Source organism: Panulirus ornatus, chromosome 33 (genome assembly GCF_036320965.1).
Source record: "Panulirus ornatus isolate Po-2019 chromosome 33, ASM3632096v1, whole genome shotgun sequence".
In the NCBI taxonomy this organism is placed as follows: Eukaryota; Metazoa; Arthropoda; class Malacostraca; order Decapoda; family Palinuridae; genus Panulirus; species Panulirus ornatus.
The window spans coordinates 14541162-14676888 of record NC_092256.1 but is presented as its reverse complement, the minus strand read 5'-3'; the positions used below and the strand labels follow the sequence as shown (position 1 = coordinate 14676888).

At 40.8% G+C, this 135727-nt stretch overlaps 1 long non-coding RNA gene across 2 annotated transcripts; it reads right to left on the bottom strand.

Annotated features, from left to right (window-relative positions):
* Positions 1 to 14196: 14196 nt before the first annotated feature.
* On the bottom strand, positions 14197 to 93136 carry LOC139759683 (uncharacterized). 2 transcript variants are annotated; one of them, XR_011715128.1, is made up of 3 exons: positions 92874 to 93136; positions 90230 to 90287; positions 14197 to 16068 (listed from the first exon to the last, which is right to left on the bottom strand). It is a non-coding gene; the product is annotated as an uncharacterized lncRNA (long non-coding RNA). The 2 variants fall into 2 exon arrangements; XR_011715129.1 differs by lacking the exon at positions 14197 to 16068 and adding an exon at positions 50909 to 52935.
* Positions 93137 to 135727: the final 42591 nt, after the last annotated feature.

The following is a 135727-nucleotide window of genomic DNA, read 5'->3' as shown; positions in this document are numbered from 1 at the left end:
TAGTTAACGTCCTTTCTCCAGCTGCCATATGCAATGTACAGTGTTATTATACAGACGAAGAAAAACCATTTGTCAACGCCCTTTCTCCAGCTGCCATGTGCAATGTACATTATCATTATCATCATAATCATTAATACAAGTGATAATAGTATCAGTACATAAACATGTGGTACTGGTTTTAACATTCTCATCACTGATAACAATATATCATTAAACATTTTTTATCATGGAATTGTAAGTCTTACTAGTGAACTTAACTGCTGCGTCATAAAAGCATTTCTATATTTTGCACTTTAAAGATAACCACAGAAAAATACTTGTGCCTAGTGTATAAGCACATATTTAGGTAGCATTACAGTTTGTAGTCCTTCTATACGTTTCTTACATTCTCCAAAAGCTTCTATGTCATGGGAAGACAGTGCATTATCTGCTGTACCTGGTGTACAAAATGGTACAAAAGATATGAAACGATTCTCCCCTATATTATCACACGTTTTCTTTGCTGAAAGAGGAATGGAGGGGGGGGGGGGGGGTAAAACAGTCACAAACCACTCAGAATGATGGAGTTATTATAAAGTTATGTATCTTTTTATCAAAATGATACTCTCATCAACGTAAGTGGGATTATGTACGTAGTAAGCTCTAGGAAAAAAAAAAAACGTGGGGAGGGGGAAGAGTAATACAGACTTTATCCACGTCAAAAGATTACTTGAACATATATTTGTTCAAGAGATGAAAAAAACAGCATTCAGTACTGACTACGAAGCACATGCACATAAACACACACACACGTGTACACCCATATATATATATATATATATATATACATATGTCTCGGGACGCCTGGGAAGTCGGCCAACTAAACGAGACCTCGGGTCAAGAAACGTGGAGATATGTTTATGTCTCTGTAAGGGACAGATTTTTCACTGCATTCACTGTGGAAGATACATCATGGGCATGGGGAGGGAGGTGGCGTCTCTTAGTTATATACTGATTGTTATATTGGTAACATGGGTGACTGTAATGTTGGTAAGATGGGTCTTGTCCAGAACGGAGAGGAAAAAGCATAACTTGCACATGCCTGGGGAGGTGTAGTTTTAGGTATGTGTATAACGGATGGAGTGGATTTTAACACCGGGTTAGGTATGAGTTTGTGTATTGCCTTTTCGAGTTGTTACGCTGTGTATACATTTCGTCTACATCGTGTTTGTTGGGAGACAGGAGGAATCTTTGAGAACAGGTTGTTGAGGTATGAAGCAAAGGTAAGTTTTAACGCTTTACATTTCCCTTTAGAGGATAGTGGATTACTAATGATATGGTTTGGCTGAAGGGTTCTAGTGCTGATGCAGAGGACTGCAACTATCAAAAGCATAATTGGTCTCCAGACTGATCCCTGATACACACCAACTGGCACATCAAACTAGCCAATCGCTTGACTGTATACTGAGAAGTGGCACTGTATTGCAAGTATCATTCTTCCGTTGCGTAGCTGCTTTAGTAAGCAACACGTAGATATTCAAAGTGCTATATTTTGACCGGGTTTAAAAAAAATAAAATACTATTTTGAAATTGGATGGCCAGGATGGTGAGGCGTAGTTTAAGGTGGAATGATTGATCTGCTTGTAAAGGATACTGTGGGATTCATTTTCATGTCTAGAACTGGTGTGTGTCCAGAAGTCTTCTGGGTTGATAATTAGTTTGTTAATGACCGTACTGTTACTGCTGGTGTGGGAAATGAATGTCACATGGGTTTGTTTCCTGTGACATCCCACCGTGACTCGAGTGTTAAAAGATTGGAAGTAAGCGACCAATCAGGGTGACGAGAGGGTGGTGCAGATTGGAGTCTTGTCAATCAGGGGTTATGATGTTAAGTGGTGACAGTGGGTATCTGATGAGGCGCAGACGTTGTGTGTCTGTGTGTGTGTGTGTGTAAAGGTTCGCTTAGACTAGGCTTGGGATATTTTCAAAACTTTCCAGACCTTCAAATTCAGTGGGACAAAATCAGATGACCTTTATATATCCCAGCTTTCTGTCGATTTCTGTCGCCGTCCAAATAAACGAATACGCTCTCGGCGGCGAAACATTCTGAGGTAAACGGTGTTCCAAAATGTGTGGCCTTTTTCTTCACAAACACACACACACACACACACACACACACATTGGTTGAATTATACGACGATATGAAATCAGTAAACCTATACTTCTTAAGGTTAAGAATAGCATTAAGAATCACCTTAAATTACGAAGCTGATGATACAGAATGAATCATGAAGTTTTGGGATATCTTTAGTTTTTTCTAAGTTTCGGGTTAGCTGAATCGCAATTCCACTTACCAGCAGTAATATTGTTCAGTTGAGAAATTACGAAACAAATGATATAAAAATGTTCCCTTTCAATAATGAAGTTTGTTATAAATGGTTTTTTTTAGCTTCGTAATGCTCAATGTATGGGATCAGAGGTGTAAAGATCTCTTTACGAGTCCTCGTGTTGTCTGAAACAACAATCATACTATTTTAAACGAATTGTTTGAAGCAATCCACCAACTAAAATCATTTTGGTATATCTTTAATCTACAGATTATGTAAACTTTAATTTCAAGGCATTCATCCAGAAAAATCTCTCTCCTACAAAATCCAGACAGAAAAAGAAAAGGTATACATGTAGTCAGCAAGGGTAAATATTACTTGAGTTTATGCTACGCAAAGATCCATTTTCTCTTCATGCATGTGATACATCATAGAAAATGAAATTAATTTACCATTAACTATTTCATTTTCTATAGGCTGTGCCACGAACGTACACCTGTGTTCTAGAATACGTAAATGTGTATCTAACCAATATATTACATAGACAAAACAGGATTTTGTTTTTAAAGTCAGCTCACTTCACTTGAATAAGGACAAACATCTGAGAGAAAGGACCGAGAAATGAGCAATTGCGAGAGCTGTGTTAAAACGAAGACTAAGTTACACTGGCTGAAGTCCACACATTATTTGTCCAGCTTGGAAGATGAAAGAAAAGGATGACCTAATTACAGCCTAGCCAAGTGGAAAGCTTTTAATGAGATGCCGTTCCAAGGTAACGAGAGGCCCAGTCAAGGTATGGGGCCAGAAGGTTCTTACACAGACCTTGAAAGAAGTATTGTTCTAGTGTAAGGAATGTGGACGTCCAGGTTGGAATAGATCAACTAACCGTCAATGTCGGCAGACTGGAAAGGTTTTAAAGGATACTCGATGCAACAAAGTTTAAGGAATGGGTCCCCCATGAATGCTGAACCCTATAATCCAAACTACCCAGCTTCACACATACGAACCTCTCTCAACCCTCTTCGTACTACACACACACACCAGTGGTCATTGTCAATATCCAACGTCAACTCTTAAAATATATTTGACGTTGACTCATCTATAAAGCAAACCATTCTCCATTTACCAAAATTTCATTTGCCTTTCTATCAGTAGCGAGAATTAATTCTTTCGGGGACTAGGGTGACCCCACGAGTGGGATTAATGCTGAAACTTTACGTAGGGGTAGATGAGAGGTAGTATACGATACGTAGATCAAACGTAGGCCATGTTACGTAGGAGTAGATCAGAGGTTGGATGTTACGTAGATCAAAAGTGGGATATGTTACGGTAGGCGGGAGCAGATGTTTACAGATCACAAGCGATTCGCTACATTGTAAAACTCTTTCATATGAAACAGTTCAGTGATAATGTATCCTTAATACTGACCTCACTGATGACGCTGTAGCCACCAAACACACGGATTGAAGTCGATCTATTCTCTTTTAACATTAAATCGTGAAATACAAGCTCATATACGAAAACAGTATTGTCATATTCATCAAGGCCAATGCAGTGAGACACAAGAGTGCTTTGAGGAGCAATATTCGCATTCACTCCCAAGCTTTGAGGTAATCCCTCCCACTCGCTCTGAGTGTGTGCTAAGCAGAGCATGGTTGGTTACACGTGGAAGGCAATATTAATCTGACCTACACAACTCAGAAAGTCTTGCCATCAAATTGGGTTTTTCCCCATTTTCTCCTCAGCTCAGTTATCGTTTCCCTTCGTGATGAGAGAGACAATCTGTCCCCCCCTTTTTTTTTTTAAGGTTTCTTCGTCTTTCTAACAATCAACAATATACCCCCATTCCTTCATTTTTTAGGCCCACTGACCAGAAACTTGGTAGGTTATGAACCTCGCTTCGGTACACCCAGAAGCTTTTTCTATTTGTTTATTAAGTCCCTGTAAAGGATTATGTGATGCAGAAGGATAAAGAACCTTGCTTTGTAAAACATCGATCACCGTATGTATATATATATATATATATATATATATATATATATATATATATATATATATATATATACATATATATATATATATATATCCTAGCCTGAGCAGAGTACTAAATATATCGACCGGCCCCTTGGTAAAGATGAACAGCTGGATGGACTGTGCACCGAGTGCTGCGAACAGGATTCGAACCAATACGGGGTCGACCCATGAGTGCGTCATAGTCAGGAACGTTAAGCATTACTCCACAAAGGTTCAATCATCTTCTATATGTCGGAATCGTATGTCCAGTACTGGGATATTAAATCTGCCTCCACTGAAAGGGTGACATATTGATTTCTAGACTTCTATGTATACTTAGGGGCTCTTAAGGTCATAAATATAGTTTTTGTCCTTTCCATTACCTGAACATATTTCAGGCAATGTTCATGACACACGTCAATCTTTTTACCACATTCGCCACACAATATCGATGACAAACCTATGTCGATAAATAATTAAGCCTCTTTTAGAAGTCAAAATTACCCAAAAAAAAATGACAATTCCTTTTGAATTTAATCCATTTTATGTTTAAGAATTGTGGCTGCAACTCACTCGGTAATTTGTACATCTTGTAAGGGACCTTGACTAATCTTGACACTGAGAATGTCAATACCAACATTTGTCAAAGATAACTGTAGTACATAACAGTTAATGAACGAGTTAGTTCCAGCACCAATCCTTAAAGAATACAATGGAGGAGGAAAAGACATTGCGTTCGCTAGTGAACGTTTGCCATTTAAGTCTTGTGCTTTCATTAGCTCCCCAAGTTCATCTATTCCACTGCGAGAGAGAAAGTTTTAGCACATTTCTTGTCCAGAATCCCCTTGTGTCCTCCGAATTCAGGAGGCGTTTGGGCTTGAGAAAGTCGTGGCGTTTCTACTGCATCACAAAGATCCCAAAAAAATGAGTTTGGAGAAAGTCATTGATTTCGTCTTCTATTATAATCCTCTTTGCCTCTATGCTGGGTCTCTCTCTCTCTCCATATAGCTTACTCCACATAATAAGTTACCAGTCTCGTTGTCTTACGTTTAAATCTTCTCAATTTCGTGTTTCCGTATCTTCATTCAAGCAGGAATACCAGGCTGTAGATGCACGCGTCCTCCCGTAACTTGGCAAAAAAATAATTTTCTTCCCTGCTACAGAACTATGGGAAACACCGTAACGTTATATAGCAATATAGTATATAGCAATATGTATATGTCGTGATTATACCATTATGTACCTCCTTGTCTATATACTTTGAGGGATGGTACCGTACCGGAACCCCCGTCTACATGTGGTTATAACGTGAAGGGAAAGCCACCTTTGGCGTGACTTGGTTCCATCGTCAGTGATCGAAAAAAGTTACAGTCTCGAGGGCGGACTTCTCACTCCGGGGCAGTCCATCATCAACCTAATGCTGATCGGAATCTCAATGCCATGAAGGAGGCCATGAAGGAGGCCATGAAGGAGGACATGGGTCTATATTAATCAACCAGTTGTTTAATAGAATTCAAAATCAACAAACACTGACAGCGACAAGAGATATAATACTGAGGAATCCATCTTCGACGGACCCAATGGACGTCATCTCCCTGTGATAAATTCGCCGTAATATCAAAGCCAAGATCCTTTCCCCCCCAACTGCGGTCGCAGAATCTGTTTCCCTTCGATATGGCTGTCAGGATCCAGTCCAGCTCACGCATCAATTCCTCCCACGCGGACAGGCGGAGCGTTCTTACGCACGCATATGCGTCAAGGCCCCCGTACGATGATGCCCCCCCCATGATTTACCCACGCCATCCACCTACATGGTGCGCGCGCGCGCGAGAGAGAGAGAGAGAGAGAGAGAGAGAGAGTCCCTCACAAAGCCTTCTGGATTACCCAGACACACCCACCCACACACGTTTCTACCCACAGAGCTAACAAAACTCTTTCCTCCACAAATTCCGTGCAAACTCCTACCCTCTCTTCCCACACGGTGGGTATTGCCAATGGCTATCGCTCACTCCCACGTTCACTGGCAATAAGATTGGAGACTGGGTTAGAGAAGGGCAAAGTAGATTGTCTTTTTTTTTTTTTTTTCCTCCCTAAGGAACTACACCGACATGTAGTCAAGCAAAGAGGGTTTAGGGATCTTCGAAACGCTGGGCATGTATTTAGGATTTTCGTCGTGACGTAGTGGAACATATTTTCATGACACTGGGGAATGCATGTCGTTTTGTACCGAGCAAAGTGAAAGATATTTTCGACTAAAATGTATGCTGATAACTATAATATTATATATATATATATATATATATATATATATATATATATATATATATATATATATATATATATATATATCAGAGCAAAATCTATCACTAGATAAAATCCATGTAAAACTTAACTAAAATTTACAACGGAAATCACTCGAGGTCCTTTGCATTCCAGGTCCTGGTGAAGAACGACAACAAACTGGAAATACTTTTGCCCGAAAAATAATAACTTTCTGGAAATATCAAATTAGATCCACTTCGTCCACAACTTTCTGAACGAACAAATGCTTAATATTTCCATATTCTATCTGAGATAGTTTGCTCTAGGCCCCTAAACAAACCCAAGAGTCAAGGGTACATCAAGTATTGTATTCAACAAGTGGTAATTACTTAACAAAATCGTGGTATATTGGTATATACTAATAAAACTTATGAACATTGAATAATAGCTATGCTGTTGTCAACAAGAGCCTCAGATACCGCGTTCGTCTGCGTAACTTAACACAAGGTATTTTTGCTCCAGCCCATCACTTCCCGAGGTAAAAATCACATCGTCTAGGCTAAAAAGATCACTAACATTTCCCCCGTGCCTTACATTACGTTGGCTATTTCTTGAACATCGCTTCTGCAGGTTCCTTTTGTACTCTGTACAGCTCTTGTGCCACTGAACTCTTCAAATTCCCTAATGATAATAACTTTTTCGAATCACGTCAGCCACTCGATTCACAGTTAAACGCATCTACCTCGTATCTCTAGTAATTCGTTCGTATTGAACTGTTAGAATCTTAGTGGAACTGCTAGCATTAATGTTATTATCAGTGTTAAGAAAATTCTATCATGTATCAAACTACAAAGAAATAGCACATCCGCCATGAATTTCCCACTGTTCCAGGTGTCCATGAATTCCCCTTATTCCAGGTGTCCATGAATTCCCCTTATTCCAGGTGTCCATGAATCTCCCACTGTTCCAGGTGTCCATGAATTCCCCTTATTCCAGGTGTCCATGAATCTCCCACTGTTCCAGGTGTCCATGAATCTCACACTGTTCCAGGTGTCCATGAATCTCACACTGTCCCAGGTGTCCATGAATCCCCCACTGTTCCAGGTGTTCAGAACAGTTCGATCCTGGTCGTTATCCTCTGGTATTCATCGTTCTGTCTTTTTTTTTTTCTTTCGGACTTCTGACTTATTAAACTTAAGACACGGAACTACACAGTAAATCTGGGAACTACAGCGAAAAAGAAAAAAGAAATGAGAGTTTAACTTGACTTAAGGCAAGAGGATCTGGTAATACCGTCTTACTGAAGGCATTGTCGGACTGTTACTTCCCTGGGGAGCCTTTTTAAAGGACTGCGAGAGATGAGGCATAACTAGGAAACTGAAGCTTAACATGAAGGTGGCCCACTAGAGATGAGGCTCAACATGGAAACTGAGGCTTAATATGAAGCTTGCCCTCAAGATATGAGGCTTAATATAGGATTGCACTGCTGCCCTTTCTACCCCATCCTGAGTTAGGATTGCACTGCTGCCCTTTCTACCCCATCCTGAGTTAGGATTGCACTGCTGCCCTTTCTACCCCATCCTGAGTTAGGATTGCACTGCTGCCCTTTCTACACCATCCTGAGTTAGGATTGCACTGCTGCCCTTTCTACCCCATCCTGAGTTATTACTCAGTAATATTATCATTTTTCCTACCGAGACTTCTTCACATGGACACCATTACGTGAATGGAATAATCCACCAGATGCGCCTCCTACGTTGAGCCTTTATATGGTGGCTCCCCGACCCTTGTATTGCTAGACAGGGGCCCCATGAGACTCCTGCAAAGCCCTCATATCGACCTTTTTTTCTACACCCCCCCCAACCCCCCTACCTCCAACAGCCTTAGCATCAAGCCCTCACCCTTCCCATCTATCCGAGGGATCCGAGGGCTCCACCAGATATCACGCTGCCACGGTTTCTTCCAACGTGTCCATTGTTCCCACGACCATTTCTCAGATGAGGGAACCGCATTATTCCACCCCCTCAGGACCCCCAACCCGCTCCAGCTCAGCCAACCCTCGAAGGGAGACCTCATACGTGATCCATACCTCCTAAACGTACATACGCACTACCACTCTGTCCTGACTACTCCCTCGTACGCCTTCAAGATTATTCCTCTCTCTCTCTCTCTTTCCTTCCTTCCGAGGATGGTCCTTCTTCCTTCCCCCTTTCCCTCCTCCCTTTCTCCTCACTTCCTGTCATTCTCCCTCCTCTCCTCCTCTTCCTTTCCTCCCACTTGCCAAAATGACCCTTCCACCCAAGTCCTTCACCATGACGTTTTCCCTCGCCATGCCACCATCTCTAGGATTATTCCTAACGCCACCAGCCTCTCCTGACCTTTTTTTCCCCTTGCCAGACCTTCAAAGTTACCTTCATACACACCACCATTTTCAAGACGTCTTTCATTTCTGTACCAAATTTCAAAACTTCTTCCCCACTACGCATTCTCTAGGGTGTTCATCTAACCCTTATATCTACCCTCCAATACCAACTCTCTCCTTCTACCGCTCGTAAGACAACCTCTGGTGTATTCGCCCTCTAAGACGACTCCCTCCTACTGCCAGTCGCCATGGACAATCCTCTTACAAACCTCTAAGATGGTCCTCCCACTCCCGACTAACCTTTTAAGATGGTCTCTTCCTTCCACAACACCCCTTCCGACACGAGCAGTACTCTCTCTCTCTCTCTCTCTCTCTCTCTCTCTCTCTCTCTCTCTCTCTCTCTCTCTCACTATTTCTTCCTCCTCTTTGAAGCCTGGCCTCTCCTTTTGAAGCATCACCTCCACCACCAGCACGGGTGGAGGTATAATACATCTTCTCTCCGTATTTTCCTTGGGTGCTAGACAACTAGACGTCTACCTTTGTCCAGTGTCCTTTTTTTTAAAAGCGTATTCACGGACGCAGTAGTATACACACGTACACACAAGGGACCTCCAGAGCACAGGTCACTGAAGAGAAAAGACGAGAAGTACATTCGGGTAAGGTCCTCAAACGCTGCTGGCAACGGTGGACAAGGTGTAAAGACTACAGACCCGCCTTCCATATTGGTTAACAGTGGGAAATGATGTACAAGAGAAGATTAAGAGAGTTGCCTTCGGCTTGACTTTCTCAAGGGGATCGCATTGTGCTGGTATTGATCCCCTGTTGTAACAGGGTATCGTGTCCTTGGGGAACAAGGGGAGAGGGGGTTACATCGCGCATGCGAGCATCGAAATGCAATCGGGATGACGGACGGCGATAACTGTGCAACCCAGCTCATGAAGGATAAAGCACCGATGCTTTTCTTAGCTCTGAGATCTTTGAGTTAGGAAAGTAAATTAAATTCGACATTTTTTCATGAAAAATAAATATTACATAACTAGTCAAAAACCGACTTTCAGTCGGTAATGAAAATTGCTGGAATAAATCGTTTCCAGTAATTTTCATTCCGAAAAGTCAGTTTTGACTTTGGTTATGCATATGCCTTTAGGTTTCATGAAAAACAAACGTCGGATTTTTGTTTTCGCGAAATCAAATTTGATTGACTTTCCCAATCACTGATTTTGAATTAAATCAGATAAAAGTAAAATGTTCGTCGAGATGTTTCTCACACAAGTCCTGATTTTAGGAAAATCTTGTTGTAAAAGAGGAAATTATGTTGCCCTACGTTCATTTGAATTAAATTTAGTTACGCTACTCGTAGCTTCCACTAATGAGACTAAAAATGGAAACACTTCAAAGTCTGGTTTTCTGTTACAATAACGTCTCCTTCTGTCATCTTTTAAGAAAAATAATAAAAGTTCCCAAGTGATGGGAAGGGGTTGAAAAGCCCCGTACCCCCCAAGATCCATAGGTTTAACTTGCCACCTTACCAATCAAACAAATATCTATGGATCTCATCTTTTTTTTCATGCTAGACTGCAGTCAATATGCTTTAAAACGACAGGATCGTAAATGTATACCTATTCTGCAAAGCCTTGTATTCCATTACCATGGAATTTGGTTTTTGTGATTTATTCATACAGAAATGAACCAGAAAAGGAATGAAAGTAAGACACCTTTGTACCTCTCTCTCTCTCTCTCTCTCTCTCTCTCTCTCTCTCTCTCTCTCTCAAAACAAGTGAGACGTGAAACACGAAAACTTCCAAGTCAAAACGAACCATAAATTTTTAAGGCTTTTCCTGTCACACCCGCCTTCTTTTCTTTCTTTTTTGACTCAGTCCCTTTACGATACGACTTGTACAACACTTCAGGAATCACGAATATATAATACGACTTATACAACACTTTAGGAATCACGAATATATTAAGTTTACAAAAAATAACGAAAAGTTTTCTTAAATGGATCGATCTTCATCCGACGCTGTTGGTTTCCTTTGAAACTTTCGTAACACAACATCGTGCCTTCTTAAAAGGAAAGCCTTTGCTTGCCGACACCGATCGCTAATCTCTTCGCTTGGTGCCCATACATTAGGGTAACACCAACAGATATATAACTATGCCAAGCAGTTCCCATGGATCAAGTTCTTCACAGTGTCAAACGATCCGTTACATCCAGTTCTACACTAGGGGTAAAACAGCTCATTCTTCTCCACTTCACCAACGCCATGGTTCATGCATTCCCACATCATATCACCGTGGCTATTTCTAGTTCATATTCATCCCACAGCATTTTAAACATTTTTGTTACAGCTTAAGCAAAAACGTAAATTATCTCTTCAGTCTCTCTTTTATAAAAGATCAAGTACATTCTATTCACACACAATCAAAGATAACCTTCCTTTTGTTTTCTCCGAAAGCAAAATGTATGGTTTTATGTATAACTGCAGAACTTTTACACAGACACACAAAATTATATATATATATATATATATATATATATATATATATATATATATATATATATATATATATATATATATATATATATTCTGACGAAAGTTACATCATAATTCCATCCGAGCAACGAAGTAGCTACGTAATTTTTTTTTTTCAGACATCCAAATTTTTATTTTGCACTTCCAGCCTCACACGACCATCCTGGATTATATTCATTATTCTAATGACACTATTACTCCTGTATGAAATAAGGAACTAAGAATAAGACCATCCTAGAATACATTCTGTACTCCAATAATAGTATTGTTCCTATGTAAAATATTCCATAGATGTATTTCGTACGTTTACATACCCTTATGATAAAACTAACTTTCATAAATACGTGTCATGCATCCATTTAATCAATTCAAAACACGCTATGGTGGCAACTTCATCCCCCGTCGCTAATGCTGTGAATGCAGCATTTCCACGTGAACATCAGCATCTTCACGCGACTGCATACCTCACTCATGGTCAACTCTTGGAACCCAGCCAGTTCATCTGTGTCGCTCGCTGTGGGCCACGTATGTCACTGCTATTTCATCACGCGGATCACATCTGAAGGTTAGGAAATCCTTCTTCCACAAGAAATATTCTGTTTCCTGTCACAGTGAAGCAATATCCGCACCCGAAGGAGACCACCATTGCTGCTCACCCAACCTGGGAAATTCACTAACGAAAAATCTTTGGTTTTCTGTGATGAATAAAAAGAAAAAAACTTGCATTGAAAACATTCCCAATGTACGTCAGGCGTATATATATATATATATATATATATATATATATATATATATATATATCACCACAATCACAAAACGGGATGGCGAGACTCGAAAAGACGACCTCTGTTCCTCCCACAACATACGTCAAGGTCAGGAGTCGACATATAACAAGGGCGGGGAGAGGGAGGGGATTTCTGAGCTTGGGGAAGGAGTAAATCCTAAGCAAATCCTCTCGACATTAAGGCGAGATGGGTCTCCATCCATAAGGTTTCTCGCCCTCAAGTCATCACTCTAGCCAAAATCCCCTTCGTTGACGCACATGTCTTAAGACCCTCTGGATTTTCGACTCTCTCTCTCTCTCACTTAATCATATACCCACAAGAACCCTTGTACATGGCTCCGGAAGGCTGCGTTGCAATCGGTTGCAGGAATATATATGTTGTTCCCGGACTCTGGCTTGGAGGTGATCAAGAGTTTCAACGACGCTGTATCAACGTCAGCGGACGGGGAGGAGCGTCGTCGTCGAAGACGTTCCGTTCTTAAGAGAGGATTCCACCTTACCCTGCATCTACGAGGAACGCAGCCTCACGAGCTTCAACATCCCCCATGGGTCCTGGGAATCGATAATGATACATATAATTTTCTCCTTTTTGCTTCTGTGCTCCCTCACTTTCTCTAACTACATTCGGTACCGTAATGATTCTCATTAACGAATCAGGCTAATGACAAACCCCGCACCTACGATTACCTGCACCGAATGAATCCACTTGACACTAATTACCACCCAGACATCATAGCTCTCAGCAGAACTGGATTAAATCACCTTAATTGGGCCAGAATCAGAGTCATTATAATTCTGTGTGACGAAGCGATAAACCAGACTGGGACAAGCATTTGCTGTCAACATTATCTAGTTAAGAGATAACGAAAACTAGAGAGAGCTAAATACATCAACATAGAACACAATGATATCAGGATAGTAGAATAACCTTAATCCATTTTCTAAAAAGGTAGTACTTAAGGAAAAAGTTTTCCTTGAAAGTTGTCGAGACTTAATCACATCCCTTTCGATACAATTCACAGTTTCCAATTCGTCTGACTTGGAGAGTTAAGAAACTGTACATTGAAAACACAATGAGCCCTTTGTCTTCAAGACGAAAACAATGATTGTACAATCTAAGGTGAATTCGCCCCAGTTATCAGTTACTAAGTAGTTTCACCCCCTAGGGAAAACACACACAAGGTAAAACAAGACTGTGTTGTGTCTTGCTGCTTGCATTCTATGAATGGCGTTTGTATTCAAGTAGTTGAGGGCATATATTTGCCATACTGCCACTGTTCTTCAATCATGCTCGCGTCCAGATATAGATTTCCAAGGTCAGAACACAATCTATGAATCTGTCTAACTCTTCTCAAGCCTCATACGAATATTCATTTGGCTGTCGTGCAAATCAGCTTACATCGTGGAGACCGAGTATCGCCTGGAGCCTGTCAATATCCATCGGGTTCAGATAATCCACAAGTGTCTAGAATAATTCAGAGCCGATCTGGACCGACAGCAATCACGAGTATGCAAGACTCACGAGTGAGTCATATATCGAGACTCCTTAATGTCCGTCCGTTCTCTTGAACGGCGTGAACAATACAGTTCATGACAGAACAAGGATAGAAGGTAATAACCTTAAGCAAAGAGGGTACGATCCTTTGGTATAATGGCACATACCTTTTGACCTGATCCATGAGGGTTAGATCAAAGGCCAGGTTCATAATATCATGGTCGCATCTTCATACTCAAGGGTGGCATATTTTTTGTGTTCAAGGGTTGTGTATCTTCCGTGCCCAGGGACTGTACCCTCGTGCTCTAGTGTCGGACCTTCGTGCCAAAGTGTCGTGCCTTCATGCTCAATGCGTTAAACACTTTTGATTATAATGGACGTCTATCCAATGTAATTACAGGATGGTCTAGTAACAGGTAATCAAACGTTCCGTCTTTGTAATGTATACTGTTATATTGGCGGAAATATAATCTTATACCCATAATGCTGTACGATCATAAGTTATACTTCAAAACATTCCTTAAAGTGTATAGGTTATTTCATGAGACTCACTGCATTAGGAGTGAAAAGTACTCATAATATCATGGGGCATACTGGCTTTATACTGCTTAATATCTATAATTCTACACGGGATAACTGTATAATAATACTGGATACTTCTGATCTTATGGTAAATATCTCCGTAATGACGTTGAATACTTACATTACAGATATACCATATTGTATGAAACACAATCGAAATATATCACAGCCCACAAGGAAATACCAGTGTAATACTGTTGAATATCTATGATACTGGAGAGAGAGAGAGAGAGAGAGAGAGAGAGAGAGAGAGAGAGAGAGAGAGAGAGAGAATGTAAAACTCTGAAAAATTCCACATATTCCATAGCGTCAGGGTTCGATCAGCACAACAAACGAGAGACGTGAAAACAGAACGGCCATTATCCTTAAGTGTTATGAAATAACAACATGCAAGCTAAAGAATGAACCGCTGCTCGAAACCAAGAGACTCTACCATCTGATCCTTTCATTATCAGATTTAAGACGATTAAATCCTTTGTCATCTAATACTTTCATTTGTCAGATTTAAGACGATTAAATCCTTTATGGTATATCATCGTGCATCATATAGTGACGAGATCAGAACTATGAGGTGCTAATCTATAAAGGGTTATTAGTTTATCAAGTTGGTGTCTTCAGCAGACATGGGAATCGGCAGAGTATAAGGATATCTATAAACTCAAAAAAACAAATGCATAATGCTTGGATAGTAATGATAATCGAGTGATTCATCTATGTACGGTCCCTCTCCCTCAGATATCAAGAATTAAGCTGTTTATTCTTAATGTACCAGAAAGAAAATGGGGGAGGGTTAAACCTAAGGGTGTGCATAAGGTTAAGCGAGAGAGATCTGAAAGGTTTAGGTATACATTTCTTTTTTCCTTTTCCTTTGACGACCCCGTTGGTAGAATCAGTGTAATTACACTGGTAGCTTCGATCGTCCGTGTCGTGTGTGGGTTGTAATGGCACTGATGGGGGCAAGTTTGTTACGGTATATAATTTTAATGATGCGAGTCTTTTGTGCTGTTATCTATGCCCGAGTGTCATTCCGACTATCTCTTCTATAATATATATATATATATATATATATATATATATATATATATATATATATATATATAACCTTCAATGTCAAATCAAATTAATAATGGAGCAGCATCGCCATGCAATAACACTCTCTTTAAACAATACACTATCATATATGTTAACAAGAGCTTTTGTTTTGAATCAGAAACAAAAGCAAGGTTTCACGTGTTGGTAATGAATTAAAAAAAGGCTTCGTTATCTTTGATTATCTCATGCAAAACAGCCAAAAACTTGTCTATATGGAAATGCAGTGATGGACTCTGCCCACGTTGTGAGCACTGGGCGGCATATATCAGCTGCATATGTAAAAAAAAAAAAAAAAAAATAAAATGGCCTTCGTTGTCCGTATTCCTTAACTCGGGTTAAAAGCATCATTCTATACACAGCACAGCACACGGGATCAATCATGCCAATGAATGGCTATATAATGGCGTCTTAAGCCATTATATTGCCAAATAAGCGTTATGGGAACTTGATCCACCCGACAGAACCCAAGACTCAAAGCCTGGCTTAATTTGCTTTCTTGGTGTCCACCTACTGCTCACTGGTGCGTTCAGGTGAATCCAGGCCATCAGTATGAGGGACGGAGAGGGTGAGCATCCCATCCCTTTACGCGACTGTGGTTGTGGTGGTTCTGTTTGGAGATCCACACCTCGATCCGCCTCCTGTTGATGGTAAACCGAAAGGTCAACCTCAGAGCGATACTCAAAAGGTCAGGCTTTGACCCATATTTGCATATGGGATTTCGTGAAGGTCAGTGATCTGAATGCCTCGAAGTTGAAGGTCAATTCATGAGGTCAAGGTTACGACAAATCTAAGCTGACATGGTGAGGATTTCATACTGGTGAACACCCTGAGATCATACTTTGATCGAACTATGCTGACGATGCTCGAATGTCATGCTAAACGACTTATGCTGGCAGTACTGACGGATAAAACTTTCAACAACGTATGCTGACAAGCTTTGTAAAAAGAAAAAGTCCCAAGGAACAATATATGACGACCATACTTATAGATTATACTCGGACATAGCTATAGTGACAAGTGCTCAAATACCGTACAAAACGACGTATGATGATAGAGATAGGACTTTCACTACTGATATACCAAGGACCAGATTGAAGACAACATACAGATGTGTTCCTGATGAAAAATAGAATCAGTAAGAGTAACGTGCGTGTGAGGCAGGTCGGTGGCGTGACATGTCGTACAGCATTAATTTTGAATATCAAGATATCAATTTAGAAGGTCTGTTAAGAAAAGAAAATGAACGAGAATATCAGTAGAGGACTGAATGAGCATGAATGAGAACTGCTTGAAACTAATTTGATATGATTGTGACGAAGACACTTTTATCGTATTTGCAAAAATAGCTTCAGAAGAGTAACAATAATTGTTATTTACCTCGAAATATGTAATTGCTTCCAGCCTCTTCGCGTTTTTCATATTGTTTGTCTGGGTTGTTGCAGAGTCGTCTCCGAGATGTGAAACTCGACTTGAAGAGACGAGCGATAAGATTCTCCTCTTGGCCTCTGGTATGGCTCAATAGAGGGAGACACAATGGCTCTTAAAATCCTTGTCATCAGCCTGAGAGTTTAACACTCATTTCTTCGTGTGTCTGCATTACCTGTTTTCCTTATTATCATGTTTTAGACTCTTGTCTATCTATCCACTTCCCTTTTTTTTTTTATGGCCTTCATCTATATATTTTCTTTTTAGGCCTTCATCTATATATTTTCTTTTTTTGGCCTTCATCCATATATTTTTCTCATCTGCCGAGTTCTCTCATTCGTTAAAAATTCCATTCTCTTCTCCTCGATATTCCTCCGCCTCCTGGCCCTCCTCAAACATGTCCTCTCCTCATTTTGTTCCTCCGCCTCTCTCCCACCCACCTGGGTAGTCTCTGGCGGTGCTACATACAACACATCACCATAACCTTTGTCCTTAACCTCAAGCGCACAGAATTCCTGTCGTACTCCATGGTTATTTAATGCATCGATTCACATCCAAATGCTCGCCTCCTGTCTTAATGTTGCATCGAAATGCAGTCTTCCGTAGCCAGCAATACTAGAAACTGTTAAAACACCCTGCATTTGAATATCAGTATTGGCATATTCCTCGATACTATGAGGCAAAAGGTCGTTTCTTCTTTAATTATAAGTCTATACCGTACGCTAAAGCTCCAGCTTGAGAAGGAAGGTGAAAACAGCTTTTTCTCAAGTCATTCAAAAGGCGTCAAAGTTTTATCTCCTACCAAGGCCAGTGTTGAGGGGGGGGGGGGGGATGAGCATTTGATATCACACACAAGGAATCGATCCGAGATAATCAAATTCTAAGATAACAATCCCTCCAGTGGAAGAGGTCATGGTCAAAGACATTGTAATTAGCATTTTATGCCGAATAGCACATACGTATACAGTAGTTAGTTCACAGACACAGGTCTGAAGCAACTTTTCGCATCAGCCATCAAGAAATGAAAAATACTTTTTTCCCTGAAATATGTGGAAAAGATAACATTTCAACAAGAGACGATGAGTGCCTAATCTCCACTCAATGCCATAATGAAATAATAGGGGGAAAAATATCACGGTAAAATAAACAGAACAGCTTCACTAAAACTATGATATTTGCATAAAGATTAATCAGACGCCATTTCAGGGATGCAGAAATCAACAAACTTTAATTTGTTAACAGTCGAAAAACACAGACTTTACCGCTTGGAGCCGGATATGAACGTGTGAGATTTGAAACCTTTGGAACCCTAGACTACGTATGTACGACTGCACATTATTCATAACTCAGGAGCGTAAAGACTGTACACTTGCTAAATTTAGATATAATGCTAAGTAAGTGAACAGCCATGTAAGCAAGATTGAATCAGTAAAGGGAACTAAATATTGCGATGACAATGATGACTGGTAAAGATGAGAAAACTTAGGTTTTGGATGTGATCTGTGGATATATAACAGCATCTTTGCGTTGTAAGTGCTAAAGCTAAAAGAGCTTAACTTACAGCTTTGTGACAGCTGAAACTTTAAGAGGTACCCAACAGACATGTACTGTAAGCCAAAATTTTTTGGACAGGTAATCTACCACGTCTCAGTGGTTGTGATTGAAGCAGACACAAGTTACTCTTCAAGAGTATAACTTGACAAGCATCGAAGTACCTATTGCAAGGCATCAACATAGGAGAAGCCAGCTAATAGCGATGGTCTTGGCAGCTAGAGAGAGGTAGTTAGGCGACTAAAACTCTGGGGATGGTAGCTTGACAAGTCCTGAAGTATATTGGCAGTTACAGCTGGAGAAGCCAAGCTAACCAGTGCTGTGTCGACAGCTATAACCAGAAACGTTGGCAAGTCTCCATGTGTTGCGAGGCAACCGGTGAAAACCGATTTTTTTTTTCGCCACAAACACTTCCGAGCCGTCACTTCCAGACCACAAGCTGCTGCTGCTATGTCCAGAAAAGTCTCCCTATTTTCCCGTGACTGGAAGCATTGCCTGAAACCAAACAATGAACTTAGGACCGAACGCCGAGCGCGCGCGCGAAGGTTTACGAGTTTTACGAACATTGCGAAGATCACATATTCCAGTTTATGGCAAATCAAATTGAACTCCGCTATGACCGAGAAAGAGAGAGAGTTCCTTATTTCTCTGGTAACCAGCGTTAAGGGTGCTGGATTCTATGCTATTTCACGTCCTATTTGTCCACCTATAGAAGTAAAGAAACGGTACATGTATACGAGGTGTTTAAAGAGACGGGGACAACACGAGTGTAAAACACACTTTCCGTAACACACAAACAGTAATCACACACCCACAAAATCACACACACACACACTCCACGCACTTCACCCTATCATTAAAGGTAATTCATTCAAACACACTCGTTCATCACTACCTACATTCTCATACTACTGTCTTTTCTCCAACTATATCTCACGTACCTTCTCCCTAAATGTTAGATGTGTTAACGCCATCAGAGTCATTAAGCACCATTATAATGCAAAGGACTTATGGACGAAATGTATGCATTATCGTGTAAATAACGCTATACGAAAATCATTTTCTTACGACTAGGTTTTATGTAAATATTATTGATGATTTCCTCCGTTGAGGATATGTGAAGATTGGATAAGTATGACTATTATTTACATGCTATAACCCGCTATATACGTATAATCTACCGTTGCTCTCTGCATATACTTCCTTCATTAGTCTGATTTATATACCAACTTATATTAATCATATAATCATATATAACTTAATTCAGTTCTCCAAAATCACTGAAAAATAACTACTCCGTGTAACCAGACTCTGTTAAATTTGCATGGCCAATTAAACCTCTGAGCAGTTAAGGCTGGTGCTATATATTTTTCACGAACTTCCTCTATATAGGACTCGTACAATCTAGTCATATATTTCTTTCTGTAGCATAAAGTAGACCACGACGCGTTCCAAGAACGCATCATATTTCCTTATCATTAAACACAGTCGTCTGTGAAAAAAAAAAAAAATATACCACCTTATTTTATCAGTGGAATGAGGGGTGATAAGCCTAGAAATATTTTCAATATTCAAGATTGTGTTATCAACTCATTCGACATTTTTTACGTTTTAAGAGTTAGTGGAATGTGTGTTGGCGATTCCGTAGACTATCTGATGCGCTGGGGAAACGGAATATACAATTTTTTTTTTCTGTTGCTTTAGCGAAATGTGGGTAGCAATCTTGCATTATTCCTCCAGTTAGTAATTTGCGAGTCTTCATACTTTACAATATTATGAATAATCAAAATGCGAACTGAAACTATAGACTTGTGTGTCAATGAAAAACGTGGATCGGTAAATTTTGTTTCTCTCTTTTATAGCAGAATTTGGAAGGGTGATCTTAAGCCACTGTGTTTGTTCAACTATATCAAGTAATACTACTCATGTCCCTCCTTATCCCCCAGTCTGTCTTGTATCACTGAAAGGTAAGATCATTCAACAAGGTTTTTATCATTTTATGCATCAAAGCAAAATACATTTTCGCACCGAGCATAAAATAAAGGTGTTCCACTCTCTGAAAGTCAGGGAAATTAAATCCAATGTCTTATATTTCGTATCAATATTCGATATCAAAAGGAAATGAACGAGTTTTATATTTCATAGTAGACTAAAACAGGAAAGAAAAGCAGTGAATACTCTCTTTGCACTAGCTGTGGGTAGGATACAAACGCATGTTTTATCCTTTGTCTTAATCACCTAAAATAAGAGAGACTTAATGTTACTCGATAAAAAGCCCCTCGAAAACAAACACACACACACACACACACACACACACACACACAATGACACTGTCCAATATCCAGACTTACACAACCAATCACAGACGCTAGTCTTGGTTTGCATCATCCATCAAGCGGAAATGGTTCATATCTCTGTGATGCTCTTTCATATCAGCTCTTAGGATGATTACGATCAGAAATCGATAGTTAACTCCCTTATACACATCTGCTGTGCTCAATACAACAACAATGACGGAGTGTGTGTGTGTGTTCCATGTGACGTACGTACTTACATCACTATGTTTGTGCATATTTTTGTATGTGTGTAATTAACTAGTTAGTTAATACCTATTTCTACTGTACGGAGAGGGAGTTTTGCACTCGTGGTCCCCATCTTTTCAATGATAACGTGTCGTGTGTCTGTGATCACACGACTATTTGTGTGTTACGAGAAGCGAGATCTACACTCGTGTTGCCTCGTGTCTTAACCTTGTATATACGTATTACGTCCTTCCTCCCTTGTATGTATACACCGACACCTACCCAAGCCCAAAGTAGATATGTGTGTGTGTGTGTGTGTGTGTGTGTGGTGTATGTGTTACTACATGGCTGTTCCAGTGGCGATGTTTGTGTGTATTAGTGTGTAAACGAAGCACACTCATATAACAGGGTTGGATGTGTCCCGCGATTCGCAATCACCTTTTCATTCAGGCCTCTTTACAAGTTACTAAGAAGTATTCTGTACGTTTTTTATGAATTTTCTTGTCTTGTGCTTACATTAAGTTGTGAGGTTAGCCTGGGGAGATTTAGGAATGTCTTACTTAAAATTAAGTTACTTACAGACTGGAATATATATGTAGCTAGAACCAGCTCAGAAGTGACAGTAGTACTCAGTACAAACACGGACCATTAATGTGCATAAACCGAGTAAAAGCACAGAAAAAAAAAATAAATTCGACACGAACAGGATTTACAATGAACTGCTGATCCCTTTTTCTATGAACTCTCCCTCCAACTCTTGTCTTTTGTCAATCTGTCCAAAATTTGTGGCCCCTCTTCTACCTCTAACTTCACCAAAACATTCCTTCTCCCTTTTGTTAATGACCCTTGGCTCTCATTCCACCTTTATATTTCTTCCGTTTCTCATAACATGAACGGAAATGATCTGTCGAGATAACTCTTAAGTCTTAAATTTGTTTCGAAGTGTCATGATAGCACAACCGAAGCCTTCGTCTTCTGTTTGTGAGTCAGTTCAGTTAAAGAGAAGCTAGGTATATTAGTTTGTGAGTCAGTTCAGTAAACGTGGGGCCTAAGTACCTTAGTTTGTGACTCAGTTCAGTAAACCAAGTATCTAAGTTGGCGAGTCATTTTAGTAAACGTGAAGCGATGTATCCTAATTTGTGCATGCACGTTGCGAACACAAAGCAAATTTCCCGCACTGAAGATAGTAAGAGAGGGAACGATTTCTCGTGACTGGAGTTTCCTGTGCATATTCAGAATAGAACGAACGTGTGACGCATATTCAAAAGACCATGAATGCGTTACGCATAATCAAAGGAGTACGCACAACTGACGCATACTCAAAACTCGCACGCATGTATGTGTGACGCATATTCAAAAGAGCGTATATGTGTAGCGCTTATTCACAAGAGCACCTAAGCGTGTGGCATTTCATCAAAGTCGTAAATGTTTTTCTTTATAATAAGTTTGCTCGTGTGTAAATAACAAATATCGTTATTTACTGATAAATGATTTATTCATGTTGCGTGTGCATGCTTACAACAAGGACGTGTGCAAAAAAACTAATAACGAAATCTTTTGAAAGTCAACGAGCCATGATGATACACCATTACAATTAATAAACATATATCAATCAGAGCTGCACCTAGAATTCAAATTAGTTTAGAATATACCTATAATACTTTTTGTTCGATTCGAAGGGATTCTAAGAGTGAATCATATTTGCAAGATATTACTGCTAGGGAAAAAAAAGTGTCTTTTGGTCTATCAAATGATCTACGCATATGAGAAATCCTTATCAAAATGATTTTACATCAGCTTAACTATAAGGCCTGATTACACAAAATGAGTATTGGTTACGCAGTACGAGGATTGGTTACGCCAGGCGACCTAGCGTTAGCTAAACGAGTCCTGCTATGCTTAGGATAATTAGTTGAAAAACTGAAAGATCTTCTTCAGTAGTGAGAAGGTCAGATAGGCTAATTAAAACCTGATCTGCCTAGTCTAGATTGATTAATGGAGTGATTAGAAGGACTTCTCAGAACCAGAATTAGTCTTGTGGCTGGAATAAGAAAAATGAAAACATTCTGAGGGTCTAATACTAGGGAGAGATTCATCCAGAGAACTTGAAAGTTACCCCCTTGGTTACCACACTCCTCATCCTAACCAACCCACACCGAACCATCAGGCCAGACTATGAAGTTACCTCCCCCTCTGCACCCCTCACCCTAACCCTCAGCCACACTAACTTTACCTCCCTCCCTGCACCCCTCACCCCAACCCTCAGCCACACTAACTTTACCTCCCTCCCTGCACCCCTCACCTCAGGCACACTAACGTTACCTCCCTCCCTCCCTGCACCCCAACCCTCAGCCATACTAACTTTACCTCCCTCCCTGCACCCCTCACCCTAACCCTCAGCCACACTAACTTTACCTCCCTCCCTGCACCCCAACCCTCAGCCACACTAATGTTACCTCCCTCTCCCTGCATTCCTCGCCCACCCGAGCCATCACCCCTGCTTCTTAGGTGGTTCAAACAGATTCCGCCAGATGACTTCAGCCATTATAACTTCTCCAGAATTAAGGCCACCATCAAGTTCCATCATTCATCAGATATGGCGGACGATTTAGACCCAGTCACCAGCAACCGGTCTTAAAACGTCCCGTCACTCAATCACTGACGGATTATTCAAGTTTGACTCCACAGTTTTCGTCAAGTGATTTAGCTACAACGAAAAAAAATGCAACGAGAATTCGAGTTTTTGACATTTCCTGAACATCTGCAAACAATATAATTTTTCAAACTATGGAAAACAATTGAACAACCGAACTTGGAGGAGAAGATTCACGAGATAGTTCTGATTTGACGTTATACAGTCAGTGAGCATCTGGAAAATATATATATATATCTGAGATATGGTTAACTTTCAGGCGACCATAAACGGTTTATGCTCCGGAGGCTGTTATGTGCTGGAAGCCAGCTGGAGGGACAAAGGGAAAACGAAAACGTTCTGGAAGTCAAAGCCGAGAAAAAAGGAAACAGGATGATAATGTTCTGGGCGAGAATGAAGAACTTCAATGGGTACAATCGTCTATAAGGAGATAGGATAAAGAAGGATGCGAATGAAGATAATGATGGAAGTGATGTGTCCATGGAAGAGAAAATGGAATGAACAAAGCTGGTGTAAGTAAATGAAAGACAGAATATCTTAACCAAGGATACGAGTGAAGAACTGAAAGGAGAAGGGAACTGAAGTTCTGCCATTTGACAGAACAAGGAAATTTATGTTAGACTTAATGCCTATAATCAGCAAAATCGCTACTTGGCCAAATTGCGTATCACGCACTTCAGACACATCAGAGTAACTGAGTGACAACTTATCATATCTTATTTTCCTATTACCATATTTACTCTCTCTCTCTCTCTCTCTCTCTCTCTCTCTCTCTCTCTCTCTCTCTCTCTCTCTCTCTCTCTCTCTCTCCTTCCGTTCCTCTGCCTCTACCCCACCCATCAGGGTCGTCCCAGGCGCTGCCACGCAAACACACGACCGCAAGTTTTGTCCTTAACCTCCAATTCGCAGAACTCCTCCCGTGTTCCAGGTATTTAATGCATCCATTCGGACCCATGGGCTCGCCTCCTGTCCAATGTTACATGGAAACCCAATTCTCTCAGAGCCAACAATACTATCGATAAAATAATCAGTATACAGATATCGGTGTATAACTTAAAAATATTTTTGGATTATATTAAGATTTCTTCAAGAAGCCAATACTTTAGAAATCTAAATCTAAATCTCAGAAGTAGTCTTGTTTACTCTGGATTTGTAGTCACATTTTGTAGCCACACATTTATACACACACACTACACCTACGTGGTGTAACGGTCAGTGTTCCAGACAGTGAGTCAGTACGTGTTCGCCCGGGGTCGGGTCCCCTTGGGGTTCGATTCCTGGGCGCGACAGTCGGCCTACATCCTAACTAGGTGTTCACCCTACCCGCGGGGATGATCAGTGTGTGTGTTTACACACACAAGTGTAAAACTTCCAGTCACTCTCTCTCTCTCTCTCACACACACACACACACAATCCCAAGGAAAATCTTTCGCCAAAATAACTTTCACATCCTGGAATACATTAAAAAAAAATAGACCAAACAAGAGAACAAAAGACACCGCATCTACAATGAATATCAAGAGCAGAAAGTAGAACACAAGGGATTACTCATTCTCATAAACCTGGGATGATGAAATGCAGCACAAAGCAAACGAACTAATGCTTTCATGTCTGTAGGGCTTCGGCGACACAAGCACACGTTACCTCAGGATACAAGAGTAACCGGAAAGCTTTATGTCCAATGAATATCACACAGTCAGGAAGGATAAAAGACTGACTGGTGAGTACTGAGCGTTTTAAACTAAGAAGCAAGAAAATTATATATATCTTGACATTCAACTTAAAGCTGTAGAGGAACTGAATGGATAGCAGTGTGGTGAAGACGATATCTACTTGGAACCAAATAGTTTGGTGTTTGTTGATCGAACAAGTGTACGTACGTAAAGGCTGTATGCATAATGTATCTTCAATCTGTGGAGGCTCTGTCTTGGCAGCTAAAACTGTAGATGCAACAAGCTAAGATCATTGACTTGGCACCTGAATGCTTACATGACCATTATTTTCCTATTAATCAGAGTGACACGGACAGAGGCATGCTAAAATTGTATGTATTTCGACTGGAAACGTTAAGAGGACAAAATCTAAAACACCTAAGAACGTTAACGAAAAAAATGGGGGATGAACTTAAAACTCCTTCGTTGTTTGTATATCCGACCCTCGAAAGTGAAAAGATTACAAAACCTGGGAAAGAAGCAAGGACGAAAGAAATTTCATGACTCTGTGAGAACAGAAGGAGGCACCGTAACGGTAAACCCCCGTGTGACAGGTCGCCACAAATAAACTGTTGGAAGTAAGAGGCCAATCATGCCAACTGTGATGGCTTTTGAGGTCGAAAGAGGAAGGGACACCTCACACGAACAGCAGCAGAAGTAATACCTGCAGAATAGAGAGAGAGAAAGAGACAAATAAACATCAAGAGGAACGGAAAGGGGTGGTTGAAGATATGATACCCGAAGAAAGTACGTGGCGAAAGGCTTCTAATTCTACTCTATGTAAAAAGAGATAGGACTCAATAAATAATTTAACAACGGCGCGGATGAGGACCCTTCAGGTATATGGTACAGATGCAGCTATGCAATACTCACATTCTCTGCGAAACAGATCCCGTAGAGCTCATTACAACACAGCTCAGAATAAGAAAAGGAAAGTCGAGACCTGCTTTTTATTCAGCCGAAAACTTAAGGGAAAAGAAAAGCAGCTGTGTACTGGCAATATACAACTTTAGAAACCAGAAAGATAGCTTTAAGGAAAAAGCTAAAACCCTGCAAGAGACATGAAGTGAGGCGTTAAGTCAGCTAAACCCGGAGAGGTGGTCAGGTGTTTGTGTGTTGGAGGGAAAAAGAAAAACCCCATTTTTTAGCCTCCAACAGTCCGTGCCGTCACTTCCAGGCCATAAGCCGCTGGAATTCCCACAAAAATGTTCGTATTTTCCGCTGACTGGAAGGACTGTGGAAATATGGAGGTAAAGCAAGGAGCGGTAATTGCCGGAGGCGTCTGGAATTTAAGACAAAGTAGATTCATCTCCCAATTTCGGGAAAATAAATTGGGCTACGTGGTGACTTAAAAGACTTCGCTATTCAATCCAATGATTTATCTTAAAGCTGCTGGAGAACGTATTACCTCCCTAATTAATTAACGTGAACGCTTTATGCACAGCGCAAAAAAAATACTTTATCCATTACGTAATTGATATTTTCAATTTTGCGTAAATATGCTATTTGAAATATGCTTAAACTGCTTGCGTATTTCATCCTCTCAAACGACCTTATTCCTTGCATTACTTGCTAATAACAATTAAAATTCCGAATATATAATTGTAAATACATATAATTCTAAATGAATTACGGGTCTTGTTGTAGATATTCATCTATATAGACTACCTTTCTCAAATGACAATATAATTGGAATAAAAAGATTCTACATCTGTGTGAAGGAGGGTGCATGACACGCAATACCCGAGGAAGGAATATACAAAGGAGAGAAGTGCTTTTAATCCTCTGGGTCTTCGGTCTCATTGTTCTGATGTCCATGCGCGTATGTGCGTCGCTGAAGACGCTTTCATGTCTCCGAGGCTCTCTCTCACAAACACACACACACACACACACCATAACTAACACGCCTCTTACCACACACTCCACTCGCTCACTCCTCAATGACACTCCCACGCTCTCCTCTCTCCACCATTTCACCCTGCCTTATCCTACGCTTTCCTCTCCTCCATTTCCCCTGCCTTTTATCTCCCTCTGCTCACGTATACCAAATATCTCAATTATCCTACGTTACCATCGAATCACTAAAGAAATTATGATAAACATTCCCTCAATCTAATTTTAAAAAGAAGTCATGTACAGGTAATGACTCAATTAACTGAACAAGACTGGACGAAAATCATTTTCCCTCGCTTTTCACAGTTTAATGAACGAATAGGTCTAAAGCTTTCCTCGTCCTGTTTATACGAGTCTCAAAAGTATGATAAGGGTTGTTTATACCCTCCACTCCCTAACAATGTATGCATAATGTATATACGAAATCTCTTCAGTAGGAGCTGATAAGACACGAAGAAAAGGATATTCCCAGTGGGAGACATTCCTGCAGAAAAGGGAGGTATTTGTGTACTAAAAAAGAAAAAAACGACAGTGGTATTGTATTCAGCGCCTGTTTGAATAAAATCAGTCAACCTAAATCCCTTATATTGTACCGTGCCTTCGATCATCATTCTTCATTTGCTTATGAATTTATAATCACCTTTATTTTATTCTATAGCTTTTAACGATAGCTTCTTACACTAACCTGAAATCTTATGAGAGTCGAATTGGATTATCAGATCTCTGGGGAATTCTATGATTCATTTTGTCACTATTCATCTAAGTATTGTCATATTTACTCGAAAACAGTCGCTACTAAACCTATTCGAAGTCACCTCGACCTATTTCCAAGTCACCCACTCACCCTAGTTGACACTGAACCTATTTCAGTCGCCACTCAACCTATTTCCAATTACCACTCAACCAGTTATCAGTCACTAATCAAATTACTCTCACTATTCAAACTATTCCATCAAAGTATTTTTGATTCATTTACCCTCACCCTGAGTATGCCTATTGCCTGATGATAAAAAAGTTTCACATTATTCTCCACAAAATTGGTCTCCTTTTTGAGAGTGTCGAGACAAAGATCTTGGAGGTAAAAGACAAAGTCTTAAACGCCACGAGGAGTGATGAACGAATAAGATTTCTTACGAGACAATATTTCTGAAATATGTTAAGATGACAACAAGTACAATTCCACGAGGTCATTCGTTTCCAATTTGATACCGCGAGACAATGTACTAACCCCTCAGTTGAGCCCAAGGCTAAACTGCCCTCTCTGTTTTTGCTATCAAACCTTCTCAGTCATCACCGCACTCCTGAGAGCCCATCCAAATAAACCCATCCCGAAAATTCCTCAGCTCTTAAAACCTCCCCTTCCCTCCAGTCAACGACCAGCCAACGTTAGATTCTCGTAGCGATATTTCCAGTCTTATGATCCTGGGTAGCCATTAGACTCCAACAACACGTGACAGACTCTACACGACAGGATCCTGCAGGGGGTACCGATTAAGACAATGAAAAGAAAGTTGGGGGGGGAGGGAAGGTAGGCTGATTTATCGACAGGAACAAGGTGATCCATCAAGTTACGGAGGTAAGTAGGCCAGAGAGAGAGAGAGAGAGAGAGAGAGAGAGAGAGAGAGAGAGAGAGAGAGAGAGAGAACAAGTAAAAGCAGAACAAAGTAATAACAGTCTTTGCCAAGGACCACAAAGAAGAGAACGTACAGACCTTACCTCGAGTGAAGACCACTACCAGCACACGATCTCTCACTAGGCTGGTCGAAGATGTAAAAGGCAATATACCAGCATCCTCACAATATCCTATATACCTCCAGCTGGTAGAAAAGCAATAGAGCTGCTAGACCAGAGGCATTACCACAAGAAAGGCCTGCCTCGACATGGAAGGCTATGAGAGAGGAAAGGAAAAAAAAATAATGATGTTCTTCACTTCCTTTGTTCTCTCACAACTTTGCCGACGTTATTACGTTGTCGTTTGTGTGTGTGTGTGTGAGAGAGAGAGAGAGAGAGAGAGAGAGAGAGAGAGAGAGAGAGAGAGAGAGAGAGAGAGACATCAAAACCAAACATTCCTCAGATATGGTCAAAGGACTCTCTCTCTCTCTCTCTCTCTCTCTCTCTCTCTCTCTCTCTCTCTCTCTCAGGTGTCACGGCAACACCTGGAGAGAGCGAGCGAGTGTCTCCAAGTCTCCTTCATGACCATATTACTTGAAGTAATGTTACGCCTGTTGGGTTAACTGCAATGTCTTGCGTAAAAATACGATACTATTGCACGCTTTTCCCAATTCTTTGAAATTCCCTGATCTCCATCCCATTTTTAGAAAAGTCAATGTACTTAACGATTATTTACTTAAGACATTCCACATCTTTACGAAAACTTGGAAAAAAAGAATCTTTACATTCAAAATAACTTGAATAAATGTGATATGGTGATCAATCTACATCCATCAAAACTGATCACTACAGGAGGACACTGTGAAGCCTTTTTCTAGAAGTAGCACACAAGCACGATCATATTAATCCACTTTCCCTTTTCTCCAAAAGATGGTATTAATCCAGTTTCTTCTATCTCCAAAAGATCACATTAATCCAGTCTCCCTTACCTCCAAAAGATCAACTTAATCCAACTTCCCCTATCACCAAAACATCAATATAATCCAGCTTCCCTTGCCTCCAAAAGATCATATTAACCCAGTTTACCTTATCTCCAGAAAACAATATAAATCAGTGACGCACAAGTGAATATTCAAATATGACCACAGAGCCACAAGATGATTTCTGGAAATATAAATACATCTCTCCTCCCTGCTGGATTCTCCTCTCGAACTTGAGAAATTTCTAACCATAAGCATTTTGGGGAAAGTCTAGATCAAAATTTCCAAATTCCTCGTTACCGTGTAAAGTTCCGAAAATAATACGTATACACAAATTCTACCATTTACACTGATGTATATATGTGAACAATACGCGTTCTGATTATGAGTAACAAGTCTACAGGTTTACGGTGTAAATGAGTTTCCGAGGATTGTAAGCCTTGTTCACCTACATATTATTCGACCTGGGGCGATAGCATGATTAATTACTTTAAATGCAATTTCCCGGCCTTTCAATGCGAACGTTTGTGTAAATTGACAACGTTACTTGGATGTACGTTAGCCTCATAATACTTAACGTACATTAAGGCAGAATTCGTGCTAAGCATGTGCAGTTATTGATGTCTTTTCCCCCCCCCACTCGTTCAAAAGACTTTCAATCTAATGAATTGAAAGCGTCCTAATGCCCTGTTGGAGAAATAAAACGAAAAATTCCCAAAAGCATTACTTAATATCAATAAAAATTCTGCCCATTGAGCACAAAAGAAACAAACGAGAAATTCTCTAACGCATTAATGAATTTCGACGAAAATTCTGCACACTAAACACAAAGAACAACACTAGGAATAGAGGATGTCAAATGATTTAAAACTTGTCTTCACCACAATGCAGTCCGGTTGAATCCGCTTCCAACTTCCGCTTACTCATTAGAAGAAATACCAGATGCTACATGGCTCATATGTTGTTATATACCAACAACCACAAATGAAAGGAGTCAGGATTCTATCTTATATGTAGTTCCTCTGTGATCCTTTGTCAGTCAACCATTATAAGAGTCCAGCTCCAAACATGTTTATAATAACAGAGCACATAAGCCTCTATAATTATTTTCTGAATAACACATTAAGAATACTTTATATAGGGAAAGTTATTGTAAATTCATAACCGTTTTTCTGTACAAAGCTAAGGCGTACAAACAATAATCAATTTATATAAACTAAGAATAGTTTTACATTTAAATAACATTATAATCCAGGATGATCACGTTCAAAATTAGCCTTCGCTTCTCTGATATTTCCATCCTTTCCTCCTCAGTCACAGGTAAGTGACTCATTATTCTTTGAAACTACCGCATGCTTCTCTGCCAATGAAGCATCACTGTTCCTATGAATGCGTACGATATATTTCCCCTGGCGAACAGGATACGAATCACTGTTCACTGCAGCCACTTTCAGCGCGGGAGGCTATCCATTCCCTCTTTAATCAATGCCCCGAAGAAATGTTCGCTGGCGCGTGGTAACGTAACGGAGGATATATATGACCTGCTTTTAAGAGATTTGGTCAAAGATACCCGCGTCTTCAGCGCGTTTTACCGAATTAGTATATTCGGAATTTATGAACCCATTCTATGCTCCGAGTAACATAGGATTTCGGACATAAGGATAGCGACCAAAGTTATTGTAATCTCTCGAAACCACCTTTCGAATCCTAAGTCCTTTGTCGGCCTTACAATACTTGAGCCTCCTCGGGTATATATAGGTGGGGCGTTAAGGATAATAGATGTAGGATAGATCAGAACGCCATGTTCTCTGGCCCAGGATTAATGACGACGGCCTTTTCAGGCAAGCGACTTAAACCTGTATAGGTCCTCCTCAAGGAATAATCATCTTTTCTTTTCTTTTCCTGAATAGAAAGAAAAATGAGATCCAGAAAATACTGTCATCTTTCATCTATGTTTTGATTGTCTGTTCACGGCATAGTCTGATGACTTGCGTACACCTCTTGACAATACACGATGGGGCACGAGTGTTCACTGTCCTCATAAAGCATAGCAGATTTTTAGCTTTCTGATGAATAACGAAGAACTCTGTAAACCGCGAGAATGATAGTAGACTTGGGGGTTGATCTTCATCATCTTCCTGCATGAGTAAGACTCGACAATTGTTCAGCTTTTTGACATGGGTAACCAGATGTTGAGATGTATGCTCTCTCGTGCGCTCTCTCTCTCTCTCTCTCTCTCTCTCTCTCTCTCTCTCTCTCTCTCTCCCTTCGTACTCTTACGACTGTTAGCAGCACAAGCAAAGGAAAATGGGAGGCGAGAGATGCGGGAACCTGAATTTGTGAGAGAGAGAGAGAGAGAGAGAGAGAGAGAGAGAGAGAGATCCACTCACACGAGCCGATCAAACTTCATTCTCCTTCCACACAACAAACAGGACCCAGGGAAAATTTCGGCATCGAATTCAGGGAGCAAACGCGACGCGCATGACGACGAACACACACACACTGCATTCAAAACAAGGGTGAATGCAGTACTCCTCCGTCGACATTTTACCTGTGAAACGTAATGAATTCAATCGCCACTTTCTATTTGATCGGTGTTTTGGGCAGCGTTTCCATAGTTGCACGATTGTGTTCGATGGTGTTTCTGCAGCGTTTCCAAATTTGTGCGATTGTGTTAGCTTGTTCGATGGTATTTATTTTGTCTGAAAGTTGGGTATGAATGTTTGTGTTCGAGTCTGTGGTCTGCGAGTGTCTATGGTAATGCAAAAACGTTTTCAGGAGAGACTGTTTGTATTGTAGGCTTACTCATGGGTGTATCTTTCCATACATTTACGAATTTCCCTTATTTTTGTTTAGGTGTTTACACCAATCTCATCTTTTGTTTTTTCATTTTAACGTAAACTCGTTTACTCCTTGTTCGAACCTCGGTCTTATTTCGTTCTATATTATTCTTAACTCCTCCAGTTTGTTACACAAGCTATTGTTTTACAGTAAAACGCCTTGCTTTTGTCTTCACCTTAATTGGAGTCTCTTGTTAGTTCTTTCCATGTAATATGATCTTACCTCTGTTTTTCCCCCTGTGGACGCAAGCGAAAAGCCTTCTTCTGAAAACACTTTTTTTTTTTTTTTTTTTAAACTTTGCAGACTTACGGACCTCGCGCGAGAGACACAAGAGGAGGAGAGAGGCGACCTGATGAACGCCTGAACGAACTCTCTAAGAGAAACGGACATATATACCCTGTTCAAGACATGCTAATGAGGGAAGGGACAGACTAGTAATAGGACGAGAGAGGAACAGGTCTCCACGGCTCTCCTAACACGCACTTACATGTATCCACACACACACATGATGAGGCCCCAGGAGTGTAAAACTCTCTCTCCCATAAATGTACAAATAGGTAATTACACATGTAAGACGGAGCCCCATGCCTGAAGAACTCTCTCCTCGTGCTATACAAGTATGTAAATACAAATACGCGATTCCACTCGTAAGTAAAGACACACCCACACAAACCAACTTGTACAAACACGCAAGTATACAGACAGAGACACACACATGCATACATGTATACAACGGTTTCAATGGATATATATCTCCTGGTGGATTTCAGACTAGTTAACTAATACGATTTCCACACTTGGGCAAAAGGCAACAGAATCATAATGACATCCATCGATTACTAATAATAATTTTCTTAAGAGCTCCTGCAACACCGTGTCACCGAATTGTACAGAAACCCTTGAGCATGAAGGTACAATCCTTGAACACGAAGCTAAAACCCTTGAGCACGAAGGTACAATCCTTGAACACGAAGCTAAAACCCTTGAGCACGAAAGTACAATTCTTGAACACGAAGCTAAAACCCTTGAGCACGAAGCTAAAACCCTTGAGCACGAAGCTAAAACCCTTGAGCACGAAGCTAAAACCCTTGAGCACGAAGGTACAATCCTTGAACACGAAGCTAAAACCCTTGAGCACGAAGGTACGACCCCTGAACACGACATGATGCAAGGAACGCCGCCTCCCAACAATAACAAGGGTAAAAAAATGAACGATACCCCGTCTCTCAGCAGTAAAGCTAACATGCCTTCCAACACTCTGCAACCCAGCACGAAAGTCGGGCACAACAGTAAGCTAAAAGTGAGCCGAAGCCTCTTAGCTGCTTTCAAGCTAAATACATCATTTAACACAAAAAATCTAGAATGCGCATGGTGTGCTAATTACTAGTATTTAGGCTGTGAAATAAGTTGTGTTCTCGTTATTTATACAAGCAAATGACTCAAGTTCTGATTACACATAAATCATAATCTTACAACACACACACACACACACACACACTCACACACACTCTAAACTGGCGACTAGATAATGGCTCAAAACAGGGTTCAAAATGATTACATACGGAGTTACTCTGCACCACCCAATACTACAACGAGTTACATGGCTCTATTCTAGTGCTGTTAGAATCACACAAGACTCGTGTGTACAATACACCGTCAAGGTGATAGCGAAGGCCAATACGAGGTGACTTAAAACCTTATTACAGTTCATGAATGATGACCCAAGAAAGAATATCGACACGGGAATACAACACCCTTTCGTAACATACGCCCACCAGTTTGTGAAATAAGCTCACGAAAAGACAGAAACTTATTCTGGGAATACTAATTATCGCAGTATTGTATCTCGCTTCTTGATACGAGTTGTAAGGAAACACATTAAGGTGGGAATATCGATGACCAAAATACATGTCACAAATATCTCCAAAACCAACAACTTCGGTAAATATTTTTCTAATTCATTTCTTTTTTTTCTCTCTTTCGCCAATTCTTTCATCCATTCCCGTCTCAATGCATTCCACATCGTTCCAATTCACTCTCATTTTGCTCAATTTTGTTACAGCTCGCTCCATTTCACCACATTTTAGTAATGAATGCATAAATTTCGAAGAATATAATCATTTAGAATAGAAATTCTAAATGTTATAATTCTATTTATCAAAAGGCTTAAAATAAATGTATCTTTACCACACACCATAAGACTTCCACGATTTATCAAACGTGGTCTTATAGAGCGATTAATGACTTATGAGAACTTCAAGAAGAATCAAAGAATCATTTAAGTAGTTCTAAAAGAAATATATAATTTCGAGATTTTGATGGTTTTTGCTGGTTACCTTCACCCTCCTCAGTCTGGTGTTGGGAGAAAGACCTTTTTATTTCATGACGAGGAATTCGAGTGACGTACAGGAGATTACGTGGAAGTCTGCCTCTGAAATCTATACCAGGCACACACACACACACACACACACAAACCATTCTTTGATATCTTCCACCATCACGAAAAGCATCGAAAGAGGACCCAATGGTCCGTTTCAGTTTAAACTCATTTTATAATCCTCTTGCATCCATTTGTAAGCGATACCCGAGGAGAGAGGAAGGGTTGAAGCTCTCCTGATAATGGTACGTATCAGACAGGCATTTACACTAGATTTATTTACATTATAATCTCCTTTACAGTAGGTATCATACACAATCAAGGAACACAAACAACTTACATGGAGGATCAGACAGCTAGGCACAGTACCATCAGCTTGTTGAATTTACAAATGTTGAATCTATGTTGATTTTCAAAACCTCATGGAATTTATGTAGATACAGACGTCAAAACACGTGCGGCAGAGAACCATTTCTTCATCAAAGGAAACTACACTCATCGTAAACCTCTTAAGACTGACGCGATGCCTACCTTCATCTAAGAGATGTTAATGCCACCATTAACATCCTTATGCAAATGTCTATAATTACTTCATAACATTTATCTCACGTTCCCAACAACTTCTGATAGAATGGAATTCCACCTAACAGTTTAATGTTGTCCATTGCCTTAGACAGCATAAACGGTTAATGCTGTCCATTACTTTATTTAGAAAGCAGAAAAGTTAAGTAATGCTCATTTCTTTATACAGCAGGAAATAGTTCATTGTTGTCAAATGCTTCAGACAGCGGAAAAGGTCAATGCTGTCCATTCCTTAAGACAGCAGAAAATAGTTTAATGATGTCCATTGCTTAAGACAGCAGTTCATAGGTGCCCATTGCTTTAGGCAGCCGGAGACTACATTTAAAAGTCTTGGTAACCTTGGTGTAAGTAAAAAGGTCTTTACGCGAGGAAATGTCTCGAGGGGCACGCCTTGGAGCAGGTCAGTGAGGCTGTTGGGTACAGATAGTGGGGCAGCTGAGGTGGTTGACTGAGGAGGAGTGGAGAAAAGACATCCCCCCCAGCTAAGATAATGACGGAGGCCGACGAGGGAAGAGGAGATGGGAGGAGAGGTGGCGGAGGGTGATGAGAGGGGAAAAGGAAGGAGAGTGTGGGGGAAGGAAGAAGAGAGGGTTAGTGCGCTGTCAGCGGGACAGGAGAAGGTGGAGACGGTATCGATCGATGGGAGAGGAGAGGGTTGGAGGTTATACGTGGGAGAAGGTGGGGAGGCTATTGATCGATGGAAGAAGAGAAGGTGGGGAGGCTACTGATCGATAGGAGAGGACAGGGCTGGAGGTTATACGTGGGAGGAGAAGGTGGGGAGGCTATTGATCGATGAAGCGGAGAAGGTGGGGAGGCTATTCGTGTGAGGAGGTGGTGGGGAGGTTATCGATTCATGAGGGAGGTGAAGGTCGGAGGCTGTTGGTGGGGAGAGGAGAAGGTGGGGAGGCTATCGATCGATGGTGAAAGAGACAGTGGGAGGCTGTTAGTTTGAGGGGAGAGAATGGTGAGGCTATTAGTAGGGGAGATAAAATGTAGATAGTTAACCAAGAGAAGGTGGAGATATCTAAGCAACACAAGTTGTAGATATCTAAGTTAGAAAACGTGAAGATGTCTGAGCAACAGAAGGCACAGGAGAGGTGCAGATATCTAAGTAAGCGTTGTGTAGATATCTAAATAAGATGTGCAAATTGCGAAGTAAAAGTGGTGCAGATATTCAAGATGAATGTTTGGGCAAGCATAAACATTTGAAGAACACTTACACACCCACTCGTACATAAATATCTGCATACATGCCCAAAAGCACATGTACACGCAAGCATGCACATCATTCGTACTAATAGTCATGGGTCAGCATGAGTCCACCGGAGATCGATCAAGCATGGGTTCGAACCCTGGGCATGGCTGAAGCCCCACAGCCAATCCTAGCTGTTCACTTTCCCTTTTCTACAGGTATTACTTTAGTTTTTGCTCCCAAGAGCTGGCTGCTTGTGTGCTCACACCACTAGCTAGACCACGCAATACTCGAAGAGCCGCTGCCTCAAATGATTATTGTGTGGCCATCAGTAACTCAAGGGAAGGCCGTTTTGATACCTGCTTCCTTTCCTACACGTCGAAGCTTTGGAAATCTCTACCTTCTCATGTCTTTCCCAATAAATATAATCTGACATTTCAAAAAAAAAGTTTTTCTCAAAAATTCGTAAATACTTTCCCTTGTCTTGACTTGTTTTATAAATCTCTCCATTTCAGTAATGACCAGGCCTAGATGTGGACTTTTGTGCATGACTGAAACCTTCAACAAAGAAAAAAAATCTGACCAATGGAAAGCAGGCAGTAAATTTAGCAGCCTTTTGAAACATGTTCAAAACTTTAAAAGTCGAATTGTTTTCATGCAATGGAAACCTATTTCAGAATCGTGGATAACAATATCAAATCCTGTAGAGTCGTCGATAATCCTGTACAAGAATAATCCCAGATAATCCAATGTAATCCTCAAATAATCCGGGATAATCACGAACAATGCCACAATGATCAGCAATCCTGGATTATCAAAATGATGCCAGAGAGCCCTCGTATAATCCTGGACAATCATGAATAATACCACAGTATCCAGCGTGGTCTCGACCGACCCTGGATAGTCGTAAGGTGATACTGGAAAGCTCCGTAGAAACCAGACCACAACCAAATAATGCCGTAAGATCCTCTGGAATCCTGGACGACAACACTAATGGCGGCAAGTTCCAGTTTCCTTGCTATCGAAGACGTCAGCCCAGACAACTCTTGGGAGTCATCATGAAAAGTGAAAAGAGAGAAAGAGAGAGAGAGAGAGAGAGAGAGAGAGAGAGAGAGAGAGAGAGAGAGAGAGAGAGAGAGAGGAGAGAGGTATATGGTGACGTCGAGATAGATTCTGTTCAAAGATCATGGTTGTCAGCAGGAGAGGAGCGTGTATACGGTCTTCGGCATTGTCTTCAGCACGTTCTTCAAGGTCTCAAGATTTCTCTCGACTGGTGATTATGAAATGACATTCACGACCTTTTATAATGATCCTGCAAGTCGTTGAGGCCATAGCCGAGGTAAACAACCAGGCAACCAGAGAAGAATGGTTAAGGCGGTAGATGATGCGGAGACAAGGCAGGAGCGGCGGGGCCTCCAAGACAGCATCATAGGTGTCGTCTCAGCCATTCCTCTTGAGGATAAGCTCCTCATCCTGACCTTACTCCTCCCCGCTGCCTTCTACCCTTCTTCGTTCCCATTCCTTCAAATCCTCCTCCTCCTCCTCTTCCTCATTCATCCCATCTCATCTTTATTACTGCTTTCTGGCTTCCTTCTTCTGTGTCCTCTCCTTCTGCTTTACTATGAAGATCCTCTTGCTTTACTATCTAGTCTCGATCTATTCGAATTAGTGATTGAAAGTATTGCTATTGTCCTGCAGCAGATAACCTCACCTTTAGTCAAATATTATTCCCACGTACTCCTTACGAGCTCTTCACCTCCTCTCTTTACCCTATGTTCCCCTCCTCCTCCACCTTCTCCTCCAACCACTCCTCCTCCTTTTCCTCACACTATCCTCGCCCTCAGCACCCCCTTTGGCGCTGTTGTGTGTGGAACTAATCACTTCCTCCCTCGACTTAGATGGCGAGAATTCAGGCAATATCGTACCCTACGTTACGACTTTAAGTCCACTGGGATTTAACTAATATTCACTCACGTCTCGTGTACAGAGGAGCGAGAGTATAGATGATAAATGAAAGCACTATTACTGCTGGAGGCAATAGTCTGAGCATCTGATCGCCCCAAGGATGGTGCGATTAGCTTGGAATATGTCCCCGAGTACAGAGTACTCTCCAGTCCTTCATGGAATATTCTGAAAGAAATCTCCGGCGTGGTAGCAAGGTTCTCGTTGAAATATTTGGGGTAAAATATGCATGCATATCTGTTATATGAAAGTGGGCAGGAATTTGAGAGAGAGAGAGAGAGAGAGAGAGAGAGAGAGAGAGAGAGAGAGAGAGATATTCTTACGATCACTTACGACCAAATCTTGCCAAGAAGCAGAGCAGGAGCGTGACCTCCGCCGTAGAAACATTTAGGGTTATGAAAGACGGAGTCGTGTGATGTAACATTTTTGTGGACTGAATGCCAGCAGCCCACGTGTGGGTCAGGCGAAGAGAAAAGAATAAGAGCAACCTTGGGCCAAAAAAAAAAAAGGTGGAACTCGACAGCCACATGAAGGTGCTAGTTCACTGCGCAGCTGTCACTAACTTTTCCGATATCCAGGAGGCTACTACCGGGAATATACCTCTCTCTCTCTCTCTCTCTCTCTCTCTCTCTCCCCCCTAAGGTCGGTGGCTGCAAAGGGGACGGAGGGATGAGGCAAGGAAGGTAGACACCACCACAGCAAAACCAGACACGAAAATACAAACCCACGAAATAACACGAAGGTCCTGCCCGAGTCAATATCGGCAGACTGGACTAAAACGGCAACTAAATTTTGCCATGCAGCCCGAATTTATATATATATATATATATATATATATATATATATATATATATATATATATATATATATATAGATTGATAGTGTGAAGAGTCAAAATTATAATCAAAAGGAAATTGATCATTCCGGGGATTCTGTTAAGAAAATGATACGCGTGAAATTCGAACTTGAAAAACTGGGAAGATTGGACAAACTGCTCGAGGTAGAGAATCCTTCAGGAGAAGGTGAAATGGTGACGGCGAGGCCTTGCAATGACAGGGTGGAGGAAAAAAAAAATGCCAGCCGAACTGACAGAAGATGCACGAACATACCAAGATGTATTGACGATCTGTCATTAGGCTGAACACCAAACCATGTGAAGCGGGCGAGGTAAACCATGATATATAGTCTGTAAGGGCCTGGTTGTGTGTACATGGTAGACTCTGGGGCGTCACAGAATTCTATACATGTGGGTTGTTCGAGAGTGCGTTTAGGGAGGAAATGAGGCCACTGCTCGTTTGTTCCTGAAGCTACTACCTTTTTAAGACAAGCAAAAGTGCACAAGACAGACAAATAGAGAGCGACGGGTGTTCGATTAGTACGAAGAAAATGTGGTTCGAGTTCAGAGATTCATGGATTTTTCAAATGTTAATATACCCACACAAGAAAGCTATCACTGTGGCTTACGCAAACATCAGGGGAAACGTAGTTTTAATTTTGTGACGTAATGTTTCAAGTGTTGAAGGATTCTGTAGAATCATACACATGTAATCTACGATCGTTTAAGAGTGTATTTGAATTCTTAGGAATTCGTAGTCAAGATCCTCTGTAACAACTGTCGTATCACATTCACTGGAAATCTACTTCACCTGAGCAGACAGTAACTCACCAGAGTTGTGTTGTAATTTCTATAAACTGGTTGACGGTCCAAATTCGTTCCAAATCATTCTGGACGTTTGTCAATTATCCCACTCCTATGGGTACTGACAGCTCGAGACAATACAATATCCACGAGGTGAACTAATTTGCATGACAGGGATATGAATATTCATGGCAAGCTTAGGCAGAGTCACGGCTGTACAACCTTATACATATCTAATCCATGTTTGTATAGCTACAGAACAATGGAGGGTAAAGTATTATCTGTTTAAACTAGAAGGTCTATGAGAATAATGATTTTTACATACGATAATTATGTGAATATAATAGTAATATCCTTGCGCTACCTCGCAAATGCAGGATATGGAGATCGAGAATATAATAACGGTAATTCACTGTGTTCATTCACTTTCTACCTCCGTTCTTCAGTTATTTTCTTGACATCAGGAATCTTATATATAAGGCAAAACGTCTTTATTCCAAATTCCTGACAGTCTGATCACGATTTATTTCATCTGTGCTCTGTCAACCTGAAGGAACTTTAGTAAACAAACTTGGTGTGTGTGTGTATATATATATATATATATATATATATATATATATATATATATATATATATATATATCAATTGTTCGCTATGTCCCACATGATCGAGTTATAGTCCAGAATGGAGGACAGAACCTTAACAGGCTCTCTCTCTCTCCATGTGTGTGTGTAATATATATATATATATATATATATATATATATATATATATATATATATATATATAATCAAATAAAGAAAAATAATTTGTTAACAGACTTAAAATCTTAGTTTTTTATATAAAAAAAAAATTCATTTAGTGCTGAATGAAAATCATACCCAGACACCAGACCTTCCATCACGACCTCAGGTAATGCCTCCGTCTAGACCCTTCAAGAAATAAATTGTACTGATGCTGTCTGCCTCATTTAAGTCGAGGGTGCAGATAGATCTCTTGAGTGTTGGCAATTACTGAACCGTAAAAAAAAAAAAAGTATTTTTTTTTTGCCTCGATAACCGAGGAATTCTTCGCTCCAGTGGTTCTCTTCTCTCTCTCTCTCTCTCTCTCTCGTGCGCTAAATGAGAACGCTGACATGATTAGAGAAAAATCCGACTCACAAGAGAACACAAAAGTCTTTTATAAGGGCTCACCTGATGAGGTTTCTTACAAGAGTATGGCCCTTTGTGGTATAATCAATATGCTTGCAAGGAACGAGAGCTTCTCACCTCTTTGCATAATAGACTAAAGATAATATATAGCCTACAAACCCTTAAATTGTTTGTATTATATATATATATATATATATATATATATATATATATATATATATATATATATATATATATATATATATATATAATCAAAATGTTTGAACATACTGAGAAAATGAGCGAGAAAAGGTTGATAGAGAATGTACGTGTCAGAAGTGGATGGAACAAGGAGACCAAATCGGTATTGGAAAGATGGAGTGAAAAAAGATTTTGAACGATCGGGGCCTGAACATGCAGGAGGATAAAAGGCTTATACGGATAGAGCAAATTGGAACGATAGGGTATGCTAGGGTTGACGTGCTGTCAATCAACTGGACCAGGGTATACGAGACGTCCGGAGTAAACCATGGAAATGTCTGCAAGGCCTTGTTTTGGACAGGTAGCAGTTGTTTCGGTAGAATAAACATGACAAATACGTATATATGCAGATGCGGCCTATCTTAGTCTCTTCCTGGCGCTGCCGTACTAATGCGGAACACGGCGATCAAGTATGATAATATATATAGCGTTTAAAAAGTTACTTCTCTTTACAAAAAGACTAACGCGCACCATGAAGTATGGCGATGTGTTCTCCACTCTTCAAGAGACGAAGGAGAGCCAAGCCAGCCGTGGCAGAAATGCGGTCCTTGACCCGAAAACCATCAAAAAAAAAAAAAAAACTGCCTCATAAATTTAATGACACAGGGGCTGGCTCCGGGAAAGACTGAAAGCGATCCGAGAGACAAGTCCACGGAACGACCAACGCGAAGGCCAACACAATGGCTCGCTCAGAGTCCAGATTTAACGCCATGCAGCTTCCTCCTCCTCCTCCTCCCCCCTCAAACTGTGGGTCTGTACCAAAGGAACGAGTGCATACACGAAAACCAACGACAACTAAAAACAATATTTGTCACGTCTTAATAATGTACCAGGTAACTTCTACAGAAAATCTGTTGGAAATCATTCCATTAAGGTTACGGAAGTTTGAGAACTTAGGCTGAACTTTGTACTGAAGCTTTTGAAGTCTGTAATGAAGTGGTCGGTAATAAGTAAGCTTCCTCTCAGTTACAGAAACTTTTAATTCATATCTTTCTCCAGGAGCAACTAGAAATTTAGAACAACGAATATTCAAACTATATATATATACATTTACCAAATACATACGAAAAGCATTAATCAGCAGCTTACGAAGACCACTTTTAGACCGTGTTAGCAGTATGACTAACAGCCTCCAGAACCCTAGCCAGCTGCCCAAGAGAAAATACTTAAAGTTGCTCATCCAAGACATAAGTGTATTTCCCTAAGTAATAACCCTCTCCCTTGAACAGATGCCTTGCTGGCCTTATGAATACACACACACAAACACACACATCACAAACACTAATTGGCCAACGACTAGCCGGCATATCTGAGGTCTTAAGCAGACGTTCGTGGAACAGATTAAATTTCTGATGAATTGTCGAGTCGTTCTTCAGGCAATATTCAGCGGTGCCTTGAAGCATTAATTAATAATATGAAAGCAAATCCCGTCCTTTCAAGCCACAGTTTATGCCATGCTGGGCACCGTTTCAAAGGCCAATAGTAACAGGAGGGCTGGAACAGATGAGAGTGCTCCCCATGATGTAAGCCTTCGTTATTAGTGCTCCCGAAATTAGTGCTTCCGTTATGTGTACCTCCGGTATGAATGCCTCCGTTCTGTGTACCTCCGCTATGAATGCCTCCGTTTGTGTGTGTGTGTGTGTGTGTGTGTGTGTGTGTGTGTGTGTGTGTGCCTCCCTCCGTTAAGTGCTTGGGATATGGAAATATAAATGCATAATGTTCTTTTGTATCACGATTCCATTGGGGAATATTCGTGGGATGAAAAAGTGCTTGGCGTTATGGAATATCTGGGCTTTGGCATGGTCTAGATTCACAACAACCAAATGGAATCCATCCGTTTTCAACTTCCACCCGTGCGAATTCCGGGACAACTCCAAACCGTAGGCTGCGAGTTGTTATTCTACTGGCACAAGCCAATTAACAAGTCACGTCATGAAAACTTAACCCTCCTAACAAGGAACATGAGGAATAGACGAACTAAGGTTATCAGTGACGTTTAAGTCCACTGAACATGCAACAACCATTTAATTCATTAACTGTACGCGATCACAGAGACTTTTTACGCTACATTAATTGGAGGCAATAGTCGAATCTATGCATGCATTATGGTGGCACTTTCAGTGACTGTCACAAGAAAATGGTAAACCATAATTATCAGTGAAAGAAAAATTAAAACTCCCTGATATTATTACTTAACTTTTATGGAGGTGATCAGTTTTAGAGTCGAAGTCATGAAATTCGCATCTAAGACATTTCTCTCTTCCTTCGGTTCGCTGCATCGTTAATAAGCCGTATTTTCTCTCGAATTAATAAATTTTCTTGTCAACAGCTGAAGCTATTGCCTTTCGTGAGTAGGTATCATTACCAGACAACCACTGAAGGAAGACTTCCTCGTCCTGTGCGCCATATGCAAATTAATTTACAACTAAGTGAAATGAATAAACAGGAAGTCACGGAAATGCCTGCAAAAATATCCAATACTAAAGCTTTAGATCAAGACCGCCACATCTCTGATATCGAGACATTTCACTAAAATGTTTCAATTCTTCCACTGTCCATTACGAGACTCAAACTTAAGTGATTAATCTGCGTTCCACACAAACCAACGTCAGAGATTAGAAAACGCACGCGAAGAATAGCCTCATCGTTCTTTTCACCGAAGTATTACACTTTGAATGAGCTCTTTGCAGACCATCTCTCATCATACGGTCGTCTAGGAAAACAAATTTGAGTAAGTAGAAGGAAAATAATGATCAAGTATCTTTCAAAAACTATCACAAATTCTCATGATGGATTATTGTCCTTGTAGATTTCGAGGACCCCCTCAAAAAATGGCCGAAACTGAATTGAAACGATAAAAATCGAATTTCCAAGAAGTGTTATTTTTACTCATCAGAGACCAGGAATTCGGCTGGCTAGAGAAATTCTCCAGTGACCCATCAAGGCGCATATCCTTCCTTATTACCATAATGGCTGCTACTTGTGCGCCCGCCAGTTCGCTCCACTGCACGGAAGCCGCTCGGATCCTAATCTGGAGAACGGGCCCCCAAGGGCAAAGGCCCGTGTCGCGCCCTAGATGTGCGACAATTCATTTCTATGGAGTACGTATACGACATCGCCCTCGGTACCCGCTATCCTAAGCAGACCTCTTATCCCCCACACACACACACACAAAAACCCTTCCCACCCACACACCCCTGCAAGTTCAGGCCCCGATGGCTCAAAGCTTTGCTCCCTCCACTTCTGACACACAAATCCCCTTAACCCAGTCTCTCTTCACTTACCTTCTCCGTACGTTTGTAGCACCTCGACCCGACTCTCTTCACAGCCTTCGAAGTCATACCCTTCTTAGTAAATCTGTTACCCTATAGTGTCTCACTCGAGTAACGCATCTCACGCTACATGCTGTCCTCAACCATGTCAATTCCAACCCCTGTCAATGGTGACTCCATTCTGGCTGTGTTACATCCTGTGGATTATGCTAATGGCCATGTGTGTGTGTGTGTGTGGTGTGCGCGATTCGATCTGAGGTACGTGATTCATATGGATTCTACTTTCATCTACTCCACTCAAAGAACTCTAGATTATATGTAAAGAGAATAACATGTGCAAGTTCCTTCCACTGTCGAGAGTTTAGGGAAGAAATTATGAAAACGAAGGAAGCGTATTAACACACTCGAGATTTCATAAATACGCTAGCATACGCATCAATTAAAGGAGGGAGAGGGGAGGAATAAATGTATCTAAATACCCAGAAGTCTTAATACTCGATAAAACAAGTCAGATTAAGAGATGGGGCATCGCAAGTTCGCAATTCCCTCGCCATGAATACAAACAAGTCAATGAATACGTATCAGTGGTAGGCACCGTGCAATGCCCTTACCTCTCTCTCTCTCTCTCTCTCTCTCTCTCTCTCTCTCTCTCTCTCTCTCTCTCTCTCTCTCTCTCTCTCAAAACATTAACCCTGCTCCTGTTGGTGGTGCGGGCCAGAAATGCCGGCACACACACACACACACACACACACACACACACACACACACAGCCACAGACGATACGATTAATGAGCCAAAGTGTTATATACCGGTAATTAAGGGATAATCCCTCGGGAGTTGCACATAGTCAAACAGAATCAAGAAGGATTATCTGACAAGGGTGTGTGTTTCACGCCTCGTTGCCGCGCCAATGTGTGTTTTCTTATAATCGTCAACTGTTACAATCTTATACAGAATTATATGAATTATATACAATGCAATATAACTTCCATTAGCCGTATTCAGTTACAAGTATGGTTATTCTGAAGAGTTCTCTCTTACGGTCTTACACTATGTCAATACAACAAAATAATCATTTGGTATACTAAGCTGCGTTAGTGAAATCAGACATTTTCTTCACACAGAAAACCATATATGAAAATACTCAGACTGGTTTATTTCATATCAAAGACACGTGCCTTTGAAAACTCGTGCACTCAAAACACGAGCACTTAAAGACGCATGTAGTTAAAAGACGAGGGTACTCAGACATGTGTACTTAAAGACACGTATACTTAAAGACACGTGTACTTAAAGACACGTGTACTTAAATACGCACAGCAACGTACGTGGCACTTCATCCACACGTGATGAATCGTGCCATTCGTTCGAACGTGTCAAGATATTTCGTTTGCACTTTACATGTAAACACACACACGTACCACAACATTACCCAGCATGCATGGACCACGACGCGAACGAAAGAATCGCATATAAGCCACGTCAAAGTACATTACTTAACATATTCATGAACTGAAAACGGAATTCAAATTAGCATCCTTATCAGGTACAGATATAATTCATTACAATTCATTGATAAGTCACCGCTCTGAAAATGGGGAGGATCTTCATTAATCACAAGTGAAAAAAAAAAAAAAGGAAAAAGGACTCATTTAGAACTTTCCCCTCGGATGACTTAACACAAAAGCCTAATTAATCAGTTGATGAGAAGCAACGACCAATATTGGTTCTTGACTCTAACTTAAGCTTTGGGAAATCCATAATCAAGGGGAAGCGGGCTTTCGAAAAAAAAAAAAAAAAAAAAAAAGTGATCAACGTAGCTAATTACAGGGTAAAATTAATTCAAATACTGAAGACTTTTCTTGCCCAAGGTCTTTAATATTGGAACCAGGGCCCCAGGTGACATAATGTTAGCCTGATCAGAAACTTCGAAAATCACAGTTCCTGCCGATCTCAATCCGAATAAATCCTTTTTTATTTTATCGTAAAAAATTCTGGCTTTTATCATACCCTCATATCGAAAAAGTAAAACCAGGATTTTTTTTCTTTTTCTTTTTTATGATCTGAACGGGCAGAAATTTGCATCTGGAACTTATGAAAACCCGAGGAACTGGTTTGGTTTGAACGAAATTCGTGATACAAATAATATTTTCTTTCGTTCCCGTACTTGGTCAAAGTCCTTAAAGCCGTAGTGTTATGCATTAGCTCATGCTAAGGAGGATGAATTGGTCATTCAGTAGTTTCGAATGAAGGCCAATCAAGTGCCAGGGTCATTCATTAAGGTCGTCCGTCATCCTCAAACTACATTCAACAAATGAGAATCTCAAAAACACTTTCTGGTGTCGAGGATGATCCTGGAGCGACACTGGGTCGCTACACTTCTAAGACAACACATGCTCTCATTCTGCCCGTGGCACATGAGGATAATACAAGGAAGACCATAGTTTTTCCTTCTTCCAGCACTCATGGTAATGTGAAGACAGTTTGAAAAGCAGACTTTAAATAGCAATGGAAATGACCATTAGTGTAATCTGTTAAGCATCAGAATTCCGTAAAATTTATAGATTCCTTTAATTTCTTAAAATTTTATAAATTATCCATACATGATTCTTTTCAATACATATATATATATATATATATATATATATATATATTGGTTTCTTCGCAATTTTTCTGATAAAAAATACCTGCACAATTACTGCTACAAAGAGGTACGAATTCATGTTTATATAATGGGTTCCATTGCTTTATTCAAACATCATACGATCTATACCATCCTTAATAAAAAAAAAAAAATATACATGCAGGACACCCCCACACGTACATATACAACGAACTGCGTTATAAATGTCTCAAAAGTTTCATGCCTCATTCTAAATCAAATTTCAAATCCCAGTTCTAAGTCACAGAGTTAGTTCTCGAGTCTTACAAAGTTTTACCAGAGGGTTCATATATACATTTTGACCCACTGGGAAGTCTACTAAAAGCATTACAAAACGCCTCCATCATAGAGTGCATTTCATATACACTTTTTTTTTGAAAAGCAATTGACTGCGTGTTCAAGCCCATTAATGGGTTGATTGGCAGTTCTTCTATATAAAGGAAACTGGAGCCTGAGAGATAATGAGTTTCACGTCAAGATATTTTCCAGTCCGTATCTATTATTGGACGCCAGTTTAGTCCAGAGTGACCACACAAGTGTGTTTGATAACTCTACTGCGTTCGTTTTGAAGTTCCTCTCGAGTGTGTGTGTGTCTTTTCTTGAATAATGCATCATCTATCATAAGTGTCTTGTTTTTCGTTGTTTATTTTTCCTCTCTTGAATTTGAGAATAGAATTTTCTATCTTAACGATTTTATGTTTTAAACGTTTAGTTACTTGTTTCCAGGCAGAAACATTTGTAATTACAGTATAAACGTTATATTCTATACGTTACATATCTTCTCTAGATGAATCAGCAACCATACTTGCCAACAGCACTGTCGCGTTATAATATGACAAAAGTCACCTCACGTCTAGTATATCCTGACTACACGGAAACTCTGTGTAGCACACCACACACTGCATTTCTCGCAAGTACAGCATTCGCCCAGTTCAGACACTCGAACCGGCAACGAGGGGAAGGGGAGGACGTTTTTGCCCACCCCCCCCCCACACACACACTATTTATGGAAGTAACGTCAATATGGCTTCTCTTTTTCCCCGCTCATCCCCGATTGCCAGCTTCCTGAGGTGTTACATGCACGGGAAAGAAAGTTAAAACCTGTACCTATGGAATTAAACCTCGTTAAATTATCATATTTAAACCATATTTTAGCACGATAGGTACCTACTCTTTACTATGGAAAGGAATGATTTGCATCCTTGCATGTCGCATCTTGTGTTACAACTGGTGGTTGGGTGTTTAGCATTTCATATAACTTTTTATCAAATTTTCCTCTAGTCAAGACCGATTCTAAGTGACCCATTTTACGGTCGCCGTGAAATTCTACTGAATCTAAATACTTGCGGTAAGTATCACCTACTTAAAGACCTCTTTGGCCCCAGGATCAGCAACTCGAACCCAGTGGAACTCTTTGACTATCCTCGACACAATCATTACACCGCCACATTACGATAATGACGATCACGCAATCACACAACCTGTGACATCTGTCAGCATAAAATGAAATCCAGAGTTAACCTCACGTAGTCTTCGGGGGATTGGGCGTCTTCAACCCCCAAAGGCCTGGGTAGTTGGGTTGGCACGTTCGACCAACCTCTTAGAAACCGCAGCCCTCAGGCCCACATAAGATCATCAGGTCGGTAAATTCATATTTTGGTCATCAATGTTGATAAACATCAGTTTACAATGAATAACTGCGTACCTGCTTGTATGAAATACAAACTATCTGGGAAAGTTACAACAGTTACTACCTCAATAACTATTGTCATCAGTATCTAAAGAACTTGTTTCTACGTATGTATTACTACTACTACAAGAACATCGTTTAATGCTCTTTTGAATCGAAATCTTCTTGGAAAAAAAAGGAATGATTTTACAAGTAGGTTTCACTAAATCTGTAGATTATAATCCCACGTATCATTTCTTACAGAGTGAACAGGGAATGATAAATAATAATGTTAATTACTACAGAGTAATAAAATAATTGTTTACACGATCTTGCAACAGGTCGAAATAACTACGAGTTAATCCATCATTCATCACATTGACTAAGGTGTTCAGGATGCGATTCACTGACAAATCTGTATAGACTATGTACCTGAGGCTATTCCCCTACGTCAATCGACACGTCCAAATCTCTCCAATTTCCGCTGAAGATCATCCTGGAAACGAGACGATGGAAAGGAGATTTCGCGCGCGCGCAAATACACACACACACACACACCTAAAGGGGGGGAGGGGGGCTCTCCCCTGACCCAGGTTTTATGGGAGCCATAAAAGATCAACATCCGTGATTCGCAAGACACGTAATAGTGAACGAATCTTGGGAGAAAATGACACGACCTCATGTTGATCTGATTGTGCAGGATCAAGGAAATACACGCACACACTAACCGAGACAATGGAAAAAATAATTATATAATTACGTTAGTGAGACCATAAGTAAACATCATTAACCTTCAGGAATCAATAAATTTCCAGCTTTATAAGGAGTAAGAAAACATTTTGGTAATAAAGAACTATATGAAAAAAAAAAAAAAAATGTCATGCAAGCTGAGTATGGATATACAACGGGATCACCTTTAACAAAGCTTGGGTCATGTCTGAGCCGTCCAATATGAATACTTTGTCTCCAACGCAACATCGGTCGCTCGTAAGTCTTGCCATAAGGCTGGGAATTGGCAGTCAAGCCGGGCTCATCAGCAGTGATGGCTCGTTACGAACCTAAGTACATAGTTTTAGATCCTGTCAAAGAGTGAAGGGCCAGAAAGGGGGAGGGAGAGAAGGAGGGTCCGTGGAGGGAGTTAAAGGTTGGTTACCGAACCCGCCTCGATACGCCAACCTAGGCTCTCTAGCCAGTGTTGACAAAAGTGACAATGGCTCGGGAGATGAGAGTGCTTGACAGGCTGAGGTTGTGAGAGGAATGATGTCGGGGGCTGAGTATGTGAGAGGGAGCCTTATTTTTTTTGAGGGGTGGTGGGTGGGTAAGATTACAGGCCTTTCGGAGGGAGGAATGTGCTTCGTCCTCACGGAAGGGTCAGAGTTAAACATCTGATGAAATTATGGCCGAATATACTTGCGTTTACTGGCGGTTAAAAAGGGAATGAAACACAGGGTCTACACATGGAGAAGCAGATACGGCTGCCGGCTGCATTTCTACATATACAAGCATAACTCCTTCGCGGGTGTAGGTGCATTAACAAAAACTATGAAGATTTGTTTACCACGACACTTTAGTAGTGCGATGATCGTGTTCATGATCGATATCTTTAAGCCACAATAAAAAACGCTCGAGACAAGTATAGAAACGACTACAAGAAACTTTGATACATCTTTTTTATACTAGTTTCCTGGTTAATTTCATGTCGCGTACTCTGGTCCCTCTATTCCTACATTTCTTGAAAAAACTGTTCGGTGTCTGCGTCAACACTTTTAAAAACTTTAAAGATGAGATCAGGTCTTTACTGTCTTTTCTCTACTTCAAGGATTAAGCTTCATATCTAAGACCTGTAGCCTTTCCCTGTAACTTGACTTCCCTACTTAATTTTGGTATCATTGTTGTTCTTCTCTGGACATTTTTTATGAGCTCTTTGTCATGCATTATGTGCGGCGACCAAAACTTGAGAAGCATAAGCTATTTCAATAATTATAATGCCTAGTGAACAACTTGTTCAATATTTCCTTATTCTGAAACTGATACATTTCTTAATATTTACCTACAGACAGACAGTTGGTCTTCTTAACTGCTCTCTTACAGACAGAAAAACGAAACACACACACACGTACATATAAAAGTCCTACAGAGTATTTCCGACTAGATAATTATCCTCTCAAGCTCTTCTTTTAATGTGCCCTATCCTCAACACATCCACTCGGGCTGTAGTTCATCAACTATGTATCAGACCCACTACTTTGTAGTCTGACAAGATCAACTTACCCTTTGTCGTACCATCGTGCTCAAGGTCGTAAAGACATTCCCAAGATGGCACCTTCGTGCTCAAGGGTCGTACTACCGTGCTCAAGGATCGTTCCATTGTGTTCAAGGGTCGATAATCTTCATTCGGAAGACCGATTCAGGTACACAGTAAACTTGGCCTCATCAGAGATGAATGCTGTTAATCCTTTTAGCTCTTACGAAGACGTATATTTAACTAGGTTCAAAACCTCCATATCACATGGGACTATGTCCCCGTGATGAAATACGTCAGTCTGATTAGCATTAGAACCTCTACTTTCAAGGGTTTAAGTTATCGTCCTTCAAGATCTTATGCCACCGTTCTCATGACCTGATGACCTCCCTTTAACAAGTCACGACTCTTTAAAGTCATCGTAATCAGGACGCAGAGTCTCTCCTGTATACTGAAGAGGTTTTATTAACACATTCCAGAAGGTAGGTAACAGTATTCGAAGGGTTGTCACGAAAAAAAACTTTTCTTAATGTTACTCGTGAACAGAAGATATTACTGTACTTAACGGGATAAAATCACCTTAATGAGAGGGGTCCTCTTATTGGACCTGAGGATCAATTCTATACACCCAAGGGACAGAGTACCCTTATTCAAGATTATGCGTCCTTCCTGGGGATACAAAGCCCATTGCTCATGTTCCTGTGGATCGTATTCTCCCGAGATTTTCGTTCAACTCGTGAGAGATGCCTGTGGTCGTCCACAGTCAAGGATGCAAGACTCTGCTTCTGTTAGTAATTTATGAGCATTCGTGCTCATGGTGCTTGTGGACGCCCTGGTTGAAGAGTAAGGAGCTGTGTCCTCACTCAAGGTGTGATCGTACACAGACTAGACAGACTCCCTGTCGTCTCACCCTAGTGACTGTGGTTGTAACGTATCAGGCTCTCGTCCCGCTGGAGTGGGGGCTGCAGACGTCGTCTTCCCACAGGAGGCTGTCGTCGTACTAAATGAGGCTGTCGTTTCCGTAGAATGTCTGGGTGGGAATGCATGCAGCTGTCGTCCAACCAGAGAGGCTGCGGTCGTACTCTGAAGCTGTCGCTCCCCTAGAGAGGCTGTAGTATCTGTGTAGCTGTCGTCCCACTCGAGAGTAGAATCGTGCTATGCGAGGTTATTCTAATAGAAAGGATGTGGTCGTGCTATGTGAGGCATCTTCCCACAGAAGCTGTAGCGGTAGTATGTGCGGCTGACATCCAACAGGAGGGTCGAAGAAGTCGTTCTGTCGTCCCCTGGACACTCGACGACGCATCCAACTTCACAAAAATATTGCGAAAGCTTCATGAAGGAAAAAAAAAAAAAAAAAAAAAAAAACGATCATCAAAACTTCTATTATACAGAGTTTCCAGTTTGGGAGGTTCATCATTCCGGGATGACTGGAATAACGAGGATGGGACGAGAGGAAGGAAATTAGGAGATCTTTAGAAGGAAAACGAGATGTGCGGATGTTCATTTGGGGGAAATAAAAAAAAAATAGATAACTCACGAATCTTTATACTTGGCCTGGGATTTTCACTGTCTTGAGATCATTCAATACCATTCAGACAGTAAGGGTTTTCGAATATTTTTTGCTACGGTAAGACTGATGGTAAATCCATCACATTCTTGGGATATTCTGGGAAGACTGATGGTAAATCCATCACATTCTTGGGATATTCTGGGAAGACTGATGGTAAATCCATCACGATCTCCGAGATATCATGGCAAGGAAGACCCCTACATCAATCATGCCATGCAGGGAAGTTTCGTAAGAGCATAAACATGCAGATTATGCCGATGTCGAGATACGAAATAATGGGAGAACTTTTATTGTGTTGATGTAAACACAAAAATATCAACACTAATAACCGAATTCTTTAACACGACCATTTGCAACAATGCAAGCAGATGGCCTCTGCTTGCATGCCTTTCCCATACAAACACCAAAAGATACTACCATATCCACTTCCCCTTTCCCAGACACTGTCTCGTTTCCCCCCCCCCCCCCCTATTTCTTTCCCCTTTTCTCCTTCCCTTCCGCCTCACTCTCTTCATCTCGCCTCGACCTTTTTCCCCTCCCACTAGACGCGAACTCCCGAAACTCAACCGATTCGAAAACTTGGGTCTAAGAACATCCTTGGGTTTAAGGATAAGGAGCCTGCCAGCCAGAGATCCTCATGGGAAGATGGTGGTCGTAGTCTCAAGTGGTTCAGCTGATGTTGTGGTGGCTTCCCCAGACAACGTTAATCAGTCGTGAGGAAGATGAAATGGAAGGTTTGCGCGTCATTGTAAACTTCCCTCGCAAACTCCTGCCCGACTTGGAACTCTCTTGTTTGCCATGATATACTGCCAGAAACCTTCACATTTCCTCAGAGGTTCGAGTGTGATACACGAGTATGACTTACGATTTAGCATGGAGGAACGCATCAGAGTATGATAAAACATCAGACTTACACAATTTCCGATTTAATAATGTATCTGACTTAACAATATACATTGCAATAATATATGATACTTACAATATCAGATGCGATAATGTATATCAAGACTCCAACTGCGAATGTCATGATGAATAAGAGTTATAACTTCGTATGTAATAATGTATCGGCTGTACACGAGGCTGAATAAAATGAAATTAACTTAGTTACTGCAACGCATCGTAATTCTGGTTTCCATGGTGATCCTTTGGAAGGTCCCCCACTTGTTATTAGGGGCTCAGGAGCAGTTATTCAGTCCCTGTATTGGGGCTGGGAAGAGCGAGTGAGTGGGAGCTGCCGGATGGGTTTTGGAAAGAGAGACAGAGAGAGAGGCGGACAGCTAGAGAGAAACACATACTTAGAGAGAAACCAGAGAGTATGTGAAAAGTAGAAACACGCAAAAAAAAAAAAAGAAAATGGTAGTAAGATACATACCAGAAGTTATCATGTATTCCTACAGAGTGGAATATGTAATCAGAGAACCCGCCAAGGGACGGCACAACAAAATCTTCAGATTCGATGGAGTGAAAGATGTGGTCGTATGTATGGGAGACAGATGACGTGATGGGGGTTGCTGAAGATTACAAGTGATCGCTAGACCATCATACATTACCCGTGGACATCTCTGTACTACATCACATAAGGTTTAGTGTCCCAGGTTTGTATATGACTAGTAGCCGAGGCTCTTGTCGCCAGTGGCGTCGACAGAGACACGATGCGTGTAATCAGTGACCCAAGTGTTGTGCTATATGAACCCAGCATTATTACACTGATGCAAACGAGTTAGCAGAAGTCTTTGAGACATGGACGACGGACAATGGGGGCGACTACGAAGACAGAACCTGGGTTAATACCAAGACCCTTATGGAGAGAGAGAGAGAGAAATTCATCTCGGCGGAATGTGTTATTGTCTCTACAGTCAGTCTCGTCGAGGACCATTTGGTAAAAAAGAAAAAACGCACACACTTCCCTGCTCCTGCGTGGCGCGCAGCATTGAAGCTGCAAGGGAGGCCCAACAAAGTGGCGGGGGATGGAGTGGGTCCTGTGTTTGAATAATTATAACTTATTATGGCGAGCCGCCGTGTCCCGTAAATCAAAGGCTGCTTACGTGTTTGCCTGGCCATAAAACCAACTTTCTGTATTAACTCGACACATCAACCAAACAAACACACCCGCTCATTATCCCCAAAATAGATTGGCTGTAACTAAAGTAATTCACCATCCACCCAATCCCATCCCACCCTCTCCAACAGCCTCGCCCGCCTGTTTTTTCGCGTTTCATGGTAATGGTATTGATGTATGTTAATATAATTACTTTACGCGATTCCCCCAACCCACCCACTCTCTCTCTCTCTCTCTTTTACTTGTTCAGCAAGGGTTTGCATGGAATAAACATGTGCTAGTGTCCTACCAGAGCTACATATCTCTATCCACGAAATTCGATTCACAAATGATACAGCCTTGAACAATCTGCAGACGCTCTGAGGCCTCTAATCTTCAGTGATAATGTAATCTTCAGAGATAATGTAATCCGGACGAAACTGTCTTCTAACTGTTCTCTCTTCATTGATCTGGACCGAAGTCACCAAGATCTTGGATCCTCTTCCCTTATGCACCGATTCCAATCTAACTACCTTTTTGTCCCTCACGTCCCTTAAATATTTACTTCTAAAATTGTTCATATTTTTTTTCCGTTTTTATTTCTATTTTCATTTTCCATTTATCGTGCTATTAGTTTCTTCGTATCAGTGTGTTAATAAAGTTTCTTTTTCCTTATTCTTTGTCAATTTACTCTACTTTCTTCCTCTACGAATGTAAAGACTCTTATTCTCCCTCTCTTTCTCGTTTACATGTTTCATCTCATCCCTTCTTTACATAGCGAGGAAAATATACTGCATGAAGTTTCTTCCTACCCATTCTCAGCATCTTTCCCCATTTTCTACATCAGCACTCTTCATGCATCACTATTCATCGTGCATCCTCATTCTTCGCTTCCTGCCATATCATCAGTGTAGTAAACCATCATCCCATGATCCATAGCTGCTCACTAACACATTTATACGTCCTTATCGACCCCGTTGCTAAGGACGTTTTATGCAAAGTAAATTTACATTTATTCTTCCCTCAACGCGTGAAAAGGTTTCCATATAATTTTTCCTCTCCTTTGTACCCAGCAGCCTCTCCGTGGGTGATGATTCCCCTCTACATCCCATGTGTACATCAAAACACACACAAGCCTCACTCAAGTCGACCAGCTGGTCTCTACACCCTCTCAACGGACAGCGAGCTGTTTGCCACATCAGCTGGTAATTGCATGTCCTCCGGGGGCCTGGTAGCCACAACAGGGGCTATTGACACGGGTCTCAGGCGTGTTTCTGCCGCGATGGGTATTTTCGACCTAAGCTCACAGATATATTTTCCCCTCATCAGATGGTGTCAATAAAGACTATGTAGAGTTAAGTCCCATATCGCCCAAGTCGCCACAGTCTTTGTCATACACTTGTCAAGTCTTCAGACGCTTTCTATGCACACCACAGCGTGTAATGACACAAATGTAACTATATATGTGTCACAGACTTTAAATTTCACCAAGACATCAAATTAAAGATTCTCGGCAAGAATTGGAGTTAGCCCAATAGTTACCCAATACATTACTAAGAGGCGCTAATGAGAAACTACATCAAAGTGGTCAAATAAGATACAAAAGGAATTAGGCGAATGAATCAAAGATCCAAAGAGGGGAAGACAGACTTGGCTGACTATAAAACAAAGTTAATGACTTGCCTGACTATAAAACAAAGTTAATGTGAGCATCTGATTAAATCAGAAGTTTGGAAGATTGGATCCCTTTGCCGACCATTAAGTGTTAACAGATAAGAGAGAAAAGTTAAGACCGTAAAAATTTGGAAAAAAAAAAAAAAAAAGGCGGCTTTACCAAGACAAAGTTCCAAGCAGGAATATATACATCATTAAGAAACGATAAACTTCAACTAGCAGGGAATGGTGGATCTTTGTTTGAAAGATGCTCCAGCCTGCTTGAGTAAGCTTGACACGAACGGACAGCCGAGGAAATATAAACAGCAAAAATGTTTATACATACAGAAGGAATGATACGAGGCAAATATTAATCATCGTGTAAAGGCAAAATATTCAGAAGACTTCGTAGAAGTTACAACGCATCAAGATTCTCTCTTGACAATGGGTACAGCAAACCTTCATTCGCACACAAACGATGACTAAATTATAACTAACGAGGACTGGCTGAATTATAGTCTTAAAAAAGACGGGATTAAACACTGTCCAATTGTTTACCAAATGGCGTTCTAGCTTCGTCTCTTCGATGTATATCAACTGAATGTTATATTTCTCTCTTGTGTCTCCCATGATGATGTGATTATTAGATGAAAGTGCACTTGGGAACTTATCGTGTTTAATTTTCCCCGTGGACTTATAGGAATATATATATAAAGTATTGTCACGAGTGCTGCATGTATCACATTCCCACCATAGGTCAGTCATGCACATGTACAGATTTTCAGCCATGCAGGTCTAATTCTTCCTGCAAACGTAAAGGGAGACATTTCACTAAATGACCATCGTGCATTTATTCTTTAACGAAAATCAAGTAGATTACAAAGTTTTGGCATCAAAAAGATTCTTCTAACCTTCTGCAGATGTAAGATGATGTTCAACGCGTACGTGTCATTATTTTCAAGGGAATTTGCGTTATGAGCGGTCAGTCAGTCAATGAAAAACGCAGTTGAAAAGCACGTTTATACGTTTCCCATACGCAACACTAATGCTTTAGTTTTTACGCATCGTGTTGTGGGAACACGTACAGTCTATGACCCCCGTGACGTAATCCAATCTTTCTTTTTGGGGTTGGTGCATCAGTTTGAGCATGGTCACAAGTGACGCTGAGATCCCCGTACATCCCGCTGGCCTCATCGATCGGTTGCTGGAACACTGGACGTCCCAGTGCCAATGGAAGGAATGAGTTACGTGCGCCTGTGGAGCCATCTAGGTTTATGGGGTATATTGCCCACAGCAGCTCTGGTGAAGAAGCCACACGCGAGTTAGGGGGGGGAGGAAGGCAGGTAACATTCCCTGTCTCATATTGCTCGCAGACTGTGTTGTCCAAGATGGACAGATGATGTTCGGTACAAGGTCATGCAAGATGGACGGGACGGTTCAGGGTTGAACATAGGTGTCTTCTAGGTCAAAGACTGGCTGTCTCGGACCAGGACCTCAGGGTTTTGCTGCGTTGAAAATCACTTGCAGCACGGATTCCCACTCTATATATCTCCCGCTGACCGAGAGAATAGTAGAACACAAGCAACAGTTAAGGTTTGATATGATAACTTGAACCTTCGAGCATCTTCAAGAAAAAAAAAAAAAAAAGTGCTTTTGGCACAAGAGCGCTTTGGGTATAGGTTATAAAACGAGTCGGTGAATCTCTTACATTTTAAACACATTCTATGCACCCCTGGCGAGATGAAAATCTTTACTTTCCATATCGTGTTCACGTTCCCTCTCTCAGAACCAACGTCTTAGTCTGGGGATAAGTAGACAAGGATTCGACTCTTCATCTTGACTGAGCGAACAAACCTCCCGAGTTTAGACCGAAGTTCTTTCATACATTTCGAAACATTTCGTACCGTGAAACATCTACCAACTTGACCAAAATTTTTCTTAAAAGGCGTTATCAAACTTAATCTACTAAATTGCACTATTAAGGAACTTCATCTAGTTGTAAAACTCTCTCTCTCTCTATTACAGTTCCGTGGAATATTGCTCTCCCCTTAAGCCTATATTCTTGATACCCACCCTCCAGCTGAACACCCGTCGTCTCATGATCGCTATTTCGAAAAACGAAAACTATTTCTATATGCAGCAGCCCACTTGGAACGATGCGCAGCTTTTGGCCGGCTGTTGCATCTGTGAAGAAAGTTAGTACAAGATTTCACTGATAAAACAAGCACTCGTGGCCATTACTGATAACTTCAGTCGCAATGTAAATGTTATGCAAAACAGCACCTAAGAAGGCTGTATATTAAGGGATACACTCCCGAGCCAACTTTGGTCCTTTATACCAGCTTTCCACTGGGGAACACTGACCAGAAATTCCTAGATCTAGGAACAAAGGAAGAGGCAAGCATCGGAGCTACGCAGCCAGACGGATTCTCCACTTCACAAGGATCTCTACCTTTGGTGATGTATGAATGAGCCACTAAGAATCATGGAACCAACGTGACACGTTGAGAAAGAGACTGAGAACAACAACATACGGGACCACGCGATTCCTCATCACAGTAGAGGCCTGTGCCCCAGCCTGAGTGGTCTTGCAAATAGGATGGGTCGATATGCTTGGTCAGACCATGAGGAGAAATCCAAGTTAGCTCGTTGTGAAAGGAGAAATCTAAGTTCTATCACTGATAAAGGAACCAAGTCAAGATTTATGATACCTTAACTCCTCTTTAAGACTATCATAAGCATTCCTGGACACCAGGATGTTTGTAAAATCTTGCCCATGATCACCCTTCTACAAACGTAGTCAGTATTACTCTTATGGCAAGCCATGCATAAAGATACTCGATCGAAAATAGATATATAATCAATTCGTCTGACATCGTCTTCATACTGTAAGCTGTTGGTTCCACAAACCTGACATACTAGTGAGCTAAGGGCGACAAGGAAGCGACCGATTCTTTGATCAGAATTATAGTAGTCATCCAACACTGAAAGAATCAAGTACGAGATCTCCATGCTTTGATATAGTGCTCCTGTTATATCTTACTGTGGGAGAGCTTATTAACAGAGCAATAATGTATACACCCCTGAAGGAACTGTCACACACATGTAACCAAAAATAAATTCAAGTACATACGAGCATATTTCTTTTTACTGGCATTCGTGAAAATCTCTCTCTCTCTCTCTCTCTCTCTCTCTCTCTCTCTCTCTCTCTCTCTCTCTCTCTCTCTCTCTCTCTCTCTCTCTCTCTCTCTCAGAGCCTTCTTAAAATCTCTTATTCACCGCCCTTTTCACAGCTTTATCACCGAAGTTCCCCCCACACACGTGTAAATTTCGTGGATCAGATCGCTCAAACATTTCAAGCACCAACAAATCCCTCGCCGCTTCAGCTCTGAAGCAAGTCATCAGTCTTCTGTTGTCTGCTGATTTTATGCATGAAGCCTCGCCGATGTGGCGTAGGGTTTTAAGAATACACTTAACGTTGTCCGCGTCGGGTGCAATCTACCTATGCTGATGTTTGTACATGTGCAGATGTACAAAGGGCCATACGGAAATACCTCACAGTGCCTCTACCTACCTAATAGTTGCTACTAGACTTTGTTATTTGCTTTGTTGTGTTTAGTGACAAAGACCAGCAGAGAATCAAACAGATTCCTTCCCCAACTCACGTATGGCCACTCTGCTCAACATTCTCCTTATCCACAACACAACAGCTAAATGTGTAGAAACATGAATACTGACCATCATGACTCTCTTCAACCGTCTCCCGGACCTCTTCCAACCGTCTGGGGGAAAAAGCTACTGTAATGCATCAACTCCACCACCGTCATCTCTTACCACTTGATATCCATCGTCCCCGAGTTGCAGTACGGCACCACAACTGCATCGCTCCTGACCATTCTCGTAGAGACCTATGCACAAACAGCTCCGTTCCAGCCCAACCAACATGAATATCATTAGCAATTAGTAGAAGAACGTATATAATAACCTCAACCCTAATTAGATTTCATATTAAACTACACCCTAATTTGTAGCGGGAACTTTTTAAACTCCCCCTTTTCCACCTTTTCATATATCCTGTGTTAAAGTTATATCTACATCCTCTAAATTTTACCCCGTTGGCTACATTAGCCTTGACAATATTTTCATAATCATTACTACTACTAATACTATATATTATCATTACTATATATCGATACAATCATCATTCCAGACTGAGGGTTTGAGACAAACGGACACACAGACCAGGAACAAAGGTATGCACAAACTCACAACATTCCTGGCAGTCATCAAGGAAACATTTGCCGGGCGGCTGGTCGCGGCGCACAAGTTCAAAGGACATCTGTGCGTCCCCTCCGGAATCTCTTTGTAGCAAGTGTAGTTTTCAACGGACCATAAGACATAGGCAGGAATTAGAAATACCCAACACAGGAGGAATGAAGCTGACAATAAACGTCGGAGGGCGTTTTCATCGCAAAAAGTATAGCGAGCATTTTTTTTTATTATATGGATTAATTTCCTGTTTAATAGTACGAAATGATAGTCAAATTGTCTTCCATTTTCAGTGAAATTGGCTTGGCTTCCTCCCTGTAACTCTCCTTTGTCTTCCTATTATTTCCCTTCCTTCCTTCCTTCCTTCCTATTCTCTCTCTCTCTCTCTCTCTCTCTCTCTCTCTCTCTCTCTCTCTCTCTCTCTCTCTCTCTCTCTCTCCTACTCTAGTTATAATATATGGACCCACTATAAGGCAAGCCTTTATCTCGGCTATAATCACACCTGATGCACGAGGAGGAGGAGGAGGGAAGGTGGTGGTGGTGGGGGGCATCGTGGAGTAAATGGGTGGTTTGGCCGCTGAGGGGAGAGTGGAGTGGGGGACAGAGGGAGGAGGAGTGGGTAAAGGAACAGGCGAGGGAAGGAGGAGGAGGAGAAGGGCAACGACGAGAGAGAGAGAGAGAGAGAGAGAGAGAGAGAGAGAGAGAGACGAAAAGGAGGCACCATCCTCATGCTGTATGACGAAAGGGCTGGGATGATGACGAAAATAAAGGTTGTATTATGAGCGATAACGAAGAGAAATATATGATGAGGGGCTATGGAAAGGGATGGATGATAAGATACATATATAATGAAGGACTGGATATAGATATGACGACAATCTGGAGACCCATAGTGATAATGTAGAGCTAGGTGATGGCGATACAATAAAGGAGTAAATAAAGATAAATAAGACGCAGTAACAGGATGACCGGCGCAAACAACACAGTTGGCAGAATTCTGATGATTATACGTCCGAGTCAACAATGACACCGTAATGAATTCTGAGAATATTCTGACTCGTCTCTTTGATGTGATTTTCGTGCCCAGACAGACTCCTATACAACAGCAGCAGCAAAGAAAGGGTCCAGCAGGAGCCACAATGGGCTGGGAGATCTCACAGTGACGGAGCTGTGATGCAAGATTCCGACATAACATCTTTATGTGATGAGTCCCCTCGAAATACTTCTCGCCTGGGGCCGATGCAAATCTTGCCCACAAGACGTGAGATTCAGATACATATCCTCTCATGTGATGCAGGAGCTTCATCCACCTCTTCCATATGATACGAGGCCGAGACATACCGTCCCATGTACTGAGAAACTCCAACATGTATGTGATGTGGGACTGACACACCTCATGTGATGTAGGACCTGGAAACATCGTACGTGACGTTGAGCCCCTGAAATCTCCCCCCACTATATGCGGCCCGACATATCTCCCTATATGTGGAACACAAACGCCTCCTTATGTGATGTAGGGCCCCAAAGCATCTCATCAGGTGATGCGAGACGTTGACGCATTTCCCTATGTGATGCAAGGCTATGATACACTTCCCCATGTGATGTGGAACTCGGACTCATCTTCCCATGTGATGGGAAATGTCAAAACATCTCCTCGGGGGATCCAGGAATTCGACATGCTCCCCTACGCAATATAGGGCCCCGAGACGCCTATCTGTGTAACATTGGGCCTTGACATATCTACCTCTCCATATGATGCGAGGCCTCTGACCCAACACAAAGAATGCTCTGCTCCCCCCTCCCCCCCTTGCTGTGCCTAATGATACAGACACACCACGTATGCCAACGCCTCGTATACCAACGCCACGTATGCCAGATATAAGCAAAATATTCTACGAGGGACGGAAGCGTAACGGAGATCGTAATTTGTGATATCGTGAACTTCTCTTCTGAAAACCTTTGACTCGTTTACTGTAGACCTTTTTTCTTTTTAGTGCTAAGTATTCTTTCATTTGCATTATGATTTATCGGCGAAATATTTCAGGGTGGAATTCATATTCTTACAGCAACATAGTGAAAGGAAAGATGAACCAAAGTATCGCTGAAAACAAAATATTACCCAAGGAAGGTGTAGATATGAAGGCATGTACCCCCTTTTTTCAAACTTATTACAAAACGTTTTCTGTGTAAATTTTAAGGTATTTACCCTTTTCTTTGTAACCTTACCGATTTTTCTACGTAAATACTATATCTATCCGTGTCTATGTCAACCATGCTATTTTTTGTGTGTAAACGCTAGTTATCTATCCTTTTCTATGTAAACATTACAATCTTTTTTTCAACTTGTGAAAATTTGGCAAATTATCTACCCTCCTCTGTGTAAACTCAAAACCATCAACCCCTTTGTGTAGATGCCGTTATCTACCCTTCTCTGTGTACTCCTTAAATCATCAACCCTTCCTCTGTGTAGATCTTATCTACCCTTCTTTGTGTAAACCTTACATTATTAATCCTTTTTCTCTGCAAATTCCATCGTATATCTCCTCCCTTGCAACTCTCATTAGTCATCCGTCTAGTGGTGTGGGAGGCCCCCCACATCCAACCCCTCCACAGCCACCAGAGCCTCCCCAACACCAACACAGTTTCCCCAACACCACCACCCGACTCTTCATCATCCCTCCCTCCCACTGGTGTCATTACCCAGCATGCCTCAGGTCTTAACAAGGACACAACCCACCTCAAGACGAGAGGCTAGATTATCTCTCCTCAACTCCCTCCCAACTACCCTCCCTCTATCCCCCTATCTAAACCCCTTCCCTCCCATGTAGCTCCCTCCTCTGCTTCCCTCCTACCGAGCGCCCCTCATCGGCTGCGTCTTCGCTGGAGTCTGTCGTGGACGAGATGGTCCCCGGAGGTTACTGTATATTACGTAGCCTGTGGGCGAGGAAGGTGGACAGGGAACAGACAGGTCGAGGGAGGGCGTACGAGGCAGATGTGAAGGTAGGTGGTGAGGGGAGGAAGGAGTGCGGGGAAGGTGACGACGGGAGGAAGGAGAGCGGGAGGTGGTGAGGGGAAAGAGGTGAGGAGTTAGAATAAAAGAGAATACAAGTTGTGATCAGAAAAAAAATGAGAGAGAACGGAAAGGAAAAAAAAATCTAGACAAGTACCTACGAATTCTCGAGCACCTACAACGAGATTCTGCTTCGGGAGAGAGAGAGAGTATATACAATCACTTGCTTTTCTACGAGACTGTCAGAAAGAGAAATTGCGCGCGCGCGCGTATCCCTCGTTTAGGTCTCTCTACACCAAACATTTCTTGTGTTTAAACCCACTCACAATTCTAGTGTTGTCTCCCGGAAGTTCTTCAATGATTTCATCTTACCTGTGTTTGATGACCCGTCTCGTCCAAGCTTGACAACATCTCAGGCAATATCGTGAATCCTGACATTGCAAAATCCTAATCAGTTCATCGCCTTAAAGACAACATCGTTAAAGAATCATTGCAAGTGGGAATTCTAAGTGATCACAGACCTTAATTATCTTTTGCTTTATAATAACTTGAACACCGATTCCCAATCCTATCTTTTAAGACTTACTAGATACCGTAATTCGATTCAAAATCCTAATTGGGATTCATTAACATTACCGTAATTCGACTCGTCTTAATTGGGGCACGTTAATTGGGATTCACTGATATTACTTTACCGCGATATGATTCAAAATCTTTTTCGCTCAAGTCGTCTATTCTTCGTGGCCCAAACACACGCACACACTCACGAAGCCGATTTTCGTCGAGGTTCCCCACAATGTTGTCCCTTTGATTGGCCTCGGATAACAAGGCTTTAAACTGGGCATCTATTGAGCCTAAGAGGTTGTTCTGACACTGACCGGCAGTAAGGCGTAACTCACTCTCACTAAGAAATCTCTCATTTCTGTGGTAGCTATAAGCAGATCCTATCGATCGAACTGCTCTGGGTAAGAGCAAAGTCGTTCTCTGTGGGTTGTTCTTTCTACTTATCTACGCCAGTGATGAGGCTGGGGCCAACACCCGGAACTCTATCATTCCAATTAAGGTCGTTCAGACGACACCAGGGAGAGGGATGATCGTCCCTCTGTGAGGAGGGAGAGCCACAACACTCATCCCTTGTGCTGAAATTTTGATCCAGTTACATTATCCTCGGTGAACAGACGGGGTGGAGAGAGAGCGGGTCATATCCTCTCCACTCCTATGCCACTCCACCATGCAACGACACGAATTACATTTCACAGATAATGTTTTTAATATGCATGAAATTCCCCGCATGACTAGATGTAATTACCCACGGGAGATTAATGTAACTAACTGAATCACCATAGATATAAGGTATGTCGCCCCCAGCACGTAACACAAGTGCTATATATACGTGCGTATGTGTGTATAATATATATATATATATATATATATATATATATATATATATATATATATATATATATATATATATATATTTCGTTAAGCAATAACGTTAACCTTAGCGTACGAGGACAGGCAAAGCTGGAGGGGATACATGCACATGACCGACTGATGGCTAACATTAGACCAAGTCTACGGAACCAGCAACCACTGTCTCACTAACGCATTACTGAGCTAATCGACTTGTTAATCATCTCTCTCTCTCTCTCTCTCTCTCAATAAAATTGGTAAAGGATCAGTTTCGATTTCCATGGATAGAAATTCAAAAATTCTCTCTCTATGAAACACGATAACTCGTGCATTCATCATTTTTCACTTGTGGATGGAAAGGTTGTAATGATGGAGCTTTCATTTCAACGCATTTTTCCTTCTTCCTCCGGTGAAGAGAACATGAAATTCTCATCTTCAGAGGTTTTACTTCTCGTTTCAGAGAACCGGAATCATGATTGCTTGCATAGTTAAATCCAAGTGCCTTATGGCTGGCAAATACGCCTATTTCGGAGGAAGGTGTGCGCGCGTCGGGGTGCCCGAGTGTGGGTTCGTCTGCCTGCGTGTGTGTGTGTGTGTGTGTATTTCTGTACGTGTGTTCATGTGCGCGCGAGTGATTACCATTTGTGTATTACAGGATATAGAGTCATGCACTCAAAGGATCATGTCTCTAGACCTTGTATAGCCCCCAAGAACCATTTTCCAAATGAGTCCTGGAGCTACCATCCCATAACCCAGAGGCTCCTGCAAACTCAGGGCTGCACTGCGTTTAGTAGCAGGGAAAGGATAGACTTTTACACAAAAAATCCTTCGAGGAGAGGGTACTCTGCTCCAACTGAGGACCACACACACACACACACACACACACACACCTGGTATAACCTTGGATGTGTATGTGTGTGTGTGTGTAAACTTAGAGATCTTTTTCAAATTAAAAGAAAATCCAATTTGTTGCCAGAGATCTCCTAGGATCAGGACGTGTCGGCGTGTAATAACATCTGCCCCCCCTCGCAAAAATACCTATATCAGCTTTATCTACCGTCAGGCAGCAGCGTAAAACTGACGCACGTTTATTTACCAGCGTGTGTGTGTGTCAACACCACGCGTTTGGTCAAGCCTGCTCGCCGTCCGCCATAGCGGCTTAGAACCAGCAAAGTATGCTATTAGCTTTCAAGCGAGCAGACATCGCTGAAGATTACCGAAGAACTGTTCCTTGAATGTATGTGTCAATAAACAAATGGCATCTGTTCCCGGTCAGCTGCTTGCAAAACGGCAGAGAGGCAAATAGAGGAACATCCGCCACATTTTGAAGTTTTGAACCTTATCTTTATCTTAAAGTTTTGAACCTTATGTTTATTTCAAAGTTTTGAACCTTATGTTTACATCTATATCTGTCTATTCCACTTTATATTTATGGTTTGGTAATTACCATACGAGCACGATGCAGTATTTTGTTTGTTTGGGAATGGAAATCTCACTAAAAGCAAAAAAAAAACAGAGTTCGAACAAGGGGAAAATAATCAAGGGATTTATTTTTCTAGTCTTTTTTTCGACAAACATTTTTTTCATGTTTTCAAGTTCCAGAAATTGCCTTTACGACCAGTAAATTGCGTTCGCTGTGGTGTCATCAAGGTCGCTTCTTCCCATACACAGGAAAACGAAGGGGATATCCTGAGGCTAAAGGACACGGGGCCCAAGATGAGCCATACAGCCATACTGCTTCCCATGTGTCGTCGAACTTATGGACAATGATGGCTACCTCTGTCTTCGCTCTGTCCCCAATCAATTACTCCCGACAATTCAAAGATAAAATACGGCTTTATCCCAGAATTTATTTTTTTTTCTCTTCACAATTCATTAAACAAAGAAATATCGTCTATTTCGTAAACCTTTTTATTTTTTCCCCCTCGACCTTCGTCGACTTTCCTACACCGAAATCGATGAATTTTCCCATTCTTTTCCCCCGCGTCCTTACGAAAATCTCTTGCTATTCCCTCAGAGGTTAGCAACCGGGTCATCCCATGCGGTTTTCTAAATCGCCCTTCTGTTGCCTGCATAATTTCCCAGTGGTACTGGTAACTGTACGTTATATAATTCTTTTTTATAAGATGGAGTTATCAAATCCGCACACTTGTTTCGGAGACACAGAAATTCTTCTATTTCAACGTAATTGTTGCCAATTTTCGCGGGGTTTCCTCCTGCTCTGGCGTGCCATCACTATACATCTTCAGGAAACCATTAAGGGATCCGCCGCATCCAGAGCGATTTCATGACACCGACATCGAAGTCCTGGGGGCCGCTGCCCTCGCACTATAGGTGCTGCTGACGCGTCTTGCACAAAATGAAGATGGAGACTCTGTCAGCCACCAAATTTGTTCGCCTCCTCCCTGCTTCATTCCCCCTCCTCTTTCACTTCCTTTTGCCACGCCATCCCCAGCGGTCGGCCTCTCTCTCTCTCTCTCTCTCTCTCTCTCTCCTGTATCTAACACACAAGGCACCTCAGTTCTTGGCACCCGCATTAATGTACTTTAAATCAAGACAATCATCATTCCCATCACCCGTATTACTGTGCTTAAGACACGAGAGACCACTGTTCTCCGCACCTATGAAGGTCCCACACCGCCTCGAGGTCTCAACATGTCCCTTTAATTTTACTCTGCCTCACCACACCCACATCCCCTCCTCCCACACGCCTATACGGATGACGTCACGGTTTAGTCTCATGCCTACGCAACTGTCCATTTCTGAATCCCCTCGAGCAAGACGGTACGATCCTTGCAAACGACGGTACGATCCTTGGACACCACGGTACGATCCTTGGACACCACGGTACGATCCTTGAACACCACGGTACGATCCTTGAACACCACGGTACGATCCTTGAACACCACGGTACGATCCTTGAACACCACGGTACGATCCTTGAACACGACGGTACGATCCCTGGACACAGATTCTTGAGGATGGTGCAATCCTTGAACACCAGAATACGATCCTTGAACACGACGGTACGATCGCCATGAGCGGCATACTACGTCTCTTAAGGAAAACCGTACGATCCTTGATACAACGGTGCGAACGCCTCAAGTAGAGGATTATGTCCCCTTGAGCAGGACGGGTGGGTTAATGTCAGGTTGCAGACCAGACCATCTTACTCCCAAGCTTCATCAACAGGTTAAAGTCTGCTAAAGAAGTTTAACTGCTCTATGAATTAAAGCTCACATCCACATTTACGAGACTGGTAAATGCTTATCCCAAAAGCTCTCTAAACTTCTTTTATTTAGACTTTGTAAGTTAATTCTGGTAGACCGTTCGACGCGGCCGTTCCTCTTCATCAGTTTCACGTCAACTACACACTTCTGGGAACCTCACAGTCACTCTGACACTAGCTCTTCCAACCTCCAGAAACCCACTGGAGTTCCGGGTTATTCCTCCGATCTTTATACTCGAATTTCGCTTTTGCCGTGAGCTGCTCCTGCTCTTCCTCTTTCAGCGTATTTTTCCTTCCATTTCGTGTAAGCTTCCTCTATATTTTTGACGTATCCTATTCCTTTATTGTTGTGTATAGCTTTTTCCACGCCAATATTTCTTTATTCTTTTTATTCACAGACAATGAACATTGGTCACTTTATATCTGTTGTTCTCTACCAGTTTTCGTCATATATGTATATATATATATATATATATATATATATATATATATATATATATATATGCCTTCCCAACCCAAAAAGGTCCTGCAGCACTTAGGAAGTAGGCCACGTCCAATGCTCGGGATCACAGCGGAGTGACCGTAAGAAAAGGGATGTTCCACCATAGTGATCTCAAGGGCAGAGACAGATGAACGTATTGATCAAGGGACGTGATGTTCGCTATATTGATCAAGAAAAATGATAGTGACCGAACTGACCTCATGGGAAGTGATGGTGATTATAATGATCAAGGAAAGGTATGGTGAACGTATTGATCTCAAGGGAAGAGAGAGAGAGAGAGAGAGAGAGAGAGAGAGAGAGAGAGACGGTGACCTCATCGATCTCAAGAGCTAAGACAGAGTCAACATTGACTTCAAGAAGAGAGAGAGCTCACGAATCGATCTCAAACGAAGAGATATCAACCGTATCGATCTCTTTTTAGTGCCATCATCGGCAGCCACACATTCTCTCGTGCCTTAATACATCCCAAGACAACGGTCTAGGAAGACCTCCCAAAGCAGCCACGATTCTCTTATGATCACAACCGACATTTAAGCCTTTCGGTCTTTCATCGTCCACTAAGAACACAATCGAGAAAGCCTTTCGGTCTTTCATCGTCAACTATGACCACAAAAAAAGACATCTAAGAAAGCCTTTATATCTTCCATTTTCCCCAGTATTATCACAACCGATATTTGAGACATACTTCGATTCCATTATGGTTAAAAATAGCCCTTTCCAATTTAGCAAGGTCTGCCCTTCTCCTATTTACCGTTAGCCTCAATCGAACACACTTTTTTAAAGTTTTCATTATTGTCGTACAGCTTAAAACCAGGTTCCTGTAATCTTCGAACTTTTTAGGCTGTTTTGTTTCAAACATAACTATCTCGTTTCCTTTCCTATAACGCTTCAAGTCCAATTCTACCCAATTTCAAAAATGTCATCAGCCATATCTATCTCTTCTTAATGACTATTATCCAAAATTCTCTCGCTCCTTGTCGCTTTAAATTCTCTTCATGTCCTAATTACAAACGCTCCCTCGCCATAACGTCAAATTATAACATCTTCCAGATGTGTCTTCCATTAACGCAACAGACGCCAGACAGTCTCTCTCTCTCTCTCTCTCTCTCTCTCTCTCTCCACTTCACGTCCCAGCCACACCTGCGCACTGCCACATCACCGCGGCTTCCTAAGGCGTCCTTTTCAACTCTCCTTGCCCCTCCACCCCACTCCCCAGGGGAGCCCATCCAGACCCACGTCTCCGAGGCAAAAATAAAAAAAAGAAGCCATCCCCTGGTTGGCGAGGCTGATAAAAAGGACGGGAGCTGTGAGAAAAGTGCCCGAAAAGAGGAACGAGACTAGGCACCGATGGAATGAGAGGGAAACGAATAAACGATGGAAAGTGATAGAATGATGATGGAACACGAAGGAGAAATGAATGATGGAAGGTACAGACAGACGATCTAAGGAACAAGGCCAGCTAGAGACTGATGAGCAATGTGTTGCGAGAGATTAATGTAATACAGTAAATACAAGGAGCGAGTGCTCTGCACGCACACAACCTGAACTTCAACCGATAGGCTAGTGCCAAGCAATTTCACCATCTTGCGACACCGTCACCTCCTGCCACCTGGAATCTCTTGTCCCTAAGATGAAGCACACCATCACAGCCGCATCATAGAGCCCATCCGAGCACATTAAGAAGTGCCCCACTACCCCACCACGGCAAACATGAACATTAATCAATGGACTGTATATCATCCTTAACAGTCATGTTTGTATCAAGATAGCTTCACTCCCTCCCCCTTCCACAGCGCCCTGTTTACTGCTACACGTATTTTCTCTGGATATTTTTACCACCACCTGGCAGCAGTAAACTCAATAACCCGCAATTAAATCAAATATATATATATATATATATATATATATATATATATATATATATATATATATATATATATATATATAAAACCTTTGTTCTTCATATTGTGATCTTCGACTGTTCGTGTGATCGATACCTCTAGTGTATTTCAAGAATAAAGTGAAAATCAACGCAAGACATTTAATCCTCGCTTTATCTGATGAAGCAAAACGTTCTGTAGGAAAAAAAAAAAAGGCAGAAGCAAGTTGGTGTTAAATATGCACTGGTCTTTTAAAAAACGGTGTATTAAAGAAAATGTTTAGCCTGCTTACACAGACTCCGCCTGCCTGTGGTTATAAGTCAAAGTCACCTTAGACGAGGCTGTATCCTCGTCTGTTCAAGAGAAGAACAGTCTCGGCGAAGAACTTCCCACTAAGTGCTATTATCTATCGAGCGTATAACATGGAGGTAGGATAGGCGTAGGTATCTCTACCCATCATCTATAATCGTCATATAGCGACGCAAAAATGACAATCGTCGCACCTTTGGATAAAATGAACAACTACAAATTTAGTACAGGCTGGCTGACTGCAGAATTAGTTGTACCGTCCTACATTTTTCAACGCGTACGGCGTCTTGACTTAGTTTTCCTCCGTTTTATGTCCTTCTCTTTTTATGTTGGTGGTTGGATGCTATTCTGAGAGCCTATAACTTTGCTAGAGGCTCGTCTTCCCACCCAGGGAAGGGGTAAAAAAGTCTTGGAGAGTCAAATGGAAAGTTAGGGGCACAAAATTGTACTTCAGGGGAACCCTCTCTCTCCGACGCTGTTCCAAATAGGAATGGAAACTTGGATATATATCTATATACAGTCAAAATGGAAAAGACCGAACATTTATTGAAACAAGACTTGAAACATTTATATACAAATGGAGAAAATGCCCGAGAAATCTTCGAGTGAAAGGATATTCTACTTTACATATCTTAAGGTTTGCGCAAAAGACCACGGTGGTGTTAATTTCCGAGAAGTGAACGGATTTTAAGCTACAGAGGTGGCAGCAAAAGTAATAGTGTAAGAAAACGTGACCGGTAGAAAATTCCAATCAGTTTGACAGGGACTTCGTCTTTGGTCAAACGCTGGAGAAACGTAGTCAAACGATCTTGTCCGGTGTTGTGTAGGCGAATTGTGTAGGTCGCTTGTCCCGAATCATAAGGAGAGCTTTAGTGATATCAAGATCCCTTGTATTTCTGAAGTGTTCAGAGCATTTTGCCGAATATAGCCCCATGTCGTCTTGTTAGTCTGGTCTCCAGTTAGCTGTTCCACGTGCGGATTTGGGGTATCTTTGAATACCTGTGCGTGTGTGTAGTACTGGTAATATAGTACCAGTGGCTACCCGCCGCCTCTAGTGAGAGAGAGAGAGAGAGAGAGAGAGAGAGAGAGACAGAGAGAGAAAAGGAAATCTGGAATTCTAGCGTTGGGGTGGCCGATGCAAAGCAAAGAGAAAAAAAAAAGTATGTTGGAGCAATGAAGATGAATTTCTTTAAGAGTTAGAAGACCCAGATGTACACGATTCATGCCTTTCGGGCTATTAATGTTAAATGCAAGGTTGAAATTTGTCCTGAGAAGTGTGAAAAGGGCTTAGTAAATGCCCTAATGATAATGTGTTGAGTAGAAAAAAATATATATACAAAATATGTAAAGTCTGATACAAAATCAGAGCAAACACATACGACAAATAGATCTGATCGTTCAAATACAAATTAGTAACCATTACTGAAGTTGAGCAAATTTTATGAAATTACTATCACGCAACGCTGAAGATAAGTGGTAACTTTCAAGAAAATATATATCAGAAGTTACGATCTTAATGTAAAGAAAATCATGAAGCAAATAAGATTAACTTAAAAAATATTCCATATTTCGATAAAATCGTCTACTGGTAAATCGGGAAGATCAACTAGACAAATATAAAAACCCCGTACATATATCGGCATCGAAAAGCACAAAAATGAATGATCAAACGTAATGAAATATGTAAAAAGAAAAAAAAAAAAAAAAAAAAATATATATATATATATATATATATATATATATATATATATATATATATTCCAACAAAATATGATCAAAATCATGAGTGAAGTAATCTTGTTGCTTGAGGGAGCAGTCCATGAATAACAAAACGATCCTTATTATTTTTTTCCACCACCACCACCATCGTCCCACTCTTGAGTGACGCAACAGTATAAAGATTCCACTGGGATAAGAGGAATTCGATAGAAACCATCCCACTTCCCGTGTAAAGAAACGGTTCTTTAGAAATGACATTAAAATCGAAAGCGCATGCCTTAATGCACTATGGTCTTAAAACAGATAAATTACACAATTCTAAGGGAACGTGATGATACTTTGGGTATATACCTTAAGTAAAGATAAGAATTAGACGTAAAGATTACTTAAAGTTAACTTAAAGGAAGTAAACGTAAAGCTAACTTTAAACATCTCTCAAAGAGTCCTTTCCTCCCAATGGAAATCCCTCCTTTCACCTACGCAAAGAAACAAGCTACAAAAAATAATAATCCTAAGTGAAAATTAGATCTAAACGTAAAGCTAGCTTAGAAGTAAAAGTAAAGCTAACTGTAAAATAGCTCGAGTCCTTTCCTCCCAACGGAAATCCCTCCTTCCACCTACTGAGAGAAAGTAGCTCAAAAAAGTAATAATCCTACAAATAAAAAAATTACCATCCTCTAGGAAAAAAAAAGGAATCTTCCCACTTAAATAGAACAAGCCCTACTCGAGTTACCAGCTCTCCACTTGTGATGGCACAAGGGTTGAATGACGTGGGCGCAGTCTTAACCTTAGTTCGTCCATTATGTACGACCAATTTTCCTCTCCAGCGAGCTGAAGTTCTCTCGGGAGTTCCCTAAGGGTATTTAGGAGGATCTGGGGGTACAGCGACAAACCCCTGAGAGAGAGAGAGAGAGAGAGAGAGAGAGAGAGAGAGAGAGAGAGAGATAAGGTCTTTAGAGCGGGTTAGGTCTCCTTGGTTGTGATGAGAAGATTGTAGGGTATTAAGGACACTTAGAGATGGTGATAATGATTCTAGGGAATAGTTTAATTACTCTAGATATATAAACACTATTAGGACACTAAGGAGATTGTCAGAGTAGAGAGATATTTAATCGAGGTAGCGAAAATGGTACCAAGAGTCTATGAAAGATTCAGGACGAACTGGGGTCACCATTAAGGAGATTTTGGGTAGTGGAGACTGTGGAAATGTTAGGTATAAAAGAGACTAATCAGGATAACGAAAGAAGTTTGGAGGTTAGTGAAGACACTGCTCATTGTTCACAGACTAGGAGGACGGTGAAGAGATTAAAGTTAATGAAAATGCCCAAAAGGGTAATCAGAAATATGTCGATGGCCAGAGGTTTTAAACTTAGGGTCGGATTCGAACACAGGGCAAGTGGCTACCTCGGCTGCATGAAAGGCTGAGAGATATAACACTTCAAATCAAGCGTCACTACTCTATACAAACCTATCAACTCTAAGTTAGCAGGTATGCTAAAGGAACATTGGGAGTGATGAATAGACTTGTGCCGGGGAATATTTAGTTCTTTAAAAGATGATCCACGACCTTACCGAGAAGACAAGAGGAAAGACGAAGGAGACCTGGAAGACTGAAGTCAAAAACCACTGTTATACCGCAAGGGTCGTAACATCGGGCTCATGAAACGTCCCGTCGTGGTCAATGGTCATTCGTACCTTCGTTTTCAAAGACGTTATCCAACTTCCTGAAAAGATTACATCGTTGCGCTCAAGGCGGTTCATCACACAAAACGTCAAATTACCCATCGAGACGCATTACAAACCTTTAAGGTTACAGATTTTAGTGGTTTAAAAACCACAAAAAATATCTATAATTCTGATCCTGACTGGCAGTGCTGCCATGCTACCTCTTTACTCTCTCCATTACCAAGACTCCTCACAACCCTGGTGGACGAGGGACTCTTCTACCAACAGCATCTCAGCGACGAAGTTAAAGCATCTGAGGGCCTTGGTTCTCCTATCTAGCGCACACACAGATAACTACCCAAGGTACAAAATCGAGCGAGTTCGATCGCAACCCTCCCTGCATAGCTCTACCCAGTTTCCCCTCGTTTCCTCAAGCCTCTTCATCCGAGACTTCACTTTAGCAATCTGGCAGGAAACTCCTGAACCAATCTGCACCGCTTGCACTTACTACCTCTCCAAGTTCCTCTCATCGAAGGAGGAAGTTAGTTCGATGCCAGAGCCGCACCTCATTCACACAAGTCCAGCCTAACTTCAGAATTTCTTAGTCTTAAGACAATGCTAGAGTTCTTAGTGATGGTTATTCTTGTTCATTACAACAATATGTCATCTTAACTTTGGTAAATTTTCTATTACTGGTTCCATATATCTACAGACAGTTCTTTTATCAACTGTACGTGTATCAATTTTTTCACACCATTTGCCTCATTGTTATGAAGACCATGATATTTACAATCATCATCATAACTTCCTTTCATGATAATAATCACTAAATACAGTTCTTCTTTGACCGGAGTCACTATTACTGCATCTCGACCAACTGCTGCATGTTTGTCGTCCAGTACGGCATCCATTACACTGTCTTCATTTGAATTATCGTACTTCCGACAACTATCGTACCTCTGACACACTCATCAACATGCCTCTCCTCGGATCTTCTTCTAATCGTATGGTAATGTGTTACCAACCGCTAATCAGGGTCTTTGATTAAACTGAACTTCTATCTTATCTGCAACCTTGAAGTGAAAAATGTCTGCATTTCCAAGCTATCACTGAATGAAGACGTGGTAAAAACAGATAGCGCACAAATTTGAAAAGCTGTGCGGCAGCAAAGAATGTTCAAGAGACGTGGGCCCCCAAGAGTGTAAAACTCCCTTCCCCCTACATTGCAAATAGGTAATTACACACTCATATACGCACGCCCATGTTCACCCTTTTCCTCAACTCTATCATGACTCGTCCTTAATCTGGTGACATTAAAGTCTTTGATATCACAAATCACGTTTAGCATTCGTTGACTGAATGTCAATCATTCTCCGCCTCCTTTATAAATTCTCCTTCCCTTTCTACACGAAGACCATTTTGGGCGGAAACGTTTGAGAGAGCGAGAGAGAGAGGAATTAACGGATAAAACATGAGCAAACAATCTTTAAGATGCAAGTCAATAACTTTCATCGACATGGTCCAGAATTTATAACTATCGTCTTTGTGACAAACACCAAAATAATGAAATGTAAACAACTCCTGAAACACATCATAACATGATGCCCAAACCATAAAACAGTTTCCTTTAAAATTAAACCTTTTAGGGTTTTCCGAATCCATTTTCTATGGTTTAATATATATCTAATTCCCTCGTTAAGAGATCCCAAACGACCCATTACAAGTTAATTATATAAATGCTCTTTAGATATTTACCCCATTTTCCCCCCTAACAGTCTTGCGGGTTTCAATATATTTGAGAAAAAAACGTATCTACGAGTATGTGTGGAAAGAAAAATAGGGCCGCAACCTGGCCCAGAGATGGGAACTTGAAAGCCACTGTAGTAGTGCTGGCTCAATGCGCCGTTGTCGCCAACATTCCCAAAACCAAGGAGGAGGAGCCACCAGCACCTCTCTCGAGGGGCCGGAGGCTACCAATAAAAGAGAGAGCGAGAGAGAGAGGTTGAATAAATTATGCTCTCCTTGAGAAATAGGCAATTTTCCGGGCGATTAACGTAAAAGAGGCAAGTTATATCAGCGTCTCTTGTCGCTGTCTGAGGACAATGACGCATGACGGAGCCAGCTAGAGGAATCTGTTCCATCTACAATCTTTCCTGGGAAGAAAATGATACGAATGTGTGCGTGTGTGTGGTTAGGTTATTTAAGTTATTAAAGAGAGAAATCTACACAAAAACAGACACGCCGACGGTGCTGTAGATTTACCATACCTACATATATCCTCCACTGTTTAATGTACGCATAAAAAAGTGACCTATCCATTCAATACAAGAACAGTTTATAACCTGAATATACAGTAAAAGTCATAATTCAAGATCACTGGGAAATCTGTCGTGAGAAGCGACGACCGAACTCAAGTACTGACAAGGCAAACTTCAGAACATGTTTGACTAACTTAACGCTCTTAATCCAAGTAATTTTACCTCTAAACTGTCACCAAGTCGTTTACATCTCAAAAAGCCGTCAATTACTCTGAGGATAAGGAATTAAGACAATTCATTATACCAAACTATTAGATATATACAGTTTCGAAGTCAGTTTCAATAATCGACTTCACGAATGAAGTTCTAAAGTACGAAAAATAGAAGATCAAAGTTATACTCTTGGAGGGAAAAAAAATGAAAACGAATCTAGTCCCCTCGACTGCTTCTCTGAGGGAACAGCAACGACCAGCATATCAATGGAGAGAGTTGAAAGTGGATGTCAACCGGATGGAGTATTGGCAAGCCCTCACGGAAATAGACGTCAAAGGCTTTGAAAAACTGGAAATGGTCACGTTATACATTGTTCTTATCTACTCCTGTGTGTGTATATATATATATATATATATATATATATATATATATATATATATAGCTTATTTGACTTAGAAGGTATGCGATGAGGAAGGAGCCATATCTGCGTAATCTTCAAAACAGACGTATATACACTCAAAAACGTTCTGTATATCTACGATTCAGTTCTCTTTCATAAACATCAGAAAGAATTCATCACGAAATATATATACATACAAATTGTACACACAGGTTGACTATTATATGCACTGTTTTATGTGGTGCTGCTATGAAATTACAGAACATTACAGCAATAGAATATTCATCTTGATCATGTAACGATGTTTCAAGCATTTCCATTTTGTCTTTAAAACTGGTTTCTTTTCCACAACTCTTAAAATCCAGACATGCTAAATTTTGACGAGAGATTCTTGACACGAAAAACTCTAGTCCTTTCCTACGAGGAGCTATGTTCGAAACGAGTCAGAGAATGAACGAGTACGACAAAGAAAGAGAAGAGGGCGAAAAGAGTCATTTCATCCACACCCAAGTTTGTAGATAACTTGGGTGTTCAGATGGGCATTCTGCAATGTAAAGACACTAAACAAACATCATGGGATATTAAGCGACACCCATCATCTACGACGAGACTTTCACAAATAGGGAATAAAGGTAAAAATTGTATGAAGTCTTAGACGAGGTTAAAATAAAAAATGAATGACCAAACGCTTACACAAGCGAGAAATCCATCCTCCCTAATTCTCTTTTCCCAGGTGCTAAACTTTCCCATGGGTTCTATCCACGCTAAGAGGAACGCTCGAGGAACTTCGTACACTCTGATCCTCCTTAACCTTCTTTGATAAGATCCAGTGTGAATCTAATAGTCTTATCACGGCGGACTCGACCCTCCCTAACGTGTTCCACCTTAACGGTATCATCTATCGCACTACTTCACAAAGCCTTGGACAGACAGACTGTTATACTGAAATACGGGTCTACCTTCCCGCACTTCATCTATCTAGATTTAGGCTCAGCTTGCTAATGACTAGGTGGGCCGGATTCCGCCTCATCGAGGTAACACAGCGAGCGAAAATTCATCTTTGACGAGGCTGTATCAACGTCAGCTGACGACAATGAGTACTCCTGAGAATTTATCGCTTCAAAGGAGCCCATCTTGTCCTTGCTACAGAGTGTAGCGCAGCCTTGAAGCTGCAGAATCAGTCCCCTGGAAAAGTGTAACTGGGTGACAACAAATGGACTCTTTCAGAAAAGGGTTGAGAGGTATATACACATTATATCCATATTTTAAGAACGTCATGATGAAATTCCTTCAGAAAACAAGCCACATCTTTTCAAAATCACAGAAATTTCTGTTACTATTTAATGGACAGCTTCTTCCCGAAACGTAAAAAACATTTTCATCTACGTGTCAGGATGTCCGTCAACCATCATAGTGTGTACACTTGATATGTACGGATGTCCGTCAACTATCTCAAGTGTGTACACTTAATATGTACGCCTTCCAATATGATATGCAGGCAGATGATAACCAAATGTCCAGTTTGAAATGTAGTGGACGAACTGATCCTTCGCGTGCCAGAGTTCCACACTGACCCGATGTGAACGAGCGAACACCCCACCTTCCCAGTAATCCAGCGAGTCCCTTGCTATTGCTAGTGTCCTCCACTCGTTCAGGCAAGGCCAGGAATCGCCTCCCCAGTCATCCAGCGAGTGTCAATGTCCTTCACTGATTCAGCGAGGGTCAAGGTCCCCTAATGATTCAGCGAGTGTTAATGTCCCCAGTAATTCAACGAGTGTCAAGGTCCCCACAATGATTCAGAGAGTATCAGGGTCCCCCAGTGACTGTGTTAAGGTCCCTCAGTGACAGTGTTAAGGTCCCTCAGTGATTCAGTGCGCGTCAAGTCCCTCAGTGATTCAGAGTGTGTCAGGGTCCCCCACATTCAGTGATTCAGCGAGTGTCAGGGGTCCCTCAGTGATTCAGCGAGTGCCAGGGATCCCTCAGCGATTCAGCGAGTGCCAGGTTCACTACGTAACGACCGAAAAACCATCGTCACAACGAAGCAAAAATCCTTCCTCTATCAGATCAAATGACCTTCCTGCCTACCCTGAGGGGTCGACCTGCTTCCCAGCTTACCTCCACCTGCTCCCTGTTCCTCCTCCCTCCACCCTCGACCCCTCCCCACTCTCGCCTCCCTACCCTAACGTGGAAGGGATGTTTGCCTTTGTCTTACCTTTTAGGGCTTCGCTGTTTCAACAATGGAAATGTTAATGACTTGTGCTAATGAGGAAATCTTTCTTCCTTCAAGAAATATTTTCTTCTTTCTAACTCGTTTGAGACATTAACGAAAAAAAAAAACTCATTTATGGAAATAAAAGCTATGGTTCCCACGTCATCATAATCCTTTTCAGAGGAAATAATCGCATCAAAACACACTTGGGAAAGTAACAAGAAAAGGTTTGTCTGTGTGGTGGTGATAGAGGGACGAACCTACATTCTCGGTCACTTGTTATATCCAGCTTTTAAAGCTGGGCGTTAGATCCTTTCAAAAGTATCCCTGTTCACTAGTATCCCTGTTCACTTGAAATAGATACGATATATATATATATATATATATATATATATATATATATATATATGGTCGAAAGTGATTTGTAACTTATATAAAAGGTAAAGACATCAAAGAACGTCCTCAAACATTTGAAGGTCTTGTTATTTCTCAAAAATTCCATAATGAACAGAAAAAAGAAAATTCGAGACTGCGCTGATCAATGAGAAACATTTATATTTATAATCCTATGATTTCTGATATTTGACTCCCTATTTTATTGTTACGAGTCAGAATTTTAGGACACGTTTGCTTTACAGGTTTAAGCATTCTGGAAAGCAAACTGGGATCTATGATCAACCTAATCAAATCACTTAAGTTGCCTTTACACCTCTTAAAGCCACAGATATGAACAGGAAATATAGTCTAGAATAAATATAAAAGGAATGTTTTAAGAATACACAGAAGACATATAAAAAGGAATGTTTTAAACTTTAAGCAGCAGAGCGCGGAAGATACAGTATCTTTGTGTGTAATTCCTAGAATCATACAATAAAAAGAAGACTAGACAGAATTACGCGAATGCCCTGCGAGGAAGCCGGAGCGTTGATTGAACCCAGGTACCTGGAGGATTATGAAACATACACGAAGCGACTGCAGAAATATATAAAAAGAAAATTATATAAATGGTTGATGACAGTCCCAGGTGAACCCCGATTTGACCAGAGCTACACCACAGGAGTGGCCTCAGAAACAATAACATTGTCAAAGCCGTGCATATGGTGAGGACAGGAGAGGCGGTGGGGACGAATCAAGCGTCACTCATCAAACGAGGAGGTAAGCGGTGAGCCATACCCGAATGGCCTGTGCCTTCAATGACTTCGCCGTAGGTATTCGTTATGCGCTCTCTCTCTCTCTCTCTCTCTCTCTCTCTCTCTCTCTCTCTCTCTCTCTCTCTCTCTCTCTCTGCCACTCCAGCTTTAGGAGGAAGCGTAAGTACAGGGTGGCGCGGCGCGCCACGTTCGAGGCCCGGCAGGCAGGAAAGGGAGCGGGATTCCTCTTGTAGTCTTGTCGATGCGGAGACCTAGCTATCGACTCCCTCGAATCTGGGCACCGCTGGCCCGCTCTGTCCACGAAAATATCGCGTTTTACCCTCGCACTGAAGGGGCATTGCCATAGTGTTTCGTCTTGGAAAAAAAATATGAATGCCCGCTTTTGTAACACGTCAGGTTTATATACATTGGTTTGGGAGTTTATATATCATTTCAGACAAATTACGAAAGTTGACCCCGTTGTTCAGAAGTGTTGGTTCATGGACTTTTACTTTAAATACTATCAAAGTTTAAATACCGAAGCTGAATGGACGATAGCTTGCAAATTTAATGAACAGTCAATAAACCATCAGCCTAAAGGTATATTATTTACATGTCCGTCATATCCCCTGAGCACGACGGTACGACCCTGAATAACGACACTACGACCCTTAAGCACCACCATACGATCTCGACAACGACGGCACGGCCTTTGGGTATTATGCTCAAGACTCAAGACTTAGGTTCCACTCCTGCTAGAGTACGCCAGTGTTACGATCAGCGTTTCAAATACTATCTTATTCATACTGTACGATGCACATGACGTCAACGAAGCAAAGGTTGCTTAAACTTTGCTTCAGCGTCGAATATCACTGAAAGGATCATGTCACTTCGCTTGCGTCAGAAAATACATTCAGGATCATTTACATCTTACTAATTTACGAGCAAGCGTTTTTCGCACTTTTTTTTTTTAATCACGGGAAAGATAATCCCTAAACCAAAGTTCCTGTAATAATACCAAATACTTTTTACCAATACGTATCATGACATACACTGTCATACAAATTGTGCACTGTATCCCAGCCTTACGTGTAGGTATAGCTGAATGTATGGTTATATGAAATGTGCAAAACATGTAAAAAATTTGTCAACTAAACCCAGCCGTAATTTTCCAACTGCAAAGAGTTAGTGTTGAATTTCCTCCACACAAACACACACAACAAGACGAAGAGGAGCACTCGTCAAATCCTCTCGATGCGCAAAACGGATCATAAAAACTCTGAAGACACACTTAAAACACAATCCAATCCAATTCAACTTTAGCTACGACATGATTAACGCCTACATACCTGCTTTCCCAGAGCCACTCTCCTACCTACAAATCCTGACCAAAGCAACCATCACCCTTCACCCTTGCATGGCTTAACAACACTCACGCGCAAGGTGTAACACTCAATAATTAAGCGACTGCATTCTTTCAACATCCTCGAGCTACGCAACCAGCCAACAGGACTCCCAGCCCCACCACACCCAGCTGCCTACAGCACGAGACACACCCTTTCCCCACAGTAACACTACACTCAAGGACGACCTGGCGCAGGCAACATGGACACGCCTTTGAGAACACATATTCCAATACCACTTTCCCTTCCCTCACTCATCTAAAAAAAAAAAAAAAATTATATATATATATATATATATATATATATATATATATATATATATATATATATATTGGAAAGCAAACTGGTCAACATTTACAGCAAAGAAAAATAAAAGTATCATACCTTTATCTTTGATAATCTCCTTTCCCAGACAATGTTATCTAGCCTTTTATCAAGCAAGCATGAACCACTAACCACAAGAACATGATAGCAAAGATAGGAATCTAACCCCAAACTACTCCCAGTAGGTTGTACGCTTCATAAGGCAAAGCAAATTTAGATTAAGCCAGTCACCCTTAACAGAGATCAATGAACAAATGTAAATCCTAAAAATCATCATCACTAACCCAATCACAGACACGAAAACAGCAAGACGACACTTTGTAAACATTATGGACCAAAAAGACAACCAGAAAAAACTGGAATAAAACATATCTACACCTCTGGCAACAATCAACACCCCAAACGTGAACTACTACTAACACAAACTTGAAATCATCCCATCTCAGGAAGAAACTCATGAAACACCACTCGAACATTAGCCACAATCCATCCCCCACCAATAAACAAAAGAGTCAAAAAGAATATACAGCCCATCTTGAAACATCTGCTCACTACCCTATGCTCTGAATGACATACGCATCGCATACAAAGACTTGAACTCCCTTGAAATGGCCTCTCCCACCCCAACCCCCTCCTCCGCAATTCGACAAGACTGTTCGGCACAACTGCAGCCGAATGTATACATATAATACTGAAACAACCCTTGACACGCGATAGTGTGGAACCTAAAGTCCTCCAAACTACCAAATTCCTTCACGTATATCACTGCTGTTCTCGATAAGGAAACGACAAACACACACAAACATGCATACTCCCCACATACACACACATCCACCCACACACACACACACAAACATGCACACTCCCCACATACACATACATCCACCCACACACACACACACAAACATGCATACTCCCCACATACACACACATCCACCCACACACACACACACCCACCCACAACCACACACACACAGTATCCCTTGCACTGCAACCATATTCATATAAACCTTTTCCATGAAACTCCACGCCGATTTTTGGGGTCGTGTCATGTGATATCAAGCGCAAGAATCATGGAGTGCGGTGCATGGTGTAATTGGAACCCCTACGGTCACCGAACGCCTATGAAAAGCCCAGCTATTTGCACACTCCGTTGGCCACTCATATTTGCCAGGGGCCAGGTGGGGTTACGGTGGACTGGGGTAACTGTTTCATCACCAAAGTTGCGTCGAGATGAAAAAAGAAATTGAAAAATAATCAGATTTTCCGTCCGTGATCGCAACGGTCAGAACGAAAAAAAATATTTTGATTAAAAATCTGAAATCATCTGCATCATTACACAAATACTATTACTACTACTATACAAAGACAACCACCATCATTACCAATACTTTCTACACCAAAACTCACTCACTACCATCACTATCAACAAATCACCACCATTACCACAATCTTGTTCATCATCACCACCACCAACATCATAACAGGCTTTAACCACCCCACCCGCCATCTACTACCATCCCCAAATCTAACACTTCCAGCACACCATCTTGATCGCCACCGTCAACATCACCGCCACAACCACCAGCTCCAACATTACCAATACGATCACCATCACCCTCTATGCCACCACCACCAGATACGATCACCATCACCCTCTGTGCCATCACCACCACAATCACCAACGTGCATCACCAACACCATCACAATCACCAACGTGCACCACCACCACATACGATCAAGACCACCACCACAATATCACTCTCTTCACTATCCCCACTAACAAATTTACCGAAGTTCTACTAATAGGAAATCCTTCCCGTTTTCAACTTAAACCTATTTCAGGCCAACACACTCATTTCAGTTTCCAGGAATTTGACCCATTACTATCCAAAGATTCCCCGGGGTAACGCACTCCTTCAAAAATCTTCGTCTGGTCACAAATACATTGTTCCAAATGCAATGTTACAACAATTTCATACTTTCATATACATCTTTTATTGTGCCTCAATCGTTTCCTCTTACAGACTGTCTCTCAGTATTGTTTCTACTGTCTCCATCGTCTATATTTTTACAGACAATGGAAACATCAAAGAAATGTAATCCAAACAACTATGTGCTCAGGGAAAAATCCAATCGCCCAGCAATACGTTCCAAGGGAATATAAGGATCTTCACTCCCACACCTCACTGTTGATGCTGCGAAGTTTTGAACTTGTATAGACTAGTTTACTCATACTCGCAAGGCGGATACTTCCTTGGCCTCATCTGAACTCCCTCCATTCAAAACGCGCTTACCATGACAAGCTTACAAAGAAGTATATCAAACCCTCTGTGGATGAATTACATACGTGAAACTTTACGAATAAGTTTGGAAAATAGTAAAAAAAATTGTAGGGATCTCAGCATATCAGTAAGAATCATTGAAATTTTGAAGGTATAGGATAAGATCATTTTGAAGGTGTAGGATAAGAGCAAGATAAAAGGAGAACAAAATGTCCATGATCATTTCTAATGACTGTAAACATTTACCAGAAAAAAATTCTCACCAACTTCAAAAAAGATTCACTAACTTCGTCAGTATTCATATATTTTTAAGGTGCAAGTACGATTTTGCTATATTTTATGGTGGCCTAGTTTCATTAATCATGTCTTCATATCCCTCTTCATTCAAACTCTCGGTGGATCTTCCATATTTGTTAATCTGCTGTTTACAGAAGAATATACCAAAGAACAAGAAAGTTATTGGTACATTTTCGTTTGAACTAACTCATTGTTCGTATATTTCAAGGTCTTAAAGGACAAGAAACAATCTCCACACATCAGATTTTTTGGAAACCTAAGCATATATATACACACAAAAAGTATTGTTCCATATGCAAGAAAATCTATGAACCTTCCCTTTCAAAACTTGAAATGATTTTTATCAACTAACATTGACAAAACTTTTCCTTTAAAAAAAAAAGACATTACATGTCGTATTCGTAGAAAAATTCTATATCTTGTTCGTTTGAAGATTTATTGGTAATACTGACTCAATACTAGGGAAATATTTGGGAGGGATTTCCCGTCACGAAAGTCGATCTTCATTTCATTTTCCCCCGAAGCCGAACACCAGTTTCCTTTTGCAGCACAGTTCTCATGTACGAGGTTTCCGGCATTTTATTTTTCTTTTTAAATATAATTGTCTTTCATCGTATTCGCGCAATTCACCGTTTCAGGTTTTATGCACTTTCTGACATGTCATACATTTGTATATCCGCATGTCTAAATTGCGTTTATCTACATTTGTTTATTCTTTGACTACCTCTGTATCTACTTTCCCCTGGATGGCTGTAGGCGTCAACTCTCTTAGGCTGGTCCCTTAGGAGCCATCGCTCACAGAATAAACTGACGTGGACGGGTCCTGCATACACGTCTCATGTTGGATTACGTGGGGGTATACAGACTGCTGGAGGGCACCTCTGCCGAGGACTTTAATTAGACCACAAGACGATATGACTCAGATTATTGGGAGGAAAATTCTAGAGAAGGTGACAAAAAAAAAAATGTGGGCAAAAAGGGGATTCCCTCTCACTCCATCTCGCTTCCCACGGCTTTCGTTTACTTAATCTCCTTCGCCCACCCACGCATATATAATGTATACACCGTGCCAAGTATTCTCCTTGACAGAACACTCGTGAATTCGCTAGTAAATAATGCTAAGTTTACGTTTCAACACTGCGGAGGGTGAGAGGTTAAAAGAAAAAAAAAAAAAAAAAAAGGCTCGGAGTGACATGAGTGGAGGAAAGCAGCGAGGGATGGAGAGAGAGAGAGAGAAAGCGGAACGAATTGACAGTGAAGGTACGAAAAGTATGAGAGGGGAGGAATTGAAAATAATGGAGGAATACAATAGCTCGAAAGAAGAGGAGCGGAAGTGATGAAGGTAACATACAAGAGTCGTTTATAAAGGGGGTGAAACTATGAGCAGTATAACATGGTGAGAAAGACAGGGGAATGGCAGGGCGCGGGGAGAATGGAAGGTACGAGCAGAAATAGAAGTAAAGGGAGATCAGGTGTCTTAAGATCTCCTCAGCTGGTGAGAGGAGCGGAGATAAAGCTTCTGCCAGACCTAATTGGATTTCACCAAGATTGCAGAAAATGTTATGCCATGCCAAGATGAAATCAAATTTAAGGCCTTAATCCAAGAATCTTAATATGTCAATATCTTATCTATGTGCATTATATATATATATATATATATATATATATATATATATATATATATATATGTGTGTGTGTGTGTGTGTGTGTTACTGGACCGTTTGATCGAGGTTACACAGAGTAAAAAGAAAAAAGTCATCTTCGACGAGGCTGTATCACTGGGAGTACAGTCTCATCAAAGAATGTCTCAAAACATGTCTACATCTCCCTGCGTACTTGGGTTACACGAGCCTTTAAAAAGGACCTGGGTATTACCAAGAATCTTTTATGAGAGAGAGAGAGATAGGTCCAGGGACAGCAGCTTTTTCCCCCTCTGCTCAAAACATTTTTTCACCATGTCTTTTTTCACGAGTTTCTCGTCATCAAATCACCGTTAGATCCCACATGGGAGAGAAGTCAAAGACTGAAGGATGGTTTGTTTCTTTGAAGTCAGGCTTCAGAATTCAACATTCACGTCTGGCTTCAAAATTTAACATTCATTCTTTGTCACGGAAAACGAGTACACAATCTGTACATGGTGTTTTGATATCCAAATCTTACATTTCTTTCACACTAAGCCATTTCCCGCAAGAACAGGATAGCGATGGGAAGAAAAAAAAATTCGGAGACAATTTTTCACAAAAAACAATGTGCACGAACGTCATCGATTGATAATTTGCACCTCTAATCGCGGGTTGCATAAATCACTTACATGCATGTTTTCTGGAACTCCCATTTCACATACAACACTTCCTTATAATTTTACTTTACTAATTACTGCTGGTTATGTGTATGTATAGAGCATAAATCAAATCAAAAACAAACAATCGAGAAGCATTAAGTAAAACTACAGCGTCTAACCGCTACCACACGTAGTTACCCGGGTTCCACACACACTGGCCTCCCCGTCTGAGCACCACCCACTCAAAGATGTATAGATAAGTATAGATCCCCCACACATCTTGATGCGCATGCTACTACATCTTGATACACGCTGCTGGTTTGTACTTGAACCAGCTCTGTAACCGTTAGTCTCGTTGAGACAACGCTGCGGGAATGTGCAAGACGATGAAAAGTTCGGCAACTTTGGTATATGTTGTCCTGGTGTCCTAGATAAAGTTTCATCAGTGTTTTTTGGGGTTTGTTTGGTAGAGAAACAGCCCAGCGTGAATGTCAGGGATCTGCTGTAGCTCAAAGCTTAGTCTATATTTTTCTTCATTTATATTTGTAATGCGTCTATGGACTGGCTCGACCTATCAATTCTACATCTGGTAAGGTGTTGAACACGATATGATATCCAACAGATAAGAATGAGTGTGATGACAAGGGCAAACATAGGACGGATAAGGAATGACAAAAAAATTAGGCGTTATATGAAACGAGACAAGACAATGTTCAGTAGTAATATACGAGATGACCAAAGATAATAACAGGTTCTCTCTAGAAATGAAGTGAACCTAGACAACATCTCTCAATCATGAAAAAAAAAAATCCGCTCCCTTCCTAACCCGACGAAGAAGACCGATCTTTAAAGTGAAAGGATAAAAGATAATCTAAAAAAAAAAAAACCTTAAGGGGGGGGGGGGAAGAGAATCATAAAAGAAGGCATTATCGATCTTGTAACCTTCCACAGTAATGCCACCCTGCCTCTCATCTAACAATACCTCCTATCCCGCTTCACCTTCTCCCAACGACTTTTCCCGGTTGGGGTAAGACTTCCACCAAGCACGCGTGTCCTGTGATTACGCAAGTCCTCCAGAAGTGGCATGGGGAAGTAGCAAGAGACAGGAAACACACGCACGATACAACAAAACGTACTTCTGGGAGAAAAGTGGAGTTAGTTATTGGGATCGGTCGGCTGGGTTCAGTGAAAAGAGAACTTTATGTACAAAATGTTTATTGTGTAATCAATCTAATTTGAAAACAATAATTAAGAGTTCGAATGAAACGGGTACATTAAGTATTATCAGTATGTAATACAGTTAATCTAGCCAAGATAAAAGATACCGAGAAGGAACAATCTGTTATCTTTAGATATAGTTTGAAACGGCTTGTAATGATTGGAAGATGTAAAGCTGTTCATGCTTTATCGTGAATGTTAGTCATGTAGAAGCCAAGTCTAGATACAGCAAATTAAATTGGATGGAGGGACTGAAGGTCTCTCTATATAAGCCTAGACGACCTGTTTTACGAGCGAGGGATCAAATCTCGGTGCAAGGGGCTTAGTTTGACAAAAACTAGAAAGTACGAGCTAAACCGACGAGCATCACATAACTGACCTTCCAACATCTTAAACTTACTTCAGTCCACCAGATAAACCATCTGACATAGCACTCCGTGGACGAATACGAGCCACACACTCCAGTGTGCACTCTGGACATCATCCATCCGTGCAACACGACAAAAAGCAGTTGTAAATAGCCCCTGAGACCCTTGTTAACCACAGTGCAACTACTATTAAGAAAACACACTTATTACTCGACTGCCATGTTGTCTCCACACTGATTCACACACACGTTACTCACCTTTATGAACTACTGTCCCGATCAGCGGACGGGTCGAGTGCTGCGAGAGCCTAATAATGATGAAAGGAACAAGGTTATTTATAAAATGTGTGTGTGTGTGTGTGTGTGTGTGTATCATACTTCGTCGCTGTCTTCCGCGTTAGCAGGTAGCGCAAGGAAACAGACGAAAGAATGGCCCAACCCACCTACATGCACGTCCACACACATACCGCACGCGTAGACATGAAAAGACATATCAGTTGATATATATACATATATTACAGTCTTACCGTCTTAATACCTCTACGTCATTTTCGTCAAGTATACCATTACAACGTCGACAACGTTAAAAAAGTGGCACAAAGACTTTCCTTTCGCTGGGAAGATTAGAGAGATTATTAGCCCAATAACCGACCTCGCGAGGGATATTTTTTTCATAGCAAGCTAAAAAAAGTATTTTCCAGCCCGGTACGGTTAATATATCCCAGTCCAATTATAAATGGGATCTTTATATCACTAGTATATCGATACCTATTATTAACTTCATGGCTCTCGGAAAATAATCTAAAAAAATCAAATTAGTTCATACCAACCATTAATATTTTCTACATTACATATTCATTCAGGTGTACTGTACTGAACGTTTATTAAAACTTCTTCCATATATTAGTTTACTAACATTTCTAATACTATTAACACGTGCATGTAATTAGTTGCAATTTTCTTTAGAATATATCACATTACCTTTCATCTGCAGTGAAGTTTTCCGTATCAGGAAGACATCAAACCACGCTTTGTTTACCTGGAAAAAAAAAAAATTACTTCAATTAGGTAGATTCATTGTGAATTGCTCAAAGAATCTTTAACCAACGTCTACACCGTGTTGTATACTATTTTTTTTTTCTGTAGTATCTTTGGCAAATGTCTGAAAATCAAGTATCAAAAGATATATGGAAAGGAAAATGTCACTTAACTGTTTTCCTTAGTTTTGACTCAATTGTCTTTCCATAACCTTAGAAAATTGAGAAAAATCTCCACAGTTCATTTAGTTTTTTCAAGTTTTCCACAAGTTTACAGTTTAGGTGATTATAAAGAACCATTCGTATTAAACAATCAAGTATTGCAATAAGAGTTATCTTTGTATAACTAGGTCACTTTCTACCAGTTCTTTACAATATGAACTTGTCTATGAATAATTGGGTCACTTTCCACCACTTTTGGTTATTCATGCTTCACGCCCATCATGGCCATTAAGGTAGCCTATGTAATAATCAGCTGCTGAAAAACCCTAACGCCTTCATGTGGCTTCTTACGCTGACGGAAATGATTAATCTACCTAATATCTATACCCACAAATCTCATACAAATGCAAGTAACTCCTTTTTACAGTACTCATGTTTTCATAACCCCAAATGATTGGAGAGAAAAAGATCAAATCTACCCATGGTAACGTTTCAGTAAATAACTGCAGCCCCGCAAATAGCCAAATATATGGAAAAATGGACGACACGTTTACAAAGCTCGCTTTGTTCGTCACTCGAAGGGAAAGCCAGTTTTTAATTAGTTCTTTAATGTCATATGAAAAAAAAAACTTAGCAACCACAAAGAAATTGAGGAGCGTAATACTTTAACAATACAATTCTGAAGGCCTAGATGGCATAAAGGTTTGTCATTCAGCACAAAAAAAATTACACCTGTATGGGCTTTAAAATATAGTAAAGAACTGTGCTTTCCCCGTGAACTGAATATGTTGAAAACCACGAAAAAAAGATTGGTACAATCTACCCCATATAGAAGGCATAACACAGCGAAAGAAGTCGACTACACCTTTCATATAGATGAGGTTTATCCAATTACAAATCTTAGCAATTTAAAAAAAAAAAAAAAAATTACTCTAGAATTACCCCAGAACTCGTAATGCACACGTGTTAGAAACTTTTGCCCTTCGTTGGTAGATGGGCAAATACAGCGAGCTGCGACCCACACTACTCATATTGGTTCAACAATAGCTAGAGATTAGGAGATAACATCACATTTACAAGCTATACCTAAGTTCTCTCTTCACAAATGGCAAATCCTGTTTCTAAAGTGTAATGAAGGTAGGATCTCATTCCTTCGGATACGAGTAAATTTAAATGATCCTTAGTTTGCAAATGCGTAAACATACATGACAACCTAAATATGGTAATCTAAATATACCTGGCTAAATGCAAGTCGGTCTTGGTTTATAATTTGCTCTTGATGGTATTCAAAATATATAGTTCAAGGTAGATGTGAAAGAAGCTATGTAAGAGGTACTTTAATAACAATAATAATGGTCTAAGTAGATCAGGCTCTCGGGACAAAACCCGGTCAAAACAATGCGATCTATCAATTACAGTATCAAGATAAACTAATACGTTCACTTGTTCATATAATTTGGGAAAATAAAATATACTCAAGAAGTAGCTAATCTAAGAATCACACTGGGTAACCACCCATAAACGAGTTATAAAAAATACGTAGCTAGTCAAGAAATTAACATGATCGCCCACTGGTATCGCTACTGGGCGATTCAAAAAGAGCATATGGCTCTTAAATCAGTCTACACAAAGGCAACTTATATTATGGTAGCACTAAATATATATATATATATATATATATATATATATATATATATATATATATATATATATATATATTATACACAGAACACTTGGCTAAAATGCTAGGCTAAAAATACATTAGGGAACGCTTCATGCGTGCTAGCTAAAAGAGTACCGCTAATTACTAGCATTTCTTGCAAACACTTAACACCAGTGGTGCTAGAAAAATATTACAACTAATCAATAACAAATATACACCTAATCACTAACAAACATTTCACAAGTGCGTGGTTAAAGCGTAGAACTAATTGCTATTGAACACTTCCCCAGGGTGCTAGGATGAGTACAACCGAGGAACACATAGAAAGTACTTAACCAAGGGCCTAACAGAAACCTTTTACGCCAGCCAACACTTGAGTACGGCTATCACTTGCAAATACTTCATTCCTAATAAGCTTAAAAAGTATGACTTTTCACTCGCGAACACTTCATAAATCCTACGCTAACTAGCTAACACTTCATAAACCCTAGGCTAACGAGTACATCTAATCACTAAAATTAATCATTAACGAAATCTCTAGCTGCTATGGTATATGAATTCACCAGCTAAATAGTATCCGCACGACTAGGTTAGGTGCAAGCAAAACACTCGTGGGTGATAAAACAAAACCACTTCCCTGCTAGCGTATCGGCATGTTAAAAGAGCCAAAGCGAGCTCAGGTGCTACGCAATATGAACCTAGCCTAGCTAAAACTGTAAATTCCCTGTAGGACCACACTAATACTGCAGTTCCCCGTACTTACAATTTTCCATTATAGAAAACCCAGCTTGATTGAGGAGGCATCGAAGCGCTGCAAGTTTAAGACCGGGGCTGTTTACACAGTGCGTCGGTCAGCCTCTAGTCATTTCTTGGGGTTGAAGACGAGACAGTAAAGGCTGTAGACGCCACTATGCACTGGATGCGGTCCAATGTAGTCTGGATGCCTACAGGGACAACATAAGCAGAGGGAGTAGGACGCCAACAGCAGCGTGGCCAGTCGCGATGAGTGACGTGGACCATCCAGCGTTCCTAGGGTGTCTCCGTCGATGACGGTGCGTCTTGGGTATTTATATTCCGGGTATGTCACGTGACCAGAGAGTCGTGCTGCTTCCAATCAGAAAGCCGGTTTAAAAAACCCTTGGAGCAATAGCCCATTATGATACGTCATGTTTATACAGCCTGGAAAATGTAATAAGCCCACGGTGTACTAAAGTGATTATATCAAACTCGTTTTATGAAGTGTTATATAAATATGCTACGATCTCCTTTCATACCCAAGACTTTAATGCATTTCTAAAACCCCATAATGTATGTAGACTACTCGTGATCTTGGCACTATCAAAGAATAAAAAAAGATTCCATATTTACTGTACATATTCAAATACTGGAAAAAAAACTCCGGTGTTTGGCTAGTTCGAGTATAGTCTGCGGTCACTGCCATATTGAGGGAATTTGTTTGTAAATAAATGTCTTTAAATATCTCATGAATTAGTCATATTATGGTTGGAGATAATCATGGTCACTCTAAACATGACAAGATGTCTTATTTCAAACCGCATCAAAATAATATGAAGCAAGTTGGGTATGTTTTAGACATGGACGTTTCATGGGTTTATTAATAATATTGGTTATATGATTACCTGGCAACACGACCAACGGTTTGACAGTCATACCACTCATAACAGACTTTGCTCGAGAGTACTGAAGGGAAATTTGCTCACACACACACACACACACACGAGCCTTTCTGTAGTATACTGATGTACATCGCTGACCATAATCTTCGCTGTTCATCGTCCCATAGGGGTTAATTGTTGAATGGTCATACCTGGCTTAGGATGGCTGTGGATGTGTGTGTCGGGGGGTGTGTGTTTATACATGCAAGACCAAAGTCATTGTACGTGTATATACTACACAGTGAGAGAGAGAGAGAGAGAGAGAGAGAGAGAGAGAGAGAGAGAGAGATTGTCACTAGGAATGAGGAATTAACGATAGGCTCATTAGAAAAAAAGCTGTTTCCCTTCACCATTGTCACCAGATCGACTCATTAACTCCCATCAATTATATCCTTATGCGTAAAACTATAGGACAAAAGAAGTACTTTTATTTTTGAAAAAAGTGATAGAATTAGAAAAATCTCACGAATTAATATAAACATATTTTTAACAGCTAAAAATGCGATGAATGTGTCGGTTATTCAGTGTGTGGGGGGAACAATTATATCGTTGTATTAGTAAACGCATATTCACTAAATATAGAACTTTTTTTATTAAATCCTGTATATGACAAACTCTGTTGATGAACATTTAATTTTCTATCACATTACATAATATAGTTAAAACTATATATATATATACATATATATACATATATATATATATATATATATATATATATATATATATATATATATATATATATCTTTTCTTTCTTTCATACTATTCGCCATTTCCCGCATTAGCGAGGTAGCGTTAAGAACAGAGGACTGGGCCTTAGAGAGAATATCCTCACCTGGCCCCCTTCTCTGTTCCTTCTTTTGGAAAAAAAAAAGTAGAGTATCTATAGCTACTCGGTAGATATCCATAGAAATATCCACGCACACAGTCGTTGGTAGACAGGATCACAATATACTCATCAGCTTATTTTTGTTCGACTGTTTATATAAGAGCAGCTTATATAATCCCAAAACCAGATATCGAAATGATGATAACAATCGAAACAGGAGTTACAGTATCTGACATATTACCCATCCTTTACCGTGTAAGGTTCCAGTATCAATATACACTGTACCCTCCCTTACTGGGTGGGATTCGAGCTCTCATGTTGCTGTTTGGCGAAACACAAGGTAAACGCAACACATCTCGAGACACGGCTTGTCTATTGCGTATCACGGGCGTAGACGTATTAGTGTGTGTGTGTGTGTGTGTGTGTGTGTGTGTGTGTGTTCAGAGAAAAACTTTATGCGGTTCTCGGAGAGGCTGAAGGTAGCCGTTATAATCTCCAAACAAACAATTAGTTGAGGGATAATGCCATTCAGAGGGTGGAGAGAGAGAGAGAGAGAGAGAGAGAGAGAGAGAGAGAGAGAGAGAGAGAGAGAGAGAGAGAGAAGGAAGGGAAACACGTCTAGGAACAATAGGCAATCAGAAGTATAATGAGACATTCTTTCTTCTCTGCCAGGAAGAGGAGCTGCCCGGCCGCCCACACTCTCCTTGACCGCACCACCCACTCACCTCACCAGCCCGCTCCGCCATTCACAGACTCATCAAGTCTCACGGTTCCACCCAACCTGCGCTCGATTCTTTCTCCTGCAGCGCTGTTCTCCAGTCTCTCAGCACACACCCTAATCACCAATCCACACACAGGTACATCATTTGAAAACCAAAGTCTCGCAACACACAGTCCAATCACTAATCTACACACTGGTACATCATTTGAATACCCCAGTCTCTCTATACAAGCTCCAATCCCTAATCCACACACTGGTACATCATTTGAAAACCAAAGTCTCGCAATACAAAGTTCAATCCCTAATCCACACGCTGGTACATCACTTGAAAACCCCGGTCTCGCAACACACGCTCCAATCGCCAATCCACCTCCAGGTAGGTGCACAAATTTAAAAGTTACCAATCATTATCACGATTTCACCAGCATCTCCCTCCTCTTCCCCCCACCCGACCGCCACCCCACAGCCACCCCACCGCCAACTCCCACTCGTTGCCTTGTGCCAGTACAATATTCAACACTTTTTATCATACGATCACACCTTTCTTTCATCTTCCATTTCTCATCACCGTGTTTTGTTTTGTTTTTTCAATATCTTCTTTTCACGAGTTCCTCTTTATTTTCTTTGTCCCTATTCTCTCCCTTTAGCATGAAGGTCGCCTGTCATCAGTTTTCACTGCCTTCGTCGATCTAATTTTCCTTCTTTTTTTTCTCTTCAGAGGAAAAGGTTATCATGCCTTCTCGACAATTAATGCCTGACCAGCTTTCAACATGGGCAACGCAGGCTTTGGCAATTTGTCTCATCCCATCCGGGAAATTATCGACGTAACACGTTCAAAAGGAAAGGTCTTTGAATAACAGCAAAATGATTATGATGATCATCATGATCATTATTACAATTACTATTACCATTAATGAGGTATTACCGTTATCATTATTGATATCATTAATATTATCGTTATTGCTATTATCATTACTATTATTATGATGAATATAATATTATCGTTATTGCTATTATTATTACTATTATTATGATGAATAGTGTTAGTTATTGTTGTGTTTATTACAACTGTTGGCCACTTGTTCACCCACTCACAAGTGTTCAATGTTCATTCACCATTCATGAATTCCCATTATTCATCCAATCATTACTCATTACTCCCACTCCTTCCCCATCCCCCTGCAAGTTTACTATAACTCACAACCATACACTGGCTTACCGTAAATGCGTGACTCACAACCATCTCCTGGCCCGCTGCAAATGCGTAACTCACAACCATCTCCTGGCCCGCTGTAAATGCGTAACTCACAACCATCTCCTGGCCCGCTGTAAATGCGTAACTCACAACCATCTCCTGGCCCGCTGTAAATGGGTCACTCACAACCATCTCCTGGCCCGCTGTAAATACGTCACTCACAACCATCCACCAAGACCCACCATCCACCACGGGTACCAGGCACCAACAAGCATCATCGCCCTGCTCTCAACCACCAACACTCGCTCCACGTGTGATCCAGACAAGTTACTCCACCCACAAAAGTTTTAAGCTTACAGATATACGAAGCAAGTTTGACTTCCTAAAGTGTCCACAATTTCTAGGAAGGACGAAGAAGAGAGGAGCTTTGAGGAAAAACAAGATTTTTTACTTTTCTTTTCTAAGGAAAATATCATGATCATACAATGTAATCTTTCTAAGAGGTCGTAATAGGCGGGGCTGTATATTAAAAGGACTATGTCAACAACAACAAAAAAAATGTGATTTTTTACCCCACGAATATCATCAAGGTAAGAGTATTTCGTGAAACTGAGGATATTAACAAATGGAATTTTGAATTACATTGTCAATATGGCTCATAAAGTCATTCTCAACCTTGTTAGTACAATATCTGATTTATTCATTCTTAAAAGCGTAGACCTGGTCAGTAAAGACAAGAGTTCTTGAAAGCAACTATGAATATAAACTTTCTTAAAAGACCAAAGTTTTTAGAATGTATGACACATTCAAAAAGAAAAAAAAAATTTATACGACCAGACAGTATCTTACGTTACAAATCCCTTCAGATAAGAATCTCTTTGTAAAGAGAGTTCTTAAAAAAGAAAAAAAAAGTAGTCATTTCAAGGCAAGAGAAATGCACATGAATATCACCATTGAATTGCATCGTCTTCAGAGTGTCTCAAGACTCAAGTGTACTTAGGAAACTAAAACTACCTCCCGAACGTGTCGTTAATCACTGGGAAAGTGATATTTATTATCTTTTTCTTCAGCCAGTTATTTCCTTTTTTTAAAAAGCTCAAGTTTTATCCTTCTGGGAAGTTATATTTTATACAGATACAAAGAGAAAAGAGCGTATTTGACGGGAGTAGAGAGAAAGACACTGATAGAAATACTGAGAGAGAGATAATAAGAGTGGTTGATTGAAGAAGAACAGGAGAAAACCAGAAGTAGACAGATAGCCAAACAGACTAAAAGAACATAGGAAGATAGAGGAATGATGATAAAGGAAACAATGTTTAAGTCACATTTCTCGCTCACCTACAACAACTGAAAATCTGATATCAAAAGAGAATAAAACGCACACGTAAAAAGCTTTTCTCGTGTAACACAATCTTTGGACATCTTTTCTGGGCCTTCTGTAGCCACCAGGTGGCGGTCCATGTGGGGGCAAGGTAAGGTTTGGCTCTTTTGGGGTTGAAAAATGTTCTTGAAGATGTTGTACTCCTGTCCGTTCGTAAACGATAATGCAGCCTCGTCAAGATGAGTCCACGATCGTTAAGGCTAGGAACTCCTGTTCAAGTCTCGTAACGCATTTGATACTGTCATGAAGATGACTTAGGATCCTTGTGCATGACAGCATGATCCTTGTGGACAGTGATACGACCCTTGGGTATAAACAACTTGGCCTTTGACCTGACCTATTTAGGATTAGGTCCAAGACTAACCCGTCATGGAAGTCATTTTTTAAGGGTTTGTGCTCCAGATTTATAAACACCAACATTACAATCGCAGACCCTTTCCCCAGACGAACAAGAATTTTCGGATTCAACCATAATGCACTTGCTGAAGACAGAGGTTTCGTACCTACGTGAATCTCCGACATTTAGATTTATCTCTAGCCATATCAAACGCTCATCTAAAACCGTAGATGGAATCTATTTAACATATTAGAACTGGGGGGACTCCCCGAGTACACCAACCCACCAGAAATTATAAGCCGTCGAGAAAGTCGACGAAGGATCCCCAGATAAGGTGAGTCAATCCGTTGACATCAGGTAACAAATATTTGCCTCTACAGACCTCTCTGACGGCTGCTATGAATTGCAAAGCTGGTCCTCCGCCTCATCTGGCTGTCTGACCTTTACAATGACGTAGAGAAGATAGCTAGGTGTTAGTAAGAGAATAATTAATCATACTGATCCCTATTTTTTTTGTAAAATTGGTTTACGTCAGCCTTTGAACAATATTCATTATCGAAGCTTTCTTTAACACACGACAAATCCATATATTGTAATGGACTTCTAATCTTTTAGATGCAGAACAGTGACCATCAAAGCAAGTAGGCCTTTTACACAAAGTCCACTGACGTCTCTACCGTTGCCAGTTTACATGTCAGTATCCCAAACAGGCTCGACGAACAATTTTGCTGGCCATGAAAGCAGTGAGAGTCCGTGTTGTCTTCGAATCATCTTGAACACCTTTTTCCGTCGTCCAAGACTTTTCGACTAGTGGTCATAACTTGATGTTGATAACTCTGATGGAAGCTGGTTGTCGATCAACCTAAAGCCCACATAACCAACTAACAAAAAGGCACTTCATTTTCATAATAAAAGAGATCAATGTCTTCTCAATTTTCCTGTAAATTGAAGTATGTTACCTCATTCTGAAATACGACTTAAAGATGTTAATTACGTTAAATTTCTTGTGTCTCATCCTGAACTTGCATTATTCTTCCAGATTTTCTCACAGCAACATCTGCGTCCTGTATCATACACCTTTTGTCAGTTTTGAAGGCTTGTTTCCACAAAGGTTTCCCCCCCCCCCCCCACCACCTTCCCTGCAGCCATTGCTATAGCCCGCTCATACATTATTCATCTGTGGCCAGTGTCTGACAAGCTTTACTTCACCTGCAGTTTAGCCGTTCGATCGAGAACCAACCTTTAACGTGTGCAGTTTATATGATTTCACCGTAAATAAAAGTTAGTCGTGATCATTTAATAGTCTACGTTTGTACCATTTTGTTTAATGGAAAACGTAATGATATTAACTATAAATGTTTTAACAAGAGGGAATTTTACACACGACAACAGGGTTAGTTAAGAGATACTGTTCATGTGGAAGCGATGTATAATCTAGTGTGTGTGTATGATAATGACGTTGAACCAAATCTGTTGTCTTTTAATGTATATGTATACATTTAGCTACTGTACTTTCACATCATCATTTTCTTCTACCTTGTGTATGTGATTGAATGTGTATGATAACATGGCTCTGCATCCACAAAGTGTATTACAAATTGATGAAATAATTCGTTCATATGAAATTCCATCTTACATCTTTTTAAGAACATTTTGTGGGATGCCGGTGCGATTGTACAAAGATGAACAATTCAAAGTGTGGGGAAACAAAGTTGAAACAAAAAAAAAAGAGAAAATAGAAAAAGAAAAAACTGTTTTAAACAAACTGAAAGAAATATTCATGATGCAAAAAAACTAAGTCTACCAGCAAGGCATTTATCATAAACTTTGAAGACATTTCGAAGGTATTTTTCCTTTCTACTCTTTCGCTTGGCATCCAAACCGGCGACGCCGAGACATCACGTGACCTCTGACGTCATGTGTAAGGTTTCTATATATGGGTCTCTGGACAGAGATATCTCACGGACGCTCGTTCTTCTACTAATTATACTCGGGTGTGTGAAAGGTGATATATCTAATGTAGATGCGACAGGCGCTGTTAAAGGGCATTCCCACGCATCAACAACCCAGACAAACAAACACTAGCTATTGTCACAGATGGACTCACTCATTTTCCTAGAAGTCCATATCGTAAGGCAAAAGAAAATCTTCGGTTATGACCAGAAATATCTCACTCCCAGGGCATCATACTTCGTGAAAAAAGAAATCTGAGTTGAAATGATGAACGATTTATCATACCGGAACCTTGACAAAGATACTGTGAATCGTGTCTGTGGTGCTCGAATTTTGAAGGAGGCGCAGTTGGTGAAGGTAGTGAGGCATAGATTATGTACACAGAACACCTCGGACACAGAAACCAGGACAGAAGCCTGCTACAGATAGCAGAGACGATGTGCCTCTGTACTCGTACATAACTTAGAAGACGAATGTGGCTAGCTAAGCCAGGTACCTAATCTCATTGCCTAGCTCCTAGGAGAGGATGAACAGCTGGATTAACTGCAGACCAGTTGCCGGGATCAGAACTCGAACTCGACCCCGGCGGCTCTTTGAGCCCATCAGGGTCAGCAACGCAAACCACTACACCACGGAGGTCTTCGTCAGTTGCCCTTCAAGACATTCATGTTAAGAAAACTTAAATACACGACTAAACTCAACAAAACTTAACCAAACTTAAGTTAGGTTGAGTGGAACAGCTGTAGTTAGACCGAACAAGTTATTTGATCGGATATTAAGTTATGTCACCTCGTAAACTGGCTCCAATTACAATGATGGACACCACCATCCATGCGTGCGTCGCTCTTACCATTTAGATATACGACGGATCACCTCCTTTGCACCGCAATCTTCATCCGATACCACACAGGCCAAGCACAATACGTCACTGTCTTGCAGTTTACCGAATGCCTCCAGTCATTTAGTGAAGATTGACTGTTAACATAAGAATAGGCGATGTGGCAACCACACTTAAGATTCCAACACATAATGAAAAAGAGAAATATAAACCTCGATATAGCCGTTTTTGAACAGATGGATGAATTTTGATATAGATCACCTACGGTTTGCAGCCATTTGGGGGAGGGGTCCCAGATATACATATCGTGCGTGGCTCAACACTATATGGTCCCTGGGGGTATCGCCAACCTCAGGGATTCGGTTCGAATCATGATTGAATCTGCTTCGGTTTAGCTTTGATCGTCGTACTGTGAGTCGGAGCTTCCTTTGACAGTTATACAATCAGTTCTGCGATGAATTTGGCCAGAATTGGATTTGCCGATATGCTTTCACACCAGGTGCCTTGCGTAGATTCAATTTCTCTGATCACATAATTTCTTTTCCCCTTTGTTCTGTCATTTTTTGAGGCGAGGGGGTGGAAGAGAAAGAATGGCACGTAAGTGATCTGCGTGTCGTATAAGGCGACTTTGAGACACTGGAGCGGAAGGAGCTGGAAACCCTCCCCGCCTGTATTATCACTTTCTAGAAGAGACTGAAGATAGAAACCAAACGAAGATTTTTCCTTGGAGTCGGCCGTCTGTTCCTGGCGCTACCTCGGTGAAGGTAGGAAAGGTGGGAAGGTATAAAGAAATAGAGAAATCGGAGACGTCATCACTGACGTATTCACTCTGCGATCACCCTTCCATCTAGGGTGCCTCCTTCTATCTGGGATGGTTCCCTCCGTCTTGGTTTTCTCCTTCCATCTGGGGTGCCTCCATCCATCTGGGGTGCCACCCTCCATCTAGGGTTCCACCCTCCATCTGGGGTGCCTCCATCCATCTGGGGTGCCTCCATCCATCTAGGGTAGGTCCATCCATCTGCAGTGCCTCCTACCATCCATGGGTGGTTCTTTAGGCCTTACACTACAACTTACTGACGCAGTGCTACTCAAAACAGCTCTGGAGGGCCTATGTCGACAGACAGCATGTGAGAGGCTATTAGTCGGAAATGAATATTCATGTTCTTTGGGCAGAGCAATTATGATACTCTGCATGCTAATTATGCCTCAGTCCCCTCACAAATCCAGTTGAGTTCTTCAGGGTAAGTCAGTCGCATTTTCTTCTTCATAATAAATGAAGAATCCAAGGCCCATCAAGATCCAAATTTTCCTTTTAGTGAAAAACTGAATTATATAAGAATTTGAGCAAGATCTATACCTACGATGGTGGAATTATTACAATGTATTGTGCGATACAAAATGAATTTGTGGTACGAAATAAATTTGTAGTCTTTCAACAGCTCTGACATGGGAAAAAACTACAATGAGCTGAACATTACCTTAGCAATGGCTCGTTCATTATGACAACAGAACTTTGTTGGGTATCTAACGATGTCATTAGACTGTCGACCGTAACGATTGTTGTGATCGGCTTTAAAACCGATCTTTTTTTTTTCCCCCTGATGTCACCACTTCCTTAAACGTACAAGTCTGACGTTAGCAGCTTACTGAACGTATTTTCCGATATCAGTGGTTCCTTTTCTTTCTATTTTGATTGCATCGTACGTAAATATTGCGTAGATTGTCTTCATGGATTCCCAATTAGTGATGGGACGTGCAGGAAAGTCTAACTACTACTACTACAACTTACGTAAATTCTAACAGTATCTAACCCAAAACTTAATCTAGCATAATCCTCTTCTATCAAAAAAAAAAATATATATATGACTTTATACATCTTTTAAAAATTCATATTCGACACCAAAGTAAGATCTGAATTCATCAATTCTCTGAAACCTTATTCTGGCATTAATGTTCACAAAACGTATCATAGACTCAAAAACATGTACACTAATTATACTCCCACAGGCTATATTCAGCTGTCGTGAATTCCCCATAGTATAACTTTGTGTTACCCACTCTCAATATATGTTTACGAGAGCCATCCATTCCCAACACGTATAAAATGATCACAAGACAAAACATACTTTCTAAAGTTATCATGTCCCAAAACGTATGTTTCACTTATCAACTCCTGAAGTGTAAACCATAAAGTCATTAACTTCTGAAATGTACATCATGATGTCATCTTCCCCTGCAACCTATACCTGGTTGTACCTGTCTCTCAGTGGACGTTTTCTGGACTTAGTGACTACCAAAAACGTATATACCTGAGGTCTATGGCAGCCACCAACGTTTATTCGGACGTATATGACAATGAAAACCGTGAAACCGTATTTTCTGACTTCACTGACGACAAAAACCGTATCTTCTGACGTCACTGACAACAAAAACCGTACATTCTGAAGTCACGGACAAAAAAATACGTGTATTCTGACGTCACTGACAAGAAAAACAGTATATTCTGACGTCACTGACAACAAAAGCCGTATGTTCTGACGTCACTGACGACAAAAACCGTATATTCTGACGTCAATGACAGCACATAAACACTTACAAAAAAAAAAAAATCACGAACACACGTACAGACATAAGTATAAAAACACAAATACACACCCATTCATGTAAAATACACACACACACACACACACACACACACACACACAACACACAGAGTAAACATAATGTCACATAACCAAACCTATGTTATTTCTCCTCCCCGCTTTACCCCATCCCTTAAAACTACCAGCCAAGCCACATTCCACACCAGTGGACAAAATGATATACAAACACTTATTCCAATATCCTCGGGTTAGCCAAACTCCGGCAGGGCATGTTAAAAATCCCCCAAATTGCAATTCCCTAGACGAGAAATCAGCTTAAGGGTAATCTAAAATCCCACTCGGTCCACCTCCATCACAACCAAGTATGATTTAGCTGGTCGAGATTACGTGTGCAGATTGCCTGTCAGTTCCCATAAGGTGTATAGTCCTATGGTGTTCCTAGCGACGGCGGCACCTAAGGATATCTTCAGGTGGGAGGGTGGGGGTGTTTGGGTACGTGGGTGGTGAGGGGTTATGCGTAATGGTGTGGGGAGGATAGTGTTAAACTGTTGTTGGAGAGAGAGGTATTTCATGTCACGGAAGGTCTACATGCATACATGCAAATAGCTGTGTATGAATACATATACACAGACACTATTGTATGCAATTTATCTTCCAAAATATGTCCTTACGTAACACACACACACAAACACACACGCACACACAGACACCTATGTGCTGCCACACTGGCATTGGCTTACCGTCATATGGTAATTTATGACACGACAATTTACCATGCAAGTTCCGCTAAACATAACAAACAACATCCACTTTTCACTGAGCATTATGCGTAGTCAAGTGTGAACCCAAAAGCACAATTATGCTAAAATGAATACAACTGGCAACTGTGTTATTCTTTTTTTTTCTTTTTCTACACAAAGCCCAACTCATGCATTATTCACATCAGAAAGTCAGTTGTAACAATTACGTTTGGATTTAGTCTTGCTCAAACTCCATCATATGAAATTAATTCCCATTTTTTTTTTTCTTTCACGAGCGCCATTTGAAGTGTTATGCTTTCTTGTGTAGGTAGATGAATCCATCCAGGTTTTGAATTTCATGTTAACAGATGTGGCGAATGTGTGTAAGATCTGATGTCAAAATTGAATACCCAAGAAATATTTGTCTTGTAGGTGTGTGTGTGTGTGTGTGTGTGTGTGTGTGTGTGTGTGTGTGTGTGTGTATTTTCATGTGTTACCGGACTCAACCTGCTTTGGGGTTATTACACGAGTGAAAAGTCACCTTTGGCGAGGCTGTATCATCATATGTGGACGAAGCAGATCACGGTCTCATGAAATACCTTCTTATTTCAGAGACGTCCACTCCATAAAGTTTATCATTTCCCTGCTACTATTTGCAGCGCGGCCTTGAAACTACAGGAGCCATATTAAAGGGGGTCCTGGAGTGTTGTTTAATGACTATGATGTATTTCCCGTTCTACCGAAGTAGCGTCAGGAACAGACAAATGAACCCACAAGGAAGATATATTCTCTCGACAGTAATTGAATATAGTGATAATATAGTAATATGGCTATAAAGACTTTGATAATGCTCCATACTGGGATAGAAACATGAATAATGCTTTTAATATACTTCGTCTGTCCCCTAGTTGGGATATGATATATAGCAGACTCATGAACTCGTAAACCAATTTAAAAAAGAAACCCACTTTAAAAAACAAAAAGGCATGAAAAAATGAACCACTTTAATAAAAGTAAAACACTATAAAAATCATAAAAAACATGAACCACTTAGAAAAGTAAAACACTTCAAAAAAGTCATGGCAAATATGAACCACTTAAAAAAATGTTAACTACTTAACAAGAAAAAAATATGCGCAAAAGGACATTAAGCACTGCAATAAGCTTAGCGTAAGATGATTCTCGCGTGTGAAGATTAAGTTAGATGATAAAAGTTAACAGAATAAAATCTTTACGTGGGACTAAAAAGCATTGCACAGAATATTGTCTGCATAACATCAAGGCTCCGACACCCACGCTTTTAAGAGCCACTACTCTACCAATTACATGAATGCATTACGTATTTTCAACAGAAGAAAATGGTATTAGATTTAATCGTAGATCATATCTGTTACCGAGTTAACTTGAAGTGAGTCAATAGAGAGAGAAAAATGATGATGAAAGAGTAGGATGTTATTGGGAAAAATTTCAAAGAAAATGGTCAAATTTTGACTAACATCTCATCTCATAGCTTTAGCCTATGGACCTCTTAAAGTCAAGCAAGAGGTGGAATGAATTTCCTAAATATATACACGAAAAAGACACATGCAAGAAATATTCTTCTCACTGCATAAAACTTAAAAGTATACTAAGTTTCTAGTCTTACACGAAACACTACTTCAAAGTAAGATTGCACTTTATATTGAACAATTGAACCTTATACTTTTTATCAGTGAGGTAGATATATCTAGAATATGTGAAGTGTGAAATGCATATGAGAAAATACTTTACCTTTCTTCACTAATGGAACAAACTTCAAGGCTCTATGAGTTAACGTACATGTCAGGCTAATGTTAATTCAGAACCTTGAGTATTCTCCCTTATTCATGGACATGGAATGTTTACTGGAAAATATTGTAATATACGCTGTTAGGGTCAAGTTCACCAAGTCTATTAGTTCATCATAGGCATCTAATAGACTACACACACGTGTGTGTGTGTGCGTATGTGTGTGTGTGTGTGTGTGTGTGTGTGTGTGTGTGTGTGTGTGTGTTATGGGACGCTGCAGGTGAAAAATCACCTTTGGCGTGCCTGTATCTCTGGGCGTCCAGTCTCGTCAAACAACTTCTCACTCCAAAGGAGTCTACATCTCCCTGCAGCTAAACTTAGCGTAACATTTGGCAGTAGGAACCTTTAGAAAAAGTTCAGGGTAACACCAAGAAGTTGGTTCAGGGATAATCTATAAATGACATAACAGAGGCCATCCTCACCCACAAATAAGGAGTACATAGATATACAGTCAGCATTACCTGGTCCAGGGGACGACTTTGCCGTTCTCGAAGCTAGAGCTGCGAATATCGTATCGAATGCTGATCCTCCGGTGGTTTCGAACTTGCTCCGTGAACTTCCTGGTCTCATCCATTGTGATGCTTTCTTCGTAAGTACTCACAACACTCGCAAACAATTGGCTAGATTTATATATGCTTCTATACACTGACACTTTTATAGTATATATACTTATCTACACACTTACTGATCTAGATTATGGATGGAGATATAATATCTATACACACTTGACTGTAGGTGCAGTTGGTGATATAGTTTATACAGAGAGACTGATATATATTATATCTTTGTATAGATATATATTTACAGATGGCGATTTATATACGGATACAGTTCAATAACGAATGTAGTCATGAGAGTTTCGCTTCTGTTCAGCACAATAATTGATTTCCCCACACTCAACAGTGAGTACAACCATTCACTTTATTCGCTGTAGGATTATAATTAATCACTTTTCCTCACAATCGTCTCTACAACGAATCATAGTCTTCCTCAGAGAGTAGCAACACTGAAACACACCATCGCCCGTGAATCACCTTCACTTAGAATGAGTCCTTGCTATACATCACCTTCGCTGCTCCCACCCCCAACTCAAGAAAAATAAAGTGGATCTCCCTCGAAGACACAGAAAAAGCTGCACAATGAATCATCTCTAAAAAAAAAAAGAGAGAAAGAGAGAGAGAGAGACAGAGAGAAAAATAAACACTTGAGCCAGAGGAGAGGAGAAAGCGCACGGGGATTTCACCAGCTCTTCAAACATCTGCTTGTCTCATCGCCCGACCAGCAGGTCTTCTGCGCTGGTCGACTGCCACTGGTTTTCGTCTTCTTCCTCGGCAGCCAACCTCCTTCTTCCCTCTCCTCCTGCTCCTCACGTAACCTAATCATCCCCCATATACATAAGGGACGCCTAGACAACGTCTGTGGAGGGTCTTGCGGTCGTTCTGAAGAGTCGTGTGTGGTGGAGTCGTGTTGAGGTGAGGTCTACAGACTCTCCTTTGATGTCGGGGAGGCGCTGGTCCTTACCACAGTGACAGACAATCACACTCCACTAATTGACGTTCTCGCCAGGGATTGCTTGCCCTTAGCTTAGCACCTGGATTAGAAATACGTGTTTCACTTTCCTGGGTCAGAACATCAGAATACGATATAAACAAAACGTTGGATTATGTTCGTCTTGGATGTGTTCCTCAACCACCCACATACAGCTGTCTTCAGTCCTCCCAAAAACCAGGGGTTGGTACCGAGATATTTAGAATATGAAGAATTCTGGAATAAGTTTATTCCAGCCGAAATAGTCCCTTACGTCTTTGATCTATTGCCCACCACTGGCAAAGGAATGTCTGAAGAATATTTTCATGATTTAAGAACTTTTTCCTTACATTTACTATTTGAAGATTATATCACAACAGTGTTTAAACAATTTCACGCAGCACCACAATGGTATATACTCTCTCTACTCAAAGGGGCATGGGTTCGAAACCGGTCCACCGGGGTAATAGAGCCATCGTTTACCACAGTTTGCGTAACTACAGGTCATGCCAGCATTGCAAATAGCTTGGGTTAACTACCCTAAAGTCACACCTACCTACCAGTTATTGAAATACGATCGATACAAATCTTAGATCTATTAGATATCCATCCAGAAGAATGAAACTGCTCATTTACGAGTCGAGTTGATTGATTCATCTCTCTCTCTCTCTCTCTCTCTCTCTCTCTCTCTCTCTCTCTCTCTCTCTCTCTCTCTCTCTCTCGTCAGTCGTTTTCACCTGGATTACGAGCAGCGGTGTATTCGACAAGTTTATTCTTTTAATACAGTTGCCGGTAAAACTTCCACTGGCTATATATATTTTTTTTCTTTCCCTGAGAGTTTACTGGAAAATGAATTACGCGCCTTTACACGCTACGCCAGTTTCCTAAATGGTTCCACACAGTTCTAAATTGAATCACTGTTCATGTTAACATGAAAAAGTACTGAAGCTGCCGGCATGGTAGGAGGCCCTGAGAGAGAGAGAGAGAGAGAGAGAGAGAGAGAGAGAGAGAGAGAGAGAGAGAGAGAGAGAGAGAGGGGAGGGTTGAATATCTTTCCCCTGCCCCCCTTCCCCTTCCTCCCTTCGTTTTCCTTCCCGACAGTGTCGTACGGGATCGGAAAAAAAATAAAAAAGAATTTCTTGTGCGTGAGGCGTCTACGAAGAGGGTAAGATGACCTCCCAAGGGAACTTCTGCTTACGGCAAATGACGGATCTAAAGTATTTCAACATCTCAAATAATCTGAGACGTGACACGAGTTTCCAGAGAGGCCGAAAAAATTCCGGAGTTTAGGGATATCGCGGCGCGACGCTCAAGTTGTTCCGTAAGCCATTGAAAACGAGAATTATACAGATCATATATACACATTACAGTATATATATATATATATATATATATATATATATATATATATATATATATATATATATATATATATATATATGCACAAAATCACAACAGACACGTGATTTTATGAATGCTGGAAAAACCACATGCAAAAAGTACCACGAGATCCCGAGCGCTTTCGCTCAGGATCTCGAGGTAGGCCGGGGCACTACCGCTTGGACCTCGAGGTGAGAAAATCTATGGCATCATAAAGCCTGAAAAAGTACACATCGTTCATCCTCGACTACCCTTACTGTCAGTTGTTCCAAAACGAAAGAATTTAAACGAAATTTAAATGTCTACAAAGATATTAGGTTTTTTCTTTATCATTTTCTTTCCTACGTCGTAGACGATATAACTCATGGGTTGGAACTTTCATTCATCACGTAGAAATGAACTACAGTACTCTAGTATCTTTAAGTTATCTGAATCTTAAAGCTTAGGAAGGCATTTTTTTTCTTTTTTTGACTGACTGACACACACACACCCACACCACACACCCTGACACTTCAAGGTAAATTTTGATGCTTTCACTCCCATGGTCACGTGCAAAAAAAAAAGGACACCCCATTATCATATGCACCTCACATCACATCAGTATTCAACGTAACCATTACCAGCACTTCATTCCGAAAACTTCTCTCACGCACACAAACTTCCAACATGGTGTTATGTTTATGAACCAGGTTCCGTAAACTCTCCTCACTGACTCTCACGGTGTTCTCGTCGTCTCATGACTTAAAAAAAAGAGACACCCTCAAATTCTCATGACTCTCGGTATATAATGACGTAAATATATCGAATGACTCATTATGACTTTCGTTATATCCAGTGACATATATGTCGCTGGCAATTTGCCGGTTAGTATAAAGTTTTTCTCGTAAAGTTTAACCGTACCTTCAACTTGCTTATCATAACGTGTGATGTAATACTTTTATGGAAATCGAACGGTAACATTTGCAATTATCATTGATCAAAGGGTCTCGAAAATAAATTTTCTATATATGTAAGGCTATCAGACGCATGTAGTTGTTATTGTACTCACGTGATAGTAGTTGTTAATCACTAGAAAGACGATGGAAGTGTGTACATGACAAGCATCCACCTCCAGAGGGGTGTTCTTGAAATTGAATTGTCTCAAAAAAAATAGGATCCAAGATCATAAGTCTCATAATGTATTCGTCAATCGTACTCAACTGTTTCATGCATCCAGCAGGTACCAGAGCGTCACTAAGACATTAACCTGAATGTAAAATGTGCAAGAATTCAGTTTTCTTTCTTTCTTTTTTTCACTCGCGACGACAGAACTCAAAGTTGGAATGGTCTCTAGCCATAGTTTTGACATAAATGAACTGCATTTTGCACGTAAAACTGCAGTAAACCATCGCTTTCAAAAGTTTTCTTGAAATTCAAATTATGGAAAGTCATTCTCTAAAAGGGACAGTCACATACCAACGTTGTGTTGATGATCTGCACACATGCACATCCTTAGTGTATTTATATATATATATATATATATATATATATATATATATATATATATATATATATATATATATATATATATATATATATATATATATATCATGTATTATACTTTGCCGCTGTCTCCCGCGTTAGCGAGGTAGCGCAAGGAAACAGACGAAAGAATGGCCCAACCCACCCACATACACATGCGTATACATATACGTCCATACACGCACATATACAGACCTATACATTTCAACGTATATATATATATATATATATATATATATATATATATATATATACAGACATAAACATATATACACATGTACATAATTCATACTTGCTCTCTTCATTCATTCTCGTCGCCACCCCGCCACACATGAAATGACACCCCGCCCTCCCTCCATTGTAAGAAGCTAACATCATACGTTCCCTTGCATCTGAAATATGTTTTCGCTATGGGATTCTGGTTCAGACTGCCTGGTACCCATGAATTCACAGGGAAAGGGAACCGCTTCAAAAATAGCGTGTCACCTTGGCACGACTGAATTTAATTAGTCCCTTTTGGATTATCAAAAAGAAAAAGGGGAAGAAGTAACTTATCACATCTGAATACCAAGCAGCACCAGCGTAATAGGCACAAATTTGATTTTGGTGAGTTGCTGAATATTTTTTTTTCATTTCACTGAAATGGGATTAATCTCTCTCTCTCTCTCTCTCTCTCTCTCTCTCTCTCTCTCTCTCTCTCTCTCTCTCTCTCTCTCTCTCTCTTTTCCTGTGACCCTCTGCTGTGTAGTGGTTAGCGTTACCGACCATGAATCATGCCGGGGCTCCCGTCCCTCCAACACCACCCCTTTTCAACAAAAGTGCCACGCCCTACTTTACTCTCGCCCTCACACTAAACCCAGACTCTACCCACTCGGATGTTTCCATATCAATTGTCCCTCTTCCACTTGAGTTCAGTTTCACTCACAACTGATATATACATCTTCGCTCTGAATGAAGCTAAATCATATATCACTACCTGATATCAATTCAAAGTGTTGCTTTACATGAAATACGGCATATTATTAGCCTCCACGTCCCGTAAACCACAGATCTCGTTACGTTCTTCGTATTTCCTTATTTCTACCGTAATTATAAGACTCATACCCTCTTAGCATGGTCCTAGAAATCAGTGATAGCTACAGCCCACCTCCACTTCTTAGATGTTTTGACTATTTTCTATGTTCATTTAGTGTTATGTGACGTCCCAGGGAGTAGGATTGGAATCCTGGATGCTCGCTGTCCGTAGAGTTTGAACCCCACATGCTCCAGGACGTGAGGTTCGAGCCCCAGATTCCCCATAACCCTAGATTCTCCAGCACGTAAGGATCGAGACCTAGATCCTCCTTCGAGTGGGATTCGAACCTTTACAGGCTTGGGGATGAATCTAGGTTAAAAAGTCAGTGAATAAATCTCTTTCGCCGCCCCCCTCTGAATGCGTGGGAAGAATTCCCTTGATTCAATTTTTAATTTCCTTTGTCGAGTGACGGGAGAAATTCCGACGCGTCATTTTCTTTCAATCTCTGGAACTGACAGGAGTAAAGTTGGTGAGCCAGTCATATGAACTGGATCGGAAATAACAAGGAATAGACATGCGTGTCAAAGTTGCCAATACTATCGGAAAAAAAAGGGGTCAAAACTTTTTATCTAATGAAAACAACAGAGTTTAAAGATACGATACAGTGACGACAGTTTCAGTCAGAGTAGAAGAAAAAAATGTAAAATAAATAACACTTATAAAAGAAGAAATTTGAATTCCGTGTTGTAAAGAATATAAAATGTGAAGTATTACTACGTGTTATACATGTGTATGTGTGTGTGTGCTTTTGTGTGTGTGTGTGTGTGTGTGTGTAACACAGAGACAGAGCGTTAATGGAATGGCCTTCATTAGCATTCAATTACCCGTGCCGTCTCGGTTAACATGAAAAAAAAGAAAAGGTTCCAGCAAACTGGGAAGGGATGGCTGCAGAGAGGTGAGAGCAGCAGAGGTGATAAGACGAACAACTCTTGAAGACATTCTGGCTAAGAGGAAGGTGGCCAAAAATGAACGCATCCCAGATATACGAGCAGTACTCCATACCTGAGACAAAGAGACCCCTTTACGTATGGAACAGCTGCTTTAAAGGGAACAGTTGGAGCATACACACACACACACACACACACACACACACACACACACACACACATATATATATATATATATATATATATATATATATATATATATATATATATATATATATATATATATATATATATATATATATATATATATATATATATATATATATGTATGTATCTTTTGCTCTTGTGAAGCAGACATTGTGATGTTCGATATGTGGGACTTTCAGAAACGAGAGGAGGATTTTGCTAACGTCGAAAATGTCTCTGTCACTGCAGAGTTAGACTGGTGCGTTCTGAAATTCAACAGGAAGTGACCATCGAGGTTTGGTAACATATATTGGCAGAAGTTACGTGTCTGCATTGGAAGAGGGAACCAGTGTATTACTTCGCCACTTCGAGATTATGCACGGGCCGGAATGCAGAGTGGAACTATTTTTAAGCCGGGGAAAAAAAAAATCTTGAAATTAGGAAGGGAGGGAAAGTGAGATGAAGTATTTAGAGTGGAATCATCAGCGCAGGAGTGAATTGGGTTCGAAGCTGAGGAAAGGAGATCCTTTATAGAGGAATGAAAGAGGGTGGAAAATTAGGAGAGAGCGCTGAAGTAAACCACTGCTGACAAGATGAGGAGATTTCTCTCCGTTAATGAATACCGAAGTGGAAAAACTAGATAGAAAGCATTGCTCTAGAGAAGCAGATGAAGAGTCGAAGGATAGAAGTATAGGAAGCAAATACTTATGCCAAGACCCTGTCAAGTGCTTTGGAGATGTCGAGGACATGATGGAAACAGCTCACCAAAATTCCCAGGAGAGGAAGGTCAAAGGTGAATCACATACGAATGGAGATCAGTATTGGATCTCCTTGCACTGAGAGAGCCTTATTAGCGACCTGAGAGAAGGCAATGAAATTCTCTGTGCTTGAGAAAGTAAGAACTGAATAGAATTTCAAAGGTTTTAGCGATGGTAGACGTAAGAATGATTAAGGCACTAGTCGCAATGGTTAAAACACCCTCTCTTCTTCGTAACGTGGTGCACTAAGGCATATCCCGCCCCCTGCCAACACACACACACAGACACACACACACACACACACACACACACACACACACACACACAAAGCCCGCAAGGGCTGGAGTAGCACAGAGACTCGTTCCTTCAAAGCATGGAGGTATTCCATTCGGACCATAAGCCGTACCCACTTATAACTGGAAGATGACTCAGAGGATAAAGGCTCAGTGATAGGGAAAGAATCAGAATTGGAATCATTAGGAAAGGAGTGAAAGGAAATTAAGCTGCTGAAAAAAAAAGAAATCCTTTATTTGTTGGAGAATTAGCAAAGGGAAAATTAAGTTAGAAAAAAGAAGTTATTGGATATTCTGCCTTAAGGACCACAGAGGTCGATCACTTGACGAGGTCGGAATAGACCTTTTTCTTTTGGTGAAGGTGTGCTCGACTCCACGAAGAACAGCTTTGTAATGATTCCAAGCAGATATGATGGCAGAATGAGATTAGGAAGGGAAGAATTTCATATTCCTCACACACTCTGCCTCTGATGTGACGCTGATGAGAGGTCTGTCAAACTACGATCGAGTGGATAAAGGTTTGATACAAGAAGTGACGTATAGCTCTCTCTCAAGAGAGATTACTTCCGCTATATGGACAGCACAGCTGGAGGCATCCTGGCTGACAAAGCGGAATTGATCTCAAAGAAAGACATCTGGCGTTTCGAGAGGAGGATAGAGGGTGGATGTGGCTAGCTGGTAGCAAGAGCAATAAAACTGTGATTAGAAGACCCGAAGGAAACAGAAATAACTCAACTGTAATTGAGGAATTCAGAGGTAAGAAAGAAGCCAATCATTTCACAGAAAAGGTCGCGACAATCTTGAATTCTTAATGGGTGTGTAATGATTTGTTCCAGATGGTGAAAGAGGAAAAAGTGTGACCTCGAATAAACTACGATTATCAAAGTAGAGCTAAGCCAATCTCCTTGTAGTAGATTAGATCCCCCTTCATAAAGGACTTCAGGACATGGATGTGTAGAGAGAGAAACACCTAGCGACAGGATGTCACATAATCGAAAGAGCTGAAATTGGTCTCTCTCTCTGCATGACCAAACTGCTGAGCCCCTCCATCAAACCCAATTCACTCTTTATTTTAAGGTCTCCAACAGTCCCATAGAATTATCAACAAACAAGGACGTTATTGTGCCGGTTATAAGTTTAACTTGAGGCACATAAGATTGAATAAGACAAGAAAGAAAAGTTTCCAGGAAATCGATAACTTTTCCTTGATTTATCCCCCGAAAAGAAATGTTTTCAATTTGTCGTTCAGGAAAAGTTTAAGAACTCGGTTACGTAAATTTCTTCCCGGTAACTCGTTAGATTAAACTTTTAGAGAAAATGGTAGGGTGAAACAGAGTGATACATGTCACTACACACACAACAGACATTACAGGAATACACAACTTCATCATCACCTACCATAATCACCATACAGATTAGCACAACCACATTTCCTCATCATCACAGTCACCATATACACTCGCATCACCATTCACCATATACATTCGCACCACCACAGTCACCATACATACTAGCACCAATACATCATCGCAGTAACCATAGCAAAAAATGAGTCATACAATAATCATCACATCCACCCATACCACACACACACACACACACACATCACTTGACTCTACAGTAATAACATTGTCAGACAGGTATAAGAACTTCGTCACCTCACACACACACGCACACACGCACACACACACACACACACACACACACACACATCACTTGACTCTACAGTAATAACATTGTCAGACAGGTATAAGAACTTCGTCACCTCACACACACACACACACACACACACACACACACACACACACACACACACACACACACACACACACGCACAAAAAAAAATAGATTAAAGTTTTATCTTGGACGAAGGAGAGCGAAGAAATGCCTCAACTCGTGTGTGTTTCTTCGTTCTAAGAAATCAAGGAACTTGTCAAACGTGTTCTTTTTGTTAATGTCAAAATTGCGACCCTGGATTTTGATGGAATATATATATATATATATATATATATATATATATATATATATATATATATATATATATATATATATATATATATATATATGATTTTTTTTTTTGCTCCATTGGTATAATTGTATACGAAAGTAATCATATACAATTGGTTTTTGCTAATGGTAAAAGCTTCCGATCATATTACAGTATTCACTAATGTGAACGCTGCATTACGTCTATTGAAAAAAAAAAAAAAGATTCAAAATCCTTCTTGTTTCGCGGTTCGTCTGTTCGCTCTGCAGTTTCATTTGATTTGAAAAATTACACCCATGGGTGGAGCGCGTTGTGCTCCTGGGATTGATATCATGGCTCCTACCAGAGAGCAACCGATCTCTGTTTACATCTGACAAGTAATCCACTAAAGTTCCTCCCTGAAGTATGTTCCCATGTACCCCCACACACACACACACACACACACACACACACACACACACACATTCGCTAGGCAAGCATCACCCACAACGGCTCTCGGGGGAAATACAACCATCTCTCACTTAAGACATATTTCTGAGCAGCGGCGGAGCCGCAAACCAACTCCAGCCACTGCGAATTTGTCTCCTAGGCAACATAGACAAGTGGTGGGGGGGCTGAGGGAGGAGGAGGAGGAGGAGGAGGAGGAGGAGGAGAGGAGGAGGTGGAGGAGGAGGAGGAGGAGGAGGAGGTGGAGGAGGAGGAGGGTCTCATTACAAAGTTCATGTGGCAAGGTGACTGTCTGCCCGCCGATACGAGACGATTGTCCCCTCTCACAATATTGTCTTATCATGACTGAGGACCTGGAGGACACATTACCAGGGTACGAAGAGCTTCCTCACGAAAATCTAATCTTGTAATTCAACAGGTTTATCAAGACGAGTTGTATTATATGTAATTAATCAGTGCTCGTGCCTCTAATACTATTGAAACTGGATTTAGTATTAGATTCAGCATATACCGAAGCATTTTATGTATCACAGTTAAATCAACATTAGATAAGTGAATTATTAATACAATTTATATATTCAGCAAATACCAGTTTTACGGTGAAAATCAGTTTTGACACAAAGGCAAATATTCCCAATTTTTTTTTTTTTTTTAATTTGTGCCAGTATATCGTGAAAAATAACTACATAACTTGAGAGATAAGTACGAGAAAATTTGCCTTCAATTTGACTTTTATATTACAGAAAATGGCATAGAGAAGAAGAAGAAGAAGAAATGTCACCAGACAAAATGTTTGCCTCGTATTTTTCCTGCAAGGGAACACTGCTAAAAGCCTTGACAGCAGTGTAGTTGCAAGTTCGGAGAACTTCTCCTCTCTGCAATCAGGTGGTGATAAATACGGTTCTCTCTCTCTCTCTCTCTCTCTCTCTCTCTCTCTCTCTCTCTCTCTCTCTCTCTCTCTCTCTCTCTCTCTCTCGATCTTACATCAGCTACCTCCCCTCTCCCTCATCTCCTTTTCTATTACCCACTACTCCCACCACCACCACCAACACCATCACTCACCTCTGCCAGACGCTTGTCCATTTCAGCCAAGCAGATATTCAAACGCTTCTTCGAAAATCATTCGAGACTGAAATTATTTGGTGACGTATTTTTCTTCCTCCCTCACAAACGCAAAACTCATATAACATCCAAATTTTCATTCAGCCTAAGGAAGAAGATACTCGTTACGCAACTAGATTTTCTGTGGATATATAAGTATCTATAGGTACAACCTACAGTTCGGATGGTCGATTGTTACCAAAAAGTTTTAGAGTTTTTTTGGACTTAAGGCACTGTGTGTGTGTAAGGCACTGTGTGTAGCCAGCCTGAAAAACTCTAAAGACGAGAATTTCCATTTCGGTGTTGAAGAAAAAAGAGAGAGATAAAGAGAGAGTAGAATGAAACACAGTAGCATCTGTTGTACTTTTTTTTTTCTTCCCCTGTGGGTAAATCCATTTGAAATGTAGCTGGAGATATGTATTTCAATACTTCGTTTTGTGTAACACAATGGCATTAGCATCCACTACCACGGGGGAGCAGAGAAAAACATGCTCTTGTATTTCTAGAATTCCTGGTAGCGACAGGAAAGGATGAAGGCAAGCAAGATTGGATGTACATGTGCACATATATATATGTCTGTGTATGTGTATGTATATGTGTTTATGTTGATATATATATATATATATATATATATATATATATATATATATATATATATATATATATATATATATATATATATTTGTGTATTTACAGAATATTAGTGTGCACATCAGAGTGTTATCCTTACAAAGGACTGAGTGAACTGTATATCAATTCAAAAACGTTGTATCTAACATCAAGTAAACAAAACCTTTCTCCCAACTAATCTCATGTTCAAATGAGTCTATTCCTGTCTCGCATCTGTATGATGATAATCCAAGGACTGGAATATACTGCACTTGTGAACTACTTTGCAAGTTATTTCAGCATATCAAAGACGCCATGATGATAATGATCAGTATGACGCATTGCTCTCGTTGTAGATATTTCTCACAAAATAGGTGATTAATACACCACCGATGAACGTGATTGTAGAGTTAGTTCTACAATTGCCCACCTATTCATTCGTTTATGAATCTGTTAACAGAGAGAGGATGGTCTTTGCAGTCATGTCTTGTCTTTACCATTCAATACCCACTTTAAGAGTGAGTTGATTCAGTTAGCCAGCGAAGAAGCGGCCATATAGGGAATGAGGGAAGGACTGGAAGTAAAAGAATTAGTTGGGTGGAGGGGCGGAAAGAGGGAGAGTGGGAGAAAGAAGGATGGAAGAAGGTTTGGAGGGAGAGAGAAGGGGAGGTGGTCAAATGGAGGAGGGGAGAAGAAGGCTGGGAGGGAGAGGATTATGGGAGACCTAGGAAGGGAGGATATTAGTGCAGGGAGGGTGGAAAGTAATGGAGGGAGGGGTGGAGGAGAATGAAGGAGGGAAAGAGGAGCGAATCAAAGGGAGGGAGGGGGAGAGAAGGTGTGAGAGTACAGCCAGCCACAAGGGATCCTCCTCATTACTTAAAACTTCACAGAAAAGCGGGTTCGTTATGTGCATGACTTTGAAGGTCTGTGGACTGAAGAGAGAGAGAGAGAGAGAGAGAGAGAGAGAGAGAGAGAGAGAGAGAGAGAGAGAGAGAGAGAGAGAGAGAAAATGAATATAACAACCGAAGAATCCTTCTCCTTGAGCAGTGTCAGACCAGACAGAGAACTCTTGTATTCCCTATGAACGTCCCCTTCCCTCGTCCATTCCCTAAACGGAGAACGGGAATTAATTCTTGAGCGGGTTCCACAGCAACCCTCCAGTTAAGGATATTTCTAGCTTCAGACAACATAAATCTGCCAACCAACAACACCAGCTGCAACGCCAATGGTTTTCTCCCATTGCATTGTCGACTTACGTCAGGAGTTGTATATCTGAAGTTTGTGAGCCGATTAACTGTTTTCGTGGACTCAAATCACTCAGACATAGACTTCGTTACGAGATAGTTGTGGACGTTGTGAGTTGCTCGTTATTCCTTCGACATGAATTATGACAGAAGATGTGGTGGAGGCGGTATGACAGTGTGTGACATTTAGTGTGGCTATCACACACCTATTCTGCTAGCCCTGTGGTTTGAGACTATATAGAAAACATGATTAATATATGCCTTACTGTAGAGAATTCCTAGACTTACAGGCAAGGAACTGATTCAATTCACTCACGAATAGAAAATATATTCTCTGCTAACCCAGTACATCTGTGACCATACTGTATCAGTCACTGGCACTAACCAACACCTCACCAAAATGGATTTTGTCAGGATCTTATCCGTGTTTCCTTCAAGTAAACCACATGAGCTTCCCTTCCCACGCCTCCACCTCTTCTCTCGACGTAGTTGGAACCGACCTGACAGTCTCCGCTGTTACGTGTCGTCTCCTGGGAAACGACAGCTCCCCCTAGACCGCTGACCTGTCTCCACTCTACTATCCCATCACTGGGGGATGAGGACAGCCTGCACAGGGATACGGGAGACTGAATAGACACCACATTCAAAGTTTGACCCGGACAAACAGAAAGATCTACTATTTACTACCATCATCAAATAACCATCCGTAATTGGCTGATTCCATCGTAAACCTTACGCTCAAATATTTACTAGATCTCGCAGCACTGAGTTATTTATTTTGTTCCAGACCTTTTCGTTTGACGAAAATCCGTCTCTTCTCCACTCCGTGCACCAATTCACGTCTAAAAACCTCAGTTTCACGAGGTAAGATACTTTGAACACGAATAAACCTAACGTTTACAACAATATAATAATAATGGAAGACGTGTGCAATACATTCTCCAACAATCCTTGAAATATTTATATTCAATCTTATCTACATTTTACCATGTATTTAATGATCTTTCATTCCTTTTTACAAAAACGATAAGAACTTTTAACTTCAAAACCGTGTACTATCTGGATGGTTCTCGTTTACCGCTAGAGACTCGCGTATAACCGTAACACCTGTTGGATATCAAAGGAAACCATTGAATCTGACCGTAGCGTGAGGTATATCCGTCTACATGTAGCGAGAACCTCCTGAGAGACAGGTCTTATAGCCGCGTGGAGGAGGTAAGGCGCTTGGCGACCCCTCACACATGTGACACCTGGTTAAAGACTATCAAAGACCCCATCAGACGAGAGTGTCTTTCGATAAGAGAGACGTGATGGAACTGTAATAACCAGGAATCGTGTAAAGGGAACATTTCTTGGGAGGCTTGGCTCAACGTTCCTGTAGCTCTACCCATCATACAATTAAAGAAACGTTTCTGAGGTTCAGCGCATTACATGATCAAGGACATGTTTCTGAGGTCTGATTCATAACACGATCGAGGAAACGTTTCTGAGGTTCAGCGCATTACATGATCAAGGACATTTTTCTGAGGTCTGATTCATAACACGATCGAGGAAACGTTTCTGGGGGCTGAACCCATCACAAGATGAAGAATATGCTTCTTTGGACCATCCCATCACAAGATGTTTGAAGAGACAACCAAGATCCATCGAGTGTTTGGTAATACAGCGCTTGTGACTTCCTTGCAATTAAGGATTTTGCAGTAAAAGAAAAGGAAAAAATGGGCAGTTTAGGAATTAGCCATACAATGTGGAGAACGTTACATACTGAATCTCTTTTTTACTGTAAATAATCAATCTGGTCACCTTTTAAATACCGTGGGATTTGTTGGAGCTTATAATGTAATTAGCAATATTGAGGACACAAGAGACAGTGGAATCATACAGCTGGGACAAACCACAAGAATGTTTTGTCAAAGGTGTTTCTGTAGTTATCTAAAAGGATGATTTTGTTGCATGTGCTAAGGTTTATCCCATTTAATCTCATTTAATCTCATCTATATTTTCCTGCTGTGAACGCTACGCGCTAATCCTACCTTTTGGAAAAAAACCAACTCATCGTAAGTATTCGCAACAATTTATGCTGTTGACTTAAACATTTAAAAGCTGGAACCTTCTCCTTGAAATCGATTCACTTCTGTATTCCAACGCTATCAAACACGTACCTTTCTTTAGCAAAAAAGGTCACGCCTTTCTCTCTGACTCTATGAACCAGCTACGAAAATGACTTCAATTTTACAGTGAGAAGATAAAAAAGAAAGCGTATGAGGAATCGACGATGTGAACGAAAACAAGATGGAATACTGCGTTTCTTCATGAATGTAAGATGTGTCTGGGCACGAAATTCCCTGGAGAAGAAAACGCAGTATCGAATGTGTTTACCCCAGTGACTCCTTTGTTGGCGGAGTACGATGACATCCATGACGCTCTTAAGAAGGGGATGAAAATATTTTCTCAGTGGGTAGTCTTGCATTCTATGTCTGTCTATCTGACTCTGTCTTTGTCTGTCTGTCTGTCTATCTGTCTCTGTCTGTCTGTCTGTCTGTCTGTCCGTCTGTCTCTCTGTCTGTCTATGTCTATCTGTCTCTGTCTTTGTCTGTCTGTCTGTCTATGTCTGTCTGTCTGTCTGTCTGTCCGTCTGTCTCTGTCTGTCTGTCTCTCTCTCTCTCTCTCTCTCTCTCTCTCTCTCTCTCTCTCTCTCTCTCTCTCTCTCTCTCTCTCTCCACACTGTGTCCACCAAAATCCCACGATCTCATGTTTCCCAGTATCTCCATATGATGATTCCACCATTCAAGTCATTTCGAGGATTAAGTAAAGTTAAGAGGATAGAGGCGTGAATCTCCGATGACTTTACTTACGTTGGAATTCATTCCAAGTCTAAAACTTGCGTGAGGATAATTACGTCCTGCGTCAGAGCTCGTTAGTGAGTGAGAGAGAGAGAGAGAGAGAGAGAGAGAGAGAGAGAGAGAGAGAGAGAGAGAGAGAGAGAGAGAGAGAGAGCAAATGATAAAGAAAACATTTTCCTCCCTCTGTTCGTCCCCTTTTTCACCCCTCCCCATCTCCCCCTATTCCTCCTCAGGTGTGTGTTCTCCCCTCCTCGCCACTAACGCCCACTCCCCCATTCTTCTTTTACCTTTTTTTCCTACATTCCTCAGGCCTGTGCGGTGCGCGGTGGAGGGCGATAAATATAGTCGCTCTATTGTCCCAGACTGGCTTGTATTTTCAGGTATTCCTGTCTGTTTTCTAACGTTTTTTTTGTGTTCCTATTTGATACATTCCTTGCCATTTGTTGTTCTGGTGTTATCAGCTCTCACTTTTAGGGATCTATAACTATATCCTCTTATAAGTATAACTACTAGATTTCTAGATGTATTTTCAACCATTCCAAATAGATTTCATTCTTGTAGCGAATTCTAGTCGGCTTGTGTCGCTTGTGTGAAGGATATTTTCGTTAGATATCTCTTTTTCATTTGTACCACGAGTATTTCACTATATGTCTCCTTTACTGGAATATTTCATTTTTGAATATCTAATGGCATATTTGTGGAGTACCGAATGCTATTCTTCCCACTGAACATTGCGATTCTATTTCATTTCTTATAGATTTTTGTTATTAATGTGACGTATATAGATTATCATTCATAGTTCCAGCCATTTCCGGATCACAGTTCGAAGTTATGATTCATTTCATATGATTTATAACTTGTTACTTGTGACTTCAGTCTTCTAAGTCAGCTGTAACTGAAGATTTGTTTTCTTTCGAAGTAATACTTGGCAGTCGAATATCTTTAAATGCTGATCTAGCTGGCTTCGTCCTTCAGTCTGGTTTGGGCTACCAATCACACGCACACACTCTTTTTTCCCCCCCAGTTTTTCAAACACAGTGTTTATCTCTACTCATCGTCCTTCCTCTCTGTTTGGGCTTTACGGCTAAGTTCCTCATGCAGTCGGAAAGCAAATCCCGATTGACTGGCAGGTCCAAGACAACAACGTTGAATCGTATGACAAACGTTGTTCGTGATGTCGCTGTTTGTCCCTGGTCAACAGCGTACATTGTGGGGTGACCAGAGGAGCCGGCAGGAGACACTATCCCCTAGAGGCAGTCTTGATACAAGTGTTAAAAAAGCTTTTTTTGATACTTGTTGCTATATTTGTCTATCTATCTATGTATCTATCTATTTATCTATCTTTCTACTTGACTGACAAATAATCTATTGACACGTTCATCTGTCTTGACATTTATATGATTTGCGTGGCTATCAGTCAATCAGTTGATCAAACAGTCAATCAATTTGTCAGTCTATCTCTTTATCTATCATCTATCTATCTATCTATCTATATATCCGCCTATCTATCCATCTACGAGACGGACTGACATTTTGATTGACTGTTTGATCAACTGGTTGATTGATAACCACGCAAATCATATAAATGTCAAGACAGATGAACGTGTTAATAGATTATTTGTCAGTCAAATAGATAGACAGGCTTTGTTGATCACTGGAGACAACAGCTTTGTGATGGCTGTGCCGTCTCACCTAACATATATAAAAAGAAACTCAGTTGGGAGAAAAAAAAGGAGCAGATAGAAATGAATTTAGACAAACAGAGGGACAAGTAAGGAAAAAAAAATGGGGTTGTTACAAGGCAGACTAGCGAACAAACAAAGTGAGAAAACAGGAGCACATTTGACACACAGGACATTGCAAGTAACAGAAGAGGACCAATACTAAGTTTGGGATCTTGAGTTTCATTGTATGGGTGATAGGTTTATCGTGTGGTGTGTATAGCGTTTGATTCAGGCTATATTCAATGAGAGGTGTATGGCATAGCGTATGCTCTGTATAGCGTATTTTGAAGATGTATATATTTACTTTGCGGAGGTGTGACAGGAGCTGGTGGAAGCAGGGATGACAGTCTCCACCGCAGCGGTGTGTGGCGAGGTTTTGTGTGGGTGGTGGTGGTGGTGGTGTCGGGTGGGAGGTGATGTTGAAGTGGGGGAAGGAAGGGAGGGATCATAAATATATAGCGTGGGGGGCGGGGTCACTGTGGGTAGACGACCAGCCCAGCAAGGATCATGGGTGTGTGTGTGGGAGAGGGAACGGTATTTCCCGTGTCTGAATATCTGTCTTGTTTCTTACCTTTCATACATACACTCTCTCTCTCTCTCTCTCTCTCTCTCTCTCTCTCTCTCTCTCTCTCTCTCTCTCTCTCTCTCTCTCTCTCACAGTATCTCCCCTGTTGATCGTTATCTTCTCTGTGACAAATTTAACCTTTATCTTACAAATGAGGTAAAGAGTGAGTATTTTGCGTTCATTCCAAACCCAAACAGACCCTCGATCCCGCAGCCAAATTCGCGATCGAAATATATTCAAAATATAAGATGAAAAAAAAAAAGGAAAAAAGATTATGATTATGATCATTTGTCTCAGGAGGTAAAACACACGGAAAAAGAAAAAGAAACAACGACTCATTAAAGCAGATAAATGCTTCACAATAAAAACAAACGAACCAACATTCTTGGGAAAACAAATTCACATGTTTTGAAACATCACCAGAAAAGAAAGGTATCCGTCAAAATACATCAGTGTCATAACATCGATATTAACACATACGCCTGTGCAATGTGACGTAAGGGTAAAAACCCAAGTTTTAGAAATGGCTTCGAAAAAAAAAGAACAAAAAAGGCAGGATAACAAAGGAACAATATTTCACAGTCTGTTGACACTGATTTGGGTACAAGTGGGGATGTCTCCTGTTCCTGCTTGCTTGCAGGCACGTCCACAGATACAAAATGGTGTGGCGGTTACCCATACTGGCCAGCGAGCATATGTGGGTCTCCTGGAATCAAACCCACATAGGTTTGAATCCCGTTTTCAGCAGCAGGTCTATAATCCACCCACCTGTTCATCCTCCCCCAAGAGATGGCCGATAAAATGTGTACCTGACGTGTGTGTGTGTGTTTGTGTGTGTGTGTGTGTGTGTGTGTGTGCGTGTGTGTAAATACATAGTAATAAAAGCATGGTTCATATATATATATATATATATATATATATATATATATATATATATATATATATATATATATACAAGGATACTAGACAGGGCAACGCGAGTGTAAGACTGTCTCCGCGTAACACATAAACAGAAGTCCCAAACAGTAATTACACACAGGAAGATTCACCAGACCTATCATGATGTACTATTCCCAACTAGTCGACAAAATGAAACAACGATGAATGATACTTTCTATAACAATCATAACACTTTGAATATATATACATGTAACAATCATCTACATTCCCTGCTTTCAGGAAGCAACTAAAAAGCCCTGGGCTAGACTATCGTCTTTGGCTAAACTAATTATAAACTTTTTTTCGGCAGCAAGAGACGGGAAAGTATCAAGAAAAGTCTCGAGAGTTTGAAACTACAAGAGGAGCCTACCAGGCAAATACTTTCCCTCGTTTATACACTTCACCGAACAGGGAGGTAGAGAGTGCGGTAATGATGGTGATAATGACAATGATAATAACAGTAAATGATGCCAATTATAGGGAAATGATGATGATAATGATGATAGTAGTAGTAGTAGTAGTAGTAGTAGTAATAGAAGTAGCAGTAGTAGTAGTAGTCGCAGTAGTAGTAGTAGTAGTAGTAGCACTAGTAGTAGTAATAGTAGTAGTAGTAGCAATACTAATGATGATTATAATAATGATTATAACTAATTGTTCGCAGTTACCCCCATTAGCAAGGTAGCGCTAGGAACAGACGGAAAAACGACCACGTTTGGTCACACCCACTCTCAAAATTAAAGGCTCGATCACTAAAGTAAAAAAAAAGAATGTCATCCAGGCCAGGCCTCAAGAAAGGAGAAAAAAAAAAGTCTGACATAAGTGTTCTTTAGGAAGTCAAAAATCTTTCCCTTCAAGGAAGAGTAACTATTAACCCGGCTGACTTCAACAGTGCCAAAACGCAGTTTTTAGCCCGTATCTTTTTCTCTAATGTCGCTCGTTTCCCCTCAGTTTGACATCAAAACATCAACATTCATTCCTGCATCAACATGGCTACGTTGCCCACAACCATATCCCCCAACCTATTAGGGTTAATCCCACATCATCACCATCACAACCCAAACGCTGTGGTGTTGTATATCTGCCGTAGTTATTATTCTTGTGAACAGTTGTTTCACACCTTTAGTGATCTTACGCGTCCCAATATAGAGTACTGCTCACACATCTGAGACTGGTCTTCCTCCACCTCTTTGTTACATTGTGGAATAAAAAGCCTCCCCTTTCATAAATCTTCTATACTAAACCTTTTCTCCAACCCAACCCTTCTGTCACCTTGATGTTGCTGTCCTCTCCCTTATTCTACAGAAAAATTTTCACTCCTGCTAACGTGACCTGACCGCATGTTTTCTATTGCAAAAGTATCCATCCACAACACACGTGTGGCGGCAGTTTCCCATAGTTTCTTTGTGGAACTTAGCCACACGAAGAACAACCGTAATAACCCGTTCTTTCCTCTTCCTAGATCATCTTTTCCCTTAAGAATCAGGAGCTGGTATCAATATCTTTATCATTGCTCCTCTTACCCCAAAAAACTCCTGACATCCGAGATGTGACCATAATTGAAGTACTTATACCCATGTTAATGTCGGTCTTTGTATCATGATGAAGAGAAGAGAGAGGACGAGTATATGGAGTATGGGAGATGATATCGAAACTGGTGCAGTCGCTTCGTTCTGATGAGACAGAGACTTGAGAGACCAGCAACTCTGACACAGAGGGTGTGAAGTGGTCCCTGGGCAACACTCTCAACACTCCTGAGTCAGGACGGTAGCACTCTCCGTGATCAGCTTAAGTCTACATCCTATTAACATGGAGGGTGCAAGATTGTTTCAGGAACCACTTTCAACACTCCTGATTCGAGCACACACACACACACACTACAAGTGAGAGAGAGAGAGAGAGAGAGAGAGAGAGAGAGAGAGAGAGAGAGAGAGAGAGAGAGAGAGAGAGAGAGAGAGAGAAGCCGACGCACAACCTGACGTACGAGTCTATTCGGGCAAACACATCAGGAAGCCTGACTCTAACCCATCAGCACCAGACACTAGACTGACGTTCCAATATCCACTTGTAACAGGCAGTATCTATAGCGTTACTCCCTCCCCTACACCCAGCACGCTGCCGTGGCTATTAGATCCCATCTATTGCTACAGACTAGTCTACCTAGAGCTAGTTATTGCCTCTATATAACACTGGCTATTGCCCTATTTGTATCACGGGTCATTTGCCTCTTGATTATCGCCAGCTGTTACGCCAAATTTACCCCCCCTGTAGTTGGTACACATGGACACTCGTTATCCGTGACACACTGCGCAGGATTACTCTCCAGGGATTCGAAGCCATGCTTGTCGTTACAGGCGTTATAAATACTTATATTCCGTGTTTATATTCGTTCCCATACTATCCGATCAGTGTGAAATAGTACGTTATTTTTCTCAAGATTGTAGGAGATTAACTTTCTTTATCGGAATCATACTTTAAGCCATTTCAAAGACCTTAAGGCAATATTCATACTTATCCAAGGTTCATACTTATGAGACACTTTTACAAACCTTTAATTTGCATGTATGTGTTCCTGTTACATGATTCAGCCAATTTGAGGTTAAAACCGAGAGTATAACTCGCCTGTGACGAGGTTGTGTCACATTCAATTGACGAAAGAGAGCAGAGTTTTATCTGAGAGACGCTTTCGCTACAAACGAGTCCATCAATTCACTGCTACTGATTGCAGCGCAGCCTTGAACTGGCAAGAACCCCGTAAAAGCGGCTCTGGATTAATACAGAGACCCTTTCAAGAAAGTCGACTGACGATGAATAGATGAATAAGTATACCAGTTTGTGTGTGTGTGTGTGTGTGTGTTTTACCAGCCTCCACCTCCAATTGGTAAAACCGTTGGCGAGTGGACGGAATATAATACAGCGTTGTCAGGGATCTTCTTGACTCAAAGAATCCAACTTTCCTCTGCCCCTTTTAAGAGCGCAGTCTTGAAGCTGCAGTACTCTCATGAAAAGGATTCTATTATCATATGATTATGTATACTACATGTCTACACGTTGGTCAAATATATATATATATATACTTATATGTGTGTGTGTGTGTGTGTGTGTGTGTGTGTGTGTGTGTATTATTTTATACTAAATGATGCCTTATGTCTAACCAGAAGTGAAAGAACACACATCACCAAAGGTGGTAGTCCATCAGAGAGATCTAACACCGGTGAAGTATGAAAGCAAAACCTATTACAATTTTGACTTTCCATTTTCTATCGCATGTATATATCACAGAGAAATGTGTCTGGTGTCAGAGGGGGGAATGATGCATATGATATATGTCTTTTTTTTTTTAGGGTACGTTTGGTTGTGTGTGTGTGTGTGTGTGTGTGTGTGTGTGTGTGTGTGTGTGTGTGTTTGATCACTATTTATGTGTTATGAGAAGTTCTTTGACGAAAATGGACTCCCAGTGATAGAGGCTCTTCAAAAGTGATTTTTCACTCGCAATGTAACCTACTGCATGGGGGAGTCCTGTAACACCATCTATATATATAAAATCCTCGACTAAAACGTAACATCTCTTAGTGCGTGATGAAAGAACCTGTTGTTACACGTAGAGTTGAACACCTTATAAACATAAGGACAGAAGTAACCAACAATACATCAAGGCCAACGTTGGGTTCGCCTTGACCTGCAAGATCTAGCAGTTGTTTGAGGGAAGAGGAGGAGGAGGAGAACAGTCGAACCTAATTGTCGGGAGCGGTTTATTGGTGCGTCAGTCAAGCGATGGTGCCAGGAGGGCGATATGCAAGTCTTGAGAGGCCACTGCTGAGTGGACGGCTGGAACCTGTATGTCTATCGGTCTGTCGGTCTGTCACCGTCTATCTGTCTGTCTGTCGGTCTGCCACCGTCTATCTGTCTGTTTCTGTGACTGTCTAATCGTCTCTCTCTCTCTCTCTCTCTCTCTCTCTCTCTCTCTCTCTCTCTCTCTCTCTCTCTCTCTCTCTCTCTCTCATACGGATATTTTCGTTGGATCTCTCGACCAGTCACAGGGGGGGTACAGTCATCTATCAACCTTATCACTGATCCTCCAAATCTTCGTCACAGGTTATTAACTTTACACTGTCATCCTGAAGTGTAGTTACCCCTTCAAGGCTGAAAATCATTATATCAAACTTTCCAGAGTAAATGTGGAAACACAATATCCTGTATTGCTTGATGTATTAGCTTTCCAAAACTAAGTTTGACGAACTATTGGATATGAATATCTGATGCCCAGTATTACCAGAGTTCATGCCACTAGATTTAGGTTCTGAATATAAATACAGTGGAAGTGTGGGTAGGGAGAGAGAAAGAGGGAGGTGGTGGTGGTTGTGGTTGGGGTGTGGCACAGAGAAATTATACAGCTTTAGAGCCACACGTGGGATTTGAGATGTCATTCCCTAACATCGAATTAACATCTGAGGTCAAACGTTCTTGACACCGTCACTGTAATCTTTGGATGTATAATGGAGGTACTTTTGGGGATGTGTAAAAGTCATCAATCATGATCTCTTCTTCACACACACACACACACACACACACACACACACACACACACACACACACACACACACACTGCTCCAAATCTAAGCTTTCGTTCCGAATTCCAATTCTCTCTAATATGAACCAACTTTCTCGTGATTTCTTGATCACTTGCCTATTCGAAATTGCTATAAAAAAAATCAATTCATTAACTTTACAACGACCAGAGAATTTATGCAATAGGGAAATATACCTAAACGACTCACCAGAAATCATTATATCTTTCCCAGCAATATGGAAATTGAGAGTAAATGCCAGTGGCTGCTATTCACAATATGGCATAATGAAGCGGTGGTGGCTGCAGTATTATTCAAAACTTGGGTGAACCTTCGGGGAACCCAGTGACTGACTGGATTGAACCCATCTAAAATGACTGAATTGTAAGGCTGTTCTGACTGGGGTCTTATTCAGTTTGATGGGTCAATGGAGCCTATTTAGTGGAAAGAGTCAATGGATCCCATTTAGGGAAATGAGCCGAAGGAGCCTGTTTAAGGGAGTTAATGAGCCCATTTACAGGAGCAAGTCAACGGAGACCAGTTGGAGCCTATTTGATGAAGTGAATCAATGGAGCTTATTTAATAGAATGAGTCAGTGGAGTCTAATGGAGTGAGTCCATTGAGACTATTTGATGGAATCAGTCAAGAAAGCCTATTCAATCGAGTGAGTCAGTTGGAGCCTATCCAATGGAGAGTCAAGGAACCTATTGAGTGGAGCTAATCATTGAAGCCTATTCAGTGGAGTCAATCACTGAGGTCTATTTAGTGGAGTTAAGTCACTGGAGACTATTCAATGGAGTGGTTCGAAGGTACCAATCTATTAATGACCGTAAAAAATGTGGCCTATCTACAGGAGACTGTACCGTAACTACCTTATGAACTAGTACCCTTCTATAGGGAACTGTAGCCAATGAGACTTAAGGCCAGAACCTATCAACAGGCGACTGTACTCTATGCATCTTGTGACTAGAACCTAATCAAAGATGACTCTTTCTTGTGTGCCTTGTGACTACGGCTTATCCATTGGTCACTCTATCCCTACATACCTAGTTGTTTAAGTCCACCTTCCTAATGGACGAAAGCCTATTCATATGATATCTAAATGACTATATCAGTCATGAAAATTAGATATAAGACTATGATAATGGTAGTATCATTTGTCTAAATACTGCACAATGTACTCCCTATATTCAAATCATCTGTTGGTAATGTTAAGGTAGATTTACCTAATAGTATAATCCTTTTCAATATTACATATAGATGTAAAATGCTACATTATTCAGAAACACTAATAAAGAAAGTAATGAAGTTGAAGATGAATCAGAATCAAGAGATCCCACAGTTATTTCCTTCCTTCATTATACCATATAACTAAGATACATTCGCTGAAAATCTGGGTACGAAGACAACAATGGGAGACGACGAAAACCCTTGAACATAGTTGAATATCCTCATTAGCAACTTTCTAAGTAAATAATGATTTTGTCCTTCACATCACAGCCTCTGATTAGGGACATTCTAATTATGTTGTCTCTCTAATCATTTTCACAGCAGCTTTACTCTCTGGTCAACTGTTGGTATCCAAATCGAAAGGGTTTAAGTAACAAACCGTAGCCAAAAAAGCTATCAACAATGTTTAATGTCTTTTTTCTAACACTGTCAAAAAGACATTCACATTTCACATTAAAGAAAGAAAAGAAATACTTTGACATACGCCAGTGTAACACAGCAACAACCCCTTCTCCTCCCCCCACTGTCCCTCAAGTTGCTGTGTTGCCGATGGCTATGTTGGGAGCGTTACCATACTCTCAGGGCTGGACTTACCTAAGCCTTTTATCCCTCGACATGATTTCAATATCAGCTGAGTCCATCCCACAAGCCTTCCCCCAACCCAACCCAACCCAACACCCACATTCCTCTTCTCACATTTCACTCGTACCTCCCTCACAACATCACCTTAGAAACTTCAGTGTTGGAATTACGGTATATCTCTCCAAGATTTCATATAACAGACCTTCTCCTTAAGGAGGGAGTTGTTCAGAGCCAATTTCATGAGAAATGAAATAATTCCATGCGTATGTGGGTGGTTGAAACATTTCTATACATTGGTTTGATAATTCATTAGATTATTATTATCAATTTTCTTTCAGAAACTTTCTGTATGGTGTAGTACGATCATCTTGTTTCACAATGATCGTGTTGGTGGCATCTTTTTTTTTTTTCAAATACGATGCGGTAACAGTACACTTTCGTGATTTCCCATTTCATCATTCAGATACTAATATCTATTTCTCCAAATTTTGTTTTCAGTTCCAAGACAGAGTTTTCAAAACTTACACTTCCGAGAACATTTTACATTTATCTTAAATCTTTTCATTATTCTTTTTTTCATTCAGTCTGCACTTCACGAAAACTTCAATTCGTTTCATATATATCAAACATGAGTTACCAATTAATCTACTCCACTCTTAAAAAAATCGGATATGGTTATTTCTGGAGTCACAGATGGGACAAATGGTGAGATAAAAAAGATTCTAGATCAAAATCTTGCGTGCACTCCAAGAGCCAGTCACTGGAAGAGTCGACGTTCTTCGGCCATCCAGGTCACAGTACCTGGAAGGCGGAGGAGACGGCGGGAGTGGACCTAACGTGCTGCTGGCGCGGAGTCTCACGCAGCTTTGAGGCTCCGGCCTCGTCAACAGGTAGTATAGTCCCCCAACTCGAATCCTGCGGGCAGGGATGCCAACGCGCACAATTTATCCCCACTATCTGTCTCGGTCCAGTAACCTCCTTTCCACCATCGGCTACGGTGGAATGACCGGCGCGCGCAGGGTATCCGAAGCACGTTGGAAGAAAGTCTGGTGTGGGTTCATTTCTTTTTTCTTCTAAGTTCCACTAAAAAGGTTTCTTCGTTTCGATTCTCTAACCTATGACTAAAACAAGTGGTAAAACCCAAATTCATGTGAATCTGATTCTATTACAACGGTATACTACTTTTCTTATAACACTTCTTCCTCTTATAACCTCTCGTCCATATATTACACGAAGCCAGTGCCATAAGAAGTTCCCCTTAGCTTAGTAAAGTATAGGGAATTTCGTCTGTATCAGGTGTTTCAGCCATGATGTATGTCAAAAGAATCCTATACAATTCATCCTTAGAGACATTGCATTTAAGTATTTTCAGATTATGGGGACTATATGAACTTTTCATGTTTACGTTTAAACAGAAAATACTGAACTGCCAATTTGGTTTTACAAATAACTTTGTGCTGAAAAGACACACACACATACGCACACACACACACACACACACATATATATATATATATATATATATATATATATATATATATATATATATATATATATATATATATATATATATATATATATATTCTAATGGACATATATACAAATACAATACGTCGACTTTTCGTTGAATTTCAAGGTGTATTATGAGACAAGAGCAACAAGTTATATATATACAACCGTCTGGCCTGAACGAGCGCATATTCATCAACAACTACACTTGACCCCAGTTGACCTTATGGCCAGCAAGCGCTGACCCTCGAGTCAAGGTTAGGAAATAGCACAACCTTTGAACGTTTTCATTAATTACATTTCGTCGCATTTCAGTCTATCAATGCTTTGTGGAAGCGTAGCTGCTCCTCGTCTGGATAGTCCATAATGTTCAGCTGGTCATCTCTGTATAAGCGGATGAAGAGATTAGCAATGCCCTAATATTTTGAAAAGTTGACCCAGAAATGATTCTTTCTCGTTACGATGATAAAGGCTGACTCACTGTGCGTGTGTGTGTGTGTGTGTGTGTGTGTGTGTGTGGGGAGGGGGGGTGCATGTAGACACACACACTCACACACACATACACACACACACACACACACACACACACACACAATCACACACACAAAGCAACATAATCAGTATATTCGAGATTTCACACAAATATCAAAAGTCGTATAGGTGAAAAAGGCCAAATATGGCAAGGAAAAACGACGAGAATGATGAAAAATTTTAAAGTTTATGAAATTTTTCTGCATTGCCTTGTAGATCAACACATTTTGCCATAAGGTCAAAAGAGGTCACCTGGAATTGTTCATGAATGAAGGGTAGTTGAGTAAGATGGCATACACACACGTGCGTATACATTGTATATATATATATATATATATATATATATATATATATATATATATATATATATATATATATATATATATATATCATAAGTTCTTAACATAAAAATGGTACCTTCCTCTGTTTCCACACGCTGGAGATGCTTGATCAATCGTATCTGGCATGGGAGGAACTTCTGCGAAGTCAAGAAATAACTGGAGGAGGGAAGGGTCTAAGTTGAGGTGCTGGGAGACGAGTCCTTCGGTCTGTGTGGAGTCGGTTGTGGGTATTAGTGCATGCGTGAGAGACTCTTACCACCGCAGGCGAATGAAAGTAAGAGGAAGGATGGAACAAAGGAGAGAGACAGAAGGAAATGATACCACGACAGATCGAAGAGACACAAAAGCCATTCCTTATATCCTTAAATAGGACAGCTATTCATATTATAGATAAATAATATCCTCTTACAAATGATCTTTATGAAAGAGGTAATTTTGCTCTAATCTGTTCTGAATATCTTGGAAGGCAATACACCATATAATATCACTCTCCTTTTGAGCAATGTATTATCAGGACTGGGATATGCTACCCGTGTGGCTACGTGACTGCAGATTAATCATTTCTTTCGAATTAGCATAATGCACTGCCCACTGTGCTGCCTCGTTAGTGCCCCTTGGGTAACTGTAATTATTCACCGCTTCACTTGCCCGTTATTCACTGCTTCACTGCTCTCTCTGCGTCGTCGTTATTAGACCTTTAACTCATGTAAATATGATTATCCTTCTTTTTTTCTCCCTCTCTCCCTCATGAACGTAGGCAGTCCTGGTCTTCCTTTTAACATCGACATTTTGCCGTGATCAAAGGAACTGCTAAAGCAGTAACAGGATTTTGATTTCGTAGCAAGGAGCCTGAGAGGGTTAATGCGATTTGGATTATGCGAGGCTAGCCTAGGGTAAACACTACTTCACTGACTTTTCTTTCCCCCTTTATGGGGAAAGGAGTGTATATTGTCGATGGTAATCTTCCCACAGGCTGTGATTTTCTCTTCTTCACGGGGCGTCAATAGATTATACCAAAAATCTATGAGTTTGTAGCTAATATGAATGTAATATAAACTCTCACGCATGTAACCTATATAGTAAACCTAAATATAATACAATAGCTTGTAGTATAGTCACTACATATATGATTTATATGATATTATCTAGCATGAAAATAAGGCATAACTGTTCATGACGTTGTAACGTCTATATTGTACGTCACTGATGCAAATGAGCTGTTCACAATTATCGGTCATATTTCTTAAACTAAAACTGCTTTACAGGCTTGAAACTCCAGTTTTTGGAAGGCAGGAACTCTCGTGTACTTATTTTTCAACCAGATGCCGAAATCACGTAATCAAGCTCTGTGACAATCGAGGAAGATAATGAATATCAAAGGCTATGTGGTATTAATTCCAATTCTATAATCAACGAAAGAAAATCAAACCCAACCCGATCCAAACCAAACCATAACCAGAGATAGAGAGTTGGTTGATCTATGATATTTTCTATCTTACTTTCAAGCTTTGAACATAACAACGGTATTTCAGCTTCATAACTGTGAGAGTCCTGGCTAGGTTTCAGCTTAATAACTCAGCTGAAGATTCCTTAAGGAGCGTCCATGTCCGGGGGAACAGGGCCCTAACTGAGCTGCCCAGTGAATCTACCAAGACTGTCCGTGTCCAGGGACA